Source organism: Lithobates pipiens, unplaced genomic scaffold, assembly GCF_037356315.1.
Source record: "Lithobates pipiens isolate NorthernLeopardFrog02 unplaced genomic scaffold, aLitPip1_a1.2 Scaffold_22, whole genome shotgun sequence".
NCBI classification, from domain to species: Eukaryota; Metazoa; Chordata; class Amphibia; order Anura; family Ranidae; genus Lithobates; species Lithobates pipiens.
This window is the reverse complement of record NW_027507784.1, coordinates 15,226,833-15,370,893: the sequence shown is the minus strand read 5'-3', so window position 1 is coordinate 15,370,893 and position 144,061 is coordinate 15,226,833. Positions and strand designations below refer to the sequence as shown.

The window sequence follows — 144,061 nt, the reverse complement described above, 5'->3', positions numbered from 1 at the left end:
CCAGGCAGATTTAACCACTTAAGGACCAGGCCTCTTTTTCAGATTTGGTGTTTACATGTTTAAAACAGTTTTTTTTGCTAGAAAATTACTTAGAACCCCCAAACATTTTATATTGTTTTTTTTCTAACACCCTAGAAATGGCGGTCATTGAAATACTTTTTTTCACACCGTATTTGCGCAGCGGTCTTACAAGCGCACTTTTTTTTGGAAAAAATTCACATTTTGAATAAAAAAATAAGACAACAGTAAAATTAGCCCAATTTTTTTTTTATATTGTGAAAGATAATGGTACGCCGAGTAAATTGATACCCAACATGTCATGCTTAAAAATTGCGCCCACTCGTGGAATGGCGTCAAACTTTTAGCCTCAAAAATCTCCATAAGCGACATTTAAAAAAATTCTACAGGTTGCATTTTTTGCGTTATAGAGGAGGTCTAGGCCTAGAATTATTGCTCTCGCTCTACCGATCGCGGCGATACCTCACATGTGTGGTTTGACCACCGTTTTCATATGCAGGTGCTACTCACGTATGCGCCTGCTTCTGTGCACAAGCTCGTCGTGACGGGGTGTTTTTTTTTTTTCTTATTTATTTTAACTGATTTTATTTATTTTTACACTGTTTAAAAAAAAAAAAAAAATATCACTTTTATTCCTATTACAAGGAATGTAAACATCCCTTGTAATAGAAAAAAGCATGACAGGTCCTCTTAACCACTTGCCGACCGCCGCACGACGATATACGTCGGCAGAATGGCACGGGCAGGCATATGGGCGTATATATAAGTCCCTGCCTTCCCGCGGGTGGGGGGCCCGATCGGGCCCCCCCGGTGCCTGCGGCGGTCGGCATTCGTTCGGGAGCGATCCGGGATGAGGGGGCGGCCATTCATTCATGGCCACCCCCTCGCGATCGCTCCCGACGAATGAAAATGCTCCGTGACATCAGATCTCTCCTCCGTGTCGGTATTTTTCGTTCCGGCACCGAGGAGAGAGGATCGGTGAGTTGCACCAACACGACACTACACAGTAGAACATGCCAGGCACACTCACACCCCCCCTTTACCCCCCGATCACCCCCCCAATTACCCCTGCCCCCCCCAGTCACAGTGACACCAATTGCATTTTTTTTTTTTGCATTGGTGTCATTTGTGACTGTAATAACTGTTAGGGCAGTTAGGGTTAGCCCCCTTTAGTTCTAATGTGCCCCCCTAACCCCCCCAATAAAGGTTTAACCCCGTGATCACCCCCCGTCGCCAGTGTCACTAAGGCTGGGTTCACATTGCAGCGGTTTATGAGAACGAATGTGATTCGCACCGCACTGCAGTGCAAATCACATCCGATCTCTGTGCGATTCGAGTTCAGCCATACAGATAGTATGGCTGAATTTGCGCCGTACCCGCCGCTCCCGCCGCACCCGCCGCAAACTCGCACGGGACCCTTTTTTTGGTCCGCAGCAGAATCGGATCGCATGGGTGTTCACACCATGCGATCCGAGTTTGCAGATCGCACTGCGATATGCAAACTGATCTGGGGGTGTCATTAACATTTCACTGACACTCCCAGCAGTTCGCATAGGGCAGTGTGAACTGCCGCCGGGAGGCATGTGATGCGGAAACCCGCCGCGGATTCGTGGCGTTCCCGCATCGCTCCAGTGTGAACCCAGCCTAATAAGCGATCGTTTTTCTGATCGCTGTATTAGTGTCACAGGTGACGCTAGTTAGGCAGGTAGGTATTTAGGTTCGCCGCAGCTTTTTAGTGTACCCCTAAATTTAGGGGTGTCTACTTTCCAAAATGGGGTCATTTGGGGGGCGTTTGTGCCATCTTGGCATTTTATGGCCTTCAAAACTGTAAGGCCGCGTACACACGCGGGGACTGTTCGCCCAACTTTGTCCGTCAAACAGTTTCAGCAAACAGTCCGCTCAAAATTAGCATGGACGGACATGGCCACACACGACGAACGAACAGTTTGCTGAAACCGTGCGCGATGACGTGAACGGCACGTACGACGGGACGAAAAATACGACGTCCTATACACTGCATTATAACTTTCGGCGTGTAAATCCTTTCTGAGCATGCGCGGAACTTAGTTTGACGAACAAGCCTACACACGAGGGGACTGTTCGCTGAAACAAAGTTTCAGCGGACAGTTTTTCGGAATTTCCGAAAAACCTTGTTCAGCGGACTGTTCGCTGAAACTGTCCGCTGAAAGCCCACACACGGGCGGACTGTCCGCCGAAACACTGTTCAGCGGACAAAGTTGGCCGAACAGTCCCCGCGTGTGTACGCGCCTTACGCCCTTAGAAAGCCTGAAGGCGGTGCTTGGTTTTCGGGGCCCCGTACGCGGCTAAGCTCCCAAAAAGTCCCACATATGTGGTATCCCTGTACTCAGGAGAAGCAGCAGAATTTATTTTGGGGTGTCATTTCACATATGCCCATAGCATGTGTGAGCAATATATCATTTAGTGACAACTTTGTGAAAAAAATAAGTTAAAAAAAAAGTTTGTAATTTTCCCGCAACTTGTGGCAAAATATAAAATATTCCATGGACTCAACATGCCTCTCAGCAAATAGCTTGGGGTGTCTACTTTCTAAAATGGGGTCATTTGTGGGGGTTTTGTGCCATCTTGGCATTTTATGGCCTTCAAAACTGTAATAGGTAGTGAGGAGTGAAGTCAAATATTTACGCCCTTAGAAAACCTGAAGGCGGTTCTTGGCTTTCGGGGCCCCGTACGCGGCTAGGCTCCCAAAAAATCCCACACATGTGGTATCCCCGTACTCAGGAGAAGCAGCAGAATTTATTTTGGGGTGTCATTTCACATATGCCCATAGCATGTGTGAGCAATATATCAATTAGTGACAACTTTGTGTAAAAAAAAAAAATGTTTTTGTCATTATTCAATCGCTTGAGGCAAAAAAATAAAATATTCAATGGGCTCAACATGCCACTTATCAATTTCCTTAGAGGGTCTACTTTCCAAAATGGGGTCACATTTGGGGGGTTTTGTACTGCCCTGCCATTTTAGCACCTCAAGAAATGAGATAGGCAGTCGTAAACTAAAAGCTGCGTAAATTCCAGAAAACGTACCTTAGTTTGTAGATGTGACAACTTTTGCGCAAACCAATAAATATACAATTATTGACTTTTTTTTTACCAAAGACATGTGGCTGAATACATTTTGGCCTAAATGTATGACTAAAATTTAGTTTATTGGATTTTTCTAATAACAAAAACTAGAAAATATCATTTTTTTTCAACATTTGCGGTCTTTTTACGTTTATATCGCAAAAAATAAAAATCGCAGAGGCAATCAAATACCATCAAAAGAAAGCTCTATTTGTGGGAAGAAAAGGACGCAAATTTTGTTTGGGTACAACATTGCATGACCGCGCAATTACCAGTTAAAACAGCGCAGTGCCAAATTGTAAAAAGACCTCTGGTCATTTACCAGCAAAATGGTCCGGTCTGAAAGTGGTTAAATATGAGATCTGGGGTCAAAAAGTCCTCACATCTCATATTTGGACAAAAATGCAACAAAAAAAATAAATAAAAAATTAAATAAAAAATGACATTTAAAAAAAATATACCTTTAAGAGGTATGGGCGGAAGTGACGTTTTGACGTCGCTTCCGCCCTCCTATGGTATAGAGACGAGTGGGGGCCATCTTAGCCTCACTCGTCTCCATACCCAGCTAGCAAAAGGACCCGATCGCCTCCGCCGCTACTGACGGCTCCAGTAAGCGGCGGAAGGTGCGGGAGGGCGGCGGGAGGGGGGATGGCACCTCTCCCACCGCCGATAGCGGTGATCTCGTGGCGAATCCGCCACAGAGACCACAGTTATCGTACAGACGACCGGCACCTGAAGAGATGGATATCTCGGTTGTGGCAGCAGCTGCTACCGTTACCGAGATATCCCTCTTCAAAAATAGGACGTCCATCGTCGTGCGCTGGTCGTTAAGTGGTTAAAATAATTCAGTTCTGTTATCATGAATAAATCATGAAATAATAATATATATATATATTGATTGACGTGGTTTCAAGAAATAGTTGGGGTGGTAATACAGAATTAGAGCTTAAAGTGGACCTCCACCCTGAAGTGGAAGTTCCGCTCATCTGATCCCTCCCCCCCCCCTCCGGTGCCACAATTGGCACCTTTCAGGGGGGAGGGGGTGCAGATACCTGGATAATCCAGGTATCTGCACCCACTTCCGGGACAAACTAGCTGCAGCTCGCCACAGATGCCCCGCCCCCCCTGTTGTGTTCTGGGAAACGACCAGTGGAGACGCGCAGCGAGACTCGCGCATGCGCAGTAGGGAGCCAGGCAGTAAATCCGCAACGCTTCACTTCCCGATTTCCTGACAGAGGATGGTGGCGGTCGGGCAGCCGAGGACACAGCGGGGACCAGTAGAGATGTGCAGCACGACTCGCGCATGCGCAGTAGGGAACCGGGCAGTGAAGCCGCAATTCTTCACTTCCCGATTCCCTGACAGCGGATGGTGGCGGGGGCAGCAGAGAGACGAGTGATTGCTCGTCATCTGTCGCCGACATCGCTGGACCCTGGGACAGGTAAGTGTCCATTTATTAAAAGTCAGCAGCTGCAATATTTGTAGCTGCTGGCTTTTAATATTTTTTTTTAAAGGTGCAGAACCGCTTTAAGAAGAAAGCAGTCCATTGGATACATCAGCTTCATACCCTTCAATAGGGATGGCCGAACTGTTCGGTCAGTTTGCGGCGAATTTTGCGTGTTCGCGATTTGCCCGATCGGTGGACTATTGCTGCTGTTCGCCCGGCGGACTTATGTGTTTACAGTGTGAAAGAACTTTGACCCATGATGACACATCCATCATGGGGTACAGGACAGCCAATTGAGACATTTCAGCACATGGACACTTGGACATTCCCCCTAACTTATAAATAGACCCGATCTGGCGGCCATTTTACATTCTTTCTTATGTCATTATAGGGAGAGGTTGCTGTGTGGAGCAGGGAGAGACTGCAGTGACATCACTAGCTATTAAGTCCACAAAAGTCCTTTTAAGGACTTGTATGGTATAGGTGTAGTACAGTATATAGAGTTCAGTGCACTGCTGTGCTTGTGATTGCAGCAGCCTGTCTTTTGTCAGTGTAGGGAGGGACAGGACGCTGTGTGCAGCAGGGACAGTCAGTTTAATCACTAGCTATTACTATTAGGTCCACAAAGGTCCTTTTAAGGACTGGTATAGGTGTACAGTATATAGGGTTGTACACGTATAAAATACTCTCTTCCAAATATAGAAAGATTATTATACTTGACTGTTGCCCTATTCTGCAGCAGTCCTTTATGAGTGTAGGGACTGAGGTACAGTCTGCAAATCCCTAGCTACTAGATCCACAAAGGTCCTTGTAAGGACTGGTATAGGTGTACAATATATAGGGTTGTGGTGCACTGCTGCAGATTACTGCCCTATTCTGCAGCAGTCCTTTATCAGTGTAGGGACTGAGGTACAGTATGCAAATCACTAGCTACTAGTTCCACAAAGGTCCTTGTAAGGACTGGTATAGGTGTACAATATATAGGGTTGTGGTGCACTGCTGCAGATTACTGCCCTATTCTGCAGCAGTCCTTTATCAGTGTAGGGACTGAGGTACAGTCTGCAAATCACTAGCTACTAGATCCACAAAGGTCCTTGTAAGGACTGGTATAGGTGTACTATTTGGTGTGCAGTATATAGTTGTGTAATACACATATAAAATACTTGCACATATAGAAAGTATAGTATAGTGCGTTTCCACTGTGCAGCATTGTGACTGCTGAGCGGTTTTGCAGCGATACTACAAAGAGTGACAAACGCAATAAAAAAAAGTATTATAACTGGTGTGATAGACCAGTGGCCCCCAAAAACAACTGATTGAAGTGGGGTGTTATATACCTTCTTCCACATACATACTGCACTTCTCTAGAGACTTGTCACAGGGTCATTTAAAAAATGACAGGCAGAGGAAGAGGCAGGCCCTTCCGCAGGGGTGGTAAGAGTAGGGCAGGAGCAACAGACTTGAGCCAAAGTGGCAAATTGCAGAAGGTACGTGCGATTTCATCAAAGGACGCACCAGACTTGGTTGAGTGGCTCACTCAGCCTTACTCTTCTGCACCCTCCTCATCCTCTCGATCTGCACCCTCTTCTTCACTCTCTGCTATGTGCACCCCAAAGACACTACCACCAACACCACCACCACCACATACCTTCCACTTGAGTCACAGGAATTACTTTCCGATCCATATCAAGACATTTCCGATGCACAGCCACTCTTGGTATTGGATCAGGAAGAGGAGGTAGCAACAACCGCCACTCAGCAGTCTGACGACAGTACCCAGATCAGCCCAAGGAGGAGGTTGGTCCCCGCTGTTGCTGCCTACTCCGAGATCTCTACTTATAGCGGTGGGGAAGGTGACGTCGATGATGACGTGTCTAGTGATGTCACGTGGGTGCCCACAAGAGAGGAAGAGGAGGGGAGTTCAGAGGGAGATATGGACCAGCAGATAGGGAGGAGAAGCAGGAATAACTTACATTGCACAGGAGGGACAAAGCAGACTGCTAATGTATCAGGAGCGAGGCATCGACCATGTACGGTCACATCTGGCGTTCCCAGGACAACGGCACATGGCTCCGCAGTGTGGGCTTTTTTTTAACGTGTCCGCTGCTGACAATAGTGTTGCCATCTGCAGCCTTTGCAGTCAATGCATAAGTCGCGGTAAGCCCGACATTCACCTAGGGACGACCGCCTTAAGAAGGCACATGAGCTGCCATCACCAACCCCAGTGGGAGCAACGGAACACACAAAGCCACACTCCAGGCTCTCACCATCCAGCCTCGTCTTCTACTTCTCCTGCTCCTCTCTCCTCACAATTGTCCTCCACTCCACCTTCCATCACGCCAAGCTCACGTTTTTCTGCAAAAAGGCAGGCTTCCGTGGGCCAAATGTTGGGCCGCCCAAGCTCCCCAGAACCTATTCGACATGCCAGGTGAGATGTTGCCATGCCGTGCTGCGTCTGTTGTGCCTGGAAGCCAAGAAGCACACTGGCCCGGCACTCCTTTCAGCTTTGCGTTCACAGGCAAATCAGTGGCTAACATCGCTCAATTTGACAGTTGGTAAAGTGGTGTGTGACAACGGTGCCAATCTGCTTAGCGCATTGAAACATGGCAAAATCACGCACATGCCATGCATGGCACACGTCTTAAACTTGGTCGTGCAGCGATTCGTTGTCAAATACCCTGGGGTCCAGTACATCTTGCGGCAGGCAAGGAAAATCTCGGCCCATTTCAGAAGATCTTACACGGCCATGGCTCGCCTTGCTGACATTCAGCAGCGACACAATCTGCCGGTCAGACGTCTTATTTGTGATTGCCCGACGCGATGGAACTCAACCTTCTATATGCTTGATAGGCTGCTCCAGCAGAAACGTGCAGTTAACGTCTACCTGTATGAACTCTGCGGCAGAACCGGTTCTGGGGAGCTGGGGTTTTTTTCACTGCGCCAGTTGCTGCTCATGCGCGAAGCATGCAGACTTCTGCGGCCATTTGAGGAGATCACCAAACTGGTCAGTCGCAGCCATGGCACCATCAGTGACATGGTACCTTATGCCTTCTTTATGGAGCGTGCATTGCATCATGTCATTGATCAAGCTGTGGAGGAGCAGGAGCGGGAAGATGAGGAAGTCGCAATGCTGGATGAATTCCCAGGAGGGGCTACTCTATCTGAGACAAGTCAACAACAGGAGTCTGAGGAGGAGTCAGAGGAGGATGGTGCCGGGGCGTATGAGGAGGAGCAAGAAGAGCATGCTTTAAACCTTTCTGGGATCGCTGTTGTTGTGCGTGGATGGGGAGAGGAGAACAAAGAGGACGACATTATCCTGGATGATGAGCAGGAGCCAGGCCACCACACCACTTCCAGTTTAGTGCAAATGGGGGCCTTCATGCTCCAGTGTTTTAACAGGGACCCCCGTATAAAAAGCATAAGGGTCAAGGACCAGTACTGGGTGGCAACGTACTTAGTCGGTGCACTCTATCACGGTGCTGGTGTCAGTGCTCTATATCACGGTGCTGGTGTCAGTGCTCTCTATCACGGTGCTGGTGTCAGTGCTCTATATCACGGTGCTGGTGTCAGTGCTCTCTATCACGGTGCTGGTGTCAGTGCTCTCTATCACGGTGCTGGTGTCAGTGCTCTATATCACGGTGCTGGTGTCAGTGCTCTATATCTGGGTGCTGGTGTCAGTGCTCTATATCACGGTGCTGGTGTCAGTGCTCTCTATCATGGTGCTGGTGTCAGTGCACACTATCACGGTGCTGGTGTCAGTGCTCTATATCACGGTGCTGGTGTCAGTGCACTCTATCTCAGTGCTGATGTCAGTGCTCCATATGGTGGAAGGAATAGTCCCCCATCATTGATGTCAGTGGGAGGAATCGTCCCCCATCATCATCATTGGTGTCAGTGGGAGGAATAGTGCCCCATCATTGGTGTCAGTGGGAGAAATCGTCCCCCATCATTGGTATCAGTGGGGGGAATAGTGCTCCATCATTGGTGTCAGTGGGAGGAATAGTGCTCTATCATTGGTGTCAGTGGGAGCAATAATGCCCCATCATTGGTGTCAGTGGGAGGAATAGTGCTCTATCATTGATGTCAGTGGGAGGAATAGTGCCCCATCATTGGTGTCAGTGGGAGGAATAGTGCTCTATCATTGGTGTCAGTGGGAGGAATAGTGCTCTATCATTGGTGTCAGTGGGAGGAATAGTGCCCCATCATTGGTGTTAGTAGGAGGAATAGTGCCCCATCATTGATGTCAGTGGGAGGAATAGTGCCCCATCATTGGTGTCAGTGGGAGGAATAGTGCCCCATCATTGGTGTCAGTGGGAGGAATAGTGCCCCATCATTGGTGTCAGTTGTCAGTGGGAGGGATAGTGCTCCATCATTGGTGTCAGTGGGAGGAATAGTGCCCCATCATTGGTGTCAGTGGGAGGAATAGTGCCCCATCATTGGTGTCAGTGGGAGGAATAGTAGCCCCATCATTGGTGTCAGTGGGAGGAATAGTGCCCCCATCATTGGTGTCAGTGGGAGGAATAGTGCCCCATCATTGGTGTCAGTTGTCAGTGGGAGGGATAGTGCCCCCATCATTGGTGTCAGTGGGAGGAATAGTGCCCCATCATTGGTGTCAGTTGTCAGTGGGAGGGATAGTATCCCCATCATTGGTGTCAGTGGGAGGGATAGTGCCCCATCATTGGTGTCAGTGGAGGGAATGGTGCTCCATCATTGGTGTCAGTGAGAGGAATAGTGCTCTATCATTGGTGTCAGTGGGAGGAATAGTGCCCCATCATTCATGTCAGTGGGAGGAATAGTGCCCCATCATTGGTGTCAGTGGGAGGAATAGTGCTCCATCATTGGTGTCAGTGGAAGGAATAGTGCCCCATCATTGGTGTCAGTGGGAGGAATAGTGCTCCATCATTGGTGTCAGTGGGAGGAATAGTGCCCCATCATTGGTGTCAGTGGGAGGAATAGTGCCCCATCATTGGTGTCAGTGGGAGGAATAGTGCCCCATCATTGGTGTCAGTGGGAGGAATAGTGCCCCATCATTGGTGTCAGTGGGAGGAATAGTGCCCCATCATTGGTGTCAGTGGGGATAATAGTGTCCCATCATTGGTGTCAGTGGAGGGAATGGTGCTCCATCATTGGTGTCAGTGGGGGGAATAGTGTCCCATCATTGGTGTCAGTGGGGGGAATAGTGTCCCATCATTGGTGTCAGTGGGAATAATAGTGTCCCATCATTGGTGTCAGTGGGGGGAATAGTGCTCTATCATTGGTGTCAGTGGGAGGAATAGTGTCCCATCATTGGTGTCAGTGGGAGGAATAGTGCCCCATCATTGGTGTCAGTGGGAGGAATAGTGTCCCATCATTGGTGTCAGTGGTGATTATTCTGTTAGTTTGACAAGTTAACTTATTCTGTTTTTGTAAACTGGCACTTAATAAATGACACAATAAATGCTGCACTGTATTTTCTGTGAAATATTTATGCATATGAGCATATCTGCTACACTGTACCCAAATGAAATTGTTATCATTTTGTTCGCACAAATAGAGCTTTATTTTGGTGTTATTTATTCACGACTCCGTTTTTAATTTTTTGAGATATAAGCGCAAAAATAGCGGAAATTTGGAAAAAAGCAATATTTTCTTTTTTCTATTTTAAAAGAAATCCAATAGAATCTAATTTTGTCATAAATTTAAGGCAAAATGTATTCTGCTACATGTTTTTGGTAAAAAAAATCCGTTAAGTGTATAATAATTGGTTTGTGTGATCACGGACATATGTACGCAAATGATCATGTACATATGTGTGCAGGTGATCACGTACATATGTGTGCAGATAATCATTGGGACATGTGATTTTAGTGGGACATATGTGGGGGACAGGTTTTTATTATTAAGGACATGTGTTTTTATTATTTGGGGACATGTATGTTTTGGGGACATGTGTGTCTTGGGGACATATGTGGGGACTGTGTTTACACTGTGTGGTGTGTTGTGTGTTGACACTAGGCTGATGATCAGTGAGTAAAAAGCTGTAAAAAGCAGCTCATACTCACTGATCATCAGCCGGCTGCAGCGTTCTGCTCTCCTCTCCTCAGCGATGACTTCCGTGTGAGGAGAGGAGAGCCGATTGCCTAGCAACCGGCTGTTTGTTTACATCACATGACGGCCGTGATTGGACACGGCCGTCATGTGATCAGGAGGGCCAATCACAGAGCCCTCCTGCCGATCTGAGATGTGCCGTGTCCGGGTGACACGAGCACATCGGGATCGCGCCGCTGCGCGGGCACGCGCGCGCGCGCGCGATCCCGTTACTTCTGAAGGACGTTCCTGAACGTCCTATCAGAAGTAGACGGCTCCCACCTGGCCGTATATATGCATTGGCCGGGTGAGAAAAAGAGAGAGAGAGAGAGAGAGAGAGAGAGAGGGAGAGGGAGAGGGAGAGGGAGAGGGAGAGGGAGAGGGAGAGGGAGAGGGAGAGGGAGAGGGAGGGAGAGAGGGAGAGGGAGAGGGAGAGGGAGGGAGAGAGGGAGGGAGAGAGAGAGAGAGAGAGAGAGAGAGAGAGAGAGAGGGAGAGGGAGAGGGAGAGGGAGAGGGAGAGGGAGAGGGAGAGGGAGAGGGAGAGGGAGAGGGAGAGGGAGAGGGAGAGGGAGAGGGAGAGGGAGAGGGAGAGGGAGAGAGAGAGAGAGAGAGAGAGAGAGGGAGAGGGAGAGGGAGAGGGAGAGGGAGAGGGAGAGGGAGAGGGAGAGAGAGAGAGAGGGAGAGGGAGAGGGAGAGGGAGAGGGAGAGGGAGAGGGAGAGGGAGAGGGAGAGGGAGAGGGAGAGAGAGAGAGAGAGAGATTAGTTGATTAGAATATTAGATATTATTATGTCTTCCTCTAGAGGAGCGTATAATTGATATGTTTATAAACTGGTGTTTTTAAATTTTTTATAAAATATGTGTTTTACAAATAAACTTGTAATAACATGTAATATGCACCATGATAAGCATATCAGTTCTATATTGAGCCCATCTGTTCTTTTTTTTTTTTTTTTTGACTTTTCAAAATATTTTATTGTAATTAACAGGGTAGTATGCATACAGAATCATGTATGTTGCAAACATTACAAAAAAGAAAAAACCAACGATACATTCTAGTGTACAGCAATATATCAGTGTCCACATTAGGAACATTTTGTGCGTAAACAACATCGTTTTGAACAAATACAAATTCAGTAAGTATAATTATTTAAGATAAAGAGATTAGGTCGGTGGGTGGGGACCAGTATGAGTGAAGGTCGTAGGCTGAGGAACACTGTCAGGGCCCATCATTTGGGGTAAATTATCACCGTATGAGGGAAATAGAAATCACATTTATCATTTATAATAAACCTTACGGGAGATTAGGGTAGGGGATAGATAGACAGGCCATTAACGACATAAGGTTTCTAGAATCCTCTATAAACATGCAGACCTAATACTATGAGGGTCTGGGTAAACTATCGGACATCTCCTTTGGAGCCCTGTCTTACATTTTCGAATCAACTTGTTGGTTATGCTCATGAATAGTGTCGTAATAGGTTATTTTATGAGGTACCCTTATGTCTAGGGTGGGTATGAGGGGGGGGGGGGGGGGGAATAGGAACAGGCGGATTGTTAAAGTGAAATAGAGAGGGGAAAGAGGGGGAGGGTAGGGAACGATCCGATGTTAATCATTCAATATGCAGGGAGGTTTGCTGCAGTCATTTGTAATGAGTTCATTCTAAACGTAGGAATATATAATTAAGTGGCAATGTATTTCCATCACATTTGGAGTAAGGGGAGCTGATAGCAGCATTCAGTTAGGGTTTGAAAGAATGATTTTGTATTCCGGGGTGGACTCAAATTCCTTCCAACAAGCCCATTTCTGAGTGAATTTTTGCGGGGTATCTTTAGAAATGTTTATCAGTTCTTCCATCTCAGCTATCGCTTGGACTCTCAGCGTCCATTCTTTAATGGACGGGCTGTCTTGGGATTTCCAGTGTCTGGGAACACAATGCTTTGCAGCATTGATCAGATGGATAAGTAGGGACTTTCGGTAAGATGTGGTGCTTATATTGGTGTGGTGCAACAGAAATTGTGCTGGGGTGAAAGGTAAGTTATATGTTGTGACCTTGTGTATTAATTTATGAACCGTCTTCCAGAAGGGTTGGATTCAGGGACAATCCCACCAGATATGTAACAGAGTGCCCTTGGCCAGTTGACAGCGCCAGCAGGTTTCAGGGGTGCTTGAGCTCCACTTGTGTAAGGCCGCGTACACACGCGCGGACTGTTCGCCCAACTTTGTCCGCTGAACAGTGTTTGGGCGGACAGTCCGCTCGTGTGTGGGCTTTCAGTGGACAGTTTCAGCGGACAGTTTGACGAACAAGGTTTTTTGGAAATTCCGTAAAACTGTCCGCTGAAACCTTGTTTGAACGAACAGTCCGCCCGTGTGTAGGCTTGTTCGTCAAACTAAGTTCCGCGCATGCTCAGAAAGGATTTACACGCCGAAAGTTATAATGCAGTGTATAGGACGTCGTATTTTTCGTCCCGTCGTACGTGCCGTTCACGTCATCGCACACGGTTTCAGCAAACTGTTCGTTCGTCGTGTGTGGGCATGTCCGTCCATGCTAATTTTGAGCGGACTGTTTGCCGAAACTGTTTGACGGACAAAGTTGGGCGAACAGTCCCCGCGTGTGTACGCGGCCTTAGAGTTCTGGTGTTCTATACCAACGCGTTAGGAGTTTATACCCGTTCTCTTAGGTACAAACGTTAAGGGAACCTTTGTGTATGTGGAGAAGTATATTTTCCCATTCCTCCTGCGTTAAAGTAATCCCCAGCTCTCTCTCCCATGTTTCACATACTTTAAGAGATTTGGGTGTTTGATTATGGAAGAGAAGAGATTGGGTTTGAGATATAAGATGTGATTGAGGCGTGGAGGACATGCACAAAGATTCAAAAGGTGTCAGCTGTCTGGAGCAGTCTTGTATTTTGGTGGTAGTTTGTAGATAGTGTGTGATTTGTTGGAAGGTCCAACGTGATATGGGGGGTTTTCTGTGTGATGTAGCTAAATGATCAACTGTTAGGCCGCGTACACACGGGCGGACTGTTCGTCCAACTTTGTCCGTTGAACAGTGTTTCAGCGGACAGTCCGCTCGTGTGTGGGCTTCAGCGGACAGTTTCAGCGGACAGTCTGACGAACAAAGTTTTTCGGAATTTCCGTAAGACTGTCCGCTGAAACTTGGTTTGAGCGGACAGTCCGCTCATGTGTAGGCTTGTTCGTCAAACTAAGTTCCGCGCATGCTCAGAAAGGATTTACACGGCGAAGGTTGCATTGCAGTGTATCGGACGCCGAATTTCTCGTCCCGTCGTACGTGCCGTTCACGTCATCGCGCAAGTTTTCAGCGGACTGTTCGTTCGTCGTGTGTGGTCAAGTCCGCTCATGCAAATTTTGAATGGACTGTTTGTCAAACTGTTTGACGAACCTAGTTGGGCGGACAGTCCGCCCGTGTGTACGCGGCCTTAGTGCTTTCCTATTAGAGTAAAAATGTTGCAACAGGATTTGATCATATGACCAATTTTTCTGGAGAAATTGTTCATGCATTCCTGGAGGGAAGTCTGGGTTCAGTTTCAAAAGCGTGAGTGGTCCCGGTACAGAAGAGATTGAGTGTTTCGTGCATGTAGTGCGGAAGCATTGTAGCGTAGGTGCAATGAGTGGGTGTGAGTCAGTGTCTTTCTTGTGGTGTAAATGATTTAGCCATGGTAGAGAGCGTAAGGGTAGTTTGGTGAAGGAGGCCTCTAAATTTACCCAATCCTTCCAATGTGCGTGGATGTTCCAATCCACAATTCTGGTCAAGTGTGTAGCTGCGTAATAATTAAATAAGTCAGGTAAACCAATCCCCCCTATTTGTTTAGGAAGGATAAGTTGGGTATATTTGACTCTGGGTCTGTGCAAACCCCACAGGAATTTGATGCAGGCGGATTTATACGCCTTGAAGAAAGCTGGGGGGAGACGTATTGGTATTGCTTGTAATACATATAGGATGCGCGGTAGGACATTCATTTTTATTATGGCAGCTCTTCCAAACCAAGAGACGGGGAGTTTATTCCATTGTTTTAAATCGTCATTAAGCTTTTTGAGGATGGTCGGGTAATTAACATTGTAGAGATTAGTTAAATTGCTTGGTATTTTGATACCTAAGTATGTAATTTCGTTTGCATTCCAATGGAAAGGAAAGTTTGTTTTGCATTGGGCTACCGAGTCTGGGCTAAGGGAGATGTTAAGAGCATACGATTTATCGAAGTTAATTTTGAAGTTAGAAAGTAGGGCAAACCGACAAAATTCTTCTAAGAGGACCGGGAGAGTGGTATGTGGATCAGAAAGAAATAATAAGATATCGTCTGCGTACGCGGCTAATTTGCTAATCTTATTTCCTGTATGTACACCTGTGATGTCGGGATTTTGCTTAAGGCTAGGTTCACACCATAGCGATGCGGGAACGCCGCGAATCCGCAGCGTTTTCCCGCATCGCATGCCTCCCGCCGGCAGTTCACACTGCCCTATGCGGACTGCTGGGAGTGTCAATGAAATGTTAATGACACCCCCAGATCCGTCCGCATATCGCAGTGCGATCTGCACACTCGCACAGGAATCGGATCGCATGGTGTGAACACCCATGCGATCCGATTCTGCTGCGGACCAAAAAAAGGGTCCCGTGCGAGTTTGCGGCGGGTGCGCTGCGAATTCAGCCATACTATCTGTATGGCTGAACTCGCATCGCACAGAGATCGGATGTGATTTGCACTGCAGTGCGGTGCGAATCACATCCGGATCTCCCACCCGCAGCAGTGTGAACCTAGCCTAATACTGTTTAGCAGGGGTTCCAGGATTAGAATAAATAAAATAGGGGACAAAGGACAGCCCTGTCTGGTTCCATTCCGGATGGAGAAGGCATTAGACAGGGTGAGATTGACCCTAATTTTCGCAGATGGGTTCCGATAAAGAGATTGAATAAAGTTGATCAGCTGCGGACCCAAACCAATGTGTTCTAGGACTGCGTGCATATAGTCCCATGCTACCCTGTCGAATGCCTTCTCCGCGTCAAGGGACAAAAAGAAACTTTTCTGTTTGGATGTTTTAATGATATGGTGAATATTGATGGCTTTAATGGTGTTGTCCCGGGCTTCCCTGCCCGGAACAAAACCTACTTGATCTAGTGAGATGATGTTGGGGAGAATAGTTAATAGCCTATTAGCTAAGATTTTAGAGAAAATTTTGATGTCCACATTAAGTAAAGAGATTGGTCTGTAGTTAGCCGTTTGTGTGGGGTCCTTGTCTCCTTTAGGTATCACTACAATGTGAGCTTCTAACATTTCAGGAGTGATGTGGTCGTGGGTAGTCAGGGAGTTAAACGCTTTCATGAAGGGATCTTTCAGAATATCTGAGAATGTCTTGTAGTATGCCGTTGGAAGCCCATCCGGTCCAGGGCATTTTCCTACTTTGGTTTGCTTAAGGGCCATATCCCACTCTTGCGGATTGATAGGACCCTCTAAACCATCTATAAGGTCTGCGTTGTTCAATTTGGGGCAATTTTGCTCTAGAAATTGATGTATCAATTGTGAGCGCGTCGCGTGGGATTTAGTCGATCCAGTGTTTCCTTGTAAGTTATATAGTTTGGAATAGAATTTTTCGAATTCCGTCCTATGTCTTTATTAGTGTAGTGATTTTAGTTCCTGTTGAGGAGTGTAAACAATGCACATTCAGTTTGGATTTATGTGATTGTAAGGCCCTAGCCAGTAGGCGACCACTCTTATTGCCTAATTCATAGAACTGTCGTTTGGTCAGAAGAAATCTTCTTTTCACCCTTTTGTTTAGTTCTGTCTGGATGGAGGTGCGAACCTCTTGCAGCTCTAGGAGAGTGTGGGAGGCTAGGGTATGTTTATGGACAGTTTCCAGCTGTTTGAGTTTGATATAGAGTTCGGAAAGGAATGCTTTCTTGTCTTTCGCAATCTTTGCTGATATGGAGATCAGTTTACCTCTTACTACACACTTATGGGCAGCCCATTGCGTCATGTGTGTTGTGTCCGGAGTGTCATTAAGTGTAAAATATTCTGTTAGGCATCGGTGTACTTCAGTAGTATATAATGAGTTCGTTAAAATTTGGGAGTCCATGGACCAAACCTGTGTGCGTTCCTGTGTGTCTGGTAGCATCAGTGTGATGGAAACTGGGTGATGGTCAGACAAGCTCATGGATTCAATTTTGGTTGCAGAGAGGAGGGGGAGGTCAGCTTGGGTAAGAAAGATGTAATCGAGCCTAGAGTAACAGCTATGGGGGGCTGAGAAAAAGGTAAAATTCTTCTCAGTGGGATTTAAGGTACGCCATGTATCATGCAGCATGAGGGACTGTAAAGATAGTCTTATCTGTCGGAGGGCTCTGTACGGCAGATGGGAAGTGCCTGTTGAGGTGTCAAGGAGTGGTTCTAATGGGACATTAAAGTCTCCGCCCAATAAGACCATTCCGGATTGAAATGTGGTAAGTAGGGCGATGGTTTCACGGAAGAAGGTAACTTGGCCTGAATTTGGACTATAAATATTGGCAAGTGTAATAGGCTTACCCTGCCATGTGCCTTTTAGGAAAATAAATCTGCCTTGGGTATCACTCAGCGAGTCTATAATTTGAATAGAGACATTTTGTTTTGGAGTCTGGTGAGGTTGCATGATAACACGTCGGGTAGTGATGATCTGAAAGTTTTGGTGTGGCCTGAGATTTGAAGTGAGTCTCCTGTAGGAAAATTACATCCGCACGCATCCCCTTTAGACTGTTTAATATACTAGATCTTTTTTCTGGGAGATTCAGTCCCTTTGCGTTCAAAGAAATTAGTTTTAAGGTGTTGGGTACAATCATGGTCTTGGAGGATGCCATTTTGAATAGTTAACTATTGTCCCAGGAGAGTTAGGGAGTTAAACGTTCGCGACAATTGTCTATTGTGGTTTGTGCGATGCAGGTGGTGAAGTGCTAGGTGGTTAGGCAGGGGGAATAGGGGGGGAGTGAAGGGGAGGAGGGTGAAACGCCCGGGGGGGGGGGTGGGGAGAGGAGAATGAAAGGGAAAGACGTGGGGTAAGTATAGTATTATCAGCGGATTATCCGTTCAATAATAGAAAGGACACCCCTGGGGGAGATGGGGTAACTATTGGGATCGGCAACTACAATTGAGTTGCACCGATTTTGGCACCCAATAAGTGTCGAGATCCCTGTGTTTGGGAGTGTTTGGCGATTGGGGGAGAGAGAGTTTCTGTTAGTAGTGAGTCTAGAGTCCTGTGAGGTCCAATGTGCTAAGGTTATGGTAGGCTATTAGCTCGTTTGATTGGGGTATGGGAAGAGGGGGGGGTTAAACTGGTAATTGCAAAGAGGACTTATCGGGAGATAACATTGTGTTTTCAGAGTAAGAGGACAAGGGGAGGTCTTGTGTAAATAAAGCATATGCAGAAAACGACCTTCAACAGTAAAAACAACTCAACATAATGAAATGGTAAAACTGTAAGATTATAAAGAAATAAATCTTCAACAAAAGAACAGAACCGTTGCAACAAGCATGTTGCCACAGCGTCAATCAGTGCTGCAGAAGTGCGAACGATTCAGCACTGCAGTACATTTCCTATATAACAATTGTTATGTATCTCTGAAACGTCCCTTGGATATAATCAAAACATTGCGACTCCTATTAGGTAAAATGGTCGGTTGTGCCCGCCTGGCCTTGTTTCAGCTGGTCGAAGAAAGCAACCATGTCAATTTAACATTAGTTAGGTTAGGAGTGCACCAATTTGTGCAAGGTAGTGAGTAATAGTAACTAGAGTAGGGGTAATAGAAGTAATAGTGAACTGTGCTAAGAGCTGTTCATTCTCGATGCATGGGGGATATTATAAGCAGGTGGGACACAAGCGACTGTAACAATAGACCAACTGAGAAACTGTAAAAAAATAAAGGTTAGTATCAGACTTTATCTAGATAACTAGCAGAAAGGCAGTTCTGGATGCCATCAATCGCGTCTTGTTCTGTGTCAGTATTCGTTGGAGACAGCACTCAGTGAGGGTCAGAGTAGTCACCATCAATGCGAGAGTAACCACTCAGAACCTCCATCGGGAACATTAGCTATCGCAGCGAAGCATAGAAATTACTAAACATGGAACGAAGTCCAGATAGGCAGTTCGTGTGTAACGGGTTAAAGAAGTACAATATAAACATAGCTAAATCGCTATGGGAGAACCTAAACAAGTGACTAATTATGATCAGCTTTAAATTAAATTTTGCTTAGAGGGTACATGCTACTGTTTGGTCAGATAGGTCAATTCAATGGTGATGCTGTGAAGTCGTTGAACATGTATAGTTTATCAAGGCTTACGGGCCAAATAAGGTCCATATATGAATATCTGAGAGAAGGTGTAGTACACAGTCTGATCAGCCGTCGGTCTTTCTCAAGAGATGGGATTGTAGAGGGAGACAGCGGATCATAGGGAACCAGGCAGGAAGTCAGATAATATCCTAAAGAAGAGATAGTTCAAGAAGCTAGGGTGTAAAGATAGCACTTATCTGGAGTACAGCGAAAGATGAGTTGGGAACGCGAACCGTTCCCTTCTATGCTCTTCTTTGCCTTCTATGGACTGGAGACGCTGTGGTGCTCGTATTTCTCGGCAGTCCCGCTGGTCTCGGCGGGGAGGATGGGTGATGTTGTCTTCGGCGGCGGCTCACGCTGAAATTACCTGCTTCGGCGACTCCATCCATTGACTCTGCTCTATGCAAAGGATATATGCGGAAGTCGCTATACCAGTCTGGTACCTCTACCAGTGGAATATGGAGAGAGCTACAGAAATGTTCCAGGTCTTCAGGAACTTTAAGATGGAAAATGTGACCGTTGACGGTGGCCGCTAAGCAAAATGGGAATTTCCATCTATATGGGATCGCTCTGGCCCTCAAGACATCTAGCAGAGGCTTCAGCTCTCTCCTCCTTTGGAGCGTGATGGTAGAAAGATCTTGAAAAATCTTGATTTCTGAGCCCTGGTGTAGAAGTCTCTCAGTGTTTCTAGCTTTACGCATTATTTCGTCTCTGGGGGGGGTCAGTCTCTCTGCCTCTAGGGCGTAAGGCTCTATGGACCCTTTCCAACTGAATTATTGTGTCAGGGGGACGGTCAAGCAGGCCATTAAAAATGGCTGTGATTTCTCTTACTAGCTGCGGAGCGTCTATGGCTTCGGGGAGACCTCTTACTCTCAGGTTCCGTCTCCTCCCTCGGTTATCGAGGTCCTCTACATGACGATATATGTCGCGCAGATGAATGGCATGCGATTCTGTCAGTTGTTTTACGTGACACAGGGCCGCGTCATGGCGGGCCTGTGTCTCTTCCACCTCCTCCATTCTAATGGCCATACTATGAAAATCCTCCCGAAGTTCCGAGATAGCCGCTGACATGGCTGATTTTATATCAGCAGCAACAGCACGGAGGTCAGCAAGGCTCAGAGTTTGCTGTGTGTCAGAGGCAGAGGGAGGATGCTGAGGGCTGCGGCTCCTGGAGCGAGGTGTCGCTCTGCTCTGTGAGGAAGCCTCGTGCACTGCGGCTTGTGCCTCTTGAGACGTACCTCGGGTCCGGGAACAGAAAATGTCCGGAATGTGCTGAGTAGGCGGGTGATCTGCATCCCGCGGAGATCCGGGACGGATCGCCGAAACATTCGGCGGTGTGCTTCCCATCTTGTAACGCGGGAGAGCTACCAAGCATAAGATAGCTGGACCTCGGGGACCGGGAGCTCTAGTTCAAGCGTCCATCTTCCCTCGGCGCCAAGCCACGCCGAGCCCATCTGTTCTGGCTTCCTCCTACATAGCCCCTGTGCTCATCCCAGGGGACCCCCCAGGGGACAATCCAGGAGACCCCCAGGGGACAATCCAGGGGACAACCCAGGGGACAATCCAGGGGTCCCCCAGGGAATAATCCAGGGGACACCCTTGGGGACACCCCAGGGGACAATCCAGGGGACCTCCTAGGGAACACCCCAGGGGACAATCCAGGGTAAACCCAGGGAACAATCCAGGGGACACCCCAGGGGACAATCCAGGGGACCTCCTAGGGGACACCCCAGGGGACAATCCAGGGGACCCCCCAGGGGACAACCCAGGGGACAATCCAGGGGACAACCCAGGGAACAATCCAGGGGACACCCTAGGGGACACCCCAGGGGACAATCCAGGGGACATCCTAGGGAACACCCCAGGGGACAACCCAGGGGAAACCCAGGGAACAATCCAGGGGACACCCCAGGGGACAATCCAGGGGACCTCCTAGGGGACACCCCAGGGGACAATCCAGGGGACCCCCCAGGGGACAACCCAGGGGACAATCCAGGGGCCCCTCAGGGGACAACCCAGGGAACAATCCAGGGGACACCCCAGGGGACAATCCAGGGGACCTCCTAGGGAACACCCCAGGGGACAATCCAGGGGGCCTCCCAGGGGAAACCCAGGGAACAATCCATGGGACACCCCAGGGGACAATCCAGGGGACCTCCTAGGGGACACCCCAGGGGACAATCCAGGGGACCCCCCAGGGGACAACCCAGAGTACCCAGTGGTGCGGCACAGAGCGGCTTATGGTAGCCTGATGTTGGAGTGCAGTGTTTATTCCCATCATATCAATATATGAAAAGCAGTTGATGGTATGTGTAATGCAACCAATAACTGTATCACTGATCCATCAAATTTAATTGTAGATTGTGTATATCTCCCTCTCTCCTGAAGAGTTCATTCTCCATGAAACGCGTAGAGAAATACACAGCCTCTTCTTCTCAACTCTGTTTAGCAGTCTCTTCGAGGGGCTTATAGTATGTTAGCTGTATGCTAAGTGTAACCCTGATATAATTATGTTGTCAAGTGCATATATCATATACCATGGGGTTGATATTCTAAGCTGACAGTGCTGTATGAGGGAATATTATATACCGCTGTAGAGACTGAATGATCTATAGGAAGGGTTTTTCAATGTTTTATGTCTTTTTCAAAAGAAATGATTTGTGCAATACAGTTTGTACAAGTTTTAAGGTTTGCTCGATCTATGGGCACCACTAAAGTCCACAATTCCAAAAAAAAACTCTTGCTATACATATTGTGACAGTACGGGACGCTGTCACTGTGAAATTGGGGTCATTTAACCACTTATGCACCTTAATGACCAGGCCATATTTTGCGACACGGCACCGCGTCGCTTTAACTGACAATGGTGCGGTAGTGCGAAGCTGTACCCAAACAAAATTGGCGTCCTTTTTTTTTTTTGCCACAACTAGAGCTTTCTGTTTGTGGCATTTGATCACCTCTTCTGTTTTAATTTTTTGCGCTATAAACAAAATATGGCGACAATTTTCAAAAAACAAAACAATATTTTATACTTTTTTCTATATTAAATGTCCCCCCCCCCCCAAAAAAAAAAAAAATTTAAAAGAGATTTCTTTATCAGTTTAGGGCAATATATATTCTTCTACATATTTTTGGTAAAAAAAAAAAAAAAAAAAAAATAGCAATAAGGGTATTTTGATTGGTTTGTGCAAAAGTTAGGGCGTCTACAAAATAGGGGATGGATTTATTGCATTTTTATGGCTGGGCTCTGCCATGAGCCCCACCCAGGTGTTTATAACAGCCAATTAATTTTCGCTGTTGTAACGCTGATCCTCAATCCAGCTAACCAGAGGCAGGTCTGAGACCCATTTTTGGATTGGCCAAAAAGAGAAGACTTCCAATTGGCCGCCGAGGAGGATGGAGGAAACGAAAGCCGCCGATTCCCGTGGAGAGCAGAAGAAGGGAAAGCTGTCGCCGCCGCCGCCGCCGAGCAAGGGAAGGTGCCAGTGAAACGCTGCATAGATGGGGTAAGTGTGCCAGACAGGGCCGTCTTTAATATTGATTGGACCCGGGGAAAAATTTCTTGGGGGCCCCCCTCCCCCCATGCAATTTTGCTCTCCACCTTCTCTGAGTCATACAATAAATAGCAGCTACACTTAAAATCAGTTTACTCTATCAGCTCAGGCAGCGATTGGGATTGGTTGCCAGAGGTTACAGCATATCATTACCACTTATTGACTGGTTGCTAGAGGTTACAGCACACATTAAAGAGGAAGTAAACCCTTCCAAACAACTTGGACCTATAGGTAAGCCTAGATTAAGGCTTACCTGTAGGTCCAAGCAATATCTCCTAAACCTATATGGTTTAGGAGATATTTGCCCGAAAATGGGCACCGCTGTCTACGGCGCATGCGCCGTAGACAGCGGCGCGCATGCGCACTAAATGCGGCAAATCCAAGAATGGATTTGCCAAATTTGTCGACTGCCGTGCGCATGTGCGGGAGTGACGTCATCGCGGCCTCGCCGTATGACAGCGGCGGAGCTGCGAGGCGCGACTCCCGTGCGCATGCGCGGGAGTGACGTCATCGCGGCTTCGCCGCTGTCATTGGTCGGAGCTGTGAGACGCCACCAGCAAGATGGACGCGGCGGACTACAGGGATCAGCGGCGACTTCGCTGGCTCCTATGTCAGGTAAGTGACACATAATGAGCTACTATGCGATGCATAGTAGTCCATTATGCTTTACCTTTGCAGGGAAAAAAAGAGGAAGTAAACCCATCAGGGTTTACTTCCTCTTTAAGGCTCACTGATTAGTTTCTAAAGGTTACAGCACATGATTTCTGCTTGTTGATTGGTTGCTAGAGATTACTGTACATTAATACTGCTCACTGGTTGCTATAGGTTACAGCACATATTCTTCTCTCTGCAGGGGGGCATGATATGCATATGAATGCCACCTTTATTTACATATCAATGCCATCGGGCTCAGACATTTACATATGAATGTCATTGCTATTTACATACAAATTACGGTTATTTACATGTAAGCACAGGGTCTGCAGGTGAGTCATATTTGCACAACAATAGGGCAGAGCTGGGCAGCATTAGTAGCAGCACTTCACACTGAGATATCGGGACACAGCACAGGACTAAAACTTCAAGGGACAAGGGAATTTAAACTGGAATGGTTGGCAAGTATGAGGCAACTTCTTTGGGCCCCACAACAATGACAGGGCCCAGGGCAGAATATATGGATAATAGATTCTAATACAGAAGTAGGTAAGGACAGGGGCGGACTGACAACTCATGGGGCCCCCGGGCAATAGGAGATTATGGGGCTCCCCGGGCAATAGGAGAAGATTATGGGGCCCCCAGGCAATAGGAGATTATGGGGCCCCCGAGCAATAGGAGATTATGGGGCATCCAGGCAATAGGAAATTATGGAGCCCCCGAGCAATAGGAGATTATGGGACATCCAGGCAATAGGAAATTATGGGGCCCCCAGGCAATAGGAGATTATGGGGCCCTCAGGCAATAGGAGATTATGGGGCCCCCAGGCAATAGGAGATTATGGGGCCTCCAGGCAATAGGAGATTATGGGGCCTCCAGGCAATAGGAAATTATGGAGCCCCCAGGCAATAGGAGATTGTGGGGCCCCCAGGCAATAGGAGATTGTGGGGCCCCCAGGCAATAGATTATGGGGCCCCCGGGTAATAGGAGATTATGAGGCCCCCAGGCAATAGATTATGGGGCCACACAATATACACACACATACAGTATACACACACCAAATACACATACACACACACACTGAAAAGGTACTGGAGAGGCGGGGCTGCTTTAATCTTGGGATTTTTTTTTTTTTAAAACACAGGTTTTTACATACTGTCCCTGGTTTTATTGAGGCTGGCAACCCTGATGGGGCCCCTTATTGGCATGGGGCCCTCGGGCAGTGCCTGAGTGCCCAAATGGTCAGTCCGCCCCTGGGTAAGGACAACCAGAGGTAAAATGGTATACGTTATATATTTTATTAATGTTTTGTAAAAAATGTTATTGTACTTCTGTGTGTTCTGTTAGAAAAGTGATGGAGACCGACTAGTCTACTACAGTACATAGCTGTATGGTAACAGTCACCTTGGTTGTGACGAGTAGAACCACAGTTTCCTGTCTTGTTACTTTAGAAGTTACTCTCATTTTGTTAAATGCTGTTGGCAGCCATTTTTTTTTTTTTTTTGGCATCCTTTACCAAAGGCCAAATGACACCTGGGTCCTGGAGAAAGGGTGCCCAGAAGTCTGAGAAACAACCTCTAAAGCTTGAACACTTCTTCTAGAATAAAATATTCTATGACTTGAGACTGGGACATGTGTATATCGGGTGCTGGACTGGCGAAAAAGCTGGTGTGGTCAATGTCGGCCACTGTGGACTTGTTGGTGTCAACCCTTTTGTTTTGTTTTTGTTTTTTTTAGACGTTCCTCAAAACTTTAGAATAAAACAGGATAAAAAACAGTTCTGTTCAGGAAAGCTACATAGGTTGCTAGAATTCCGTGCATGTAAAGAAAAGCCATTCAAGTACACTTGCTAAAACCAAGTGCTAAGAAAATGGGTCTTTCTAATATGACCTTATGATCAGTGCCAGTGTGGCTCCTGAGCATTATCAGGAGTTGATAGTTGAGTTTGAGGTCAAGTATTACAAAGGGCTTAAGAATACCTCTGACCTTATACTATCCACTTGAAGGCTCAGACACCATCCAGTAGCTTGGCCTGCACAACACAGATGTAGTAAAACAGGATTATAAGATATAATAATGTCCAGATTTTAGCATAAGCATGTGTAGCCAGGTACAGTCTACTTTCTGCACTGCAGGTGGCGCTATTCCGCAGCGGCAAGGCAGTTGGAGCGGAAGTAGGAGGAACATGGTTCCTCTTTGGTTTTCCTGGGTCACTGGGAAAGCAAACCGATTGGATGCTGCAGCCCCATGTGACTCGGGTGCCCATCTTGGGTCAGGCAGAGCCTTTTTAAGGTCCTGGATCTCAGGTTTGGCATGCATTTTGTGAGTTGGTATAGTAGGGACAGGTACCCCGCTTGTTAGGGACAGCACTAGCATTAGGGAACGGTTCCTGATGAGGAGGAAAAGCGTAGGGTCGCAACTCTTCTGGACACCTTCTCGGGCCATGAGGCAGCCAGGCTGCATTCAGCCCCCTCTCAACAGACACAGCTGGGATCTGCTCCTTTCACTTTTCTGGAAACCATGAGTGCCTCCAGCTGGGTACCTTTTCCACCAGGTTTGTTGTGAATTGTTGCTACATTACTTCAATACATGTTTTATATTGCACCCAACTGTGCGAATTATTGCCGTCACTCACACTAAACCCCACCTACACTAGCTGGCTCTCTTAACAGAGCACATAATTCTCAATGTAGCAACTTTATACTTTTTTTTAACTGGAGTTTTTACTGCAAGCAGCTACAAAACAAGATACATGTCTCAGAAGTTTCAGGAGCCATTGGGGCGAGCAGGTATTATTCATCTTCAGTCCATGTACCAAATCTGATCCAGGGACTACACTTAAGCCTTGTACACACGGTTGGAGAATCCGTCGGAATGTGTCCTATCGGACCGTGTTGTCGGATAATCCGACTGTGTGTGGTATGCATTGAACTGATTCCGTCAGAATATCCGTCGGACCCAATTTTCCAACTTGTTGGAAATATTTCCCGACCAACTGGTTCGATCGGACATACTCCGATCATGTGTAGAGAATTCCGATCGGACAAAGTGCCACACATGCTCAGATCAAATTCCACCAAAGCTATTGGCTACTAGCCTGAACGTAGTCCCGTCGTAACGAAATAACGTCACCACGTTCTGAAAGATCGGATTTTCCAACAACTTGGTCCGACCGTGTGTATGCAACAGTTTCGGACACAATCCGTCGGACAAAGTCCGTCAGACAAAATCCAACGGATTTGGTTGGCAGAATGTCCGATCGTGTGTACAAGGGCTAACACTGATACTAAGTCGATTAGGTTTCACCTAGACCTGGAATCTGGACAATGGCAAGTTTCATATGAGAGTATTTAGGTGGGATCTTTGTTTTGTGATGGGTTCCTTTTAATTCACATTCCCTTTTTCTTGTCTTAATAAATTTTGCTCTCAGTCAGCAGAGATGGAGGATTTGGGGAACCTGAAAGAGAAGATCCTCAGCTACAGCCTTGAAAGTTCTGAGATGGCAACGTCGGGTTACAAGCGGATCTTGGTCCAGGTCTGTGGTCAGACTGGTCATGGAAAATCATCCTTCATCAATTCCTTGATCTATGCCTTGCATGGTGGCACGTTTAAGGTCAAGGCATCTGAGGCTACAGCCACCGGAAGCCAAGGTGGGCATACCCGGCAAAGAAAATCGTACCACCTGACTGACGCCATCACCCTGGTGGACAATCGAGGGTTTGGAAAAGCAGACAACTGTGAGAAGGAAGAAGCTTATGCTCAGCTTGGTCAGTGTTCTTTTTTTATTACATACGTCTAATAATTGTCCAAATTCTAGTGCCAACATTCAGCAAAGACCATCAAACCATTAGACCTTCCACTTTAAACTTCCCACTGTTGCTCCAATATTTTGGAATGTTTTTTTATTTTTTTTTTGCATATTAAAAAGTGCCAGCATTATCCATAGAACTTTACAAAGGGCATAGAACCGTTTGCATCAGGCCCTGTTACCCAAATAAGCTCAACATCAAATGTGTCTACAGCTAGGGGAGTTTAAGAGAAAGCCACTTACCACAGCCGTGTATTTTTGTAATTTTAGTAGAAAAAAAAAAATCGACACAAACATGGGAAGAACATACAAACTCAATATGGCGTGTCTCAAGAAGGATCTGAACACAGGATTCGGAAATGCAAGACAAAAGTGCTAACCATTTAGTGCTAGGGTGGGATTATGGTTCAGGATTAGGGCAAAAAAATGTTAGGTTAGGATTATGGTGAGCAATGTTAGGGCTATGCAAAATGTTAGGGATAGGTTACAGGTTAGGGCAGTGACGGCAAACCTTGGCACCCCAGATGTTTTGGAACTCCATTTCCCATGATTCTCATGCACTCTGCAGTGTTGCTGAGCATCATGGCAAATGGAGTTCCAAAACATCTGGAGTGCCGAGGTTCACCATCACTGGGTTAGTGAAAAACCAAAAAAATATTTATGGCACAAGGTAAGACTAAAGGGTTACACTTGAGTTAGTCTTAGCCCCTGTACAAACGGTCGGACATTTCGACAACCAAATCCGAAACTGTTGCATACACACGGTCGGACAAAGTTGTTGAAAAATCCGATCTTTCAGAACGTGATGACGTAATTTCGTTACAATGGGACTACGTTCAGGCTAGTAGCCAATAGCTTTGATGTAGGAATTTGATCTGAGCATGCGTGGCACTTTGTCCGATCGGAATTCTCTACACATGATCGGAGTATGTCCGATCAGACCAGTTTGTCGGAAAATATTTCCAGCAAGTTTGAAAATTTGGTCCGACGGATATTCCGACGGAAACAGTCCGGTGCAAACCACACACAGTCGGATTATCCGACAACACGGTCTGATAGGACACATTCCGACGGATTCTCCGACCGTGTGTACAAGGGCTTAGAGGAGGGTAGGGAGACAGCTGAGTTGGATTAGTGTTAGGGTCAAATTTAGGGGCTGATTGAATGGCTGAGATAAAGGATTAAGGTCAAGTGTTAGGGTTTAGGGTCTGGGTAGTTTAACCTCTTGCCGCCCAAGCTATAGCCAAAAGATGGGTACAGCGTGGGCCTAAATTGCGTGGAGGGCCTCCATGTATATCCTCCCGTGCATGAGCTGCCTGCGTGTCCCCTGTGGGCCGTGCGCTCTGTGATCAGTGAGTCTCGGCCCCTTACCATGTAATCAGCTGTCAGTCAATGACAGCCGATCACGAGATGTAAACAGAAGACGGTAATCTTTTTTTTTCTCCTCTTGCTGACAGCATGAGAAAAGAGGGGAAAAAATAATACCGTCTGGAGTAAAGGACACCGGTCCCGCACACTCCAGACCCACCACTGCTATGCAGTGCCCACCAGTGCTCACCAGTGCTGCCAATTAGTGCCCATCGGTACCTCATCATCAGTGCCACCTATCAGTGCTGCCCTATCAGTGTCACCTACCAGTGCCCATCAGTGCCACCTATCAGTGCTGCCTATCAGTGCCCATCAGAGCCACCTATCAGTGCAGCCTCATCAGTGCCTACCAGTGCTGCCTCATCAGTGCCCATCAGTGCCGCTTCAGCAGTGCCACCTATTGGTGCCCATCAGTGAAGGAGAAAAATGACCTGTTTGCAAAATTTTATAACAAGCTATGAAAACATTTTTGTTTGTTTTTTTATCTCTGTCTTTTTTTTGTTTTGTTTGTTTAGCAAGAAATAAAAAAAACCCCAGTAGTGATTACATACCACCAAAAGAAAACTATTTTTGTGTAAAAAAAATAAATGTCATATGGGTACAGTGTTGTATGACTGCACAATTGTCACTCAAAGTGCGACAGTGCCCAATGCTGACAGTTGGTCTGGGGGTTTAAGTGCCCAGTAAGCAAGTGGTTAAAGATAGGGTGGGGTTGGTTTAATGCAAGGGCATATTATATGGGTTAGGTCAGTGTTTCTCAATTCCAGTCCTCAAGGCGCCCCAACAGGTCGTGTTTTCAGGATTCCCCTCAGATGTAACGGCTGTGGTAATTACTAAGGCAGTGGAACTGATCAAATCACCTGTGCAAAAATAATAGAGAGCCTGAAAACATGACCTGTTGGGGCACCTTGAGGACTGGAGTTAAGAAACACTGGGTTAGGTTATAGGTTAAGGCCAAGTGTTTGGGTTTGGGGGGGGTATGGTGATGGTATGGTTGAGTTGGGTTAGTTTGGTGTCAGAATAGGGGGTAGGGACAGGATAAAGATCAGGCCTATTATCCCCCCACACACCTTATGTTTGTTATCACTTCTAGACGCACAGTGTCAAGAATTAAAGTGGTTTTTTTTGGGAGTTTTTTTTTTGTTATTTTTAATAACAAACATGTTATACTTACCTGCTCTGGGCAATAGTTTTGCGCAAAGCAGCCTCCTCTACTGGGGTCCCCATCCGGCGTTCCAGGCTCCTCCGCCCCCTGCTCAGTGCCCCCTTAGCAAGTGGCTTGAAATGGGGGCACTGAGCCGCCCGGTCTGTGTTTCTCTATGACACACAGAGCCCGGCTCAACGCACCACCCTGCTCTCTCCTCAGAGGCTTTGATCGACAGCAGTGAGAGCCAATGTGTTTGTTGTAGAGCCACACATTAGATACCAACCTTCACTGAAATATGGGAGTCGGAGCCCAAACATTTGGAAGTGATCTGTGATTCAGGGGTAACACAGATTGATAAGTATGATACTGTATGACCCTAGTTGAGTATTTCCTTGTCAGTCTAAAAACATTTAGAATGTGTGATCATTTTCCATATATCTGCAGGAAACTTGCAGCCTCTGGATGAAGAGGTGGTTTGGCAAAATTCTTTCAAAGAGAGAATGAAAGCAATAACTGAAGCCGAACGTAACTCCAATGACCTCCTACTGCCAGTATTCATCTACAGGTGACCTTCTATCACTATTTGTGGTTAGCTTATGTTTCTTTGGGCTCCTACTCATCAGAATGTCACCAATGTCCAGAGAAGATTCCACTTGACACTTTGGGAAATAACCTGTTTCTATGTTCATGGGAGAAATTTGAGGGAAGAGAAATAAATCTAAATAAATCTAAATAAATCTTTGTCCGACTTCCTCCCTCAACTTCCATGAACCCTTCTCTGCGTGTACAGGCAGTGCCGGGACAAGGTCACCCAGCGCCCAGGGCAAAGATGCCAAACTGCGCACCCCCCTTTCCCTTAGGGTTAGGGTCAGGGTGCCCCCTACTGCTGCAATAAACCATTGGGCCAGGGGCAGCCGCCCTTCCTGCCCACCCCTTGCCCCGGCCCTGTGTACAGGAATAGGGTCCATGCACGTGGCTGGGAAATATTGGCACTTAAGTAAATGTCAACACCACTATATATTTGATGCTGACACGTATGTGACCCACATTTATCACAACTAGTAATGGGCCGAACACCCCCCGGGTTCAGTTCTTACCAGAAGTCCCGAACATCGAAAAAGTTTGGACCCGAGCCGCAAACTCTGTTAAAGTCTATGGCGACTGAACGTAAAAAAAAAAAAAAAAAGTCCCCATTTTGAAGGCGTATATTCAAGTTATTGGCCATAAAAAAAGAGTATGGAGGTCCAGGTACTGCCCTGGGGAAAACATGTATCAATGCTAAAAACTTTTTTATTATTATTATTATTATACACTATTTATATAGCGCCAACAGTTTACGCAGCGCTTTAGAATGTATAGGGGGGGACAACACACAGTACAGTTAAATACAAAAGGTACATGAGGGCCCTGATCGTAGAGCTTACATTCTAAACTTTTAAAAAAGATCATTTTTTACAGGAGCAGTGATTTGAATGATGCTTAAAGTGAAACAGTAAAAATTCCGTAAAATATATTGTGCCTGGGGGTCCCCTTAGTCTGCCTGTAAAGTGGTACATCTGTACCATGTATGGAACCTGCTGCAGCAAAACTGACATTTATAAAGGAAAAAAAATGGCATTTGATTATCGCAGCTGTAATTGTCGGCAATAAAATAAATGAATAAACTACGTGGGCCTCCCCACATGCATACCAGGCCCTTTGGGTCTTGTATGGATTTTAAGGGGAACCCCATGCCAAAATGTAATAAAAAATGGTGTGCCCCCCCCCCCCCAAATCCATACCAGACTCTATATCTGAACATGCAGCTTGGCAGGCTAGGAAAAGGGGGAAAGAGTGAGCGCCCCCCTCTCCTAAACAATACCAGGCCACGTGCCTTCAACATGGAGGGGTGCTTCATGAGAGAATGGAAGCAATGGAATGGGGTCCATGCACTTGTCTTGGAAATATTGTCACTCAAGTAAATGTCAATACCACGGAAAGTCCGACAACTAATGTTTGTTGGAGTATACACACGGTCTGACTTGCAGCCAACAAGCTCACACCCAACATTTGTTGTCGGAAAATCCGATCGTGTGTAAGGGCATAAGGCCCCCCCCCCACCCCCATATAGTTATGGGCATTAGCAGGTAGGACATAGGTCTTATAATAGCCCACATCATTCTAAGCCCTTGTACACACGGTTGGAGATTCCGACAACCAAATCCGTCTGATTTTGTCCGACGGATTTTGTCCAAAACTGTTGCATACACACGGTCGGACTAAGTTGTCGGAAAATCCGACCATTCAGAACATGACGACGTTATTTCGTTACGACGGGACTAGGTTCAGGCTAGTAGCCAATAGCTTTGATGTAGGAATTTGATCTGAGCATGCGTGGCACTTTGTCCAATCGGAATTCTCTACACATGATCGGAGTATGTCCGATCGGAGCATTTTGTCGGAAAATATTTCCGGCAAGTTGGAAAATTTGGTCCGACGGATATTCCAACGGAAACAGTCCGATGCCACACACAGTTGGAATATCCAACAAAACGCTCCGATCGGACACATTCCGTTGGAATCTCCGACCGTGTGTACAAGGGCTAAGTCATTCTGAATCTGATCAATGGAAATGTTTTTATATTAATCCTCATATACCCTTGTCCCTTCTCCGTTCATAATGATACAAAGAAACCTGCCCCTATAGGTGAATATACTACAGATAAAGCAGCTCATTGTTTATTGCAATTCTTTTTCTCTTTTATACATTTAGTGTACAATGTGGAATGGGGAGCAAGTCGAAAAAGGAAATGAAAGAATTTCTTAAAAATGCTCAAAAGCTTACAGGTATGCTATTCTACTTATTTTAGCTTGACAGCTTTGTCAGTAACCTTGTCTGAGACTGAGATGATGTCATCAGTCTGCTGCAGGCAGGAGGAAGCAATACCTTAGTCTCTCCTCTTCCCCCAATGACCAGACGGCAACATTGTAACTTTGTAGCAAGTCACAAGGTGAGAGAGGTTCAATGACAAATACACATAAGGCAGTGTCGGCTGGTGCTCAATATTTTGGAGGGGGGGGGGGGGGGGGCGGCAAGCAAATCTGCCCCCTTCTCCCCTCCCAGCGGGAGATGGACAGTGGTGATCAGTGCAACCCCTGCCCCTCCGTGGGATATGGCGGCGAACAGTGCATCCCCCCCGCAAAAGATGAATGGTGGCGATCAGTGCACCCCCCCATGGGAGACAGACTGCAGCAAACAGTGGCCTTACCTTAGGAGTTTGATGCTGCTCCTCGCTACAGCTTGCCAGGGGAAGAGTCAAGGCCATTGCTTCTCCTCCCAGCCGAACAGGAAGTGTGTCCCGGGAACCACCGGGAAGCATCGGAAAGAGAGGGGGCACTTCTACCACCACCTTTAACCACTTCCGGACCGCCGCATGCCGTTATATGTCACTACTTTGAAGAGGGATATCGTTGTTATAGCAGCAGCTAGCTGCCATAACCCCGGTATCCTCTTGTTCAGCCAGCGGTCCCCTTCAAGATAATAGTGGTCTCTGCGGCAGATCAAGATCACTTTTATCTGCAACGGGAGAGGGCCTCAGGATCCGCTTCCTGATTGGCCAGGAGGAGAAGCAGGAAGACAATTGCGAATATTAATTTGTTAATGTCCCACAACTAGGTGGGCTCAGGGCACAGTGCTCTGAGCCCCAAGCCCACCCTTTTTAAAGCCAATTAGAGACTTAGGCTCTAATCATGTGCTTCAAGAAAAAAAAAAAAAACACCATTGAAATCAATGCGTCCAGTGCCCTGCATATAAATTAGAGGCCTGGATTAGGGTGGCGGCGCCCCTAATAAACGGGCCCACCACTGACATGGGGGTTGATTTACTAAAGCTGGAGAGTTCAGAATCTGGCGCAGCTCTGCTGCTTGTTAAATTAAAGCTTTGACAGTAAAACCTAAAAGCTGATTGGTTTCTGTGCAGAGCTGCACCAGATTTTGCTCTCGCCAGTTTTAGTAAATCCCCCCCAATGACTCCTGTATTTTTTTTTTTTTACTGGTACCCCCATGTATCTGCTAATGTGTGCATTTTTGCAAACACACACACACCAATGTGTTCTGAAAAGTCCTGCATGCTGCATCTTTAGTGTGGTTTTGGAAACTATGCCAAAAAAATGCAGCTTCCCATTGCAATGAATAGAAATTGTGGTAAAATTGTGGTAAAAATGCACTCACAATTTACATTTTTTTTTGGTGCGTTTGTGAGTCACATGTCCATTTTTCACAGATGCAGGCCCCCCAAAAACACACCAGAAACACAGGGGCAATGTGTCTGAAACAGAGCAAAATGGTGGTAAATATACATATATGCATTTTTACCATGATTTTGCAACAGAGCAGCGTGAAAGAACCCCAACTAAAACCAGTGCATTTTTGCAAAAACATTGATGTTGATTTACTAAAACTGTAGCACACAGAATCTGGCGCACCTCTGCATAGTAACCAATCAGCTTCCAGGTTTTCATGTCAAATTGTGAGTGCATTTTTACCACAATTTTACCACAATTTCTATTCAATGCAATAGGAAGCTGCATTTTTTTTGGCACAGTTTCCAAAACCGCACCAAAGATGCAGCATGCAGGACTTTTCAGAACACAGTGGTGTGAAAAGTCCCCATAAGATTTAAAGGGAAACACTTTTCCTACATTTTTCTTGCAAGGTAAAAATGCAGGAAAAATGCTTCAGTGTGAAAGGGCCCTAGGGCAAAGTTCACACCTGTACGGGTGGTGCCGCTGTGGGACCCACACAAACTCCCGCAGCTGCAACCACACGCTCAGCGAAAAACGTGGGACTCGCGGGCAGGTGCCATTAATCCTAATGACACGCCGCCTGCACTTTAAAGCGCACCCACACTGGGAACCATGCTGTACTCGTGGTTCCCATGAGGGCTGCGATTTCCGAAGTAGCGCAGGGACTTTTTTCTTGTGTGTCACAGGGCACGGCAGCCCATTTGAATGATTGATAACGTCAAGCCCGGGAACCACCGGGAAGCGTCTGAAAGAGAGGGGGCACTTCTCCCACCACCTTTAACCACTTCCGGACCGCCGCACGCCAATATACGTCATTACTTTGAAGAGGAATATCGTTGTTATAGCTGCAGCTAGCTGCCATAACCCCCGGTATCCTCTTGTCCGTTCCAAGATAATAATGGTCTCTGCGGTGGATTCGCTGTGAGATCCATTTTATCTGCAACGGGAGAGGGCCTCCCTCTCCTGCCTTGTTCCGGTGCCCTCCGCCGCTTAACCGAGCCGTCGGCAGCAGCAGAGGCAATCGGATGTTCCTCCTTCCTTGGCATGGAGACGAGTGAGGGGAAGACGGCCCCCATTCATCTCCATGACACTGCAGGGCGGAAGCAACGTCAAAACGTCACTTCTGCACATACCTCTTAAAGGGCCCTTTTTTTAAATTATTTTTTTAAATGACAATCTTATTTTTTATTGCATTTTAGTGTAAATATGAGATGTGAGGTCTTTTTGACCCCCAGATATCATATTTAAGAGGACCTGTCATGCTTTTTTTTCTATTACAAGGGATGTTTACATTCCTTGTAATAGGAATAAAAATGACACAATTTTATTTCTTTTTTTAATTAATCAGTGTAAAAATAAAAAAATAAATAAGAAAAAATAAAAAAAATTTTTAAACACGCCCCGTCCCGCCGAGCTCGTGTGCAGAAGCAAACGCATACTTGAGTAGCACCCGCACATGAAAAAGGTGTTCAAACCACACATGTCAGGTATCGCCGCGATCGGTAGAGCGAGAGCAATAATTCTAGCCCTAGACCGCCTCTGTAACTCAAAACATCCAACCTGTAGAATTTTTTAAATATCGCCTATGGGGTCTTTAAAGGGTAAAATTTTGTCGCCATTCCACGAGCGGGCGCAATTTTGAAGAGTGACGTGTTGAGTATCAATTTACTCGGAGTAAAAATTATCTTTCAGAACAGTAAAAAAAAAATGTTGTCTTAATTTTATTTTCTTTTTTAAAAAAAAGTGAGTTTTTTTTTTTGCAAGGCTGCTGCGCAAATACGGTGTGGTAGAAAGTTTCGCAACGACCGCTATTTTATTCTCTAAAAAAAATTTATAATGGTTGGGGGTTCTAAGTAATTTTCTAGCAAAAAAAAAAAACTTTTTAACTTATAAACAACGCGTCTAACAAAAGAGGCTCGGTCCTTAACCACTTGCCGACCAGCGCACGACGATGTACGTCGACAGAATGGCACGGGCAGGCAAATGGGCACACATGTACGTCCCTTTAAATTTGCCGCCCTGCCATCAGGAGCGCGCCGCCGGCGGCGCGCTTCCACGCTGGTCGGGACCCCCGTGAGTCCAGTCGCGGGACCCACGGACTCGATCGCCGCAGGCATCCCTGCGATCGTCTCACGGAGCGGCCGAATGGAGAAGTGCCGTTGTAAACAACATTTCTCCATTCTGCCTAGCAACTAGTGACACTGATCTCTGCTCCTTGTGATTAGAGCAGAGATTAGTGTTCACTAAATGAAAGCCCAGCCCCCCCCACAGTTAGTAACACATCCCTAGGAACACTTAACCCCTACACTGCCACCCACTGGTTAACCCTTTCACTGCCAGTGTCATTTACACAGGAATCACTGCATTTATATAGCAGTGATTACTGTATAAATGACAATGGTCCCAAAAATGTGTCAAAAATGTCCGATGGGTCCCCCACAATGTCGCAGTCACAATAAAAATCGCTAATCGCCGCCATTACTAGTAAAAAAAAAAATAATAAAAAATTATTAATAAAAATGCTATAAAACTATCCCCTATTTTGTAAACGCTATAACTTTTGCGCAAACCAATCAATAATCGCTTATTGCGATTTTTTTTACCAAAAATATGTAGAAGAATACGTATCGGCCTAAACTGAGGGAAAAATGTTTTTTTATATATTTTTTGGGGATATATATTATAACAAAAAGTAAAAAAATAATGCGTTTTTTTCAAAATTGTTGCTCTATTTTTGTTTATAGCGCAAAAAATAAAAACCGCAGGGGTGATCAAATACCACCAAAAGAAAGCTCTATTTGTGGGAAAAAAAGGACGTCAATTTTGTTTGGGAGCCACGTCGCACGACCGCGCAATTGTCAGTTAAAGCGACGCAGTGCCGAATCGCAAAAAGTGGTCTGGTCTTTGACCAGCAAAATGGTCCGGTCTGAAAGTGGTTAAGTGGTTAAAAGTGATCCCGAGGCGGATCCGCTGCAGAGACCACTTTTATCTGAAAGCCGGCCACCTATGAGAAAAACTGATCCCGGGGTTATGGCATCTAGCTGCAGCCATAACCCCGGTATTTAATGTCAAAGTAATGATGTAAATTCCCAGTTAGGTGGTCGGCAGTTGGTTGACTTGTATTTTATTCTATGCAGAGCAGCCTCATCGTGATGCTGTATAAAATGTTGGGTAAAAATGCAACAAGTCCTATATTTCTTTTTCTTCTGCAGAACGTTTGGTATGAACTGAAGCAATAATAATGACCTTGTCTATGTGTTGGGACTGTATAGGGCAGTGATGGTGAACCTCGGCACCCCAGATGTTTTGAAACTACATTTCCCATGATGCTCTACTACACTGCAGAGTGCATGAGCATCATGGGAAATGTAGTTCCAAAACATCTGGGGTGCCAAGGTTCGCCATCACTGGTATAGGGCAACATTGCCCAAGGCAGCCAGATGGGACCGGTGTGAATGATCTCTGAAAGATAAGGCAATCACTTAGTCGGGTCACCCAAATGACTACAGTCCAATTGGCCATTTGTGGTCATTTCTTCTTTCATTAAGGGTGAAAACGTTGTGTTTCTCCTCTCCAGGATTTCTGCCAATCATCATCCTCACCAAGAGATATCTTGGAGATGTTGGTACTTTGGAACGACAGTTTAAGGAAATCGGGATGGAGCGGATATTCCCGGTGGAGAACTACACTTCTGAGGACCACATCAAAACCCCGGAGAAGGACAAGACCTTCCTGTCCATCCTGCACGAGGCACTGGATCTGGTGAAGTTCCGGGGCGACGCGGCATCTTCCTTTGGCACCCCGGAGGAGGAGCACCGGAAAAGGGTGCAGATGGTGCTCAACATCGCACATATGAATGAGATGGAGAGAGACAAGGAAAAAAATAAAAATGAATGGGATAAGGAACAAGAGGAAAAAAAGAAAGAGAAAGATTGTAGATCAATGTAACCATCTAAGGGTGAGGGACTGTGATTGTCTTATGAATTACTGAACTCGAATGTCCCCTCCCCCACAGTCACTCGTTATTATTATACATTTAGATAACTTTGACATATACCACAGCGTTGTACAGAGAGCAGAAAACCTAGGGTTGCCACCTGTCCAGGATTCACCCGGACAGTTTGGGTTTGGAATCCTGTGTCCAGGTTTCAGTCTGCCTGAAACCCAGACACATTGTTTAGACTGGGCTGTGGCTCCCCAAGTAGCTTAGATAGTAACACAAAAATCTGTTGCCATTTGGGATCGGCTCTCTGAGGGTAGGTTTGGCATCACGGGGGGGGGGGGGGGCATGATGTTAGTAAGAGCAGTTTGGCCACACCCACTGTTTGCCGCAGTGCACTGCATTACCACTTTCCTTGGGGGGCACCCAAAGGTGTCCCAGGTCTTTTATAATCCTATAGTGTATACTACGTAAAAAAAATGTGCCCTGTGCCACTAAAGTGTTCGGGTTTGGCTTGAAGAAAAGGTGGCAACCCTAACAGAGCCAGTCACATCAGTCTCTGTGCCAGAGGAGCTTACACTCTAATGTCACCTCCCCCCCACAGTCACACTCTATTATTATACATTTATATAGCTCTGACATATACCACAGCGCTGTACAGAGAACACTGAGCCAATCACATCAGTCTCTGTACCAGAGGAGCTTACACTCTAATGTACCCCCCCCCCCCCACAGTCACTCTATTATTATACATTTATATAGCTCTGACATATACCACAGCGCTGTACAGAGAACACTGAGCCAATCACATCAGTCTCTGTACCAGAAGAGCTTACACTCTAATGTCACCTCCCCCCCACAGTCACACTCTATTATTATACATGTATATAGCTCTGACATATACCACAGTGCTGTACAGAGAGCACAGAGCCAGTCACGTCAGTCTCTGTACCAGAAGAGCTTACACTGTAATGTCCCCTCCGCCACAGTCACACTTTATTTTTATACATGTATATAGCTCTGACATATACCGCAGTGCTGTACAGAGAACACTCAGCCAATCACACCGGTCTCTGTACTAGAAGAGCTTACGCTCTAATGTCCCCCCCCGATAGTCACACACAGGGGTGGACTGACAACTCATGGGGCCCTCGGGCAATAGGAGATTATGGGGGGCCCCCGGGCAATAGGAGATTATGGGGCCACACAGTACACACACACTGAAAAAGGTACTGGAGAGGTGGGGCAGCTATAATCTTGGGATTTTTAAAAATACACAGATTTGTACATACTTTCCCTGGTTTTATTGAGGCTGGCAACCCTGATGGGGCCCCTTAGTGGCATGGGGCCCCCGAGTACCCGAATGGTCAGTCCGCCCCTGGTCACACACTATTATTATTATTATACATTTATATAGCGCTGTCATATACCGCAATGCTGTACAGAGAGCACAGAGCCAGTCATGTCAGTCTCTGTACCAGAGGAGCTTACGCTCTAATGTCCCCTCCCCCCCCCCCACAGTTACATATTTAAATATTATTATTAATATTATTTGTTTTTCCTTCAGCTATTGACGATAAAGAGGGAAAATCTACAAAGTTACAAATCTGTCAATAAAAAAATAAATATTCTACACAATACAGACCTGAAGGGATAGACACAACGGTCTGTACATAAGACAACACCTCTGACGTTGTTGTGTTATTCCGTATATCTGACATTCGATGTATTCTTTCTATACCTCTACGAGTGTAAAATAAAAGTCTGTTAAGCGATGTTTGTTTTCCGGTCTGATCGTCTTATAAAACCAAAGTATCGTCCCAGAAGAACAAAACCTGCTCTGCCAAAACACACTCCTTAGTCTTTGTATAAAAAAATGGATGTACAGTAAAGTACTACCTCATATTGCGAGTAACGCGGTTAACGAGCATTTTTACAATAATAGCTATTATTTTTTTTAAATCCTGACTCGGTTTGTGAGCGTTGTCTCATGAAACGAGCAGGATTTAAGCCTCTGCGGTGTGCAGTACCGCATTTTGCCAGAGGTGCGGGGGGGGCGCCGATGCACTGGGAGCCACTCGGAAGCATTTGGAAACACTTGGAAACACTCTATTCCCAATCGTTTCCGAGCCTTTCCAAGTATTTCCGAGTGCATCAGAGGGGTTCCGAGTGTTTCTGAGTGTCTCCGACGCCCCCCCCACCTCTGGCCACATGTGGTACTGCATACAATAGAAGTCACCGTGGAACTAATTATCTGAGTTTCCATTGACTTCTATGAGGAAACTTGCTTTGATATACGAGTGCTTTGGATTGCAAGCATTCTTCTGGAACAGATTATACTCGTAATCCAAGGTACCGCTGTACTTATTTGTTCAGCTCAACCAAACCAATTTGTTCTGTGTGATTTAACCTCTTCAGCTCCGGAAGATTTGCCCCCCTCATGACCAGGCCATTTTTTGCGATACGGCACTGCGTCGCTTTAATTGACAATTGTGCGGACGTGCGACGTTGTACCCAAATAAAATCGATGTCCTTTTTTTCCCACAAATCGAGTTTTCTTTTGGTGGTTTTTGATCACCTCTGTGTTTATTTTTTTATTTTTTTACTCTATAAAACACATCCAATAACATAAAAAAAAAATGTCTGCTACATATTTTTGGTAAAAAACAAAACAAAAAAAGTTATAGTGTCTACAAACTAGGGGATATTTTTATGGCATTTTTATTTTTACTAGGTAATGATGGCGATCAGCGATTTTTTTTAGTGGGACTGCAACATTGCGGCGGACAAATCTAACACTAAGGGGTTGATTTACTAAAGGCAAATCCACTTTGCACAACTAGCGCACTTGGAAGTGCAGTCGCTGCAGATCTGAGGGGAAGCTCTGCTGATTTTATCATCCAATCATGTGCAAGGAAAAAAAAATGCTGTTTTTTATTTTCCTTGCATGTCCCCGTCAGATCGACAGCGACTGCACTTCCAAGTGCACTTCTAGAGCAAAGTGGATTCGCCTTTAGTAAATCAACCCCATGGTGACACTTTTTGGGGACCGGTGACACCAGTACAGTGATCAGTGCTATAAATGCACTGTCACTGTATAAAATGCACTGTCACTGTATAAATGACACTGGAAGGGAAGGGGTTAACATCAGCGGAGATCAAAGGGTTAAAGTGCTTGTAAAGTATCGTTTAAAATAAAAAATATAACAAACATGTTACACTTCCCGCCTCTGAGCAGTGGATTTGTACAGAGCAGCCCAGATCCTCCTCTTCTCGGGTCCCTCTTCGGCTCTCCTGGCCCCTCCCTCCTTGATATGGGGGCATCCGTGCTGAGCTTCAGCTCTGTGTGTCCAGTCAGATACGGAGCTGCCGTTCGGCCCCCTCTGTCTCCCGATTGGCTAAATGACTTTGATTGACAGCCGTGGGAGCCAATGGCGCCACTGCTATGGCTAAATGACTTTGATTGACAGCCGTGGGAGCCAATGGCGCCACTGCTATGTCTCAGCCAATTAGGAGGGAGAGGTACGGCCGAGGGACTCGTGGACATCGCCCCTCAGCCCCCTACTACTTACCTGAGCCCCATCTCTCTCCAGCAATGTCCGCTGTGCTGCACACAGAAGGTCTTTTATCTTAATGTATAGAATGCATCTTCTGCCTTTACAACTCCTTTAACCACTTGCCGACCAGCGCACTCCGATATACGTCGGCACAATGGTTGCGGTGGGCAAATGGGCGTACCTGTATGTCCCCTTTAATTTGTGGGGCTAGTCCGCCATGTACAGCGTGCCTGTGGGACCCCCGGACTCGATGTTCGCCGGTCTCCCGGCGATCGTGTCACGGAGCGGCAGAGCGTTGAGATGTCTATGTAAACAAGGCATTTCCCCGTTCTGCCTAGCAACATGACAGAGATCCACCACTGCTCCCTGTCATTGGAAGCAGTGATCGCTGTCATATCAGTGGTCAGTGGTAGCTCACCCCCCCCCCCACACACAATTAGAATCACTCCCTAGGACACACTTAACCCCTTGATCGCCCCCTAGTGGTTAACCCCTTCCCGGCCAGTGTCATTTACACAGTAATCAGTGCATTTTTCTAGCACGGATCGCTGTGTAATAGACAATGGTCCCAAAATAGTGTCAAAAGCGTCCGATGTGTCCACCATAATGTCGCAGTCACAATAAAAATCGCAGATCGCCGCCATTACTAATAAAAAAAAAATGAATAATAAAAATGCCAGATACTGATCTGTCGCTGAAAAGTCATAGAGTCTGGTTTAGCATGCCCTCCCTCCGTCTATACCCTTCTTCTTACCCAATTGATCCTTACCGGTCCTACTTAGGCGATCTCCACAACCCCTCAACTTGATACCAACATACCTCCTCCACTATTCCGGCAGGAGCCCACACCCGAAAGGTTTCTTACTATTATAGAGCTTCCTCTCAATCATATGAGTACCGAGCGAGGATCTGAATTCCCGGGAGGCCGTCATAGGACGACCTCCCCTGTGCACGCTCCCTGTGCACGCCACCCTGCAGGGCGTGCGTGGAGAACGCTGTGATCACCGAGACACTGAGACACGGGTGATCACCGATCCGAGTAAGGAGCCGGTCCTGGCCCCTTACCATGTGATCAGCTGTCAGACAATGACAGCTGATCACATGATCAGAACAAAATCAGAACAAAATCAGAACAAAATCCTCCTTTAGTTTCCTTGCCTCGGGCTAGCCAGCCGCGAGGCAAGATCGGGTGGATCCACACCCCAGGCCATAGCCTTCCTGGGGGCTGGTCAGGAGGACCGGGGCCATGAAGTCAGTACATCATTCTGGACCGGAACCCCCGAACCACGTGACGTCCGCATCTCAAATACCCTCTCCCAGAAAGCACAGCAAGAGCGCCACTCCCCCTGGGCGGGCTCAAAGAGAGAGAAACTTAAGCACCCAACCAGACCATAGTTCCATGTCTGCCAGAAAAGACAGTGCCCCCTGTGGTCAGGCTGAACATCTCATAGTCCAGTCAGACTGATGCTGAAGTCCATATTTAGACAATTGTACCCAAACCAACCTGCAGTTCAGATGTAACCTTAAATTTGAAAAACACATAGTGCGTGCTCTTCAGGAGCCGGCGCTACATAAGTATGACTTGTTTGTTATTTTATTTTTTTTTAATTACCCTTACAATCACTTCAAGTGAGCTCCTACGGAGTGATTTCTGAAGCCCCATACACACTATTCGTTTTTCTGCTGAGTTTTTCATTCATACTTACCAAAACCATATAATATGAGGTCAAACCTTAGGAGTTTCAATGTGTATGCAATCAGGCAGGCCCTTCTACTACATGGTTTTGGTAAATCTGATGGAAAAACTCAGCAGAAAAACTGATAGTGTGGATGGGGCTTAACTGTAGGGGGTGATTTAACTGGAGGAAGAGAGAGATGCGTGTTCCCGATTAGCAGGAACACAAGATCTCTCTCTTCCTCTGTGACATAACGGCGGCCTGCCTTGTTTACATAGGCGGTCCGCCATTCTGCCTCTAGAGTGAGCGATCGGCGGGTCCCTTGTGGCTGCTGGATCCACTAATTGGCTTCCACTGTGTCCAGCCACAGCGGCAGCGGATCGCCGGCGGCGCACCCCAGACCCCGCGTTGTTTCACACAGCCGGCCCATCCTGCCACAGTAAATGTGCAGTGGGCAGTCCAGAAGCGGTTAACCAGACTTTGTTCACAAAAGGGGGCGTACCATGAAAACTTGTCTTGAAAAATTATATATTAGTGAAAATAAAAAAAGAATAGCGGAAAGAACTCAATTATTTATTTCTAATACGGCTCCAATCACCTCCAACACAGTGTGTGGTGACATCATCAGAGGAAGACATTCCCATCCAACCGCTACACCTGGGCAAGACCCAACGGAATGCCGGAGGTCAGATTTATCTCTTCAATAAGCATTCAAAATATTTCACACTCTGTAAATCCAATGAGAAGCCGATCTCTAAAGACTATCAGTCATAGCAAATCTCGGAGGAAACGGTGGGAAGTACCGGGGGAAGGGAAGGTTCGGAATTTCTTTACATAAACAAGAAAGAATTCCTCCGCCAATCAGGAAGGAAATGACAACTTTTCTACCACAGTCCACTCTACATAGGAGGAGGACCGAGACAATTCATACTCACATCATGACCAAGAACTCTACAAGTCACAACGTATAATAACAGGACCATTGTTCAGAGAAGCTCCATCTCTTATCATTAAAAAGCCGTCTGTGATCTCCACTCACTGACTTTGTCTAAGCTGAGCTGAAATCATCAGTCTACTGCAGGCAGAATGAAACATTTCCTCGGTCTCCTCCCCAGTGACCATTGCAATCCTAATAGCATCATTGGCCCCTGGTCTCCCCATCACAGGGCCCCCTTATATCATGTCTCCCCATCACACTGCCCCCTTCCATCATCTCTCCCCATCACAGTGCCCCCTTCCATCATGTCTCCCCATCACAGTGCCCCCTTCCATCATCTCTCCCCATCACAGTGCCCCCTTCTATCATCTCTCCCCATCACAGTTCCCCCTTCTATCATGTCTCCCCATCACAGTGCCCCCTTCTATCATATCTCCCCATCACAGTGCCCCCTTCCATCATGTCTCCCCATCACAGTGCCCCCTTCTATCATGTCTCCCCATCACAGTGCCCCCTTCTATCATGTCTCCCCATCACAGTGCCCCCTTCCATCATGTCTACCCATCACAGTGCCCCCTTCCATCATGTCTCCCCATCACAGTGCCCCCTTCCATCATGTCTCCCCATCACAGTGCCCCCTTCCATCATGTCTCCCCATCACAGTGCCCCCTTCTATCATGTCTCCCCATCACAGTGCCCCCTTCCATCATGTCTCCCCATCACAGTGCCCCCTTCCATCATGTCTCCCCATCACAGTGCCCCCTTCTATCATGTCTCCCCATCACAGTGCCCCCTTCCATCATGTCTCCCCATCACAGTGCCCCCTTCCATCATGTCTCCCCATCACAGTGCCCCCTTCCATCATGTCTCCCCATCACAGGGCCCCCTTCCATCATGTCTCCCCATCACAGTGCCCCCTTCCATCATATCTCCCCATCACAGTGCCCCCTTCCATCATGTCTCCCCATGACAGTGCCCCCTTCTATCATGTCTCCCCATGACAGTGCCCCCTTCTATCATGTCTCCCCATCATAGTGCCCCCTTCCATCATGTCTCCCCATCACACTGCCCCCTTCCATCATCTCTCCCCATCACAATGCCCCCTTCCATCATGTCTCCCCATCACAGTGCCCCCTTCCATCATCTCTCCCCATCACAGTGCCCCCTTCTATCATCTCTCCCCATCACAGTTCCCCCTTCTATCATGTCTCCCCATCACAGTGCCCCCTTCCATCATGTCTACCCATCACAGTGCCCCCTTCCATCATGTCTCCCCATCACAGTGCCCCCTTCTATCATGTCTCCCCATCATAGTGCCCCCTTCCATCATGTCTCCCCATCACAGTGCCCCCTTATATCATGTCTCCCCATCATAGTGCCCCCTTCTATCATGTCTCCCCATCACAGTGCCCCCTTCCATCATGTCTCCCCATCACAGTGCCCCCTTCCATCATGTCTCCCCATCACAGTGCCCCCTTCTATCATGTCTCCCCATCACAGTGCCCCCTTCCATCATGTCTCCCCATCACATTGCCCCCTTCCATCATGTCTCCCCATCACACTGCCCCCTTCCATCATGTCTCCCCATCACACTGCCCCCTTCCATCATGTCTCCCCATCACAGTGCCCCCTTCCATCATGTCTCCCCATCACAGTGCCCCCTTCCATCATGTCTCCCCATCACAGTGCCCCCTTCCATCATGTCTCCCCATCACAGTGCCCCCTTCCATCATGTCTCCCCATCACAGTGCCCCCTTCCATCATGTCTCCCCATCACATTGCCCCCTTCCATCATGTCTCCCCATCACACTGCCCCCTTCCATCATGTCTCCCCATCACACTGCCCCCTTCCATCATGTCTCCCCATCACAGTGCCCCCTTCCATCATGTCTCCCCATCACAGTGCCCCCTTCCATCATGTCTCCCCATCACACTGCCCCCTTCCATCATGTCTCCCCATCACAGTGCCCCCTTCCATCATGTCTCCCCATCACAGTGCCCCCCTCCATCATGTCTCCCCATCACAGGGCCCCCTTCCATCATGGCTCCCCATCACAGTGCCCCCTTCCATCATGTCTCCCCATCACAGTGCCCCCTTCCATCATGTCTCCCCATCCCAGTGCCCCCTTCCATCATGTCTCCCCATCACAGTGCCCCCTTATATCAGGTCTCCCCATCACAGTGCCCCCCTCCATCATGTCTCCCCATCACAGTGCCCCCTTCTATCATGTCTCCCCATCACAGTGCCCCCCTTCATCATGTCTCCCCATCACAGTGCCTATATACACTATATTACCAAAAGTATTGGGACGCCTGCCTTTACACACACATGAAATTTAATGGCGTCCCAGTCTTAGTCCGTCGGGTTCAATATTGAGTTGGCCCACCCTTTGCAGCTCTTACAGCTTCAACTCTTCTGGGAAGGCCGTCCACAAGGTTTAGGAGATGTGTCTATGGGAATGTTTGACCATTCTTCCAGAAGCACATTTGTGACGTTGGGCATTGATGTTGGATGAGAAGGCCTGGCTCACAGTCTCTACTCTAATTCATCCCAAAGGTGTTCTATCAGGTTGAGGTCAGGACTCTTTGCAGGCCAGCCAAGTTCCTCCACCCCAAACTCGCTCATCCATGTCTTTATGAACCTTGATTTGAGTACTGGTCCAAATCATTTAGTGGAGGGGGGATTATGCTGTGGTGTTGATTTTCAGAGGTTGGGTTTGGCCCCTTAGTTCCAGTGAAGGGAACTCTTAAGGCATCAGCATACCAAGACATTTTAGACTATTTCATGCTCCCAACTATGTGGGAACAGTTTGGGGATGGCCCCTTCCTGTTCCAACATGACTGCACAGCAGTGCACAAAGCAGGGTCCATAAAGACATGGATGAGCGAGTTTGGGGTGGAGGAAATTGACTGGCCTGCACAGAGTCCTGACCTCAACCCGATAGAACACCTTTGGGATGAATTAGAGCGAAGACTGTGAGCCAGGCCTTCTCGTCCAACATCAGTGCCTGACCTCACACATGAGCAGCTCGCTCATCTATGTCTTTATGGACCTTGCTTTGTGCACTGGTGCGCAGTCATGTTGGAACAGGAAGGCACCGTCCCCAAACTATTCCCACAAAGTTGGGAGCATGAAATAGTTCCAGTGAAGGAAATACCAAGACATTTTGGACAAAGAGGCCAAGCCCCAACCCCTGAAAAACAACCCCGCACCATAATCCCCCCTCCACACCATAATCCCCCCTCCACCAAATGATTTGCACCAGTGCTCAAAGCAAGGTCCATAAAGATATGGATGAGCGAGTTTGGGGTGGAGGAACTTGGCATCACTTCAGTTTTTGCCAGTTTTTCAGGTAGACCTGATCAGGCAGTCCATTTATCTCTATGGACAGGCAGTTCAAAAACTCGTTTGACTGAACCTCTCATGTGGATCACAGGAGTGGAGTTCGTTCTGCACTCCAGCGGTCCACTTTCAGCAGACAGCAGGCTAAAGCCCACTGTCGGCTGACGTCACAGAGCCGGTCCAGGCTCTGGAAAGATTACAACCATATGGTCGGGATCCGGCCCTGGACAGGCTCCAGGCTCAGCCTCTCAGTGAGCTGCTGAGAGCCCAAACCAGCTGCTCCCACGACAGCAAGAGTAGTTTAGCCACACCCACTGTTCAGTGCATTACTACTCTCCTTGGGTCACCTATAGGTGTCGCAGGTCTTTTATAATCTTGACGACAGTGGCTGGTCGGCAAGTGGTTAAAGTATAGACATAATAGACATGTCATACTTACCTCCACTGTGCAGCTTGTTTTGCACAGAGTGGCCCCCAATCATCCTCTCCTGGGGCCCCCGGGCGGCTCTCGTGGGTCCTCCCTACATCAGATAACCCCCTAGGAGAAGCACTCTCCCGGGGGGGGGTACCTTGCAGGGCGCACTCCTGAGTCCAGTATCTCTCACTGCCTGCCCTCTCTCTGGTGGCCCTGATGTAAGGAGCGACTTTCTGGGGACTCTGATGTAAGGAGCGGCTCTCTGGGGACCCTGGCGTAAGTGGGGAGCTCTATGGGGACCCTGATGAAAGGGGGAGGGTCTCTGGGGACCCTGGCATAAGTGGGGGGCTCTATGGAGACCCTGATGCAAGGGGGAGGCTCTCTGGGGACCCAGATGTAATGGAGGGCTCTCTGGGGACACTGATGTAAGTGGGGGCTCTCTGGGGACCTTGATGCAAGGGGGAGGCTCACTGGGGACCCTGATGCAAGGCAAGGCTTTTTGGGGACTCTGATTTAAGGGGGGCTCTCTGGTGACCATGATATAAGGAGGGGCCCTCTGGGACCCTGATGCAAGGGGGGCTCTCTGGGGACCCTGAGTTAAGGGGGGCTCTCTGGGGACCCTGATGTAAGGGGGGCTCTCTGGTGATCCTGATGTAAGGAGGGGCCCTCGGGGACCCTGAGTTAAGGGGTGCTCTCTGGGGACTCTGATGTAAGGGGGGCTCTCTGGTGACCCTGATGTAAGGAGGGGCCCTTGGGGATCCTGATGTAAGAGGGGCTCATTGGGGACCCTGATGTAAGGGGGGCTCTCTGGGGACTCTGATGTAAGGGGGGCTCTCTGGTGATCCTGATGTAAGGAGGGGCCCTCGGGGACCCTGAGTTAAGGGGTGCTCTCTGGGGACTCTGATGTAAGGGGGGCTCTCTGGTGACCCTGATGTAAGGAGGGGCCCTTGGGGATCCTGATGTAAGGGGGGCTCTCTGGTGACCCTGATATAAGGAGGGGCCTTTGGGGACCCTGATGTAAGGGGGGCTCTCTGGGGACCCTGATGTAAGTGGGGGGGGGGTTTCTGGGGACCCTGAAAAAAAAGCCATTTATATTTACAGTGAAATGTTTTTACTTATTTTTTTTGCACAATTACTAGTTTATATACTGTTTTTGTGCGTGTTTGCAAAATTAAAGTGGGCCAATCTGGATGATGTCCAGGGCCAAATTCTTGTCCCAGTCCAGCCCCGCTGGGGGAGGGGGGGAGTGATCACTGACAGGCGTTTGTTCCCCTGAATGCATAGGATGAATCTTTACAACCCCTTTAAGCTCTGACAATAAAACCTGGAAGCCGATCGGTTCCTGTGCGGAGCTGCTCCAGATTTTACACTCTCCAGTTTTAGTAAATCTCCCCCGATGTGTTTGTGTGTTTATCTGTGACCCCATTGGGGAGATCTCCAGAAATCGCCTTTCTTAGTATTCGGTGTTCTCATAGGTGGAATGTGAGGCCCCCCTCCCCCTCCCCCCTGTCTCTGCACTAATAACGGTTCTGATACAAAGTTTCACTTTCACTTCCTGCAGTTTCTTGCAACGCAGAGAAGAGTTGGGTGTGTTGGGCGAATCGCAGGCTTCCAGAATCGGTGAGTTGGGCTGATCATTGGGGTGTCGTGGTATGTCTGTGGATTGGGGGGAGGGGTGCAGTTGAAGCTGTCATTTTTTTTTTTTTAAGAAGATGATTAACCCTTTACTGGCAACAACCTCAACTCATATGAGCCCCTTCCAAGTTTTCAAGTGACGTTTATGTCAGAGAGTTTAAGAGTTTCATCTGATAAAATTAGTACTGCCTGAACCGAGAAGAAGGGTGTGGACATGGACCGCACTGTGTACAGAAAGAGTTACATGGGCGTGCGCAGCCTATTGCATTGGGGCGTGCACCCCAAGGCTCAAACACATGTATGTGTATATATATATATATATATATATATATATATATATATATATATATATATACACACATACATACACATACACACATATACACTGTATTACCAAAAGTATTGAGACACCTGCCTTTACACACACATGAACTTTAATAGCCTCCCAGCCTTCGCCCGTAGGGTTCAATATTGAGTCGGCCCGCCCTTTGCTAGACATGTGCACAACAGAAACAATTGTTTCCTTTCTGTTTGTTTCCATCAATTTGCAACGATTCGTAATTTCGTAAGATGCGGGTTTTCGTATTTGGACTCTTTCATATTTTCGTGAGAGTTATTTTTTCATTGATTCGTTTTTCCGTTGATTCGAAAGTCGCATTTTCGTTATATTTCATATTGGGACGGGTTTGTATTTCCGTAAGAGCTATATTTTCATTGATTTGAAATGATTCGTATTTCCGTGAGTCTAATTTTTCGTTGATTAGAAGATTAGAAAATTTGCATTTTCGTAGATTTAACCCCTTGCCGCCGAGTGTATGCTGATATGCGGCCTCGGCTTTCGGGGGTCATACCGGGATGATTCCCACAGCTGCCGGTACAGTTTTTTGGAGCCGGCGATCAGCTTTCCAGCTATAACAGCCGATGCGGCTAAAAGCCGGGAGCGGGAGGGGACGTCTGCCCCCCCCCTCCTGCCGCCTCCCGCCTCTCTTACCAGGGTTCCCGTTCAATTGGGAGCCCCGATCAACAATCCGCCTCTTCTGGCGGCTAGGGACAGACTGGAAGGAAGCCTTACCGGTTTCCTTCCAGTGTCCTGATCATAAACACAGAAGCTGAAACTGATAGAAAAGGGGCGGAGCCACATACACGGAGAGGACCGCCCAGCCCTCGACATCAGCATGTTTGATAGGCCAGTTGTTTGGTCCCACCCACCCCCGACATCAGCCCGAGTTTTGACAGCTCCTATCTGCAAGCAGTGAAATTTCATTACAGTTTAAAGCACTAAGCGGCTCTTACATGCCTCTCTCTGAGTGCCCACAGGCAGCTCCCTATACAGTCTCTTGCAGCATCTTACAGCAGATCTCCTCACTCACATTAGGGTGTGCCCAGGCTCACCCGGCACACCCCATGTGCACGCCTATGGGTGGATTTACTAAAGGCAAATAGTCTGAGAAATCTGCAAGTGCAGTTACTCCAGAGCTTAGTAAATGAGGCGGAGCTCTATTGATTCCCATCATCCAATCATGTTCAAGCAAATATGCCATTATATATTTTCCTTGCATGTTCTTATTAAAGTGAATCTTCATATGATTAACTAAGATCTGAAGCAAATGCTCTTGTAGAGTGCTCAGTCTATTTTCCTTTAGTAAATCAACCCCAATGTCACCTAGAAATATGTAAGGTGACCTGCACTCACCGGCCACTTTATTAGGTCCTCCTTGCTAGTCACGGGTTGGACCCCCTTTTGCCTTCATTCTTGGTGCCATAGATACTACAAGGTGTTGGAAACGTTCCTCAGAGATTTTGGTTAATAGTGAAATGCAGTGCCGGCTGGTGTTTTTTTTGGGGGGGAAGGGGGGGCGGCAAACAACCACACCACCTCCCCCATGCTTTCTGCCGATCGGTCAGTCCGGCACTTACCCCATCTAGGTGGCGGGGGGTGGGCTTTGGGGGGCAGTGGCTCCAGTGTCCTCCAGCACGGTGGACCCCATCTAGGTGGCGGGGGGTGGGCTGTGGGGGGGACTGCAGCTACAGTGTCCTCCAGCACGGCGGACCCCATAAAGGTGGCGGGCTGCGGGGGGGGCAGCGGCTCCATTGTTCTCCAGCATTGAAGACCCCATCTAGGTGGTGGGTGGTGGGCTGATGGTGGGCTGCGGGCAGCAGCTCCAGTGTCCTCCAACATGGCAGACCCCATCTAGGTGGTGGGCTGCAGGGGGGGCAGTGGCTCCAGTGTCCTCCAGCACGGCAGACCCCATCTAGGTGGTGGGCTGCAGGGGGGGCAGTGGCTCCAGTGTCCTCCAGTACTGCAGACCCCATATAGGTGGCGGGTGGTGGTCTGCGGGGGGCAGCGGCTCCAGTGTCCTTCAGCACGGTGGACCCCATCTAGGTGGTGGGCTTCGGGGGGGGGCTGCAGCTCCAGTGTCCTCCAGCACGACGGACCCCATATAGGTGGTGGGTGGTGGGCTGCGGGGAGGCAGCGGCTCCAGTGTCCTCCAGCACGGCAGACCCCATCTAGATGGTGGTGGTGGTCTGCAGGGGGCAGCAGCTCCAGTGTTCTCCAGCACACTGGACCCCATCTAGGTGGCGGGTGGTGGGCTGAGAGCATCGGCTCCAGTGTCCTCCAGCATGGCAGACCCCATATAGGTGGTGGGTGGTGGTCTGCAGGGGGCAACAGCTCCAGTGTCCTCCAGCATGGCGGACCCCATCTAGGTGGCAGGTGGTTGGCTGCGGGCAGCGGTTCCAGTGTCTTCCATATAGGTGGCCACTGTACGTCTCCTCTCTCCTTCTCCTAGGCGCTAGGCATCCAATAGAAACACCTGATGTTTTGTCCAATCAGCAAACAGGTCTCACAACCCGCTTCCTTATTGGCGGGGAGGAGATTTAGTGTGAAAATATTGAATATTCATTTGCTATCGTCACACAACTGGGTGAGACCCACCCTTTTTTTTTGGAGCCTATTAGAGCCTCTGGAATCCATAGTCCGGCACCCCTGTATGTAGATCAGGGGGCCGGACGCATGGATGGATGATAGCATCACACAGTTGCTGCAGATCTGTTGGCTGCACATCCATGATGCCAGTCTCCCATTCCACCACATCCCAAAGGTGCTCTATTGGATGAGTTAAGTGTATGTGGAGGCCATTGGAGAACAGAGACCTCATTGTCATGTTCAAGAAAGCTGGCTTTTTGCTCACTCGGACATATGCGGGCACCAGAGATCTCCTTGATGCACTCCCTTTGGATGGTCTATGTGATTGGATAAGTAGCCATGGCTGGCTCTAACTGATTGAAACTTCATACCATATAACGTTTCCCTTCATTGATGCTTTAATCTGAGTAATTTTCTAGTGTGATCCCCTCATGTATGAGCTCATTTCATTAGAGCCAGACCACATATAGGCTATTGAGTGTTCCCTTTCACTTCAATTTTGAAAATATACATTTTGCATCACCCGGGAAATGCTATTAAAACTTATCATTGCTGTGATGTCTTGTTGCGGTGCCCATCCGGGGATCATGTGCGCTGTGGTGCTAGATTTCTGAGAGAAATACTGTACTGTACTCATGCATCCTGATAAAGCCTAAACTTGGTGAAATGCGTTGACACATAAGGACCTCCTTACTATCATTGGAATTATCAAGCAAAACTACTGCAATTGCTTTATGTACAGTTGATCCGATAAGCACCATGATATTTGATTTTATGAAAAGTCCTTTTTTTTAAACATTATGTATAATAAAATGTATAATTTTATATTAGACTCCTTGTTTGGCCGGTTATATTTTTTTTCTAGTTTTTGGTTTATCTATGCAATACGGATGTTGGTCTAATGCAGTGGTCTTCAAACTGCGGCCCAGGTGCCCGAATGTGGCCCTTTTCTTGCTTTTATCCAGCCCTTGGGGCACTGTTCCTTTCACTGATACCAACAATGGGGTATAATCCCCTCCCCCCACACTGAGACCAGTTAAGGTATACAATTCCTATTGACACCAACACTGGGGCACAACTCTTCCCACTGACATCAATGATGGGGTACAATTCTTCTCAATGACACCAATAATGGAGCTCATTTCCTTCCAATAACACCAACAACTGGGTCCAATGACGCCACTGATAGGGCACTATTCCTCCCACTGTCACCAACAATTGGGTCCAATGACACCAATAATGGAGCTCATTTCCTCCCAATAACACCAACAATTGGGTCCAATGACGCCACTGATGGGGCACTATTCCTCCCACTGTCACCAACAATTGGGTCCAATGACACCAATAATGGGGCACTATTCCTCCCACTAACACCAACAATTGGGTCCAATGAAGCCACTGATGGGGCACTATTCCTCCCAATAACACAAACAATTGGGTCCAATGACACCAATAATGGAGCTCAATTACTCCCACTGTCACCAACAATTGGGTCCAATGACGCCAATGATGGGACACTATTCCTCCCAATAACACAAACAATTGGGTCCAATGACACCAATAATGGAGCTCAATTACTCCCACTGTCACCAACAATTGGGTCCAATGACACCAATGATGGGGCACTATTCCTCCCACTGTCTCCAAGGATTGGGCACAACTTCTCCCACTGAAACCAACAATGGGGCACTATTCCTCCCAATGACACCAACTATTGGGCCCAATGTGATCAATGATGGGGCATAATTCCCCTGAATGACACAAATGATGGGGCACAATTCCCCCATTATTATAATTTGTCCCACTTAAAATGACTCTTATGCTCCATACACACGGTCGGATTTTCCGATGGAAAATGTTTGATGGGAGCTTGTTGTTGGAAATTCCGACCGTGTGTAGGCTCCACTGGACATTTTCCATTGGAATTTTCGTCACACAAAATCTGAAATCTGGATCTCAAATTTTATAACAACAAAATCTGGTGTCGGAAATTCCGATCGCGTGTACACAATTCCGACGCACAAAGTCCCACGCATGCTCGGAATCAAGCAGAAGGAGCCACGCTGGCTATTGAACTTCATTTTTTTCGGCTCCTCGTACGCGTTGTATGTCACCGCGTTCTTGACGTTCGCAATTTCCAACCAACTTTGTGTGACCGTGTGTATGCAAGACAAGTTTGAGCCTACATACGTCGGGAAAAAAAAACATGGATTTTGTTGTCGGAATGTGCGATCGTGTGTACAAGGCATTACATTATGATTGCAGTAATAAGCAAAGTCATTTACAAATGAAACAATTAAAAAAAAAAAATACCTTTTAAATTGAAATCATGAACAAAACAAATAAAAATGAAAGCAGTTTAAATATTTTTATACAACAGTTATAATTCTTAGAAAACTAGAAATAAAAAAATCTGCAAGAAAAAAAAAAAAGAATTGATTGCTAGGATAGTGGAAGAGATTAATTGGGGAAGATTAAAGTAAATTACGAGTTCATAAAGCATTGAATGAGAACAAATGTTATTTAAAAGGAAAAAAAAAGGAACACTATTTTTTAAACCTGTCAGGTTGCTTTTACTGTAGATTGAAGCTCATCCCTTCAATCTGCAGACAAATAAAATAGAATAGATACAAAACAAACAATGTTACTTTGTATCTCTCTATCTCCTGTCTGATCAATGTTTATAAACAATGTTACTTTGTATCTCTATATATCTCCTGTGTAATTGGTGTTTATAAACAATGTTACATCGTAGATATCGCCTGTCTAATCAATGTTTTATAAAAAAAAAAATACTGTGTATCCATTTTTTTCACTATTAGTTTTATATATCCAGTATTTGGGTATTCAATTGCCGCAGTCTTTGGTGTTTTTAGTTTGTTGGTGCAGAGTGCAGGTGATTGAGTAAATACACGTAATCTGAGATATGTTGATTTAAAGCGGGAGTCCTCCGTTTTTTTTTTTTTAAAAGCCAGCAGCTACAAATACTGCAGCTGCTGACTTTTAAAATAATGACACTTACCCGCCCAGCGCGCCCACGATGTCGGCACCCGAAGCCGATCTCTAGATCGTCTCTCGGGTGCTGCTGCCACCATCTTGGGTATGGGAATCAGGAAGTGGAGCCTTGCGGCTTCATTTCTCGGTTCCCTACTGCGTATGCGTGAGTCGCGCTGCGCAATAAGGACGGTCCCCACTGTCTCTGGCATCCGTGTGTTTCCCAGCAGGCAGCGGGGGGGACCTTTGGAAAGGGGCGTAGATTCTGCGGAAAGGGGCGTAGCTTCTGCAAAATCTATGCCGGAAGTGGGTGCAGATACCTCTACTGTACAGGTACCTGCACCCCCCCTCCCCCCTGAAAGGTGCCAATTGTGGCGCCAGAGGGGGGGGAGGGTTTCAATGAGCGGAAGCTCCACTTCAGGGGGGACCTCCGCTCCATGCCCCTATTTATTTCTTTTTTAACTTGTCAGGTTGCTTTTACTATAGACTGAAGCTCATCCTTTCAATCTGCAGACAAATAAAATAGAATACATATGAATATATATATATATATATATTTATTTATTTATTTCAGGTACTTATATAGCGCCGTCAATTTACGCAGCGCTTTACATATACATTGTACATTCACATCAGTCCCTACCCTCAAGGAGCTTACAATCTAAGGTCCCTAACTCACATTCATACATACTAGGGACAATTTAGACAGGATCCAATTAACCTACCAGCATGTCTTTGGAGTGTGGGAGGAAACCGGAGTACCCGTAGGAAACCCACGCAGGCACAGGGAGAACATGCAAACTCCAGGCAGGTAGTGTTGTGGTTGGGATTCGAACCAGCGACCCTTCTTACTGCTAGGTGAACGTGCTATCCACTACACCACTGTTTATATATATATATATATAATTTTTTTTCTTTGTATCTCTTTATCTTCCATCTGATCAAAGTTTATAAACAATGTTACTTTGTATCTCTATATCTCCTGTCTAATCAGTGTTTATAAACAATGTTACTTTTTATCTCTATATCTCCTGTCTAATCAGTGTTTATAAACAATGTTACATCGTAGCTATCGCCTGTCTAATCAATGTTTTATAAACAATGTTACTTTGTATATTTCTATCTCCCGTCTGATCAATGTTTATAAACAATGTTGCTTTGTATGTAAGGAAAGTTGATGTTGCGCTATTCTTACCCTATTCTGGGTAAGGGGCTGTTACACCTTCCACTCTATCTAGTAACAAATAAATGACTCTCAGAACATCTATATTTGAATATATGATATCTTCTCGATGGTTCTATATGTTTAGAAATTCATTATGGTGTAGGTATTTGATAGAAAGAACTATAGAATTAGGTGCCAAGAAAAGGACTAAATTTTAAAAGTTGCACTCTTAAAAAAAACATAAACACACTTGCAGAGGTGCTGACACCCAGTGATGTTGGGTGTATATAAAACTCTCGGAAGTGTGTTAGTGTTGGATGTTACCGCATTGGAAAAAAAATAAAACAAAATTCAAAAATAAATAAACGCCCTAAAGAGGCAATTATTGTATACATATAACTTATCAACTCTAAATCTATATGTGTTTAAATGACAATGTTGCTTTGTATCTCTCTATCTCCTTTCTGATCAATGTTTATAAACAATGTTACTTTGTATCTCTCTATTCTCTTCTATTTGGGTGCTGAATTGCTGCAGTCATTGATGTTTTTAGTTTGTTGGCGCAGAGTGCAGGTGATTGAATAAATACAGCGGAACCTTGGATTACAAGCATAATCCGTTCCAGGAGAATGCTTGTAATCCAAAGCACTCATATATCAAAGCGAGTTTCCCCATGAAAGTCAATGGAAACGAAGATAATTCGTTCCGCATTGACTTCTATTGCATGCAATACCGCATGTGGCCAGAGGTGGGGGGGAAATACTCTGGGACAGCTGGGCTGAACTCGGAAACCCGCGCACCTCTGGCCAAATGCGGTACTGCACACCACATTAGCTTGAATTCTACTCATTTTGCGAGACAACACTCGCAAACGGAGTCATGATTTTATTTTATTTTTTTAAGTTGCTTGTCTTTCAAAACGCTTGTTAACCGCGTCACCCGTTAACCCAGGTTCCACTGTACACTTAAGCGGAGATAAATGTATTTAACTTCACTGCAAGACCCATAAGTGCCCCTATTCTTGATTTCGATTTGTATGGATTTCTTTGTGGGTGAGAATCTGGCGCAGCTCTGCATAGAAACCAATCAGCTTCCAGGTTTTGTGAGCACATTTTTTTTTCTTTTTTGTTGTTGTTGAACAAACTGAAGTTAGAAGCTGATTGGCTACCATGCACAGCAGCAATGGATTGTGAGTGCACCAGGGTATGGTGTCTACCCTTTGGGACTGTTTGAGGGCCATTCATTGTAAGGTACAGATGTAAGGGGGAACTCTGGCAGTACAGATTTAAGGGGGAATTCTGGCATTACAGATGTTAGGGAGCACTCTGGAGGCACAGATTCGGTTCGCGAACTATCGGCCGCGTTCGCGGTCCGCGTTTGCGAAACATCCCGTCGGAAGTTCGTCCATCACTAATCTTGACGACAGTGGCTGGTCGGCAAGTGGTTAAAGTATAGACATAATAGACATATCATACTTACCTCCACTGTGCAGCTTGTTTTGCACAGAGTGGCCCCCAATCCTCCTCTCCTGGGGCCCCCGGGCGGCTCTTGTGGGTCCTCCCTACATCAGATAACCCCCTAGGAGAAACACTCTCCCGGGGGGGGGGGGGTACCTTGCAGGGTACGCTCCTGAGTCCAGTATCTCTCACTGCCTGCCCTCTCTCTGGTGACCCTGATGTAAGGAGCGGCTCTCTGGGGACTCTGAGGTAAGGAGCAGCTCTCTGGGGACTCTGAGGTAAGGAGGGGCTCTCTGGGGACCCTGGCGTAAGTGGGGGGGCTCCATGGGGACCCTGATGAAAGACAGAGGCTCTCTGGGGACCCTGGCATAAGTGGGGGGCTCTATGGGGACCCTGATGTAAGGAGCGGCTCTCTGGGGACTCTGAGGTAAAGAGCGGCTCTCTGGGGACTCTGAGGTAAGTGGGGGGCTCTATGGGGACGCTGATGAAAGGGGGAGGCTTTCTGGGGACCCTGGCATAAGTGGGGTTTCTATGGGGACCCTGATGAAAGGGGGAGGCTCTCTGGGGACCCAGATGTAATGGAGGGCTCTCTAGGGACACTGATGTAAGTGGGGGCTCTCTGGGGACCCTGATGTAAGTGGGGGCTCTCTGGGGACCCTGTTGCAAGGCAAGGCTTTTTGAGGACTCTGATATAGGGGGGGCTCTCTGGGGACCCTGATTTAAGGGGGGCTCTCTGGGGACTCTGATGTAAGGGGGGCTCTCTAGGGACTCTGATGTAAGGGGGGCTCTCTGGTGACCCTGATGTAAGGGGGGGCCTTTGGGGACCCTGATGTAAGGGGGGCTCTCTGGGGACCCTAATGTAATGGGGCTCTCTGGGGAGCCTGATGTAAGTGGGGGGGGGGTTTCTGGGGACCCTGAAAAAAAAGCCATTTATACTTACAGTGAAATGTTTTTACTTATTTTTTTGCACAATTGCTAGTTTATATACTGTTTTTGTGCGTGTTTGCAAAATTAAAGTGGGCCAATCTGGATGATGTCCAGGGCCAAATTCTTGTCCCAGTCCAGCCCCGCTGGGGGAGGGGGGAGTGATCACTGACAGGCGTTTGTTCCCCTGAATGCATAGGATGGATCTTTACAACCCCTTTATACTCTGACAATAAAACCTGGAAGCCGATCGGTTTCTGTGCGGAGCTGCTCCAGATTTTACACTCTCCAGTTTTAGTAAATCTCCCCCGATGCGTTTGTGTGTTTATCTGTGACCCCATTGCGGAGATCTCCAGATATCGGCTTCCTTAGTATTCAGTGTTCTCATAGGTGGAATGTGAGGCCCCCCTCCCCCTCCCCCCTGTCTCTGCACTAATAACGGTTCTGATACAAAGTTTCACTTTCACTCCCTGCAGTTTCTTGTATCGCAGAGAAGAGTTGGGTGTGTTGGGCGAATCGCAGGCTTCCAGAATCGGTGAGTTGGGCTAATCATTGGGGTGTCGTGGTATGTCCGTGGATTGGGGGGAGGGGGTGCAGTTGAAACTGTCATTTTTATTTTTTTTTAAGAAGAGGATTAACCCTTTACTGGCAAAGACCTCAACTCACATGAGCCCCTTCCAAGTTTTCAAGTGACGTTCATGTCAGAGAGTTTAAGGCCGCGTACACACGCGGGGACTGTTCGCCCAACTTTGTCCGTCCAACAGTTTCGGCAAACAGTCCGCTCAAAATTAGCATGGACGGACATGGCCACACACGACGGATGAACAGTTTGCTGAAACCGTGCGCGATGACGTGAACGGCACGTACGACGGGACGAAAAATACGACGTCCTATACACTGCATTATAACTTTCGGCGTGAAAATCCTTTCTGAGCATGCGCGGAACTTAGTTTGACGAACAAGCCTACACACGAGCGGGCTGTTCGCTGAAACAAGGTTTCAGCGGACAGTTTTTCGGAATTTCCGAAAAACCTTGTTCGTCCAACTGTCCGCTGAAACTGTCCACTGAAAGCCCACACACGAGCGGACTGTCCGCCCAAACACTGTTCAGCGGACAAGGTTGGGCGAACAGTCCGCCCGTGTGTACGCGGCCTAAGAGTTTCATCTGATAAAATCAGTACTGCCTGAACCGAGAAGAAGGGTGTGGACATGGACCGCACTGTGTACAGAAAGAGTTACATGGGCGTGCGCTCCAAGGCTCAAACACACACATATATATATATATATATATTGTGGCAGCACGCAGGTAAAATCACCTGGTTGTATTCAGGATGGTAAATATGTGTGTCCTAGATTCAGGCTTTATGCAGACCTTTACAATTAGAGGGGAAGAGTTAATGAGCCCAGCTGAAGTATGTGGGCTCATTAAGACCTCTACAAAAAACCCCAGCATGCATAGGGAGATGCTCCATCCTGGAACCAGTTTTTGTGTCGTATAGACTGGGGAGTGTGACACCTGTTCTGTGCGGTGAGTTAACGCCTGTGTGGCAAACCTCTATGACAGGGACTGAGGCAGCACAAGGCTGCTCTCAGTTGTTAGACAGGGGATCTAAGTGTGTAGTTAGAGGTCAAGCTGACCAGGATTTATTTTCATGTTTTATTTTGTTTTGCTGTTGTATGTATCACTGCATGTAGCAGAAATAAACCGCATCTTTTGTTTTTTTGCACCTACAACGCTGTCTGCTGTGCCTGATTTTGTGTTGTGAACCCATCCAGGGGGTCACACACACCCGCTGCCGAGCAAACCCCTCACAATATATATATATATATATATATATATATATATATATATATATATATATATATATATATATATATATATACACAAACAAACACACACTGTATTACCAAAAGTATTGAGACACCTGCCTTTACACGCACATGAACTTTAATGGCCTCCCAGCCTTCACCCGTAGGGTTGAATATTGAGTCGCTCCGCCCTTTGCTAGACATGTGCACAACAGAAACATTTGTTTCCATCGATTTGCAACGATTCGTAATTTCGTAAGACGCGGGTTTTCGTATTCGGACTCTTTCGTATTTTCGTGAGAGTTATTTTTTCATTGATTCGTATTTCCGTCGATTCGGAATTCGCATTTTTGTTATATTTCATATTCGGACGCCTTTGTATTTCCGTAAGAGCTAAATTTTCGTCGATTTGAAATGATTCGTATTCCCGTGAGTCTAATTTTTAGTCGATTCGAAAATTCACATTTTCATAGATTTAACCCCTTGCCGCCGAGCGTATGCTGATATGCGGCCTCGGCTTTTGGGGGTCATACCGGGATGATTCCAACAGCTGCCGGTACCGTTTTTTTGGAGCCGGCGATCAGCTTTCCAACTATAACAACCGATGTGGCTAAAAGCCGGGAGCGGGAGGAGACGCCTGACTCCCCAGGGCTGGACTGGGACAGAAATTTGGCCCTGGACTTCATCCAGACCGGCCCACTTACCGTTTGAGTGTCCCATCAGCACTCCCTTACATCAGAGTCCCATCACCAGCCCCCTTACATCAGAGTCCCACCACCAGCTCTTTACATCAGAGTCCCACCACCAGCCCCTTACTTCAGAGTCCCACCACCAGCCCCTTACTTCAGAGTCCCACCACCAGCCCCTTACTTCAGAGTCCCACCACCAGCCCCTTACTTCAGAGTCCCACCACCAGCCCCTTACTTCAGAGTCCCACCACCAGCCCCTTACTTCAGAGTCCCACCGCCAGCCCCTTACTTCAGAGTCCCACCGCCAGCCCCTTACTTCAGAGTCCCACCGCCAGCCCCTTACATCGGAGTCCCATCGCCAGCTCTTTACATCGGAGTCCCATCGCCAGCTCTTTACATCGGAGTCCCATCGCCAGCTCTTTACATCGGAGTCCCATCGCCAGCTCTTTACATCAGAGTCCCATCGCCAGCTCTTTACATCAGAGTCCCATCGCCAGCCCCCTTACATCAGAGTGTCCCCCTCCCACATGTACTCACAGTTCTGAAGGCAGCCTCTCTTCTTCCTCTCTCCAGTCATGTGATAACAAGTGATAGGGGAGAGAGGAAGGAAAGTCTGCTGACCGTGTCTATCTCCCCCTGCAGGCTGGAGGAGCAGGAGGCCTAATGCGCTCTCCAGCAAGTGACGGCAGCTGCTCCCCCTAACAGGAGTGAAATTGAGATCACTCACTGTCAGAGAGGAGCCGCTCCAGGACTGCACCAGACCGGCCCACTGAGCCATCGGCCCACCGGGAATCTCCCGGTAGTCCCGATGGCCAGTACATGCCTGCCCCCCCCGCCGCTCTTACCGGGTCTCCCGTTCCATCGGGAGCCCCGATCAACAATCCGCCGCTTCTGGAGGCTAGGGACAGACTGGAAGGAAGCCGTAAGATCAGTGTCCTGATCCTAAACACGGAAGCGAGGTCATGACGTCACTTCCTGTTTACTCGGCTGCCAATGGCGCCAGTTTTAAAAAAAATATATACAGTATTCAGAATCGCCGAAAACGATGATCAGAATACTTTGGGGTGCAAAGGAGGGATTTGGGGTATTTTAGACCCCCGATCCCTCCATAAAGAGTACCTGTCACCACCTATTACTGTCACAAGGGATGTTTACATTCCTTGTGACAGCAATAAAAGTGATCAAATTTTTTTATTTATTTTTTTAAAAACAATTTATTAATTTTAAAATTAAAAAAGAAAAAAAAAAAGTTAAGCGCCTGCCGTCACTGCAAGCTCGCGCAGCAAAGAAAACGCATACAGAAGTCACGCCTGCATATGTAAACGGTTTGCAAATCACACATGTGAGGTATCACCGTGATCGTCAGAGCGAGAGCAATAATTCTAGCACTAGACCTCCTCTCTAACTCTAACCTGGTAACTGTAAAAAAAAAAAAATTAAAGCGTCGCCTATGGAGATTTTTAGGTACCATTGTTTGTCGTCATTCCACGAGTGCGTGCAATTATAAAGTGTGACATCATCTTTCACATTATACAAAAAAATTGGGCTAACTTTACCGTTTCCTTTTTTTTTAATTCATGAAAGTGTCCCTTTTCCCAAAAAGTTGCGTTTGAAACAACGCTGCACAAATACAGCGTGACATAAAATATTGCAACAATCGCCGTTTTATTCTCTAGATTCTCTGCTAAAAAATAAAAAATATCTATAATGTTTGGGGGGTTCTAAGTATTTTTTTTTTAGCAAAAAATACGGATTTTAACTTGTAAACACCAAATGTCAAAAGTAGGCTTAGTCATGAAAGGGTTAATTACATTCCTACTTTCGTGAGATTTGACTGCCTCATTTATTCGTACTTTCGTTACATTGTTTTTCGTAGATTTGTAATGGTAGCGTAATTCGTAATTTTTACGTAATGTGTGTGCTATTTATATGTTTAAAGTGGTGTTTCTGCCAAAAAAAAAAAAGAGTAAAATTCCCCCAAAAAAAAAAAAATTTTAACTCACCTCTAAATGCCTGTTGCTAGGGGGTGCGTCGTAGTCTGCCTCCTTCAGTGCCCGGGCACCTGACGTCACTTCCCCTCGGCGCAGTCAGCGTATCACGGTGCGCGCCGCCACCGCGCATGCGCAGTTGGTGTCCGGCTGTGGCTTCACAGTAGGAATGCCGGCGCCACTGAGCGGAGGGGGGGGACAAGCGGAGCTTCGCTCCCCCGCATCGCTGGACCCTGGGACAGGTAAGTGTCCGATTATTAAGTCAGCAGCTGCAGTATTTGTAGCTGCTGACCTTTAATTATTTTTTTTAAGGGGCACCCCGCTTTAAGAAACAAAGAATTTCTCTCTCACAAGTCAGAACTTAAGTCACCAATCCACCAAAACAGTGCCAGCGACCCAGCCACGCCCCTATCTGGACTCTGGATGGAACATTTCAGAACCAGAACTAACAAATTCATTCTTTCGAATTCTCGATCAGCAGAGTTATTCGTTATTTCGTATCTTCGTTGTTTTGATTTACATTTTACAAATATTCGTAATTTTCGTTTTTTCGTTCATTTAGATTTTTTCGTTATTTTGAATCTTTGTTCGGTATTTTCGTTTTTTCCAATTTTCATTCTTTGGTATTTTCATTGTTTCTAATTTAATTATTTCGTATTTTCCTTGTTTTCATAATGCGTTCTTTTCGGTAGTTTGTTTTTCGTTCGAAATTTTAGTGAACCGTTCGTTCATTTGTATGCTTGCGAATTAACGAATATAACGAATTCTAACGAAAAACGAATTGGTAACTAAAAAAATTGCACATGTCTACCCTTTGCAGCTATAAGCCCCCGTACACACGGTCGGAAATTCCGACCACAAAATCTGTCGGATTTTTTCCAACAGATTTTGTCCGAAACTGGTGTTGCGTACACACGGTCGGACAAAGTTGTCGGAAAATCCGATCGTACATAACGTGACGACATTTGTTTGTTACGACGGGACTACGTTCAGGCTATTAGGCAATAGCTTTGGTTTTGTAATTTGATCTGAGCATGCGTGGCACTTTGTCCAATCGGAATTCTCTACAAACGATCGTACAGAGTCCGATCGGATCATGTTGTCGGAAAATTTTATATCCAGCTCTCTAACTTTGTTGGTCGGACATTCCGACGGAAAAAGTCAGATGGAGCCCACACACGGTCGGATTATCCAACAACACGGTCCGATCGGACATTTTCATGTCGCAATGTCCGACTGTATGTACAAGGGCTTACAGCTTCAACTCTTCTGGGAAGGCCGTCCACAAGGTTTAGGAGATGTGTCGATGGGAATGTTTGACCATTCTTCCAGAAGAGCATTTGTGAGGTCAGGCACTGATGTTGGATAAGAAGGCCTGGCTCACAGTGTCCACTTTAATGTGAAGGCCAGTCAAGTTCCTCCACCCCAAACTCGCTCATCCGTGTCTATATGGACCTTGCTTTGTGCACTGGTGTGGGGGTTGTTTTTTAGGGGTTGTGCTTGGCCCTTTAGTTGAGCACTGATGGGCGACACTGATGGGCGCTGATATGCAGCACTGATAGGTGGCACTGATGGGCATTGATATTTATTAACTGATAGAAAGGGGGCGGGGCCACATACACGGAGAGGACTGCCTAGCCCTCGACATCAGCATGTTTGATAGGCTAGTTGTTTGGTCCCACCCACCCCCGACATCAGCCCGAGTTTTCACAGCTCCTATCTGCAAGCAGTGACATTTCATTACAGGTTAAAGCACTAAGCGGCTCTTACATGCCTCTCCCTGACTGCTCACAGGCAGCTCCCTATACAGTCTCTTGCAGCATCTTACAGCAGATCTCCGGACACATTAGGGTGTGCCCAGGCTCACCCGGCACACCCCATGTGCACGCCTATGGGTGGATTTACTAAAGGCAAATAGACTGAGAAATTGGCAAGTGCAGTTGCTCCAGAGCTTAGTAAACAAGGCGGAGCTCTACTGATACCCATCATCCAATCATGTTCAAGCAAATATGCCATTTTGTATTTCCCTTGCATGTGATTGGGTGTTCTTTATAAAGTGAATCTTCATATGATTAACTAAGATCTGAAGCAAATGCTCTTGTATGCTTTGCTCTTGCTCAGTCTATTTGCCTTTAGTATATCAACCCCAATGTCACCTAGAAATAAGTAAGGTGACCTGCACTCACTGGCCACTTTATTAGGTCCTCCTTGCTAGTAGTGGGCTGGATCCCCTGTTTGCCTTCATTCTTGGTGCCATAGATACTTAAAGGTGTTGGAAACGTTCCTCAGAGATTTTGGTTAATAGTGAAATGCAGTGCCGGCTTGTGTTTTTTTTTGGGGGGGGGGGGGCGGCAAACAACCATACCCCCTCCCCCGTGTTTTCTGCCGGTCGGTCAGTCCGGCACTTACCACATCTAGGTAGCGGGTTGTGGGGGGGGGGGGGGAGGTTGCAGCTCCAGTGTCCTCCAGCACGGCGGACCCCATCTAGGTGGTGGGTGGTGGGCTGCGGGGGGGGGGGGCTGTAGCTCCAGTGTCCTCCAGCACGGCGGACCCCATCTAGGTGGTGGGTGGTGGGCTGCGGGGGGGGGGGGGCTGTAGCTCCAGTGTCCTCCAGCACGGCGGACCCCATTTAGGTGGCGGGTGGTGGGCTGCGGGGGGGCTGCAGCTCCAGTATCCTCCAGCATGGTGGACCCCATCTAGGTGGTGGGCTGCAGGGGGCAGTGGCTCCAGTGTCCTCCATTACGGCAGACCCCATATAGGTGGTGGGCTGTGGGGGGGCAGCGGCTCCAATGTCCTCCAACATGGCAGACCCCATTTAGGTGGTGGGCTGTGTGGGGGCAGTGGCTCCATACGGATGTTGGCCTTAAGCAGTGGTCTTCAAACTGTGGCCCAGGGGCCCGAATGTGGCCCTTTGCTTGCTTTTATCCAGCCCTTGGGGCACTGTTCCTTTCACTGATACCAACAATGGGGCATAATCTCCTCCTATTGACACCAACACTGGGGCACAATTCTTCCCACTGACATCAGTGACGGGGTAAAATTCCTCTCAATGACACCAATAATGGAGCTCAGTTCCTCCCAATAACACTAACAATTGGGTCCAATGACGCCACTGATGGGGCACTATTCCTCCCAATAACACCAACAATTGAGTCCAATGACACCAAAAATGGAGCTCAATTCCTCCCAATAACACCAACAATTGGGTCCAATGACACCAATAATGGAGCTCAGTTCCTCCCAATAACACCAACAATTGGGTCCAATGACACCAATAATGGAGCTCAGTTCCTCCCAATAACACAAACAATTGGGTCCAGTGACACCAATGATGGGGCACTATTCCTCCCACTGTCACCAAGGATTGGGCACAACTTCTCCCACTGAAACCAACGATGGGGCACTATTCCTCCCACTGTCACCAACTATTGGGCCCAATGAGACCAATGATGGGGCACAATTCCCCTGAATGACACAAATGATGGGAAACAATCCCCCCATTTTTATATTTTGTTCCACTTAAAATGACTCTTTTATGCCCCGTATACACGGTTGGATTTTCCGACGGAGAATGTTCGATGGGAGCTTGTTGTCAGAAATTCCGACCGTGTGTAGGCTCCATCGGACATTTTCCATTGGAATTTCCATCACACAAAATTTGAGATCTGGATTTAAGTGGATAGGCGGGACCTATGCGCGTTACACGGAAACGCATGTAAATTGCGCAAGAATAAAATGTTGCGAGCTGGAAGATATGTTCCCACTACCTGAAATGTGAATGGGGGTCTAAAACTTCTATACTAATCCTATGAGAAAAATAGAATATTTTATATTTAGTTCTAAAACAGGTATACAGACAATTACGGGTCTTGAAGCAGAGATACGTTGTAAATCGATGTATCTCCACTGCAAGACCCCTAAGTGCCTCTACACCTCTTTTGTATGGATTTGTATGGATTTCATTGTGGATGAGCACCCAGGCATTTACCTCATACATAGTTTATGGCGGGTACCCTTGGCACTGTTGGTATAATGTGCGCCAATCATGTTTTACTGTTTTCTACAGCTCAAGGACATCTGAAAGATGAGGTGCTTTGACCGCGCCGTAGTCGGAATATATTCCCGAGAGGACAGAAGGCTCTATGAATGGTTGATACGTATCATTACCTTCATCATGTGTGTGAAGGGGGTGCGGCCCATCCTGATCACCAATACTTGGTCCGATTTTACAGAGCAAGTCCCCAAGTGTTCCTTCGCCATCCTTTTCCACAGCAAGACAAGAGGGCGCCTGAACATCACTGATGTTGTTGACAGCCTGTACGATGAGGAGCTGAAATACCTATGTCAGGTTTATGGTAAGTTTATTTAAGGTAGAGTATATGAGATGCCCCATCCGACCCCAGCTTTAGGTCAAAAGGGAACTAATCTGTAGCCATAGCATTTGTTAGTTAAGTCCCGTATAGCGATCCTTTCCTGGTTCCAATTCTTATCTCAGGGTTACACTTCCAATATGGACAGATAAGCATCACTCTGAATAATGCTGTGGATGTTGACCCCGAAGTCACAGGCCACACTACCTATTTCCATGACTTGTGTTGTCAACCTTCCCTCAGTCCTGGAAAAGTGCTCGATACTGTGGTCCTTGGACACACAGCGTTTAGTTACGGCTTAGTCCTACTGTGTTGCACTCCTTTTGCTCTCTCTCCCACTCAACAGTCCATGTTCTACTTACAGAAAGTCAATTCCCAGTTTTCTCCTTCCTCTTAGTTCCTACTTCCTCCTCAGCGCTGTCCGGTACATCCCCGCATGGGGCGCCCGGTCTTCCTCCAGCACTACATGCTGACTTCTCCTCCAGGGGCCAGACTTCGGCCTCCTTGGACTCGCATCCGGCTATCCGGCTCTGAGATCTCTGAACTCCTGGGCCTTCAGCCTCCTCCCAGAGGCTCCGCGATCTCTGAACTCCACCGGTCCTGAACCTCTGGACCTCAAACTCCTCCCTCCCAGAGCATGTGACCCCCCCCCCTTTTTATGAGAGACCTCCCATTGACCGTAGTAATTAAGCATTGGTCAATTCTCTCACATGGTTTTCCTGCCACTCAGGTTTCAGTCCTTCCTCTCTTTCCAGCAAAATCTACTGTCAAGCAGAGGAGGTATCTCTGAGCCCAAGTGTTGGCGGCCACACACCCTTCTACTCTGACACTCCCATCCCTAAATAAACAACCAGGCATAGTAAAAAGAAGGACCCTGGCTAAATTTACCTGTCTCTATCTCCTATACCATGGGTGCTCAACCTGTGGCCGTCCAGCTGATGCAGAACTACAAGTCCCATCATGCCTCTGCCTTTGGGAGTCATGATTGTAACTGTCAGCCTTGCAATGCCTCATGAGACTTGTAGTTCCACAACATCTGGAGGGCCACAGATTGAGCACCCATGTCCTATACTGTCAAAAAAAACACTACTAAGCACCTACCCAAAAGTAAAGGGCTCTACAGATAGATACTTTTCATGAATAGAAATGGCCATACGTGGATCAAAATTTGACCAGGCCCTGCTGAGCCAGCTGAATTTGTATAGCCAGCTTTATAGAGACTGTTAATTGGTAATTCCACTCACAATGGTACTTTGTGTTTGGCACATGAAGCCCGAATATGTCCTCTAACTCAGTGGTCATCAACCAGGCATGTACTGGCCATCGGGACTACCGGGAGTTTCCCGGTGGGCCGATGGCTCAGTGGGCCACTCTGATGTAAGGGGGCTGCTGATGGGACACTCTGATGTAAGGGGGTGCTGATGGGACACTCTGATGTAAGGGGGTGCTGATGGGACACTCTGATGTAAGGGGGCTGCTGATGGGACACTCTGATGTAAGGGGGCTGCTGATGGGACACTCTGATGTAAGGGGGCTGCTGATGGGACACTCTGATGTAAGGGGGTGCTGATGGGACACTCTGATCTAAGGGGGTGCTGATGGGACACTCTGATGTAAGGGGGCTGGTGATGGGACACTCTGATGAAAGGGGTGCTGATGGGACACTCTGTTGTAAGGGAGTGCTGATGGGACACTCTGATGTAAGGGGGCTGGTGATGGGACACTCTGTTGTAAGGGGGCTGGTGATGGGACACTCTGTTGTAAGGGGGCTGGTGATGGGACACTCTGATGTAAGGGAGTGCTGATGGGACACTCAAAATGTAAGTGGGCCGGTCTGGATGAAGTCCAGAGCCAAATTTCTGTCCCAGTCCAGCCCTGTCATCAACCCTGTCCTCAGGGCCCACTAACAGGCCAGGGTTTATGTATTACCTTGGGGGGAGATGCAGACTAGAATACGGCAATCACTGAGCAGCAAATAATATCACCTGTCATGTATTTCAGTTATCTTGAAAACCTGACCTGTTAGTGGGCCCTGAGGACAGGGTTGATGACCACTGGTCTAACTTGTTGATAACCATCACTATTTAAATCTATTCTGTTAACCTAAATATAACATAGTAATGTAGACAAAAACTCATCCAAGCTATACCGCATGATTGTAGAACGATGAGCTGAATAACGATGCTCAGGCTTGTTGTGTCCAATAAACGTAAAAAAATAAATTAAAAAAAATGCCAGCAACTTGATTGCCTCTTCTTAAATCTTTATTGAACACTAACAGCAGTGCAACATCTAAAACCCTAACATGTTTCGGCCGGAGCCGCCCTCATAGCATCAAGGCTCCGGCCGAAACTTGTTAGCAATTTAGATGTCACGCTGCTGTTTGCTTCTTCTTAAATCTTTATTGAGCACTAACAGCAGTGCGACATCTAAAACGCTAACAAGTTTCGGCCGGAGCCTATGAGGACGGCTTCAGCCGAAACATGTTAGGGTTTTAGATGTCGCACTGCTGTTAGTGCTCAATAAAGATTTAAGAGAAAGCAATCAAGTTGCCGGCATTTTTTGCTAAAAATAACATCACCTCTTAAAACAATCTTGTCCGCTGTCTAAAAAGTGCAGCTAAAGGTGCTATATTTAGCGGCGCTTTACCATCGTTTTAGCGGTGCTTTACCATCGTTTTAGCGGCGCTTTTCGGCCGCTAGCGGGGCAGTTTTAACCCCCCGCTAGTGGCCAAAAAAGGGTTAAAACCGGCCGCAGTGGCGATTTGCAGGTGGGTTTGGAGCGCTGCCCTATTGTTTTCAATGGGAAGGGGTGTTTTAGGAGCGGTAAATATACCGCTCCTACAGCGCTCCAAAAGGTGCGGCTTGCAGGACACCTGGATAAAATATAAATGGTGTCTGTCTTCATCTCAGGCTGCACAATGATCACAAGAACCACTGTTTGGTGATCAGTTTAATTATTGTACAGTGTATAGTGTATAGTGAGTGTTCTGTTATCTCCCCTTCTATGTGATACATGCAGGACGGGACAATGTGATCGTAGTGGTGGGTGACATGGAGGACAGCAGTAATGAGAAGAAGGCTTCAATCCTCAGGGAACAGCCCAAGCTTGTCCAATACGCAAGCGATGTCTTCCTCTTCAATGAGGTCAAAGATGATAAAGCTCCTTTTGAAGGACAAAAAATTAAGAATTTGAAGAATAAGATAAGAAAAAGAGGTAAGAAGCTAATTGTGTTGAATGTATAGACTAATATTTATATAGGACTCTCTATAAAGGATCTGAAGAGGACATCTCAAGGAAGCTCATCTCCAGCCAAAATCCAGGATTTCCATTTGGAGTCTGTGTACTTTCCCCTTCCCTTCCCCATCGGGACAGAAAATGAAGAAAAATCACTCATTAGGGCTAAAAACAAATACATTTAATATATATCTAATTCTAGTCTCTGTTTTAGAATGATGGAAATCCCACCAGGAGTCTTATTTATAAAACGTGTGTTGCATAATGCCGGGTTCACGCTAGGGGTCCGGTGTGTCCCTGTTCACCGTTTCGGGGGCGAATCAGGTCCGCTTTTTTGATGGACCCTTTTACAATACGTACCACGGACACAACCCCCCCCGCGCCCCAGCACAACCCCCCCCCCCCCCCCCCCGGAGGTGTCATGCGAATTAGATGCAGGGAAACCCTCATTCAATTCGCATAACTGTGAACCCAGCCTAAAGGTCAGAAGCATGCATACAAGTTAAAGTGGAGGACCACCCAAAAGAAACAAACGCATTATCCACTTAACCCCCGGACCAATTTGCAGCCAAAGGACCAGGCCCCTCCTCTTCGGCGAGTGGCCCCGTTGCCTTCTTGGACATGGGTGTGTCCCAGAAAACAACGGGGCCATTCACAAAGCGCCGCGCGACTCGCGCAGTAGGAAACGGGCAGTGAAGCCACAAGGCTCCGCTGCCTGTTTGCCTTCGTTAAGATGGAGGCATCAGCAGCCGATCCGATGGACGGATCGGCCTCGGGGCGGCCAACATCGCGGGCGCCCTGGACAGGTAAATGTCCTTATTAAAATTCAGCAGCTACAGTGTTTGTAGCTGCTGACTTTAAAAAAAAAACAAAAAAAACTGCCAGAACACCCCTTTAAATGCAATACCACTGTATTTTTTTTTTTTTTTTTTATAAGAGATTGTCAGCTCCATCTAGTGGCCAAAATGTGGTATCGTTTTCTCAGTGAGGGATTTCAAGAAACAATACCGCATTTTTGGGCACTAGATGGAGCTAATGATGCAGACATCAATGTATTGCAAAAAAAATACAGTGACATTTCCGTCAACCTGCACAATGCTTCTAGTTAGGTCACTTTCACACTGGCAGCGCCCGGGTGTCGGTGGTAAAGCACTATTATTTTAGTAGCCAAAAAAGGGTTAAAAGCTCCTGCAAAGGGCACTGTAGGAGTGCTGTATACACCGTTATTACAGTGCCTCAACTTTTTGGAGCGTCCTTCCAGCGCACCGTTTAACCACTTAAGGACCGAGCCTCTTTCTGAGATTTGGTGTTTACAAGTTAAAAGTTTTTTATTTTTTTGCTAGAAAATGACTTCTAACCCCCAACCCCCTAACACCCTAGAGAATAAAATGGCGGCCGTTGCAATACTTTCTGTTACAACGTATTTGCACAGAGCACTTTTTTTGGGGAACACTTTTTTGCATTAAAAAATAAGACAACAGTAAAGTTAGCCCATTTTTTTTATTTTTTATATTGTGAATGATAATGATAATGTTACGCTGAGTAAATTGATACCCAACATGTCGTGCTTCAAAATTGCGCCCCGCTAGCGACAAACTTTTACCCTTAAAAACCTCCATAGGCAACGTATAAAAAAATTCTACAGGTTGCATGTTTTGAGTTGCAGAGGATGTCTAGGGCTAGAATTATTGCTCTCGCTCTGCCGATCATGGCGATACCTCACATGAAACAACGTTTTCATATGTGGCCGTTGCTCACTTATGCGTTTCCATCTGCATGCGAGCTCAGAGGGACCGGGCGTGATTCAAAATATTTTTTTTTTTTTCCTATTTGTTTTACCTTTTATTTTTTATTTTTGCACTGTTCTTTTAAAAAAAAAAAAAAAATGGTGTCACTTTTATTCCTATTACAAGGATTGTAAACATCCCTCGTAATAGAAAAAAAGCATGACAGGTCCTCTTATATATGAGATCTGGGGTTAAAAAGATCTCACATCTCATATTTACACTAAAATGCAATAATAAAAAATATATATATATATTTAAAAATATTTAAAAATAAATAGAGTGCAGAGTTCAGGGGTGTGCTATGTACAGAGTGCAGAGTTCAGGGGTGTGCTATATACAGAGTGCAGAGTTCAGGGGTGTGCTATATACAGAGTGCAGAGTTCAGGGGTGTGCTATATACAGAGTGCAGAGTTCAGGGGTGTGCTATATACAGAGTGCAGAGTTCAGGGGTGTGCTATATACAGAGTGTAGAGTTGAGGGGCGTGCTATATACAGAGTGTAGAGTTCAGCGGTGTGCTATATACAGAGTGTAGAGTTCAGGGGTTTACTACGTACAGAGTTCAGGGGTGCTATGTACAGAGTGCAGAGTTCGGGGGTGTGCTATGTACAGAGTGTAGAGTTCAGGGGTGTGCTATGTACAGAGTGCAGTGTTCAGGGGTGTGCTATATACAGAGTGCAGTGTTCAGGGGTGTGCTATATACAGAGTGTAGAGTTGAGGGGTGTGCTATATACAGAGTGTAGAGTTCAGGGGTTTACTACGTACAGAGTTCAGGGGTGCTATGTACAGAGTGCATTGTTCAGGGAGTGTGCTATGTACAGAGTGCAGAGTTCAGGGGTGTGCTATATACAGAGTGTAGAGTTTGGGGTGAACTACGCACAGAGTGCAGAGTTCAGGGGTGTGCTATGTACAGAGTGTAGAGTTGAGGGGCGTGCTATATACAGAGTGTAGAGTTCAGGGGTTTACTACGTACAGAGTTCAGGGGTGCTATGTACAGAGTGTAGAGTTCAGGGGTGTGCTATGTACAGAGTGTAGAGTTCAGGGGTGTGCTATGTACAGAGTGCAGTGTTCAGGGGTGTGCTATATACAGAGTGCAGTGTTCAGGGGTGTGCTATATACAGAGTGTAGAGTTGAGGGGTGTGCTATATACAGAGTGTAGAGTTGAGGGGTGTGCTATATACAGAGTGTAGAGTTCAGCAGTGTGTTATATACAGAGTGTAGAGTTCAGGGGTTTACTACGTACAGAGTTCAGGGGTGCTATGTACAGAGTGCATTGTTCAGGGAGTGTGCTATGTACAGAGTGCAGAGTTCAGGGGTGCGCTATATACAGAGTGTAGAGTTTGGGGTGAACTACGCACAGAGTGCAGCGTTCAGGGGTGTGCTATGTACAGAGTTTAACCAGTTGCCAACAGCCCGGTAGCAGTTATAAGGAGTGGCTGAGATTAATGGGCTTACTGTTACCTTCTTCACCTCATGTATGTCTAGGGGTTTCCTGAGGTAGATGGCCCAATGAACTGCAGAGACTGACGCCAGATCCGCTTTAGGGATTTTTATTTGCAAAAAACATGTTGAACAAAGCCCAGTCTCTCAGTAGGGAATAGAGGGGATGGGTAGAAAAGCTCAGGTACTCTTGGATCTGATGACACTTGAATGTCTCTCTCTATGCAATCCAGGCAATAGCCACTCGAAACGGGATATTACAACTATCGCAATAAATCCCCTTTTTTGTGCATTTAGCAACCGAGAGGTGATTCGGACAAAGCAAAGTCTCTGCCACAGACTTGGTTGTAATGGAAGGATAAAATTAGGGAACTTTCATACGGTACCAGTATCTTGCAGCCGGTCCGGCGATACCGTCTGAGTGTGGATTCACCTGGTGTCCTTTCCAGCTTAGCTTCCAGGCTCTTGCTAAGCAGCCAGCCTCATGCGTGGTCCTCTTCTGAAGAGTCCTCCCCTGGTTGCGTTTTCGGTTGCTGGGCCTCTCCAAAACCAAGATGGCACTAGACCACCTTAGAACCCTCCTTTCAGTTACTGTGCCTCAGGCTAGCCAGCCCAAGACTTGGAAACGGATTGATCCGCACACCAGGCCATGAGGGCCTCTGGGGGGGCTGGTCAGGAGGACCAGGACCACGGAGTCAGAACATACTTCTGGACCGGAACTTCTTACGTACCCTCTCCCAGAAGACACAGCAAGACTGACACTCCCACTGGGCTGTCTCCGAGAGAAAGTAACCTTAAAGCACCCATCCAGACTGTGTTTCCTTGCCTACCAGAGGAGACAGCGACCCCTATGGCCAGGGCCAACTCCCTATAGTCAAAATGGTCAAAATTTGGAATAATAATAACCAAACCAAACTGCAGTTTAGGTGTAACTTTAACCAGTTCCCGACCGGTGCGTGCCAATGTACGTCGGCAGAATGGCACAGGCAGGCAAATGGGCGTACCTGTACGTCCCTTTAAATTTGCTACCCTGCCATCACGAGCGTGCCGGCGGTGGCGTGCTCGCGTGCCGGTCGGGACCCCCCTGAGTCCGGTCGTGGGTCATGTGGACTCGATCGCCTCAGGCATACCCGCGATCGTCTCACGGGGAGGCTGAATGGAGAGATGCCGTTGCAAACAGCATTTCCCCGTTCTGCCTAGCAACTAGTGACGCTGATCTCTGCTCCATGTGATTGGAGCAGAGATTAGTGTTCACTAAATGAAAGCCCAGCCCCCCACAGTTAGTAACACGCCCTTGGAACACTTAACCCCTACACTGCCACTCACTGGTTAACCCCTTCACTGCCAATGCCATTTACACAAGAATCACTGCATTTATATAGCACTGATTGCTGTATAAATGACAATGGTCCCAAAAATGTGTCAAAAATGTCCGATGTGTCCGCCATAATGTCGCAGTCACAATAAAAATCGCAGATCGCCGCCATTACTAAAAAAAAAAAAAAATGCCATAAAACTATCCCTATTTTGTAAACGCTATAACTTTTGGGCAAACCAATCAATAATCGCTTATTGCGATTTTTTTTTTTACCAAAAATATCTAGAAGAATACGTATCGGCCTAAACTGAGGGAAAAAAATGTTTTTTTTATATATTTTTGGGGGATATTTATTATAACGGATGTGCACACAAGTACAGCTCACAGTTCATCAGCCCACAGGCTTAGAGGTAACAGTTCATGGCTCCAAACAGAGCTAAAGTCTTTTTTGTGGTTTAAGCTCACCCAGCAGGTACACCATCCAGCAATGGACGTTTACGCACAGCGTGCTGCTGTGTCTTTCTCTCCTACTCAACAGCTCCACACTGACACTTTCAGCACACCTGACCATAAGCAGGCCTGAAGGGGAAGTACCTGCCTTCTTCAATTAACCCCCTCTTAACCCTGCCCAAGGCAGACCCTCTACATATCTCCCCCCTCTGTTCCAGGCCAGGGGTCTGGACACCACGACTCCAGTGGCAGTAGACCCGGGAAAGGGCATCCACATTCTGATGTACCTTTCCCGGTATATGTACCACTACAAACCTGAAGTCCTGTAGAGCAAGGAACCAGCGGGTGATTCTGGAGTTTTTATCTTTATTTTGGGCCATTCACTTAAGGGGCGCATGATCTGATACTAACTTGAAGGGTCGGCCCAACAAGTAGTAGCGGAGTGTCTCCAAAGCCCATTTTATTGGGAGACACTCCCTTTCTACAATGGAACAGTTCCTCTCAGCTGGTGTGAGCTTCTGTCTCAAGTACACAACAGGGTGCTCATCCCCCCAATCATCTGGGACAGTACTGCACCCAGACCCAATTTTGAGGCATCTGTTTGTACCAGGAACTCTTTTTGGAAGTCGGGAGCTACCAACACTGGTTCCTGGCACAAAGCTTGCTTCAATCGGCAGAACGCTGCTTCTGCTTCTGCACTCCACTGAACAACAGTTGCGTTCTTTCCCTTGGTGAGATCAGTCAGAGGTGCTGCTAGACTGGCAAAGTTGGGGACAAACCTCCTATAATAGCCCACAATGCCAAGGAAAGAACCCACTTGTTTCTTTGTGAGTGGACGGGGCCATTTCTGAATAGCCTCCACCTTGCTTAGTTGGGGCTTAATCACACCCCTGCCTACAACATACCCCAGGTAGCGGGCCTCCTCCAACTCCTTACTCTTTTCCAGGTTCACTGTGAACCCCGCCCTTCGGAGGGCATCCAAGACCAACTGGACCTTCGGTAAATGACTCTCCCAGTCCTTACTAAAGATGACAATGTCATCAAGATAGGCTCCTGAGAAATCCTTATGAGGTCTCAGGACGAAGTCCATGGCCCTCTGGAAAGTGGCTGGGGCCCCATGTAGCCCGAATGGCATTTGGGCATACTGCCACAAGCCCTTGGGTGTGGCAAATGCAGTTTTTTCTTTAGCCTCTGCGAAAGTGGGATCTGCCAGTATCCCTTGGTCAAGTCAAGAGTGGTGATGTACCGGGCCAGTCCCAATCTCTTGATTAACCCGTTCCCGCCGAGCATACGCAGATGTGCATACTCGGCTTCCGGGGGGTATACCGGGATGATGCCCGCACCTGCAGGGCATCCTATACCGTTTTTTTTTTTCAGCAGGCGATTGGCTATCCAGCCATAACAACCGATGCGGCTAAAAGCCACTCCGCTGTTATGCCGGAGGAGCGGGAGGGGACATCCCCCCTCCCGCCGCTGTTGCAGGTGCTCCTGCTCGATCGGGAGCACCGATTCCATGTCCGCTGCCTCCGGCTGCTGGGGAGGAACTGGAACGAAGCCGTAATCGGCTTTGTTCCAGTCTCCTCATAGTAAACACGGAAGCGACGTCATGACGTCACTTCCCGTTTACTTGGCTGCCAAAAATATATACGGTATTCAGAATCACCGTTTTCGGCGATCTGAATACATTGAAGTGTAAAGGAGGGGTGGGGGGTCTTTTAGACCCCCGATCCCTCCATAAAGAGTACCTGTCACCACTTATTACTGTCACAAGGGATGTTTAATTTTTTATTTATTTTTTTAAAACAATTTAGTCATTATAAAATAAATAAAAAAATGTAAAAAAATTTTTTAAAGCGCCCGCCGTCCCCGCGAGCTCGCGATGCAAAGAAAACGCACACGGAAGTCGTGCCCGCATATGTAAATGGTGTTCAAATCACACATGTGAGGTATCGCCGCGATCGTCAGAGCGAGAGCAATAATTCTAGCACTAGACCTCCTGGTAACCGTAAAAAAATGTTAAAGCGTCGCCTATTGAGATTTTTAGGTAGCATACTTTGTCGTCAATCCACGAGTGCGTGCAATTATAAAGTGTGACATATTTGGTATCTGTTTACTCGGCGTAACATCATCTTTCACATTATGCAAAAAAATTGGGCTAATTTACTGTTTTTTTTTTTTTTTTATTCATGAAAGTGTCAAAAAGTTGCTCTTAAAACACCGCTGCGCAAATACAGTGCGACATAAAATATTGCAACAATCTCCGTTTTATTCTCTAGAGTCTCTGCTAAAATATATATATATATATATATATATATATATATATATATATATATATATATATATATATATATATATATATATATATATATATATATATATATATATATATATATATATATATATAAAAATGTTTGGGGGTTCCAAGTAATTTTCTAGCAAAAAATATGGATTTTAACTTGTAAACACCAAATGCCAAAAATAGGCTTAGTCATGAAAGGGTTAATTCATCAACCCGGGGCATGGGATACGCGTCTGGCTTGGAGACTTCATTTAACTTACTAAAGTCATTGCAGAACTGCTAGGTTCCATTCGGCTTGGGTACAAGGACTATAGGGCTAGACCAGCTACTTGAAGACTCCTCAATGACCCCAAGGTCCAACATGCTCTTAAGCTCGGCTGAGACAATATTCCGACGAGCTTCGGGTATGCGGTAGGGTTTGAGGTTTACTCAAACGCCAGGGTCTGTAATGACATTATGTTCAATTACCGAGGTTAGGCCTGGTAGGTTTGAAAAAAATGTCTCGATTCCTCTGCAAAAATTCCCAGGACTCCTGTTTTTGAGAAGGGGAGAGAGCCTCTGCAATCCCTACCTTCTTAATCTGAGCATCAGGGTCTTCCGGGACTTTCAGACTGACTGTCAAAACCTGTCTATCTTTCCATGGTTTGATCAAGTTGACGTGGTAAATCTGGTAGGGTTTACGTTTGGTGGGCTGATGGACTTTATAGTTGACCCTGCCCACCCTCTCAACTATCTCAAAGGGTCCTTGCCACTTGGCTAGAAACGTACTCTCGACGGTAGGCACTAAGACCAGCACCCAATCCCCCAGGTTTAAACTCTCTAATCTTGGCAGATCCGTTGTATACCAGACTCTGGGTGTTTTGTGCAGCCTGCAAATGTTCCCGTACTATGGGCATAACTTTTGTTATCCGGTCCTGCATTTGAGACACGTGTTCAACCACACTCCGATACGGGGAAGCTTCTTGTTCCCACGTCTCTTTCATTATATCCAGTAGTCCACGGGGGTGTCTCCCATAAACCAGCTCAAAGGGGGAGAACCCCCTGGAGGCCTGGGGTACCTCTCTTATGGCAAACAACAAGGGAGGCAACAAGCATTCCCAATCCCGACCATCCTCCTCAACTGCTTTCTTTAGCATTCCCTTTAAGGTTTTGTTGAACCGCTCCACTAACCCATCAGTTTGTGGGTGATACACTGAAGTCCGCAAGTGTTTAATCTTAAACAGGTTACAGAGTTCCTTCATTACTTTTGACATGAATGGGGTACCTTGGTCTGTCAAGATCTCAGATGGGAGCCCTGTTCTCATGAACATCTGAAACAACTCCCGTGCGATGACCTTGGATGAGCAATTTCTTAAAGGGACCGCTTCCGGATACCTAGTGGCATAGTCAAGGACAACTAAAATGTATTGGTGTCCCCTAGCTGACTTAGGTAAGGCGCCCACCAAGTCCATGGCTATGCGATCAAAGGGAACCTCGATAATTGGAAGCGGTACCAGTGGGCTGCGAAAATGGGGTATTGGAGCGATTCTTTGACAGGTAGGGCAGGACTCACAGTAGTCCTTAATTTCTCGATATACACCGGGCCAAAAAAAATGCTGTAAAACCCGTTCCTGAGTTTTAGCCGCTCCAAGGTGACCCCCCAAGTACATGACTATGAGCCAAATGCAACACCTTAGACCTCAAAGGTTTGGGTATCACCAGTTGTTCCAACACTTCTTGATTGACCTTAGTTACTCGGTACAACAAGTCATGATTCACAGCAAAATGGGGGAACTTCACGTCCGTCCCAGGGTTCTGTGGTTCACCGTTTAAGACCGTGGCCTGTTCCCTGGTGGGGATTAAAGTGGGGTCCCTCATCTGAGCACTAAGGAAATCTTCCCAGGAGCCCCCGAGATCTGACATGTCTGGCTCAGAGGAGGTGCTTTCCACTTCCAATCCCGCAAACACCTCCAGGGGACCGGGCTCACTTTCTGCAGGTTCAGCAACCTGGTATTGATCCTTAGTAACAACCTCCTGCAACACAGTATTATTCACCACCTCTGTGGGTTCTTGCTTTTTGGGGGAAACCCCCGAACCTTTGAGCTTTTGCTTATACAAGTCCCAAAACATGGGGCAGTCTCGCCCGATTAGTAAATCATGAGGTAGTCCCAGGACCACCCCCACTTTTAGTTTAGCCGTTCCTGCTGGTGTACACAAGGTAACACGGGCCACCAGATAGTTTTTAACATCACCATGCACACAGATGACCCCAACCTGTTCCTTTGGCAACCCATCCAATCGGAGCAGGGTAATGACACTCCCAGAGTAAAGGAGTGCTACCACCTCCTGTCCCTTGACCCGCACCACACACTCATGCGGATTTAGGTTGGTTGCAGCACATAATGCATGGATATACATGGAGCGACAGCGACCCATGTCGCACTCCATTGGTTCTTCCCGACTTGGGCACTGGCCCGCCAGATGACCCAGTTGATGGCAGGACCAACAGCGAACTTCACGTGATTCCCCCTGTCGGTTCCCTGGAAACTTAGGTCCTGTGGTGCTCTTGGTAGTTGTATTATCCCTCCGAGCAGCCACTATGTGATCACCGGGAGGCACACTGATGCTGGAACGCACTTCTTTGAAATGGGCCAGCTCTCTTGTGACAGAGGGACTCTCCTGGAACTTTTCCACACAACTGTAGCGCTCAACAGCTGTAGCCATCTCATCCAGTGACTGAGGCTCGGACTGAGCCACCCATCGGTGGAGCTCCCTGGGTAGTCCATGCAGGAAACAATCGAGCGCGACTCTTTCCACAATCTGAGTGGGTGTCTTTTCCTCAGGTCTCAGCCAATCTTGGAACAAGTGCATCAGGTGGTAGAGCTGCAAATGGGCAGGCTTAGCCTTGTCAAAGCGCCAGCCATGGACACGGTTCACCCTTAAAGCGACAGTCACTCCCTGCTTTGCTAGGATTTCTGTTTTCAGGAGTTTATAATCACGTGCTGATTCCGGGGCCAAGTCACAGTACGCTTGTTGGGGGTCTGTGGTCAGGAAAGGAGCCAGTACATCTGCCCAGTCTTTATCAGGCAGACCCTTCCTTGCTGCAACCCCCTCAAACATAGCTAGGTATGCTTCCACATTGTCTAAGGCCGTCATCTTTTGCAGGGTCCGCTGCACTGCCTTCCGGGGGTCACTCTTTACAGCGGGGTCACCTTTCTTCATTTCAGCCTGCTGGGTCACCATCTTTTGTAATCCCGCTATCTGTTCACTCAGTAAGCGATTTATTTCCTGTTGTACAGCGACTGTCTGCACCAGGATCTGCTCCTGCCGGCCCTGTGCTTCCTGATGGCAGGCCTGTGTTTGTACCATGGCCTCCTGATAGCGGGCCTGTGCTTGTACCATGGCCTCCTGATGGCGGGTCTGTGCTTGTACCAGGGCCTCCTGATGGCGGGCCTGTGCTTGTACCATGGCCTCCTGGTGGCGGGCCTGTGCTTGTACCATGGCCTCCTGATGGCGGGTCTGTGCTTGTACCATGGCCTCCTGATGGCAGGCCTGTGCTTGTACCATGGCCTCCTGATGGCGGGTCTGTGCTTGTACCAGGGCCTCCTGATGGCGGGTCTGTGCTTGTACCAGGGCCTCCTGATGGAGGGCCTGCGCTTGTACCATGGCCTCCTGATGGCGGGCCTGTGCTTGTACCATGGCCTCCTAATGGCGGATCTGTGCTTGTACCATCCCCTCACTCGTCTCCATACCAAGCCAGGGAGAGGACCCGATCACCTCTGTCGCTAAGTGCCAGAGGGCACCGGAGTGCGTCGGGATGGGGTGGGGGGGCTCTCTCCTGCCACCGATAAAAGTGATCTCGCTGTGAATCTGCCGCAGAGACCACTTTTATCTGAAAGCAGATCACCCGCTGAAGAAGAGGATACTGGGGTTATGGCAGCTAAATTATGCCATAACAACAATATTCCTCTTCCAATTACTGATGTATAACAACGGTGGGCAGTCCGTAAGTGGTTAAAGATAATGCATGAAGCCAGTGCGCCCGCTCTTTGTTTTTCTATATATAGTGTTTTTGGACTACCCCAGTCTGAGGGCAACAAGGTGTGGTGAACACTTGAGGGTGGAAGTGGATGTATCCAGGAGATTCTCTGAATAAGGACAGTTCACCTAAAACTCAAACACCACCCCCCAGTGCTGGGACAAGGCATTCTAGAGCCCGGGGCGAACATGTCAAGTGGCACCCCCTCAAGATGTATGAGCACTATGTGTCTGCAACCCCCTCCCCCCCCCAAAAAATAATAATAACACAATTGAGCACAAATCTGCATGTTTATCCTCTAAGTAGAAAATCCCCTTTCTCCTAGTACAAACCCACCTCTCCTGTTGAAATCCCCCCAGCACAAATGCCCCTCTAGAAGTCACCACTAATTCAAATCCTCTACACTTCAAATCATTCAAATTTCCACTTCGAGTACACATTCCCCCCCCCCCCCCCCCACTCCTAATCCCTCCACCTGGCACAAAGCCCCCATTCCCATCTCCCTCCTGGATGGAATCCTCCTGTCAAAGAAATGTTCCCCTCCTAGCACAAATCCTGTTCCCCCACCCCCCCAACACAAATCCCCCCCCCCATCTCCTCGTGGTGCCTCCCCCACCTCTCATGATACCACAGTGCCCAGAGAAGCCACCCCTCCTGCCCACCCTTTTGTTCTGGCCCTGACCTCACGTGTGCACAGACGTTGAATTTTGTGGTTTACATCGCTCTAAAAGAGAGACTAGAATCGAGTATATATTTTAATGAATATCTTTTTAGCCCTGATGAAGACATTGCAACATCTTGTTTAACATAATGTATATGAAGCCTATCCTGGACTCTTACCATCTCAGCTTGTGCAATGGATGCTATAAATGGACCCTAAGTTAATGTTTATAATGTATGTATGAAATTGGCTGTGGCATAGTCTGTATTTAAAAATATATATGGGAATAAAAGTAAAAGGTCTCTTGCGACTCTAATGCCGCATACACGCGATCGGAATTCCTGCCAGAAAAAGACCGATGAGAGCTTTTGATCGGAAAGTGCAACCGTGTGTACGCTCCATCAGAATTTAGCTGTCCGAATTTCCGCCAGCCAAAAATTGATAGCATGTTCTCAATTTTCCAGACGGAAAAACTTTCTATCAGAAATTCAGTTTGTGTGTATGTAATTCCGACACGCCAAAAATCACGCATGCTCAGATTCAACTACAAGACGGAAGCTATTGGCTACTGGCTATTGAACTTCCTTTTTCTAGTCCCGTCACCGCGTTATAAAAACACCAAATCGGAATTTGGTGTGACCGTGTGTAGGTAAGACAGCTTGAGCGGAATTACATCGGGAAAACCATCAGAGCTTTTTCCGACAAGAATTCCGATCGTGTGCACGAGGCATAATAGTGCAACATGTCAAACACAAAAATAACGATGAAAAAGTGTAAAGAAAATGAATAGACGAAAACCAAAGCTGGTAGTAGTTTCTCCAATCCAGTTGGACTTGTAATATTGAAAGACGTTTTCCAAAGTCACTTCTACAGCTCCGATTGTTGTCATCTGTCTTCCACATATAATGCAGTTTTAACGTCTCTATCCCACAGATATGACTCCAAGGATTAGAACTCGTGCACTCACCAAGGATGAGACATCCCATCCTTGTTGTCATTTTGAAGATATTTAGCATCTTCTCCAAGCTGGTAGCACTTTTTCAAATTCAGTTGGACCTGTTGTGTAATATTGAAGATGTTTTGTTCTCCAAGCCACTTCTTCATCTTTGAGGGTCAGGAAAGTACCCCAACATTTCAGTGGTAATCCTTTAATTTACATGGCTGAAGGAGCAAATTGTTGTCAAGTGTCTTTCACATTTACGGCAATTTTAACATCTCCAAAGATGTGACAAGGATTAACACCCATGCGCACCAAGGATGGGCCATCCCATCCTTGTCATGTTGGAGATATTTAGAATCTTCTCCAAGTCTCTCCTTCAGCTCTGAGCTTTAGGAAAATACCCCTGCATTTTGGTGGCAATTAGGGATGAGCTCGGTGTTCGATTCGAACATCGGCCGTTCGCAGGGCAGGACTTAGGGTGGTGGGGCCCCTGGGCTTGAGTCACTTTCGGGCCCTACCTTCTATACATTACCATATTTATCGGTGTATAACATGCGCCGGCATATAACACGAACCCCAAGTTTAGGAGGGAATTTTAAGGAAAAAAACTTACATTCAGGCTGGGTTCACACTGCTGCGGGGGGAGATCCCGGATGTGATTCGCACCGCACTGCAGTGCTAATCACATCCGATCTCCGTAGCGATGCGAGTTCAGCCATACAGATAGTATGGCTGAATTCGCATTGCTCCCGCAGCAAACTTGCACGGGACCCTTTTTTAGGTCCGCAACAGAATCGGATCGCATGGGGGTTCACACCATGCGATTCGATTCCTGTGCGAGTCGGCAGATCGCACTGCGATATGCGGACGGATCTGGGGGTGTCATTAACATATCATTGACACTTCCAGCCGTCTGCATAGGGCAGTGTGAACTGCCGGCGGGAGTAATGCGATGCGGGAAAACGCCGCGGATTCGCGGCGTTCCCGCATCACAGCGGTGTGAACCCGGCCTTAAACATCCAAAAATGCAGCCTTATCAGTGTCCATCTGTAGCCTTGTCTAGTGTCATTTTCAGCCTTATCATTGCAGTCTTGAAGTTTAAAAATGAGCCCAGTCAAGCCCAATGGTAAGTCCTGCCCTGGCTGTTCGTCTGTTCAGCGAATTCAGAACCTTGTGGACCGTTCGCACCAAATTTGTGTGGCACAAATGGCCCACAATGCACTATGCCGTCGCAGTGCATTGCTGGCTCATGATTGGCCAAGCATGCACTGTGACCCCGCATGCTCACAGCGCCGGCAGCGAGGAGAGCCATAATTGGCCACAGGCAGGATGCATGTGGCCAATTATAGCTCAGGGGGTTAAGTACATGCCCCACACTATATAAGGCCGCCAGCATTGCAGCCTTGTGTAGTGTGTTGGCGTGAAGGGAAAGAGCTAGATAGGCAGGGACAGTGTGTTCTTTTCTCAGCCATCTGCAGGAGTTAGTGGGTGTTGTGTGCCTCCAGCATAGTATACACCTGAAGATACTCCTTATTGCTGGTGTTGTCTGTTGCATAGCTTGCATATTAGCCTTTAAAATGAGCACTTTTGATTTCGAACACTTAAGTCCCATAGACTTTAATAGGGTTCTAAAGTTTGTATTAATTTTCAGTCTGTTCGAATGTTCTGCTGCGAACCGAGCCGGGGGGGGGGGGGGGGGGGGTGTTCGGCTCATCCCTAGTGGCAATCCTTCCATTTACAAGGCTGAAAGTGCAATTCTAATACTGCTTTAACACCTATATCCCAGTGGTGGCCAGTGGTCCATTTTTTTTGGGGGGGGGGGGGCAAACCAACCGCCCGCAACCCAAACCCCCCTCCACATTCATTTGGTCGGTTGATCTGTCAAACGCCCCCCACCAGCCCTCCACCCCCATCATTTGCTCATCTGTCTGCCCTCCAACCCTATCTAGCGCGTGGGCAGCATCAGGTCCTTCCTGCATCCCCTCCTGCTCGGCGGCTTCACGGTGGCTTCCCCTGCATCTCCTCTTCCTCCGCAGCTTCCCCCTCTATAGCCAATATGGTTGCTTCTCCTCCCAGCCAATCGGGTCTTAAGCGGCCCCCCCACCCCAAAGCACCTTGTCCCCATGTTGATGAGGACAAGGGCCTCTTCCCAACAACCGTTGGTTTTGGGGTCTGCGGGCAGAGGGCTTATCGGAATCTGGGAGCCCCCTTTAATAAGGGGGCCCCCAGATCCCGGCCCCCCACCCTATGTGAATGAGTATTGGGGTACCAGGTACCCCTACCCATTCACCTGTGAAAAAAAAGTGTAAAAATTAAACACAACACATGTTTTTAAAATGATTTATTGCACAGCTCCAGGGGTCTTCTTCCATCTTGGGGGGTCTTCTCGCCGGACTCCTCCGCTATCTTCTCCTAGCTCTTTTACTAGCGGAGGAGCCCGGCTTTCTTCTTCGTCGCCGCCCAGGGGTCTTCTTCCGACTTCGGGGGGCTTGTCCCCCTCTTCGGTTCTTCTTGCTGGAGGATGCTAGAGGATGCTGGGACTGTGACATCATAATGGGCGGGGACATCACCCGGTGACCCTGCCCATTGTCCCTATATAAGTCTCCGCGCAACACGTCCCTGTCATTATGGCGAGAGACAGCGTCGATTCAACATCTCAAGGAAGAAGAAGAGAAGAACAGAAGAAGAGAAGGTGGCGGCGACAGAAGACCGGGCCGCCGTCAGTAAAAGAGCTGGAAGAAGGAGCGGAGGCCCGGCAAGAAGAATCGAAGAGGGGGACAAGACCCCCAAAGTCAGAAGAAGAGGCGGAGACCGAGCCACCTCTAATAAAAGAGCTAAAGGAAGAAAGCGGTGGCCCAGCAAGAAGAACCGAAGAGGGGGACAAAACCCCCGAAGTCAGCAGAAGACCCCTGGGCGGCAACGAAGAAGAAAGCCAGGCTCCTCCGCTAGTAAAAGAGCTAGGAGAAGATAGTGGAGGAGTCCAGCGAGAAGACCCCCCCAAGACGGAAGAAGACCCCCGGAGCTGTGCAATAAATCATTTTAAAAACATGTGTTGTGTTTTATTTTTACACTTTTTGTCACAAGTGAATGGGTAGGGGTATATGGTACCCCAATACTCATTCACATAGGGTGGGGGGGCCGGGATCTGGGGGCCCCCTTATTAAAGGGTGCTCCCGGATTAGAAAAAGCCCCCCACCCGCAGACCCCGACAACCAATGGCCAGGGTTGTCGGGAAGAGGCCCTTGTCCTCATCAACATGGGGACAAGGTGCTTTGGCATGGGGGGGCTGCACGGCCCCCCTTTCCCCTAAGCACCCCCCCATGTTGAGGACACGCAGACTGGTACTGCTCAAGAAGGGGGCCCGCTCGTCCCCACCCCATTTCCTGACCGGCTGGGCTGCGTGCTCAGATAAGGGTCTGATATGGACCTGGGGGGGGGACCCCCACGCCATTTTTTTCGCGTAGGGCTTCCCCTTTAAGTCCATACCAGGTCACGGGGACAGCGACGTGTCAATCTCGCCGTTGAAGGCGGGGACATTGACTTCCTTCGCTAGTCCCGGCTACCTGGAGCAGCGCTCAAAATGAACGGACTTTCCTCCGTGTGCGGGAAAGTCCGTTCATTTCAAAAGTCTGGCGGACTAGCACACACACGGCCGGATTGTCCGCCGGACTCGCAGTCCAGCGGACAATTTTTGAGTCAAAACTACTTTCTAAGTCCGCCGAACTTTTGGGGAAAAAAAGTCCGCTGGAGCCCACACATGGGCCCGCCGGATAGTTTGATTGCGTGTAATCAGAATCAGGTAGAGTAGGTTGTATCCTTTGCAGGATTTTAGATGTAGTTGGGATGAAACATTTGATGCCAATTATTGAATATTAATAATCTTATGTTTTTTTTTTTCTTTTCTTTAACAGCCTTCCGAGAGTTATGTAAGGTGAGTACATGTTAAACTTAAGAATGGAAGACATCAGATACATAAAGATGGCATGTTGTCGGTGAAACAAGCTAGGGGAGTCAATTTTTCTGGGCCATACATCAGCAGAGATAACGGGCAAGAAAAATGAACAACTGTTAATCATTCAGATACCATTTCAGTGTAGACAGATCGAAGGCGCCAGCTCAAGAGTTTGACTTGAATGTAGTTTACTTCAACTAAAGCGAAAACCGCATGACTTCTCATTTTTACTTACTGGCCATTACTGCCTATTAATTCTGAGAATGCTATCTCAAGGGGACCCTCTGACTTCAATAATTCAGATCATTTAGCCAGATTAAATCATAAGCAAAGAATGTTGGACCTAACTCTCTCTTTTCTGATCTCCATACCCGACCCAGGTCAGGGACTTAGAAGGTACTAAAGCCAGAGGGTAAGTCAGGGCACTTCCATTTTTTGCAGGAGGTCATCAATGGTGGACTCCATTCTTCTCATAGGGAAGGTTCGTTTTTGACCCTGTCATGAATGTCCAATAAAAAAAATTGAAAATGGGATACTAGTAGATCCATAACAATCTGGAACATGAAGGTTGTATATTTAAATAATCTGGGCCAATAATTTTTTTCATATAAGCTTGTGGTGCACTCCACCTGAAGGACCCAATAGGAGACTATACCTCACCAGAGGAAGCCAAGGGAGAGTTCATCCATTCAGAAGGAGGCAAATAAGAGTGTGCACAATCACAGGGAGGCAAAGGAGAGTGCACCCAATAAAAATGAGGCAAGAGTGAGTGCACCCACCCAGAAGGAGGTGAGGGTGAGTGCACACAATCCGAAGGAGGCAAAGGAGAGTGCACCCAATCAGAAGGAGGCATGGGTGAGTGCACCAACCATAAGGAGGCAAGGGTGAGTGCACTCAACCAAATAGAGGCAAGGGTGAGTGCACCAATTCATAAGGAGTCAAGGACGAATGCACCCAATCAGAGGGCGGCAAGGGTGAGTGCACCCAATTAGAAAGTGGCAAAGGTAAGTGCACCCATTCAGAAGAAACCAAGGGACAATGCATCCAATCAGAAGGAGGCAAAATAAAGTGTACTCCATCAGAAGGAGCCAAGGGAGAGTACATCCAATCAAAAGGAGCTAAGGAAAAGTGTACCATATTAGAATTTGCTTTCCTAAATTCAGACTAGCAAATGCACTCTAATTGGTTGCTTTGTGTATGTACCTGTTGCAAATTTTTCCTAACTTCCTGTGTAGTAAAATGTTGCCATCATGGCAGGAAGTAAGGGGAAATATATCTAACAGAGCCTGGGATAATAGTAAAAACCTGACAAGGGTTTTTAAACTACCATGGTCCATCAACAACTTAAAGTGAAACTTTACCCATAACAATTTTATAAAAATGTATGTTTTTTTTTAGCAAGGAACATATATTCCACATATATTTATGCTATCGAAATGAGTGTTGTTTCCATTTTGTTGATGCCCAGAGCAGTCACTTATTTATTGAGAACTCTACTCCTCTCCTTAATCTAAAAAAGGATGCCACTTTCTGCAAATAAAAAGTGTGCAGTTCCAGCCTTGATTGTATGTCTTGGCTCAGCTAGAGAGGAAGGCTGCAGTAGCCAACAGTACTCAGGTTTTTAGCTGTCTATGCAGAAGGAGAAAGTGAGCAAAAGGAGAAGGAATCAGTGAGATAAGATAAGTCACTATCCTTATAAGTTTAACTCTTGTGTCTCCCTGGCACCAGAGTTTATCCTGTCATCTCGCCTGCTTTACTTTTCTCCCCTTTCTCCCAGCAGTATATATTTAGGCTGTCAGCTGATTGGCATCTAACAACTTGCTAATTATTTATTGACATACTGAGAATAAGAGCAACTGAGGCTGTGCAGAGCAGGTTGAGACAGTTGAGATAGCTATACCTGCAACAGGAACTAGCCTGAAGTTGTCTATCAGGACTTAATTTTCTGACTAAAGTTCCACTTACAAAAATAAATGGCTTGACATACAAAGCCAGTAAATATAGATAGGCAGAAAAGCCAAAGTTAACCCATTAGTTTTGGTTAGCAATGTTGACTAGGTGCTCGCGAACATGTGGAACATACCCTGTTACATTGCATTGGGGCTGATTTACTAAAACTAGAGAGTGCAAAATCTGGTGCAGCTCTGCATAGAAACCAATCAGCTTCCAGATTTTATTGTCAAAGCTAAATTGAATGAGATGAAATCAGAAGCTAATTGGCTACTAGGGATGAGCCCGATGCTTGAGTCGAACGTAAATTAAACTTGAACATCGGGCGTTCGCCTGTTTGCCAAACAGTGAACAATTTTGGGTGGGGGATGTCTATAGTATGCCTGTGAAGTGGCGCGTGTTTCCTGTGTTTAGAACAATCCCTGCACAAAATTACATTTCTAAAGGAAAAAAAGTAATTTTAAACTACTCGCGGCTATAATGAACTGTGCCGGCAATACAGATAAAAGTCATTGAAAAAAATGGCATGGGATCCCCCCAGTCCATTACCAGTCCCTTTGGGTCTGGTATGAATATTAAGGAGAACCCCGAACCAAATTTAAAAAAAAAACATTGCCTGGGGGTCCCCCCACATTCCATACCAGGCCCTTCAGGTTTGGTATGATATTAAGGGGAACCCTGCTCCAATTTAAAAAAATGGCATAGGGGTCCCCCTCAGAATCCATACCAGACCCTTCAGGTTTGGTATGGATTTTAAGGGGAACCCTGTGCCAAAATGTAAAAAAACATGGCATGGGGTCCCCCCAAAAATCCATACCAGACCCTTATCCGAGCACGCAACCTGGCAGGCTGCAGGAAAAGAGGGGGGGGTGGACAAGAGAGCGCCCCCCCCTTCTGAACTGTACCAGGCCACATACCTTCAACATGGGGAGGGTGCTTTGGGGTAGCCCCTTATCCGAGTTGTGTGCTGGGATAAGGGTCTGGTATTGATTTTTGGGGGGGCACCACGCAATTTTTTTTAATTTTGGTCTGGTATGGATTTTGAGGGAGACCCCTACGCCATTTAAAAAAAATCGTCCCAGGGTTCGCCTTAATATCCATACCAGACCTGAAGGGCCTGGTATGGAATTTGGGGGGACGCCCACACATTTTTCTTTTTAAATTTTGGTTCAGGGTTCCCCTTAATGTTCATACCAGACCTAAAGGGCCTAGTAATGGACTGGGGGGATCACATGCCATTTTCTTCAATGACTTTTATCTGTATTGCCGGGACCCGACAATTCATTTTAGTAGTTTTAATACTTGTGCAGGGACTGTTCTAAACACGGGAAAAATGCACCACTTCACAGGCATACTATAGACACCCCCCAGGTATGAAATTTAAAGGAATATCTCACTTCTATTGTTTCACTTTAAGCATTATTAAAATCACTTCTGCTGAAAAAATGGTCGTTTTTAAAACTTTTTTTTGCATTGATACATGTCCCCGGGTACTACATGTACCCGGCAGTACCCGGGTCCCCAAACACTTTTTATGACAATAACTTGCATATTAACCCTTAAAATTAGCACTTTTTATTTTTATAGACTTTAACGGTGTTCGCGTGTTCAAACACATTTTTTTCCTGTTCGCATGTTCTGCTGCAAACCAAACCGGGGGGGTTTAGTTTGGCTCATCTCTATTGGCTACCATGCACAGCTGCATCAGATTCTGAGTGCACCAGTTTTAGTAAATCTACCCCATTATTTGCTTGTTTGACATTTAGTTAGTTGTTAAGAGTGCCTTCAACATAAGTCAAAAATATTTTTATAACTTTCGTCTGTTTTTTTTTTTTTTGTCTTTTAGAGATATTTCATTTGGTTGGTGTTCCTGGCCGTGATATTGCTTATTGTAATTATTGTTGTAAGTGTCCGTAAGTGACCAATCACCGGAGATCCCAAGCACCTTATCTCCCCCAGTCAATGTGACAAACGTCGCCTTCCACTTTGTCTCCATTCTGATGACAACTCCACCACCGTCCACTAATGCTACCAGTAACACCACCTCATCATCGACCTTCCAGAGAGTGAATGTTACAATCCTGTCTGCCAATATCAATAGTACAGCAAAGGCCAAACCATAGTACAGTAAAGTTACCACAGAACCCAAATAAGGGATGATGGAACAGCTTGCTGCAAGACAGACCCAGGGATGGAAGATCCAAAAATAACTGAAGGTTCTAGACTAGGGGTTTCCAAAGTTTTCAATATGAGGGCCACACAAATATTAGTGGGCCAGAAAAAAATCCCCATTAGAGTCCCCTTCTCCTTTCATCAGGGTCCCCATCAGAGTCCCCCCCCCCCTTACATTTGGGACCCCATAAGAGCCCTCCCTTACATCCTTCAAGACAATGAATGCTACAGCCCAACTGATTGGCAATATCAATAGTACAGTAAAGGCCAAACCATAGTACAGTAAAGTTACCATAGAACCCAAATAAGGGATGATGGAACAGCTTGCTGCTAGAAGGACCCAGGGATGGAAGATCCAAAAATTCCTGAAGGTTCTAGACTAGGGGTTTCCAAACTTATGAGGGCCACACAAATATTAGTGGGCCAGAAAAAAATCCCTTTTAGAGTCCCCTTCTCCTTTCATCAGGGTCCCCATCCAAGTCCCATCCACCCCCCCCTTACATTTGGGACCCCATAAGAGCCCTCCCTTACATCAGAAGGAGAGACCATATGCATTCTTTGTTGACCTTAGTCTTCAATTAGTGGTCATTGGGAATACACTATTGACCCTAGCCGTGGGCTGGGATAAATTATTGTAGAGGGCCGGATGTGACCTGTAGGCCATAGTTTGGCCACCTTTGTTCTAAGCAATGGCTTGTTCATTCAGAATTCAGTCATTATAGCCCTCAAGAGATACTGAATTGGAAAATCACATCGGGTGTTCTAGAAAGGTACAACAACTTTTCTCATTTCAGTCACCTGTCCGCTAACGTATCATAGAATGCCCTAAACACACTCACCCCATCACCCCCATGATATTTGCAGTTCCCGTTATGGGGCAGCATACACTGCTGGTCCAGTGCAGGTCCAGGTTTTCCAGGGATGCACAGGTGCTGCTTGTATCCCTGTGCCAGCGTCCCATTAACTTCTATTGGGACATGCGGTTGCATGGACACAGCCGCTGTATCCTAATATAACGTACGGGTGAGTGCGGTTGCGGGGTGTAGGGTAAGTTTAGAGACCCATGCCCGCACTAACCCACATGTCATGTTAGGACACAGCGGTTGTGTCCAATGCAGCCGCGTGTCCCGAAAGAAATGAACGGGACACCAGAACAGGGATGCACACAACATCTGTCCATCCCCGTGCCGGGAAAACATGGACCTGCAGAGAAGCTCCCCATGTAAATGAGTCCTTATACAATACAGTAAAGGATGAAAGTGCCACGCACTTATAGTAAGTTCAATGTATGTTTCTCTTGACAACACGAGGATAAAGCCAATGCATTTCGGGGGCCACTTGTGGTGCCCTCATCCTCTACGTACTGCTCTTTTCTCCAGGGGGCCTCAGGGAAATCCTGGTTGACAGAGGACTTCTTTTGGCTTATCCTTCTGGGTCTGGTGCTCCTCCATATTAGCTCTAATGAAAGGAAACCCCTCAGAAAACCTTTTTCAAATAAAACCGTTCAGATAATCAAAAATAATCCACGAATCAGAAACCACCTTGGGATTCCACTACAGTTTTTCTTCTATAGTATTATTATTGAACACAACTTTTCTGTCTTTATTGGATGTGTCAGAACCTGATTTTTGATGAGACGTTTGCATTTATCATGCTTGCTGTTCCATATTTTAAATGTTGATATTACATGTGGTGGCTTGTAGTTTCCATTTCTAGTGGCTCTTTCTACATCAATATTTTATTTGCCTGCCTTGCCAACCATAGACAACCCAAAAGTCTATCGATACGGGACAACTAAGTTGGTGGCAGGGTCTGCCTATATAATGGTGGTATCCATGTACATATACACTACATTACCAAAAGTATTGGGACACCTGCCTTTACACGCATGTGAACTTTAATGACATCCCAGTCTTAGTCTGTAGGGTTCAATATTAGGTTGGCCCACCCTTTGCAGCTATAACAGCTTCAACTCTTCTGGGGAGGCCGTCCACGAGGTTTGGGAGTGTGTCTATGGCAGTGTTTCTCAACTCCAGTCTTCAAGGCACCCCAACAGGTCATATTTTCAGTCTTCCCATTATTTTGCACAGGTGATTTGATCAGTTTCATTGCCTTAGTAATTACCACAGCCGTTCCATCTGAGGGGAATCCTCAAAACATGACCTGTTGGGGCGCCTTAAGGGCTGGAGTTGAGAAACACTGGTCTATGGGACTGTTTGACCATTCTTCCAGAAGCACATTTGTGAGGTCGGGCACTGATGTAGGATGAGAAGTCCTGGCTCGCGGTCTTCACTCTAATTCATCTCAAAGTTGTTCTATCGGGTTGAGGTGCAGGCCAGTCGATTTCCTCCACCCCAAACTCGCTCATCCATGTCTTTATGGACCTCTTGCTTTGTGCACTGGTGAGCAGTCATATTGGAACAGGAAGGGGCCGTCCTCAAACTGTTCCCACAAAGTTGGGAGCATGAAATTGTCCAAAATGTCTTGGTATGCTGACGCCTTAAGAGTTCCCTTCACTGAAAGTAAGGGGCCAAGCCCAACCCCTGAAAGACAACCCCACATCATAATCACCCCTTCACCAAATGATTTGGACCAGTGCACAAAGCAAGGTCCATAAAGACATGGATGAGCGAGTTTGGGGTGGAGGAAATTGGCTGGCCCGCAAAGAGTCCTGACCTCAACCCGATAGAACACCTTTGGGATGAATTAGAGTGGAGACTGAGAGCCTTCTCGTCCAGATCAGTGCCTGACCTCATACATCTGGAAGAATGGTCAAACATTCCCATAGACACACTCCTAAACCTTGCGGACGGCCTTCCCAGAAGAGTTGAAGCTTTTATAGGGTTTTTTAAGGGTGGGCCAACTCAATATTGAACCCTACGGACTAAAAGGCAGGTGCCCCAATACTTTTGGCAATATAGTGTAAAATTATGAACTATACACAGTAAAGCATTTCTACATTTTAGATTTTTCCACCCACTGGAAGCTGGCAACAGATTCAGAAGAATAACTGATGATGGAATTAGGGCTGAATTCACGTGTATGTGCTGCACTCTCCTGGTCTAGGGTTTGTAGAATTCGAGGACCTCCCATATTGGTCAATAAGGATGAGCCAAACACCCCCCCCCCCCCTCGGTTCGGTTCGCACCAGGACATCCAAACAGACAAAAAATTGGGACGAACGCCGTTAAAGTCTATGGGACACGAATATGAAAAATCAAAAGTGCTAATTTTAAAGGCTTATATGCAAGTTATTGTCATAAAAAGTGTTGGGGGACCCTGGCCCTGCCCCAGGGGAAATGTATCAATGCAAAACAAGGTTTTTTCAGGAGCAGTGATTTTAATAATGCTTAAAGTGAAACAATAAACAATAACAATGATTCCTTTAAATATCATGCCGGGGGGGGGGGGGGGGTGTCTATAGTATTGCCAGTAAAGTGGCGCATATTTCCAGTGTTTAGAACAGTCCCTGCACATAATGACATTTCTAAAGGAAAAAAAGTAATTTAAAACTGATCAATGAATTGTCGGGTCCCGGCACTATAGTTAAAACTCACTGAAAAAAACGGCATGGGACCCCCCCCCCCCCCCGTCCATTACCAGGTCCTTTGGGTCTGGTATGAATATTAAGGGGAACCCCGAACCAAAAATTAAAAAAAAATTGCGTGGGGGTCTCCATAAAATCCATACCAGGCCTGTCAGGTATGGTATGGAAATTAAGGGGAACCCTGCACCATTTTTTTTATGGCGTAGAGGTCCCACCCCCAAAATCCATAGCAGACCCTTCAAAAAAAAAATCAGTGCTCCCGAAAATCGGCCATTTTTAAAACAGTTTTTTGCATGGATACATGCCCCCTGGTGCAGGACCTGGGTCCCCAAACACTTTTCATGTTAGTGTCCCATAGGCTTTAACAGTGTTCCGCGGCTTTCGAATTTGCCCCGAACACCGCATACTGTTCGAACAACCAAAGTTCATCCCGTCCCGAACTTATGCTTGGGCCAAACTGTACGCCCATCCCTATTGGTCAAGAGTCAGCTTTGTATTCACAACAAACTTGTTTTTCGAATGCTGTTATAAATTAGCAATTACACTGCACGCATTTCAGAAATGTTTTTATATTTTGCAATTGTGGGGAAAAAAAATATTATAATTTTCATGCATATACAGAATATAAATGTAACAACAGCTTTGTGTATCCGTTTATCATATACAGTCATTAAATAAATTGTGATTGAAAGCTGCCAAATACTGCAAGTGTCTCGTGTGCTTCAAAAAGAATGGTTTGCCTTTCATATACGTAACATTCGAACCAATGATCTTTTTTAACTAACTATAGGAGGGGATCTCTTCCCATCGACCACCATTGTAGGAATCATCAGAAAAAATGACCACTGGCCTGGCTCTAAGGCTGAGAATCGAGTGATCAAAGACTGCTGATCTCAGGCCGCGTACACACGGGCGGACTGTTCGCCCAACTAAGTTCGTCAAACAATCCGACAAACAGTCCGCTCAAAATTTGCATGAACGGACTTGACCACACACGATGAACGAACAGTCCGCTGAAAGCGTGCGCGATGACGTGAACGGCACGTACGACGGGACCAGAAATTCGGCGTCCGATACACTGCAATGCAACCTTCGCCGTGTAAATCCTTTCTGAGCATGCGCGGAACTTAGTCTGTCGAACAAGCCTACACACGAGCGGACTGTCCGCTGAAACCAAGTTTGGACGGACTGTCTTACGGAAATTCCGAAAAACTTTGTTCGTCAGACTGTCCGCTGAAACAGTCCGCTGAAGCCCACACACGAGCGGACTGTCTGCTGAAACACTGTTCAGCGGACTAAGTTGGGCGAACAGTCCGCCCGTGTGTACGCGGCCTTAGAGCTCTCTGAGCAGAGAACTGGTGACTGTCAGTCACCGCTGTCTGCTCTGCCCATCTCCCCCAGCTCACTGGAGCGCTGGGCTGTGGAGTGGGCGGGAGTAGCCAGCTCGGGCTCTCAGCGGCTCACTGAGAGGCTGAGCCGGGTGCCGGTCCTGGCATGTGGGTGGATCCCCACCATATTGTCACGATCTTGCCTGTGCCTGGACCGGCTCTGTGACATCAGCCAACAGCCCGTTGTCTGCTGAAAATGGGTCACAGGAGTGCAGAATGAACAGCACTCCTGTGATCCCCGGGAGAAGTACAGCCAAGTGAGCTTTCCCTATACTTCATTTTTAACAGTTATTCTTTTGTGCCGACTCATGATTAAATGTGTTGTGTGTACAGAGGTACAGAGTAAGGCTCCATGCACACTTGTATGACTTGTCGTGTGACTTTGAACACATAAAGTCACAGATCATTTTCAATGGCACCCCTTCGGATCTATGCGACTTAAAGTTGCAACGACTTTGAAAAGGCCCCTGTACTAGTTTGATGCAACTTTGAGGCGACTTAGCGCCAGAGCGTAAATTCGCACTGAATGCAAAATGCCCCGTACACACGATCGGACATTCCAGCAACAAACTCCATGGGATTATTTTTTTTCCGACGGATGTTGGCTTAAACTTGTCTTGCGTACACACGGTCACACAAATGTTGTTGGAAATTCCGAACGTCAAGAACGCGGTGACTAGGGTCGCCACCTTTTCTTCAAGTCAAACCCGAACACTTTAGCAGAGCACAGCATTTTTTTTTTATAGTATAAACTATACATATATTTTTATATTTTGCTATTAAATAACATTTCTAATCATATGAAGTTAATAACAAGAGTCCCCCTTTTACATCAGAACTCGCAGAGTTCCCTTTCACTGTAAGGGGGGGGCTCTACAGATTCTGATGTAAGGGAGAACTCTGGGGCCTCTAACATAAGGGATGCTCTGGGTACCCTGATTTACGGGAGAACACTGAGAACTCTGATGTAAGGGGGAACACTGTGGCTTCTGGTGTAAAAGGGAACTCTGATTTAAGGGGTGCTCTGAGAACCCTGCTTACTGTGTACTTACTCAGATGCGGGAGAGAGAAGGGGAGAGACTTCAGTCACAGAAAGGGATGGATGGTGAGCTCACTCACCCCTTGGCACCGCTCATCCAGATGTATCTGAGGCTGCTGGAGTTCAAACTTCTGGCCCCCACTTTCCTTTCATGAGGCACATGCCTGGGGATTGGAGTGTGGGCAGACACAGAGGGGTAGGGGTGGGGGGAAGAGGTGCAGATCGAGCCCTCTCTCCTCTCCCTTCTGTGTGTGTTGGGGGGGGGGGGGGTTGTTAGTACTGGCTTTGGGCAGTGCGAAAGAGAGTGTAATAGACACTTCCGGCTTAGACAACTGCAGCCAGCAATCCTGCCGGGAAGCCATAGTCTAGTCTAAATAAAGTGTCCGGGTTTCAGTTAGTCTGGAACCTGGACACATGATTCCAAACCCGAACTGTCCGGGTGAATCCTGGACAGGTGGCAACCCTAGCGGTGAGGTACAAGACGTACGACGAGCTGAGAAAAGGGTTAACGCCAAGTCCATTAACCCATTAACCGACTCTATGTCATACAAGATCTATTGAGCATCATCCCCCCCGGAAATCGTCTCTGCACGTGTATGGCAAGGAAGCTGCTGTTTACTGTAAAGCTAGAAAATCGCATGAAAAAGTGTTCGATGCACTCAATCGCTTGACATTCCAAATGTTATTGGGCTCATTTCAGTTATCGAAATGCAAAGTTTTCTGGTAAAAAAAAAAAAAAAACACGAACCGCCATGTCGGGCTTTTTGAGCCTAAACGATCGATTTTCTAAATATCAGTAGTGGAAGCGATCGAAAACAGTTTAACCACTTACGGACCACCCGCCGTCATCATACTCTTTTGAAGAGGAATATCATTGTTATGGCAGCAGCTAGATACCATAACCCCGGAATCCTCTTCTTCAGCGAGGCAGTTTGCTTTAAGATAATAGTGGTCTCAGCAGCGGATTCGCTGCACGATAACTTTTATCAGTGGCAGCAGAGGCTCCCTCCCCCCTCCACTCTCCCAGTGCCCTCCGCCGCTTACCGGCAGAGATGCGATTGGATCCTGTCCCCCGCTTGGCTGGCTGCCGAGTGAGGGGGAAGACGGCCCCCACCCGGTTCTATAGCATTGCAGGGCGGAAGCGACGTCAAAACATAAACATCTTAAAAGGGACTTTTTTTTTTTTTTTTTTAAAACATTTTTTTTCTTTAATTGCATTTTAGTGTAAATATGAGATCTGAAGTCTTTTTGACAGCTGTGTGAAGTTGGCACCCCATGTTTGTAAAAACTGAATAAAAATATACCATTCGTTTGTGCCGCGTTTGTGCTGATTTGTGCCGCAAAAATTAGCGTTTGTGCCGGTTCGGTTTCTGAGATATTAAACATTCAATTTAATGCAAGCCCCGCCCACTTTGCACCCCACGTTGCTGAATTTGAAAAACAAACGCGCCATTTGTTTGTGCCGCGTTTGTGCTGGTTTGTGCTGCAAAAATAAACGTTTGTGCCGCTTTGGTTGCAGAGATATTGTGCGTTATATGTTGTGAAACCCCGCCCACTTTGCACCCCACGTTACCGAATTTGAAAAACGAACGCGCCATTCGTTTGTGCCGCGTTTGTGCTGGTTTGTGCTGCAAAAATAAACGTTTGTGCCGCTTTGGTTGCGGAGATATTGTGCGTTATAGTTGCTGAAACCCCGCCCACTTTGCACCCCACGTTACCGAAATTGAAAAACGAACGCGCCATTCGTTTGTGCCGCGTTTGTGCTGGTTTGTGCTGCAAAAATAAACGTTTGTGCCGCTTTGGTTGCAGAGATATTGTGCGTTATATGTTGTGAAACCCCGCCCACTTTGCACCCCACGTTACCGAAATTGAAAAACGAACGCGCCATTCATTTGTGCCGCGTTTGTGCTGGTTTGTGCTGCAAAAATAAACGTTTGTGCCGCTTTGGTTGCGGAGATATTGTGCGTTATAGTTGCTGAAACCCCGCCCACTTTGCACCCCACGTTACCGAAATTGAAAAACGAACGTGCCATTCGTTTGTGCCGCGTTTGTGCTGGTTTGTGCTGCAAAAATAAACGTTTGTGCCGCTTTGGTTGCAGAGATATTGTGCGTCATATGTTGTGAAACCCCGCCCACTTTGCACCCCACATTACCGAATTTGAAGAACAAACGCGCCATTCGTTTGTGCCGCGTTTGTGCTGGTTTGTGCTGCAAAAATAAACGTTTGTGCCGCTTTGGTTGCAGAGATATTGTGTGTTATATGTTGTGAAACCCCGCCCACTTTGTACCCCATGTTACCGAAAAGGTTGGGACATAGTTGTCTTTTAAAATAAGTTTAAACCAGACGGTAACCAAGAAAAACAGCACTCCAGCAGGAGAGAGAGGTTCGGAGTGGCCATCTACAACTTTCAAGCAAAAAAAATGAAGAACTAAGCTTGCAGGTGGGAGATACAGTGCAGATATTTGATTTGTTCCTCCAAGTAAATCCTCTGTACCACCCTTCATATGTCTCAAAGTAGGGGATATTTGCAGCTGCGCATACTCATCAGAAAGAAGTGCAGATGACGGAGGGGCGGAGTTACTACATGGCGCCAAGCAGCAGTGTGATGCTGTGAGCTCCTAGGCATCCCCCCCGAGCGAATATGCTAAGTGAGCCTGATTTTCCGTGTTAAAGCTGATTTGTGCCCCCACCATGGTAGCTGCTTATCGGTCTGTTACGTGCTGCTATCGACCTGCTACCTACCCAGTTTCCGGATCTCAGCTGGTCAGTCGTCTGTCTCCCCACTGTCCCTGGTTGATCGACCCGCAGTGAGCCATCTACTGGGCGGCAGTGGAGTAGCATGGGTTGTCAGCACCCGGGTCAAGGCAAGTAATTTGCACCCCCTAACCTGCGGACTTTTAGCACTCCCCGAGTCCCTTCAAATACAATAGCAGTGACCTACCTGATTCCTATACTGACCACTACACTAACCTACTTGATTAATTCCTTTACTGACCATTACACACTACACTGACCACTATACTATACTGTCCACTACACTGAGAACTACACTGACCACTATACTATACTGACCACTGTACTATACTGACCACTACACTACACTGACCACTATACTGTCCACTGCACTACACTGTCCACTACACTGACCACTATACTATACTGTCCTACATTACACTGACCACTACACTGTCCACTATACTGACTACTATACTGTCCACTACACTGACCACTATACTGTCCGCTACACTATACTGACCACTACACTGATCACTAAACTATACTGTCCACTACACTGTTCACTAGGGATGAGCTTCGTGTTCGAGTCGAACATACATTCAACTCGAACATTGGCTGTTCGTCTGTTCGGCGAATACCGAATGTTATGGGCTGTTCGCGCCAAATTCGTGTGGCGCTCACGGCCCACAATGCACTGCGCCACCGCAGTGCATTGCTGGCTCATGATTGGCCAAGCATGCACTGTGACCCCGCATGCTTGGCCAATCACAGCGCCGACAGCAAGGAGAGCCATGATTGGCCACAGGCAGGATGCCTGTGGCCAATCATAGCTCAGGCTGTGTAGTACACGCCCCACACTATATAAGGCCGCCAGCGCGGCGGCCTTGTGTAGTGTATTGGCGTCTGTAGGAGTTAGTGGGTGTTCTGTGTACCTTCAACACAGTATACACCGTTTATTATCGGCCGATTTTTTCGTTCTTGCTCTTCTGTAGTGGTTGTTGTCTGCATGCCCTGACCACAGTATACACCATTATATCCACCTATATAGCTAGCTATATTTCTCTTTTTTTAATAGAGCTTGCAGTCAGTTGTAGGAGATTGTGCGTGCTGTCTGCGTGCCCTGACCGCAGTATACACGGTTATATCCACCTATATAGCTAGCTATCTTGCTCTTTTTAAATAAAACTTGCAGTCAGTTGTAGGAGATTGTGCGTGCTGTCTGCGTGCTCTGAACGCAGTATACACCGCTAGTGATGGACGAACGTTTCGCCCGGCGGTCGTTTCGCGGCGAATTTCCGACATTCGCGGTCCGCACGTTCGAACGCCTTTTTCCGTCGTTCGCCGCGGCGGACTTACGTGTTTAATGTATACAAGAACTTTAACCTTTGGTGACACGTTTATCATGTGATACAGGACAGCCAATTGAGACATGACAGCACATGGACACTTGGACATTCCCCCTAACCTATAAATACACCCGATCCGGTGGCCATTTTACATTCTTTCTTCTGTTACGATAGGGACAGGTTCCTGTGTGGAGTAGGGAGAGATAAACCACTAGCTATTTGGTACACAAAAGTTCTTTTCAGGACTGGTATAGGTGTTAGGTGTTGATAGGTTTGCTGTGCTGCTGATTCTTGCAGCAGCCTGAGTGTCTTTTGTTAGTTTAGAGAAAGGGAAAGGACGGTGTATGCTACAGGGACAGCCAGATTAGTCTTTCATCATCATCATCATCATCATCATCATTAGCTGTTACTATCAAGGTCCACAAAAGAGCTGTTCCAGTAACCACTAATCGTTCTCTTTTTTTGCCAATTTGTATAGGGACAGGAAGGAAGCAGTGTTGTCAGGCAGTGAGGGTAATTTTAAAGACTTGCTGTTATTATTAGTTCCACAAAGGTTCTTTTCAGGACTGGTATCAGTGGTACAGTAATAGGCTTGTACATGTATAATATTCTTTCTTCCAAATATAGAAAGGATATTATACTTGACTGCTGCCCTTCTGCTGCAGTCTGCTAAACATTCACAACTCACTTGTTCCACAAAAGTTCTTATAAGGACTGGTAACTTGGTATAGGGTGCTACGGTACATAGGCTTGAGTGCGGTACAGTCTGCTGTTCTGTAAGGACCGCTATCGGTCCACAATAGATAGGGTTGACGTGCACCACTGCTGACCGCTGCCCTATACTGCAGCAGTCCTTCAGCGGTATAGGGACTGACGTACAGTCTGCTAATCACTAACACACAACCTGCTTGTTCCACAAAAGTTCTTATAAGGACTGGTAACTTGGTATAGGGTGCTACGGTACATAGGCTTGAGTGCGGTACAGTCTGCTGTTCTGTAAGGACCGCTATCGGTCCACAATAGATAGGGTTGACGTGCACCACTGCTGACCGCTGCCCTATACTGCAGCAGTCCTTCAGCGGTATAGGGACTGACGTACAGTCTGCTAAACACTAATACACAACCTGCTTGGTCCACAAAAGTTCTTATAAGGACTGGTAACTTGGTATAGGGTGCTACGGTACATAGGCTTGAGTGCGGTACAGTCTGCTGTTCTGTAAGGACCGCTATCGGTCCACAATAGATAGGGTTGACGTGCACCACTGCTGACCGCTGCCCTATACTGCAGCAGTCCTTCAGCGGTATAGGGACTGACGTACAGTCTGCTAAACACTAATACACAACCTGCTTGGTCCACAAAAGTTCTTATAAGGACTGGTAACTTGGTATAGGGTGCTACGGTACATAGGCTTGAGTGCGGTACAGTCTGCTGTTCTGTAAGGACCGCTATCGGTCCACAATAGATAGGGTTGACGTGCACCACTGCTGACCGCTGCCCTATACTGCAGCAGTCCTTCAGCGGTATAGGGACTGACGTACAGTCTGCTAAACACTAATACACAACCTGCTTGGTCCACAAAAGTTCTTATAAGGACTGGTAACTTGGTATAGGGTGCTACGGTACATAGGCTTGAGTGCGGTACAGTCTGCTGTTCTGTAAGGACCGCTATCGGTCCACAATAGATAGGGTTGACGTGCACCACTGCTGACCGCTGCCCTATACTGCAGCAGTCCTTCAGCGGTATAGGGACTGACGTACAGTCTGCTAAACACTAATACACAACCTGCTTGGTCCACAAAAGTTCTTATAAGGACTGGTAACTTGGTATAGGGTGCTACGGTACATAGGCTTGAGTGCGGTACAGTCTGCTGTTCTGTAAGGACCGCTATAGGTCCACAATAGATAGGGTTGACGTGCACCACTGCTGACCGCTGCCCTATACTGCAGCAGTCCTTCAGCGGTATAGGGACTGACGTACAGTCTGCTCACTTCCTTGACCCAAAAAAGCACACCGTACTATATGCCCCTACCCTCCTCTTTGAAGAGGTTGAGCGGTGTCATATTTCTACTGGGGCTGCTTATGATATCCCTGTGCTGTGCTGACTTCCTCCTGGGGGTTCTTATTATGAAGGGATCACACTATCCCTGTGCTGTGCTGACTTCCTCCTGGGGGTTCTTATTATGAGGGGATCACACCATCCCTGTGCTGTGCTGACTTCCTCCTGGGGCTGCTTACGGTGCTGCTGTCAGTGCTGTATGTCACGGTGCTGCTGTCAGCGCTGTATGTCACGGTGCTGCTGTCAGCGCTGTATGTCACGGTGCTGCTGTCAGCGCTGTATGTCACGGTGCTGCTGTCAGCGCTGTATGTCACGGTGCTGCTGTCAGCGCTGTATGTCACGGTGCTGCTGTCAGCGCTGTATGTCACGGTGCTGCTGTCAGCGCTGTATGTCACGGTGCTGCTGTCAGTGCTCTGTATTACGGTGCTGCTGTCAGATGCCTCTATCACGGTGCATGTGTCATTCCGGTATGTCACGCTGCTGGTGATCATCTCCTGCACCCTCTTCTTTGCCTACCCTGGTCCCTGACCTTCCCTCTCCTCCATTGCCTTCATTAGCTCCATAGTCCTGAATTGTTAGAACAATTTCCCAAATAAAATAAAAATGCTTGTAGTTATCGATCCCAAATTCACCTCATACATGTATTATGTCATTGTCCAGATGGTGGGACTACGTTTTACCCCCTAATAATTACCACGTGGCCGCAAATTCGACATGAAGGTTTGCAAAGTTCGCCTCCCATTGAAGTCAATGGGGCCCGCGGCGAACGTTCGGTTTCGCGAACGTTTGGGTCCGTTCGCATTTCGCTTTCGCGAAACGTCCCGTCGGAAGTTCGTCCATCACTATACACCGCTATATTCACCTACATAGCTCTTCTCTAATTGAGCCATCTGCAGGAGTTAGTGGAAGTTGTGTGTGCCTCCAGCACAATATACACTACCCGAATGCTGCTTTTCCCATCTCTCTTCAGGCCATTACCATGTCTGGAAGGCCAACAAGGAGAGGCAGACAGACACGAGCCGATAAATGAGGGCAAGCAGGCTCTGTGTCTAGAGACAACAGTGCTGGTCGTGGACGCGGTGCATCGTCATCATCAGCACGTGGCCATGGGACACGCTTGTCCTTCTTTTCGGCAGCTGGACATGTTAAGCCGCAACATGCCGAAGACTTGGTAGAGTGGATGACCAAGCCCTCTTCATCCTCCTCATCCTCTCTCACCCAGGCTCAGGGTACTAGCAAAGAAGCTGCCAACCCATCGTCTTCCCGTCTCTCAATGTCATCAACAGTGACTCCTTCCCTTGACCCACCATGTCCTCCTGAGGAGTCTCCTGAACTCTTTGAGCACAGTGTTGGGTACATGCTCCAGGAGGATGCCCAGTGTTTTGTAGGCTCTGATGATGATACTCAGCTAGAGGAAGGCAGTAGCGTGAGCGCAGAGAGAGGGGATGCTCAAGAAGGACAGCAATCTGGCAGTCATGTTCCACAAGCTGCAGCATACTGCCAGGTTTGCTCCAGCGATGAAGAGGGAGGGGATGATGAGGGCACTGACTCCACGTGGGTGCCTGATAGGAGGGAGGAGGAGAAGGCACATGTCCAACGAGGCAGGATGCCCTCCGGGGGCCAGCTTAGTGGCAGCACACCGACTGAATCACACCGCAGAGCTCTGCCTGTGCAGGGCGCTGCCTCTGCGCGTCATTCTAAAAGTTCTTTGGTGTGGGCCTTTTTTGAGACGAGTGCATCAGATCGCACCGCTGCTATTTGCATCATATGTCTCAAGCGTATCTCGCGTGGCCAAAACATCAGCCGCTTGGGCACCATATGCTTGACCAGACATATGTTGACCTGCCATGCAGCTCGTTGGCAAGCGTACCTCAAAGACCCACACCAAAGAACAAAGCGGACCTCTCCTTGCTCCTCATCAGCTGGCATCTCCAACCTCACTAGACCTTCAGTCCTCTCTGAAACCTGCTCTGAGAGGAATGAAGGTGTAGAATTAGGTGTGTCACAGCCAAGTGCTTCCGGGCACTCTGCTAGCAGTACACCCACGTCCGATTATAGCAGGCAAATGTCCCTGCCCCAGCTGCTGGACCGTCGAAAGAAGTTCACTCCCAGCCATCCACATGCCCAGCGGTTGAATGATAGCTTGGCTAAATTGCTAGCACTTCAACTGCTGCCTTTTCACTTGGTAGACTCGGCCCCCCTCCGTGAGTTTGTACAATGTGCGGTCCCTCAGTGGCAGGTCCCCAAACGCCACTTTTTCTCACGGAAGGCGATTCCGGCTCTCTACCGGCATGTGGAAGGCAATGTGCTTGCCTCGCTAGACAGGGCGGTCAGCGGTAAGGTGCATATTACCGCTGACTCATGATCCAGCAGGCATGGACAGGGACGTTACCTGTCTTTCACGGCCCATTGGGTCACTCTTCTGGCAGCTGGGAAGGATGCAGGACAAGGTGCAGTAGTGTTGGAGGTTGTTCCGCCACCACGCCTCCAAAATGCTACTACTGGTTGTGACACACCTCTCTCCTCCACCCCCTCCTCTTCTTCTTCCTCCATGGCCTCTTCCAGTGCTCTGTCCTCAGAACCAGCGGTGCTCCGTAGGCGTTCCAGGGGCTACGCAAGTACGCAGGCAAAACGATGCCATGCCGTGCTTGCGCTGGTTTGTTTGGGGGACAGGAGCCACACTGGGGCAGATGTTTTGTCAGCTCTGCAGGGGCAGGCCGAGAGGTGGTTGACGCCACGCCAGCTTAAGCCAGGAATGGTGGTTTTCGACAATGGCACCAACCTCCTCTCCGCCCTCCGACAAGGACAACTGACCCATGTGCCCTGTGTGGCTCACGTCCTTAACCTGGTGGTGCAGCGGTTCTTGGGCAGGTACCCGGGCTTACAGGATGTCCTGAAGCAGGCCAGGAAAGTCTGTGTGCATTTCCGCCGATCAATTAATGCCTGTGCTCAGCTGGCTGAGCTCCAAAAGGAGTTGAACCTGCCCAAGAACCGACTTATATGTGACATGCCCACCAGGTGGAACTCAACGTTGGCCATGCTGCAGTGGCTGCACACGCAGCAGAGGGCCATCAATGAGTACCTGTGCGACTATGGCACCAGGACAGGGTCAGGGTAGCTCGGTTTTTTCTCACCACGCCAGTGGGGCATGATAAGGGATGCATGCACTGTCCTGTCACTGTTTTAGGATGCCACAAGGATGGTGAGCAGTGACAGTGCATGCATCAGTGACACTGTACCTCTTGTCCACCTCTTGGAGCATACGCTGCATGGAATAATGGACAGAGCACTTGAGGCAGAACAGAGGCAGGAAGAGGAGGACTTCCTTGCCTCTCAAGGCCCCCTTTATCAGGACAGTGTTCCTGCTGTGCCACCCATCACACAGGAAGAGGATGAGGAGGAGGAGGAGGAGGATGATTGTGTCAGCATGGAGGTGGATGCTGGCACTCAGCATCAGCAGCAGTCTTGTAGGGATGATTTACAGTCCCAAGAAACCCGTGGACTTGTATGTGGCTGGGAGGAGGTAGCTGCAGATCATGTTGTCATTAGTGACCCAGAGGACTCCGGACCGAATGCCTCAGCTACCCTATGCTGCATGGCCTCCCTGATCCTGCAAAGCCTGCGGAAGGATCCTCGTATTCTTCGGATCAAGGAGAGGGACCATTACTAGCTGGCCACTCTCCTTGATCCACGGTACAAGGGTAAGGTTGCCGACCTTATCTTGCCGTCGCAGAGGGAGCAGAGGATGAGACATCTCCGGGAGGCCTTGCAGAAAGGTCTGTGCAACGCGTTCCCAGAGACTGGGAGGTTACAAACTCCTGGTCCTGGACAACGTGTTGCTGAGGCATCGGTCAGAAGGAGCGGTGGAGAAGGTGCGTTCAGACAATTTTTTAGTCCGCAGCCCCAAGGTATGATCAGTTCCAGCAACCATCGCCAGCGTCTGATTTACATGGTGCAGGAATACCTAGGGGTGGGGTCAGACTTGGACACCTTTCCCACCGAAAATCCTCTGGCTTACTGGGTCTTGAGGATGGATCACTGGCCAGAGCTTGCACAGTATGCAATTGAGCTACTAGCCTGTCCTGCATCCAGCGTTCTTTCGGAACACACCTTCAGTGCTGCTGGTGGCTTTGTTACCGATCACAGGGTGCGCCTGTCCACCGACTCAGTTGATCGACTGACCTCCATCAAGATGAATCAGTCTTGGATCACCCACAGCTACCAAGCACCTGAAGCTGATGTAACCGAATATTTTTTTTTTTTAAATATCACATCCCTTCAAGACTACCTATGCTGATGCTGAGTGACTGTCCTGTTATGTTGATTGTCTATCCTCTTCCTCCTCCGCTGATATGTTGGAAGAACATTTTTGGTTCTGAGTGATGCCACCAGCCCAATTTTACAGCCCCTGTTTAATAGGGGCGTTTAATTACAATTTTTGATGCAATGCTTTGCAGCAGGGCTCATTCCTGCACCACAACTAGAGTACATGGGAGAGGTTGCAGTGTCGTGGCACCAGCACCAGTGCCTAAGGCCCAATTTTTCAGCCCCTGTTTAACAGGGGCATGTAATTACAATTCTTGATATAATAGTTCACAGGAGGGCCCGTTCCTGTGCCCACCCAGAGTAACTGTGAGGACTTATAGTGTTGTGGCACCAGCACCACAACCACCAAAGGTCAATTTTTCTACCACTGTTCAACAATGGCATGTAATTACAATTCTTGATATAATCGTTCACAGCAGGGCGCTCCAGCGCCCACCAAGAGTCACTTTGAGGGCTTACAATGTTGTGACAACACCAACACCTTGTTCCGCCATTTCTGCAGAGCATATAGGGCAGGCCCCTACTTTCAAACATCCAACTTACAAACATCTGCTACTTGCAAACGGAAGGAGACAACAGCAAGTGAGATGAAAAAAGATGGACGACAAAACAAATTATACAGGGGTGATGACCCTTCCCTATGTTTTCCAAAAAGCTTAAAAATAGTTTTTTTGACTGGAGCTACACTTTAAAAATGTACCAGTTGAAAATTACAAACAGATTCAACTTAACACAACAAACCTACACAGTCCCTGTCTTGTTTGCACCGCCTGTATACTGCTGTTCTGAGTATATAGGGCCTGGGGGCCACACGCATTTCCTTTTTGTAATATGGGCTGGTAATGGGCGGGGGGGAGGGCTACCCATGCCATTTTTCTGAATGATTTTCATCCATATTGCCGGAACCAGATATAACATTAAAACCGCAAGCAGTTTTAAATGGTGTTATTTCCGTTTAATGTCATTTTGTGCAGGGACTGTTCTAAATACGGGAAACACGTGGCACTTCACAGGCATACTACAGACACCCCCCAGGCACCATATTTAAAGGAATATTTAACTTTTTTTTCACTTTAATCGTCATTAAAATCAGTGCTCCCGCCAAAACGGCCATTTTTAAAAACATTTTAGGCATTGACCCATGTCCCCTGGGGCAGGAGCCAGGCCCCCAAACCCTTTTTAGGACAGTATCTTGCATATTAGCCATTAAAATTAGCACTTTTTATTTCAAATGTTTGAGTCCCATAGACTTCAATGGGGTTCTAACGTTCGTACGAATTTGCGGTCCATTCGAAAGTTCTGATGCAAACCGAACTGGGGGGTATTCGGCTCATCCCTAGTTTAAAGCATTTCTGTATGTTACTACAATGATTTCACATTCTGGCTACCCCTGAACAAAGGATGTATACAGTACATAGGGACATCAGTTATTAACACAACTAGTGTTGCCACCTGACCACTATATAAGGTTGATGTGCTAGTATTGCAAAAAAAATTGTTTGTATACACACAGCAAACACACCATCACCTATTCCAAATGTATTATTTTCACTGCAATTGAATACATTGCATAATTATTAATAATAAGTAAAATTAAAGATGTTAAAAATTAATTTACCCTGGATTCCCTGAGCTAGAATGAAACCATCAAGCAAAAAGTTGTTCGAGCTCCAATGCTGCCTTTTCCAGGGTACAGTATGAAGTGCAGTGCTCAGCACAGTGGGAGGAGCTTTACATTAAGGAAACCCAAGCTGAGTATAGGTTCTGTAAGTTCTGTATGTAAGATGTAGTAACAAGGTGTAAAGTGGGCGGGGTTTCACAACATATAACACACAATATCTCCGCAACCAAAGCGGCACAAACGTTTATTTTTGCAGCACAAACGCGGCACAAACGAATGGCGCGTTCGTTTTTTAATTTCGGTAACGTGGGGTGCAAAGTGGGCGGGGTTTCAGCAACTATAACGCACAATATCTCCGCAACCAAAGTGGCACAAACGTTTATTTTTGCAGCACAAACCAGCACAAACGCGGCACAAACGAATGGCGCGTTCGTTTTTCAAATTCGGTAACGTGGGGTGCAAAGTGGGCGGGGTTTCAGCAACTATAACGCACAATATCTCCGCAACCAAAGCGGCACAAACGTTTATTTTTGCAGCACAAACCAGCACAAACGCGGCACAAACGAATGGCGCTTTCGTTTTTCAATTTCGGTAACATGGGGTGCAAAGTGGGCGGGGTTTCACAACATATAACGCACAATATCTCTGCAACCAAAGCGGCACAAACGTTTATTTTTGCAGTACAAACCAGCACAAACGCGGCACAAATGAATGGCGCGTTCGTTTTTCAATTTCGGTAACGTGGGGTGCAAAGTGGGCGGGGTTTCAGCAACTATAACGCACAATATCTCCGCAACCGAAGCGGCACAAACGTTTATTTTTGCAGCACAAACCAGCACAAACGCGGCACAAACGAATGGCGCGTTCGTTTTTCAAATTCAGTAACGTGGGGTGCAAAGTGGGCGGGGTTTCACAACATATAACGCACAATATCTCTGCAACCAAAGCGGCACAAACGTTTATTTTTGCAGCACAAACCAGCACAAACGCGGCACAAACGAATGGCACGTTCGTTTTTCAATTTCGGTAACGTGGGGTGCAAAGTGGGCGGGGTTTCACAACATATAACGCACAATATCTCTGCAACCAAAGCGGCACAAACGTTTATTTTTGCAACACAAACCAGCACAAACGCGGCACAAACTAATGGCGCGTTTGTTTTTCAAATTCGGTAACGTGGGGTGTAAAGTGGGCGGGGTTTCACAACATATAACGCACAATATCTCTGCAACCAAAGCGGCACAAACGTTTATTTTTGCAGCACAAACCAGCACAAACGCGGCACAAACGAATGGCGCGTTCGTTTTTCAATTTCGGTAACGTGGGGTGCAAAGTGGGCGGGGTTTCACAACATATAACTCACAATATCTCTGCAACCAAAGCGGCACAAACGTTTATTTTTGCAGCACAAACGCGGCACAAACGAATGGCGCGTTCGTTTTTTAATTTCGGTAACGTGGGGTGCAAAGTGGGCGGGGTTTCAGCAACTATAACGCACAATATCTCCGCAACCAAAGTGGCACAAACGTTTATTTTTGCAGCACAAACCAGCACAAACGCGGCACAAACGAATGGCGCGTTCGTTTTTCAAATTCGGTAACGTGGGGTGCAAAGTGGGCGGGGTTTCAGCAACTATAACACACAATATCTCCGCAACCAAAGCGGCACAAACGTTTATTTTTGCAGCACAAACCAGCACAAACGCGGCACAAACAAATGGCGCGTTTGTTTTTCAAATTCAGCAACGTGGGGTGCAAAGTGGGCGGGGCTTGCATTAAATTGAATGTTTAATATCTCAGAAACCGAACCGGCACAAACGCTAATTTTTGCGGCACAAATCAGCACAAACGCGGCACAAACGAATGGTATATTTTTATTCAGTTTTTACAAACATGGGGTGCCAACTTCACACAGCTCCAGGAATGCCATGTTCATTGGCCAGGAAGTACAGGAGGCTAAAGAAAGGAAGGACAAAAGAGCTCCTGTGGTTCACAGAGTGAAGTTATCTACAGTGGATAGGCGGGATTGGTGTCTCAGATGAATGTAGTCAGTGGGATGGGCAGATGGATCAGTTCAGGCACAAGCAGACACATGGTCAGCAAACAGGCAAAGGAATGGTCCAGGTAGCAAGCAAAAACGTGGCAGTGATTGGAGACACTGGGACTGGTGTGGCAGTAATTGGGGACACTGGGACTGGTGTGGCAGTGATTGGAGACACTGGGGCTGGTGTGCAGTGATTGGAGACACTGGGACTGGTGTGGCAGTGACTGGAGACACTGGGACTTGTGTGGCCGTGATTGGAGACATTAGGACTGGTGTGGCTGTGATTGGAGACACTGGGACTGGTGTGGCCGTGATTGGGGATATTGGGACTGGTGTGGCAGTGATTGGAGACACTGGGACTGGTGTGGTTGTGATTGGGGACATTGGGACTGGTGTGGCAGTGATTGGAGACGCTGGGACTGTTGTGGCAGTGACTGGAGACACTGGGACTGGTGTGGTGTTGATCAGAGACACTGCAACTGGTGTGATGGTCACCAGGGACACTGTAACTGGTATGGTGGTGATTAGAGACAAATATGACTGGTGTAGCAGTGATTAAGGACACTGTGACTGGTGACAGTGCATACATAATTTTATTTTATTTTTTTACACAATGGAGAATTTTTCCTCTGTGGGACTTTGGGAGGCAGAGAGTCTTCAAACAGTAGAGTTATATCAAAAGGTACATTTATTTGAATAAGTTAAAACATGATGAGAGTAAAAGAAATGTGGATGCATGTATAAATCAGATGATAATGACAGAAAAAATTGCAACGATACAATAAGCACCACACAACTCTGTCCTGACAGTTAAACTAGGACAAGAAGGCCCGACGCGTTTCAAAGTTGAAAATGGTGATCTTCAGGGGCTAGTATACATTTATCTAGAAGTTTTGACAGAAAAACAGCAATAAACAGTCAGAATAAACTGTATGATATATATTGATAGTATACAGGTAGGTACATAAGCACATACTGTAGTAGCATAGTAGTCAAACATACTTAAAATGATAAAGAGCATTCTAACCGTGTAACTTCTAAACCATCACCAAGTAGCATCCAATTTCAGAAAAAATGGGGGTAAGTAGTTTGCTGCCAGAGATCACATCGATGGAGACAATCTCCACAAAGGAGGTGTGTAAATTTGGGTTCAAGTTCATCACTGTAATAAGCAATATGCAACACTGTTCAAAGATTTCTTTGTTTACAGCTGCAATCCTGAGTTTGGTTCCAGCTATCACGTGGTACAAGGCCACTGTGATTGGCTCTGGTACCATGTGAGTGCTGTGACCAGTCATAGCCCTTGTACACACGGTCGGAGATTCTGACAACCAAATCCGTCGGATTTTGTCCGTCGGATTTTGTCCGACGGATTTTGTCCGAAACTGTTGCATACACATGGTCGAACGAAGTTGTCAGAAAATCCGATCGTTCAGAACGTGATGACGTTATTTTGTTATGACGGGACTACGTTCAGGCTAGTAGCCAATAGCTTTGGTGTAGGAATTTGATCTGAGCATGCGTGGCACTTTGTCCGATCGGAATTCTCTACACATGATCGGAGTATGTCCGATCAGAGCATTTTGTCGGAAAATATTTCCGGCAAGTTGGAAAATTTGGTCCGACGGAAACAGTCTGATGCAGACCACACACAGTCGGAATATCCGTCAAAACGCTCCGATCGGACACATTCCGTCGGAATCTCCAATCGTGTGTACAAGGGCATAGAGATCACACAGTAGTAGAGAAGACATCATGAATGAAAGCCTTGCTTACTACTGTAACTAATCGCTGTGATTGTGCACAGCGATCACATGGTATCAGCGTCGCTCACAGTGGTTCGGTACAACGATTGGTTATCTGTTGTGTCCAGTGGACAAAGCGGTCACAGATCGTGCTGCTGAACATTCTAGAGAGAGAACATGAGCAGCCTATTCTTGGGGAAGTACATGTATGTCTACCGGCGTCGGCACTGCTCCTGTCTGGCCAATGCATATAAACAGCTGAATGGGATGTGGTTAATTTGCAAAAAAAATTGAGAAATTGTTTTTTCCACGTAAATAATGGTGAAATAGTGATCTCATCCTTATAAGTAAATAGTTCCCTACGGACTTGCCTGGTCTATGTGTCATCGCAACTTCATGTATGTAATGATGACATGGATTCTCTGGAAAATCAATCATCTAAGTGAATGTATCCCTCAACCACACACACCTTGGGGCGTTAGAAATAAATAACTGCTTTTAGTTTTTGCAATCTTTACCCTTTCATCTCTTAATATCTCTTATTTTACCAATAGATGTTTCTCCATTTTATAAAAGTTTGAAATGGGAAGTTGTGATGCTGAAAAGAATCAACAACAAAAATGGTGTAAAGAGTAACTGGACAGAACAAATACAGTAAAATAATAGTGAGGAAAAATGTATCAATTAAGTTCCAGAAGCAGGTATGTACTGGCCATTGGGACTACAGGGAGTTTCCCGGTGGGCCGATGGCTCAGTGGGCCGGTCAGGTGCAGTCCTGGAGCGGCTCCACTCTGACAGCGAGTGATCGCGATTTCACTCCTGTTAGGAGGAGCAGCTGCCGTCACTTGCTGGAGAGAGCATTAGGCTTTCTGCACCCTCCGGCCTGCAGGGGGAGATAGACAGCTGGCAGACATTCCATCCTCTCTCCCCTTATCACTTGTCACTTATCTCATGACTGGAGAGAGGAAGGAAAAGCTGCCTTCAAAACTGTGAGTACACGTGGGAGGGGGAGGAGAGGGAGGACACTCTGATTTAAGGGGAAGTGCTGATGGAGACACTCAAAATTAAAGTGGGCCGGCCATGATGAAGTCCAGGGCCAAACTTTTGTCCCAGTCCAGCCCTGTCCGGAAGGTTTTACCCCCTTCATGACCATGGCAATACTTTACTGGGTTATGCAACACTGTACACAAATGAAATACTTTTTTATACACAAATAGAGTTTTCTTTTGGTAGTATTTGATCACCACTGTTTTTTTTTTTCTATTAACCGCTTGCCGACCAGCCCCCGCAGTTATGCCCCGTTCACACGGTCGGACTTTCTGATGGAAAATGTGCGATCGGATCGTGTTGTCGGAAAATCCGATCGTGTGTGGGCTCCATCTGACTTTTTCCCTCGGAATTTCCAAAAAACAAAGTGTGAGAGCCGGATCTAAAATTTTCCAAGAACAAAATCTGATCGTTTAAATTACGATCGTGCGTAGACAATTCTGACGGACGAATCTTCCACGCATGCTCAGAATAAATTACGAGATGAAAGCTATTGGCTACTGGCCCGTTGTAAAGTCCTGTCGTACGTGTTCTACGTCACCGCATTCAGAACGATCGGATTTTCCGTCAACTTTGTGCGGCCGTGTGTATGCAAGACAAGTTTGGGCCAAAATCCGGCAGAAAAGATTTGACGGATTTTGACGTCGGAAAGTCCGACTGTTTGTACAGGGAATTATACTGCGGCAACATGGCTCGGCTGCGCGAATCGCCGCAATGTTACGTCGGTAACATATACGGCTGCTAGGGGGGCACGTGCGAGTGCCCGGCAGTCGCGATCACTGTCAGGCTCCCGCACACGAAATCTGGGATCTGTGTGTGTAAACACACAGTTTCCGCTTCTCTGAGAGGAGAACATACAGATCGTCTGTTCATACAGAGTATGAACAGCGATCTCTCATCTCCCCTACACGGTCCCCTCCCCCCTTCAGTTAGAACACACACTAGGGAACACATTAAACCCTTGATCTCCCCCTAGTGGTTAACCCCTTCACTGCCAGTGACATTTTTAGAATAATAAGTGCATTTTTATAGCACTTATCGCTGTAAAAATGGTCCCAAAAATGTGTCAAAATTGTCCGATGTGTCCGTCATAATGTTGCAGTCCCAATAAAAATCACATATCGCCGCCTTTAATAGTAAAAAAAAAATATTAATAAAAATGGCATAAAACTATCTCCTATTTTGTAGACACTATAATTTTTGCGCAAACCAATCAATATACGCTTATTGCAATTTTTTTTTTTAACCAAAAATATGTAGAAGAATACGTATCGGCTTAAACTGAGGAAAAAAATACTTTTTTATATATATTTTTTGGGGATATTTATTATAGCAAAAAGTAAAAAATATTGAATTTTTTTCAAAATTGTCCCTCTTTTTTTGTTTATAGCGTAAAAAAAAAAAAAAAAACGCAGAGGTGATCAAATACCACCAAAAGAAAGCTCTATTTGTGGGGGAAAAAAGGACATCAATTTTGTTTGGGTGCAATGTCGCACGACCGCGCAAGTGTCAGTTAAAGCAACGCAGTGCCGTATCGCAAAAAGTGCTCTGGTCAGGAAGGGGGTAAAATCTTCTGAGGCTGGGAAGTGGTTAACATTTTGAAAAAAAAAAAATATTTTCTACTTTCTCTTATAAAGCATACCCAATAAAAAAATCTAATTTATTCATAAGTTCAGGCCAAAATTTATTCTGCTACATGTCTTTGGTAAAAAAAAAAAAAAAAATCCTACTAGGTGTATAATAATGGGTTTGTGTGAAAGTTATAGTGTTTACAATGCAGTGCTGCGTCAGGCAGCTTGTGACACTCTCATGGTAGGGTCGGCCCTGGACTCAGGGCTTTGGGCCCCAGATTCGGGCTCTAGCCTCATTAGCCATCCCCTAGCGATGCCACTGGGTTTAACCCTTTCTCAAAAAATGGACGCAATTTATGACTGAATAGGAGCCTCTATGCAGAGACCTCTATTCATTCATATTCATTGCAGCTGAGGCTTCAGAGAAAGCGATTTAACTCTATATCTTCAGTCCCTTTCTCTCTCTCTCAAAAATCAGGGGTCTGTGTAGGCCTCTGACCTCTCCCCAAACCCCCCCCCCAAAAAAAAAAAAAAAAAAAAATTGTAAAAAAAAAAAAAAATGCTAAGGCCTTGTACACACAGGGCATACTACAACATATGCCCCTGCGGGGGCCATATTTACCCCAACTGAGATGCACGGGTGCTCTGTGCATCCCCATGCAGACAGTTCCATTGATGTCAATTTGACATCTTTGTGGGTCCGGGTGCATGTCCCTGAGCTCAACCTGGAAAAGAAGAAAAGTAACAGCGCTCTCTGCAGGGACAACTCAATCCATACACCAGGTCCACTCACAGGTGCCAAGGCTCAATGTGTCCCAATACACTCCAATGCAATAGTAGTAAGAAGAGCCGGCAACACTGTAATCTTTGAAGTGTCGTTTATTGGTACATCAGAGTGACGGTAAAACAATAAACCTGACGCGTTTCAGCAAAAGCCTTAGTTGCAGCTAAGGCCGCGTACACACGCGGGGACTGTTCGCTCAACTTTGTTCGTCAAACAGTTTCAGCGGACAGTCCACTCAAAATTAGCATGGACGGACTTGGCCACACATGACGAACGAACAGTCCGCTGAAACCGTGCGCGATGACGTGAACGGCACGTACGACGGGACTAGAAAACGACGTCCTATACACTGCAATGCAACCTTCGGCGTGTAAATCCTTTCTGAGTATGCGCGGAACTTAGTTTGACGAACAAGCCTACACACGAGCGGACTGTCCGCTCAAACAAAGTTTCAGCGGACAGTTTTACGGAATTTCCGAAAAACTTTGTTTGTCAGACTGTCCGCTGAAACTGTCCGCTGAAAGCCCACACACGAGCGGACTGTCCCCCGAAATACTGTTCAGCGGACAAAGTTGAGCGAACAGTCCCCGCGTGTGTACGCGGCCTGAGGCTTTTGCCGAAGCGCGTCAGTATATTGTTTTACTGTCACTCTGATGTACCAATAAACGACACTTCAAGGATTACAGTGTTGCCGGCTCTTCTTACTACCTGAGCTCAACCTGTCTGTGTTTGGCCGTGCATCCACACCCAAACCCACACAGGTGTTAGATTTGGAGAAACAGCTGTCTCTGTGCAGCCGCTTCATCCCAATTGACATGAATGGGACTGTTTGCACAGGGATGCATTGAACACCTGGGCGGCCCTGTGCAGGTAAACACAGCCCTCCATGGGCATACAGTTTAGTACGTCCCATATGAATGAGGCCTTAGTAGCAGTTTAGCAGGAATTGTGTAAGCTTGTTATGTTTGTTATGTTACGTTTGTGTGCACTAATAATGATTTTAGTGTTTTTTTTTTATAAAAATAGACTTTTGCGCAACTATTACGGGGCCCAAAAAAAAAAGTAGCACTTTATTCTACTGGTCATATTCTTTCAGAAATGTATGGTTGGGGGGTCTTTTACAAATGCTAACATTTTGCAAATGATAACCATAGATTTTTAAAGTCAATTTTGTTTATTTAGAGTTTTGCACACCATTAGTTTTCACCATTTCACTGAAAAGGTGTCCTTTAAAATGTACAAGTGGTTTGTTATTTATTAAATCAATACAGTTTCGTTTTTTCATATTTAGTAAGAATTTAGCAGGAATTTTGTAAGTTTTGCTGTGTTTATATCAGCAAATAAGGATTTTTTTGTATTTGTAGTGAAAATATTGTTTTGATAAACATTTGCACAAATATCAAGGGACATAAAAAAAAATCAGTAGCACTTTCTTTTTTATTCTACTAGTTCTATGCTTTCAGAAAATGTATTATTTGGGGGGGTCTTCCACAAACTCTGAAATCTGTTAGCCCTTGTACACACGGTCGGACATTCCGACGGAAAATGTCCGATCGGACCGCGTTGTCGGATAATCCGACAGTGTGTGGGCTCCATCGGACTGTTTCTATCGGAATATCCGACCGACAAAGTTTTAGAGCTGGGCTATAAAATTTTCCGACAACATTGTCCGATCGTTTGTAGAGAATTCCGATCGGACAAAGTGCCACGCATGCTCAGATCAAATTCCTAGACCAAAGCCATTGGCTACTAGCCTGAACGTAGTCCCGTCGTAACGAAATAACGTCATTACGTTACGAACGATCGGATTTTCCGACAACTTTGTCCGACCGTGTGTATGCAACCCCAGTTTCGGACAAAATCTGTCGGACAAAATCCGAAGGATTTTGTTGTCGGAATGTCCGACCCGTGTGTACAAGGGCTAAAACTTTGTCGGTCGGATATTCCGATGGAAACAGTCCGATGGAGCCCCCACACGGTCGGATTATCCAACAACACGGTCCGATCGGACATTTTCCGTCGGAATGTCCGACCGTGTGTACAAGGGCTAAGGGAAAAATAAAAAAATAATGGAAAAATTTGCAAGAGTTTAAAAGTGTAGTGCAGGGCTTAACAATGAAAGCTGTGGTGTAATTTGGATTTATGCTGCCCTTGTCAAGACTAAAATTTGGGTTCCCCCAATATAAATTTGTCCCACCCCTTTGTTTTTAAACTCCACCCCTTCCTTTTTTAGACTTCACATCTTCTAAGGTGGAGGGAGAGAGAGGGGGGGCATGAGAGATATAGGGGAGAAGAGGAAGGAGGTGAGAGAGAGGGGGGAGAGAGAAAGGGGGAGAGAAGGAGTGAGAGGGGGGAGTGAGAGAGAGAGAGAGAGAGAGAGGGGAGTGAGAGAAAGAGGGGAGAGAGGGGGTGAGAGAGAAAGGGGGAGAGAAGGAGTGAGATGGGGGAGTGAGAGAGAGAGGGGGGAGTGAGAGAAAGAGGGGAGAGAGGGGGTGAGAGAGAAAGGGGGAGAGAAGGAGTGAGAGGGGGGAGTGAGAGAGAGAGAGAGGGGAGTGAGAGAAAGAGGGGAGAGAGGTCTGGCGAGTGTCACCCAGGTGCTGTTCGGACCCCCCACATTGACGCCACTGCTTGTAGTGTCCCTTCTGCCTGGGGGCGGCGCCTCCTCCCTGAAAAATGTCACCCAAGGCAAACACCTTGTTTGCCTTGCAGTAGATACGCCTCTGAGCGAAAGGGTTAAATGAATCCCTACTCTATTTAAATGAAAAAAGTTAGAGATGCACATTAAAATGAATAGCTGTTCAAAGGATTTCTTGTATAGGTCATAGGAAGGTATTTTGTGTCTTTCTCTATCTCTATTTTTGTGGGAAAATCTTCCTAAAACAACATTGAAATGCTGTTCTAAAATCCTGGTTCCTCAGACTGTAAATGAGAGGATTGAGGAGAGGAAGAAACACAGCGTAAAAGATGGACAGCACTTTGTCACCAAAAAAATGATGACCAGCACTTTGCCAAAAATAACTGAACATTGCAGAGCCATAATACATAAACAACAATGTCAGGTGAGAGTTACAAGTAGAGAAAACTTTACTTCTATTGCCCTTAGCTTGGATTTTAAGAACAGTTGTGAATATATAGACATAGGACAGGATGATCATTATTAGAGATCCACCTCCAAGGATGCCACCCAAGAGGAAGATGAGCAGACTATTGATGAAGATGTCACTGCAGGAAATATGAAACAACTGTGGAAGGTCACAGAAGAAGCTTTCTATAATATCTGATCCGCAAAATGTTAATTTGAAAGCATAAAGTGTATGAACCAAAGAATGGGCAAAGTTGAGACAACATCCAATGGACACCAACTGTACACACACTTTCCAACTCATGATCTGTGTGTAATGTAATGGCTGACAAATAGCCGTATATCGATCATAGGACATGACAGCCAACAGCCAATCTTCACAACCAGCAAAGAACATAAAGAAGAATAGTTGGGTTATACAAGCATTTATGGAAATTTTTCTTGTCTTGGTGTGAAGGTCAAATAACATTCTTGGGACGGTTACTGAAGAATAACAGATGTCCAAACCGGCCAGATTCCCAAGGAAGAAATACATAGGACTATGGAGGTGAGAGTCGGTGACTATGAGGACAATGGTCAGCAGATTCCAGATTATTGTCATAAGGTAGATGAGAAAGAAGAAGAGAAAGAGAGGGAGCTGAAGAATCGGAAGATCAGACAATCCAGAGAGAAATAATTCATTTAGTATTGACTGATTTCTCATTGTAGTAAAACGTTATGTATATGTAATCTGATATCTTACTCGGAAATTCATAACACTATAAAAATCAAAAACTTGCATAAAGCTTTCCCTTAATTAAATTTTCTTTTACAATTTCATGTTTATAAAAACCATAGAAAAAGCATATAAATAAAATACAATTCACATTTTTCTACAACTTAACCTGTTGGTGCCGAGCGCACACAAATATGCGGCCTCTTGGTCGCCAGGCATTGGTGCCAAGGGGCCACATACTGTATTTGCGTGCAATAGTGCCAATAGAGCTGTGCCACTTTGTGTGGTCCCGGCGGCTAGCAGACACCTCCTGTGAGGGACTCCGGGCACCCTGTTGGCTATCTCCACCAAGAAACTGCTTCCCAAGTTCTGGAACCGCACGTCTGGCTTTAGTTACCCCAAGAACCAGGCAACACCAGTCATGGAGTACACCAGAATAAGAACTGTTTATTTTAACAAAGGCACACAGAGATATACACTCAGAGAACTTTACCTCCACCAGTAGCATGGCGCAGGTATATTTAGGTTTCCAATAGTAGGCCGTCTTTGGGAAGGGCTGCTGGAGAAATCCCCCCACAGCTGATCAACATAGACATATACATCCCATAATAGGTTGATCCCAAGGCAGACACAAACAATAGAACAATGGGATACAGGCACTTTACAAACACATAGCAACCCCTACCTCACCTAAAACCATCTAGAAATGGTCTCTGATGAAAGGTGGACCAGGCAACAGCTAGGATGGAGGACTGGGGACATAGTTTGCAGCAGCAGCTGCCAATGGAAGGAGCTAGAAGTAAGACTGGACCAGCCCACAGCACCGGGGGTGTTCCGGCTGGACAAAAAAAAACAGCCAGGGCTCTTGCAGCTTTCAGAATGGTGTCAAATCTGGCAGACTTCAACTGACCTGGGTGCCGCCCCATAACAATGCCACTGACATCCCCCATGTTTTGGCACCCAGGGCAGACTGCCTCCCCCCACTCCCCCTTGCTATGCCCCTGCAAGGATCCGCCTCAAATCCTGTCATCTCTCCTCCACAGAAAAGCCGAGCGCCAATATTCTGATGAGGCGGCAGTGACGGGGGGGGGGGGGGGGGGGGCGGTGCCTAGTCAGTATTCACTCCATAAAACGCGGGGACATTTCCCCCCATTGTGTCTTATGGTGTGGAAAATATGGTATATCTAAAGCCAATGGATTTTTTTTTCCCATTTAGGATAGAGTAGGAAAGGGAGAAAACACTGTCAGATTTTATTTTATCACCAAAATGTTGTTGGTCTTGGGAGACCCACAGTAGTATTAATGTTGAGGTGGTGCTGCCCTGTAATAGAGGGTGAGTGTAATTACAAGAAACCAATAAACCAAAAATGTAAAAATAACAAAAGAGCATATAAACACCCAAGAGCTTCCTCCTCAAAAATGTATTTTATGAACAGTTTAACTGGTTGCAGCAATCAGGGCAAAATACATCAAAATGCTTTTTTGGGGTCACCCGATCCATCTTTATCAGGGATGGGTGAAATGGCAGAATGATAAAGAGAAGACATTTTTCCTAAGCAGACTGATCTTCAGACAGAGGCTGTTATAAACATCATTCAGTGTTGGTGTTCACAGTAGAAGTTTCAAAGGGTTTCTAACCTGTCACGCTATAAAAAAAAAAAAAAAATGGTACTCCCTGTGATCTTGCCTTAAAGATCCTTGGTCAAGCACCAGTTATGGGATGACCACTGTGCTCCTGCCTTTTCTTCCTGTTTCTCCTTTCTCCTCTCAAAACAGGCTGTTCTGATGCACATTACACAGGCCTGATCCGTTGTCATCACCATCAGGAGAACCTGTCTTCAGCAATAATGTGCAGCTGACAGGGCCATATTTATCACAGGGCAAATGGGGCAGTTGCCCTGGGCCCTGTCATTATTGTGGGGCCCAAAGTAGCTGCTCCCTTAGCCCGCAAATTGTTTTCCCGGTGTCCCGAGCAGCCAATTCCAAGGGTGGACTGACCGTTTGAACACTGTTTGCGGACAGCAGGGGGCCCCATAAGAGGCTCTTGGTTTCTTTATTGGGTTACAATGTCATCTGATGGAACAATAGCGAGCTGTCTATGTCCTTCCCACCTCCCTCACTACCACTACCGGCCCAGACTCGCGCCCGCAGTCCCTGCCTGCGTGTATTATGGCAGTCTTGTGACCAGCGGTGGGCCGGACTCTTCGGAAGGTAGACATGGATGGGACTCGCATCGAGAAGGCTGCAGGACTCGCATTACAGGTGGCTGTCTGAGGGGTGCTGAAAGATGGTGGCCTGCAAGTGAGACGTGTGCTGTTGTTGCTGTTCAGAGAAGGAGAGCCGCACCCCAGAGGAGCTGTTGAGCGTCACCCAACCCCCATCACAGCCTGTATACACCCAGCCTGCATCTGTCACCACCCATCATATGCCTTTATTGTGTATAGTCACACCAGGGTTCTGTCCCCTTCTGTCAGCAGCAGGCTCTGCCTTATCATTGCTTGTTCTTCGCCCTCCCAGGGTTGCTCCTAGCTACATGGGCCCATGTGGCCCTCCTGTCCTATCAGTGTAGCTGAGCAATATCCCCTCCCACCGCTGTATGGGCCACTGCAGTCTCTAAACGGCTGTGCTATGACAAGGAAGAAATGCAGTTGAAGGATCTCTGTGTACTCACAATCCACTTGCCACCCCCACCTCCTCCTCTCAGCAGCCGACTCCATCAAATCGATGCTTGTTGTTCCCACTCCATCTGTCTAAGCAAAACAAACAGCCAATCAGAAGAGACTTGAGGGTCATGATGGGATATGTAGTCCCAAGGAATTAACTATTCACTGAAGTCCATAGTGCCTGAATATACCTTGCTTTAAAAGAAGGAGGGAGCAAGATTTGCCCGGGCAAAAATTCATCAGGACAGTATTGTGTTCTGGGGAGTTAGTGAGAGGAACGTGCGGTACAGATCCCCCAGAGAGAGACTGATCTGCTGAAAAACAAACAAGAAAGTACCATGTGGGGGAGACTGCAAAAGCGAGAGGACCATGTTGCTGAGCCACTGCCAGGCTATAAACCTTGCTGCACAGCCTACTGTAGTCATCACGGGCAGACTCCTGATTGAAGGGACCACTGCTGCTGTGTCGCTGGATCTGGTAAGAGTCCTTTGCAGGCTACTTGCTACCACCACTAAAGAATCAGCCATTAGTAACTACCTAACCATCTACCTTATAGCTCAGGTACCAGTAGCAGAACTCCCAGAATTGCAAAGGTCGCACTTGCGACCAGACCCTGGCATTCCACCCATGTGGGGGGCTCCAGATGGCTGGAAAGGGGCCAGCTGATGAACATGCCAGGGAGAGACCCCCCCCCCCACCCCAGCAGTGATCAGGTGGGTCCCACTGGAGTACTGATCATCCCTGAGGCAGAGCCTGCTGCAAGGCTCATAGTGATTGGACAGGATTCAGGGAGGGTTGCTGGATTGAAATTTGCTTGATTTCCCCATCAACAGAGTTAATGTTGATGGGAGAATACCTCCTGTGGAGCAAGTCTTTTCTGCCGGGGGGGGGGGGGGTGGACACAGTGAACATTGCTAGCGGCTGTAACAGTCACTAGAAACAATCACATGTAAAATCCTGCAGGCTGGTAGTACCCAAGTTGATAAATCAATTTGGGGACATTCAGCCTGCCCATACATGGTTTGAATCTTGAGCGATGCCTGCTGAATCTGCTGAGATTCGAACCGTCTATGGCTGGCTTTAATAAGGCTGCAGAGCGGACTGGACAGAGGTATGTGCCATGGCGGCTACTGAGTGGAGATAGTAGATCTCTTGGGAAGCACATGATAGCCCTTTCAATGCTAGACGATCCCTGCTGGAAATATCATGCATTTTCACTAGGGTTCTGCTAGCAAAGAAATGGTTAATTATACACTTCCAACACAGATCTCAAAGGGTTTATCATGCACTTCCAATTGGGATCTCATCTGCCAGCAATGAAAGGGTTAATTGTGTCCAGTTGAGTCATATTGCTGTAACCTCTAGCAATCAATCAGTTAGCAATAATGATGTGCAGTAACGTCTAGCAACCAATCAGTGAGCGGTAAGGATGTGCAGTGACTTTTAGCAACCACTCAGCAACAGAAATGATGTGCTGATAACCTCTAGCAACCAGTCAGTGAGCGGTAATGATATGCTGTATACTCTGGCAAATAATCTCAATAAACTGCCTGATCTTTTCTAGTAAACTGATTTTGAGTCTAGCTGCTCTCAGAGCAGGTGGAGAGCGAAATTGCATGGCGGGGGCCAGAAGGGGGAGGGGGGGCAAGAAAATGTTTGCCCAGGGTCCAATCAGTATTAAAGACAATCATGACTGGAGTGAGTGCATCTAGACAGGAAGCAGCTGAAAAAGGCTGCAGGAGAAAAGTGGTACTAGGATTGAAAAAAAAAATTATAATAATGATTTGGATGGGAATAAATCTAAATGTCACACAGTTACACATTAGATCCACTTTAAATTATGACTGTCAGAATCCTTATTCCTGTACCTGTTCAGCATTGAATTCAAATCATCAGAATAATGGTCAGGGAGCCAACATTCCTAAAGGGCAGTTCAGCAATGGCAGCTTCCATTATTCTCTCATGACAGGTCCCCTTTAATTTTAGAATCTCTGAAACATTATTTATCAATGTTTGTAATCTGATGAGTCAGGACCAAAGTGTTATTTACACTCATCAATGTAAGTAAGGAGCCGCCATCTACAAAACTGTACAAATACAAAGAAATATTCAGATCATTAAATATGAAGATAATTAATATGAACGATGAATCAGGGAGTGACAGAACATCTTTAAATGTATCAATACTTAGCACAGCTTTGAAGATAATAAATATACATATTAATAATAAATAAATTAAGTGACATGATTTCTTTAAATGTATCAATTTTTTTTAGCTCTTTATTAACCTGTGAAACATCAATCACAGGAAACAACCAGATGAGAAATAAAAAGAACCTTAAAATGTTACTAAACCCAAGAGCCTGCATTCACTGCACAGAAATACACAGAACATGGAAATGCAATTATTTTAGTAAATATAAACTGCTAAATACCTTTTATATATATATATATATATATATATATATATATATATATATATATATAGGATGCAGGACCCCTGACCCACTGTCTGGACAGTGCTGATTGGCCCTGTGCTGATCACATGCATTCTCCCAAGAAAAAAAAAAAAAAAACTCTCTAGCAATACACACCAAACTGAGCATGTGCAGCCTGACCCCAAAGGCTCTGTCTTATCCGGACATGTTCTGGAGTCAATGGAAGAAGAGAATGATCTGTGCATACAGGATCAAGCAGCTTTTTTTGTACACAATGCAGAGGATTAACCCCTTGGGTTCCACAGTGAGTATAACAAGCATGCTTTACGGCATATACAGGCTGATTTTACTGTTGTGGGTTTAGTAACACTTTAAATAAAACATTTCATTAATTATTAATTTAGGTTTTCATTAAACAAAGAAATGCATGAGCATACAATGTGTAGACAGTGACAACATCATTATGTTTATCAGCTTGTACATAAAATAAAATGTGACTCTTTACCTGAATACACAATACTTGAAAATATGAAGATAATAAATATACATATTAACTGGTTCCCGACCGGCGCACGCCGATGTACGTCGGCAGAATGGCACGGGCAGGCATATTGGCGTACAGGTACGTCCAATCTTCAATGATGCCCTGCCATCGCGAGCACGCCGCCCGCGGCGTGCTCGTGTGCTGGTCGGGACCCCCGTGAGTCCGGTCGCGGGTCCCGCAATCATCTCACGGGGCGGCTGAATGGAGGAAATGCCGTGTAAACAGCATTTCCCCATTCTGCCTAGCAACTAGTGACGCTGATCTCTGCTCCATGTGATTGGAGCAGAGATCAGTGTTCACTAAATGAAAGCCCAGCCCCCCCACAGTTAGTAACACACCCCTAGGAACACTTAACCCCTACACTGCCACCCACTGGTTAACCCCTTCACTGACAGTGTCATTTACACAGGAATCACTGCATTTATATAGCACTGATTACTGTATAAATGACAATGGTCCCAAAAATGTGTCAAAAATGTCCGATGTGTCGCAGTCACAATAAAAATCGCTGATCGCCGACATTACTAGTAAAAAATGCCATAAAACTATCCCCTATTTTGTAAACGCTATAACTTTTGCGCAAACCAATCAATAATCGCTTATTGCGATTTTTTTTTTACCAAAAATATGTAGGAGAATACGTATTGGCCTAAACTGAGGGAAAAAAATGTTTTTTTATATATTTTTGGGGGATATTTATTATAACAAAAAGTAAAAAATAATGCATTTTTTTCAAAATTGTCGCTCTCTTTTTGTTTATAGCGCAAAAAATAAAAAACGCAGGGGTGATCAAATACCACCAAAATAAAGCTCTATTTGTGGGGAAAAAAGGACGTCAATTTTGTTTGGGAGCCACGTCGCACAACCGCGCAATTGTCAGTTAAAGCGACGCAGTGCCGAATCGCAAAAAGTGGTCTGGTCTTTGACCAGCAAAATGGTCCGGTCTGTAAGTGGTTAATAGTGAATAAAAAAGTGACATGGTTTATGTAAATGTTTCAATGGTTAGCTCTTTATTAACATAATCAGTGAAATATCAAACACAGAAAACAACCAATAAAGAAATAAAAATTACCTTAAAGTGGTTGTAAAGGCAGAAGGTGCATTCTATGCATTAAGATAAAAAAAAAAACATTATGTGTGTAGCAGCCCCCCTAATACTTACCTGAGCCCCCTCTCTATCCAACGATGTCGGGGCAATGCCTCAGCCACCTGGGACTCTCTCTCCTGATTGGCTGAGACACAGCAGTGGCGCCATTGGCTCCCACTGCTGTCAATCAAACTCAGTTAGCCAATCAGGAGAGAACGGGGGGCTGGGCCAAACAGCAGCTTCATGTCTGAATGGCTACACGGAGCTGCAGCTCTCCTCAGGTGTCCCCATAACAAGTTACTTGCTGTGGGGGCATTTAACAGGAGGGAGGGGCCAAGAGATCCAGCTAGGGACCCGAGGAGAGAATCACTTTAAATAAACATTTTGTAGATTATTAATTTATGTTCCCATTAATCAAAGAAACACATGAGCATCCAATGTGTAGACAGGGACAACGGCATCATATTTATCAGCTGGTATATCAAATAAAACATGACTACCTAAATACATAATACTTGAACAAAGAAAAATCAATCAATATGATCAGTGTCATGTATTAAGTAAAATGTATACAGTAAAAGTAAAAAAATATGTATGTATTTTTTTTTTTTTTTCAAACATGTATGCAAACAAACAAAAGAAGAAAAATACCCCCAAAAAACAAAGATTCCAACAATTGGGATGAGCTGGGTTGTACTGTACCTGTAATACAAATGTAGCGCCGGCTCCTGACGAGCATGCGCTATATGTTTTGAAAATTAATATTCCTGAAACCACAGTTGGGTTTTAGGGCTAATTTTGCTAAATTATGATTTCAGTACCAGTCTGGCTGGATTGCACTGGGTTCTCCTTGGCCACAGGTGTCGCTGTCACCGCCGACAAGTATGAGAACGCAGTTTAGCTGAGTGTATTGGATGCCATTCTTTCTCTCGGAACCAGCCCAGTGGGAGTGTTTATCCTGCTGTGCATTCTGAGAGGGGTTGTTTAAGGTACTGAGATCACGTGGTTCTGGGTTTCCGGTCCAGAAGATTTTTCTGTCTGCTTGGTCCTGGTCCTCCTGACCAGCCCCCATGGCCCTCCTGGCCTGGGGTTCAGATCCATGCAATTCCGAGTCTCGGGGCTGGATAGCCCGAGGAGAAGTAACTGCAGGGACAGGTCTGAATGGGTATAAAGGCCTGAGGATTCGAAGGTGGTCCGGTGCCGTCTCGTCTAAGGAGAGGCGCAGCAACTGGAGAAGCATCCAGGGGAGGACTCTTGAGGAGAAGGCCACGCAAAAAGCTGGTTTCTCTGAAGGTGCCTGGAGGCTCTGTTGAAGGACATTTCATGGATCTACACTCATACGGTATCGCCAGACCAGCTGAGAGATACTGGTACCTTATGATAGTTCTCTAAATTTACCTATGTCCCTCAGTTACACTCAAGTCTGTGGCAGAGACTTTTCTCAAGTGTTCTACATCCAAGTCTGTGGCAGAGACTTTACTTTATTTAACACCCTACTGGCTTCTAGGCCTAGTGAGAGGAGGTCTATCCAGAGGTTGTGAGAATCCAGCTGTGAAACGGTTATTCTCTAGATTTCTTTTGTAAGAGACTTTCTATTTTTTTGCGGTCCAAAAGTACCTGAACTTCCTCCTAACCCTCTACCCTCCATTAAGAGACTGTGTTATCTTCTAAATATATAACCCAAAAAGAGGATCCGGTGTCAGTTTCTGCATTTCTTTGGGCCATCTACCACGGGAAACCCTCGACAGAGACGAGGTCAAGAAGGTAACGGTAACGGTAACTTTCTATTTTTTTTGCGGTCCAAAAGTACCTGAACTTCCTCCTAACCCTCTACCCTCCATTAAGAGACTGTGTTATCTTCTAAATATATAACCCAAAAAGAGGATCCGGTGTCAGTTTCTGCATTTCTTTGGGCCATCTACCACAGGAAACCCTAGACAGAGACGAGGTCAAGAAGGTAACGGTAAGCCCAATAAAACCAGCAGCTTCTTCAGGGGTCAGTGCTACGCAAACAATGAAGGAAATACATACCAGTAAATGGGCAGACTAGTAAAATGAAGAATTTCCCTTGTTTTAGCTCCTAGCCCAGATTTTGTCAGTGATCCCCCTCCGGCAGAGGTAAATTCTGATAGAAGAGGGGTGAGGGGAGTCCCCTCCGGAAAGGGTCAGCTCAGTGCTAGAAGTCTGATGGATCTTGCTAAGGAACATTAAATGAAGATAACAGACGAGGTATGTGACTTTTCTGGTCACAATACAATTTCTTTCTTCTCACATCCACATATTTATAATAACGAAATCTCCCCGGACACCTCCGGAGCACACAGGAGTGTAGATTGGCTCGGTGTTCATCAGAGAATAATCCAATGAAATTCTACAGAAAATAAATCATCAGCTTAATTCATATATCCTTCAGAGAGATATAATTTTGCTCTACTGATAATTTAAGAAAAAGAAAACCATTTAGGTTTGAAAATAGAAAGTTTAAAACTTCAAAGTGAGACTCTAAAGTGGGAAAAAGTGAATCAAACAAAATGCAGAAAAGCTAAAAGAATAAAGATTGGAGAGATCTGAGGAAAGTTTATTCTCCAGCTGCCCTCTGCTGACATTTTATTGGATTTATATCAGACTTTATAAAAATGATCAAGTTAACTTCAAATCAAATTTTGGGAGAATATAAGTTTACCTAAAATTTGAAAAAAAATGAGAAGTGAAATATCCCAGAGAAAAAGTTTAATCACCTGAAGTCTGGGCACTTTCACCCCGCCTTCCAGTCCAGGCCATTTTTCAGTGCTGTGTGTCACTTAGAGAGACAATTACTCAGTCGTGCAACACTGTACCCAAATGAAAATTTTATTTTTGAGACCAATTGATCTTTCTTTACGTGTTATTTTTTTTTTAAATCGAAAAACAAACTTTATTGAAAAAAGAAGGAAACAGAGAAGATGACATACATAGTAGGCATACATACGGTACGTCAAGTAACAAGGGCCAACCTGGCCAAGGCAGTATTGCATACATGAGTGCTTTGGGTTAGCTGCGCTGTATAGGGTTTAGACACCCATCATGGGTAAAGTCATTATAAAGCTAATTTGTGTCAACCGGGAAAGGGGGAGCAGACAGAGAAAGAAAGAAAAAGGGGAGGGGGAAGGGGAAGGGGACATAATAAAAGTAGGCCCATGGGGTGGAGGAAGCACAGAAAGGGAAAAGCAGAGGGGGGAGGAGGGCAAGGGATCAATATAACAACATTTCAAGTACATGTCTCCCCATCCCCCAACCATCTACCCCAGATCTGCTCATATTTAAGTGAACATACTCTATGTGTATAGATCAATTTCTTATACGGGAGGGTATCGTTATCTTCTTTCTTCCAGCATTGGACCGTGGGGGGGAGGGCCTGCATCCAGCCACGAGCAATCACTTTTCTCGCCAGGAACAGCGTTTCAGGTAAAAAGGTGCGAAGGGATTTGTCAGCGTCTAATTCTGGCAACAGACCAAGTAGGCACAGCTTTGGGTCAAGGCTAGCAGAAGAGCCCATCTGGTCATGGAGAAAGCGAATTATCTGTATCCAGTATGTTTGGATAACTGAACAGGACCATATGAGGTGATAGAAGGAGCCTGGAGTGTGGTCGCATAAGCGGCATCCTGAATTATACATGGGTTTGAACCGCGCTATCTTCTGGGGGGTCAGGTATGTCCTATGTATAATATACAGCTGTGTAAGCCGGTCCGACAGCCTGGGGGAGACTCTCTTCACATCCCCCAAGACTTCATCCCATTCCTCATCCTCAATTATTCCAACATCCACCTCCTATCTTAGCAACATAAGCCAATGCCACGGTGCCTGGGAGACAGATGGAGGAGTAGAGGGCGGAGATCAACTTGGTTGGCTCAGCACCTGTGATTATATCAACTATAGGAGGGACTGTCAGAGTGGGGTTGGAGTGGGGTTGGAACCGGCAAATTGACTCTGTAAAGCATGTCGGAGCTGTAAATATCTGAAGAAGAGATGGTTAGGGAGTGTAAATTCTTCCTTTAGCGTTTGAAAGGATTTGAGCCCAGTGTTAGTCATAATTTGGTGCATTTACAGGATCCCATGTGTCCAAGCTGCGGGGTCCAGAACTGACTTGCACCTTTTGAGAGATTGTTTCATTCATTCTTATTGTATTAACGTTTTCTTTGCTATCTCAGGGAAATCCCCACACACACCCTGAGATTCTGATCAGCTCTATAGTGTGTTTACCTATGTTACCTATAGATCATTTAGTGTATTTATTTAGCTGTGTCTTTGATTAGCTCTGTAGTGTGTTTACTAATTCAATCTATAGGCCCCTTAGTGCACTCATCAATTTTTAGCAATACATCAATTGTGTGGTCTAGTTTTATATATATAGACCCTTAAGTGCGCATATCTATTTTGCATTTATTTATGCACGTTGAGTAATGAATTTCCATTTATATTTGTGAGGTTTTATATATCCCTGAAGTTTTTACTGCATGTTCTTATTATGTGTATTGTCTGCACCTATTTATTGAGCACTTAGCACTTTTTTTTGATATTTTATACTACTGGGAATTAGTGCGCACAAGATTGTCTCTGTAGTGCGTTTACTTTTATTTCACTTTTTTTCTTTTGTAATTTGGCACCATAATAGATTATTATCTTATATTCTGATAGTAAGTAGCCTACACTATTAAGCCCTTGTACACACGGTCGGAGAATCCGTCGGAATGTGTCCGATCGGAGCGTTTTGTCGGATATTCCGACTGTGTGTGGTATGCATCGGACTGTTTCCGTCGGAATATCCGTCAGACCAAATTTTCCAACTTGCCGGAAATATTTTCCGACAAACTGCTCCCATCGGACATACTCCGATCATGTGTAGAGAATTCCGATCGGACAAAGTGCCACGCATGCTCAGATCAAATTCCTACATCAAAGCTATTGGCTACTAGCCTGAACGTAGTCCCGTCGTAATGAAATTACGTCATCACGTTCTGAACGATCGGATTTCCCGACAACTTGGTCCGACCGTGTGTATGCAACAGTTTCGGACAAAATCCGTCGGACAAAATCCGACGGATTTGGTTGTCGGAATCTCCGACCGTGTGTACAAGGGCTTTGTGTGTTCTTTTGGCTTGGACCCATCGTACCTGGCCTCCCATTCTCTGGCTTTTTCCATCTTGGTTGATCTAGGGCAGCGGATTTGTCTTCCCCCGTTCTTTTAAATGGATGCATTTTCAGCGACTTCTTAGGAAATATGATTAGATTTCATGTTGTATTATTTTAATACATCCAATATGCAATGCCTATTCATATATGTTGTATGACAAATGTTCATTATGTTTTCTTTGCTTTTTGTTAATTTGTAGACAGTCAATCACTGAACCACTAGTCCCCAAAGAAGAGGTTTAAAGCGGGGTTCCACCCTAAAGTGGAACTTCTGCTGATTGGAACCCTCCCCCCCTCCGGTGTCACAATTGGCACCTTTCAGGGGGGAGGGGGGTGCAGATATCTGTCAAAGACAGGTATTTGCACCCACTTCCGGGCTCAGACTCCGTGGGAGTCTATGCCTCTTCCTGTCCCTGCGCGCTGTCTGCTGGGACACACACGGGTCCCAGAGACAGCGCGGACAATTCCTACTCGCATGCGCAGTAGGGAACCAGGAAGTGAAGCTGCTTCGCTTCACTTCCTGATTCCCTCACCTAGAATGGTGGCAGCAGCAGCCGAGCGATCGATCGGCCTCAGCTGCCGGCATCGCTGGACCCCGGGACAGGTGAGTGTCCATTTATTAAAAGTCAGCAGCTGCAGTATTTGTTGCTGCTGGCTTTTAATATTTTTTTCCGCAGTGCAGTCCCGCTTTAATCACTACAAACCTTGAAACGCGTTGAGCATCTTCTAACCCAGTTCACTATTGGCCAGATTTGTGGTTGTTTGTATCTATATCTATATGTCTCTTGATATTGTACCCGTTTAACACACATATGTATCCTACTGTGACTTTTTAACTATTAATATATCCATTTTTAACTTTTCTAATAAAATAAAAATATATTCTCTAAATACTTTTTTTTTTTTTGTCAAGGAGTTTCTGTCTTTCAAAGTCCCATAGAGGAATTTGCTCTATTTTGTATTCAATATACTACTGCAAAGCTCTATCGACCTCTTCTTAGCCCTTGTACACACGATCGGAGATTCCGACAACCAAATCTGTCGGATTTTGTCCGAAACTGTTGCATACACATGGTCGGACGAAGTTGTTGGAAAATCCGATCGTTCAGAACGTGATGAGGTAATTTCGTTACGACGGGACTACGTTCAGGCTAGTAGCCAATAGCTTTGGTGTAGGAATTTGATCTGAGCATGCGTGGCACTTTGTCCGATCGGAATTCTCTACACACGATCGGAGTACGTCCGATCGGAGCATTTTGTCGGAAAATATTTCCGGCAAGTTGGAAAATTTGGTCCGACGGATATTCTGACGGAAACAGTCCGATGGACACCACACACAGTCGGAATATCCGACAAAACGCTCCGATCGGACACATTCCATCGGAATCTCCGATCGTGTGTACAAGGGCTTACTGGTGAGGTCTATTCAAGCAGGTAAGAGGATGCCCATAGGTGGGGTGAAGTGCACCGCGGTGTGTGTTTTAGACATTTGCATTTTGTTTTGTTCCGAATTATTTTTATTAACAATTTTTGACAAATTTGTTGATTCGGAAACATCCGAATTAACAAAAACCTGTTTAACTAATTTCTCTGAATATTCGGAAATTTGGAAAATTCAAAAACCCAAAAATCTGAAATAATAACTAACTATTCAATTATAGGTATTAGAATTTTCTTTCAAATTTGGCTGTTAGTGACCGTAACGAAAATGTATCCGAAGTTATGAATTATCCGAAATAACGAACGCCGTATCTAAACGAATGGAACATAATAAATGATAATAAATAATAATAATAAAAACGTTTTATTATTAGTATTATCTATTATTAATTTGCTCCGTTCCATTTGTTTAGATGCGGCATTTGTTATTTTGGATAATTCATAACTTTGGATAAATTTGTATTTTGCCGGCCATACACGGTTCGAATTTCGAAAGAATTTTCTTTTTCGAAAATCGTATCTAAGAATTTTCGTATGAATTTCACACCATTAGTGGGGCTGCACCAACAGCCGATTTTCGTGCAGAAATAAAATTTGAGGAATCGGACATGTTGGAAATTTTTAGAAATACAAATGATTTTCTAATCAATGATGGGAGAATCGTGCGAGAAACGTAATAAGAAAAGAAAATGTACGGAGATAAAAGAAAATTTACGGAGAGAAAAAAAGATTCCCAGCCAAGAAAATTATTTTCTGTAGCAACATGAGGTGAAATTGAAGGCTTGGTCGGCCGAATTTCGAAAATCAATGGTGGCACCATCGGATCACAAAAAAAAACTAATTTTCTGATTTTGAAAAGAAAATTTGTTTGAAATTCGACCGTGTATGGTCTGCATTTGTTATGTTCACTAACAGCCAAATTCGAAAGGAAATTCCAATACCTATAACTCGGGATTATTAGTTAGTTAGTCTCTAGAATTTTCGTATTTTCCTTTCTTATTTTCGGATTTACGAATTTATGAAATTACGAATTTTTAAAATGTATGAATTGCGATCATAAGGAATGACGCAAAACAAAAATGAACACATTTATTGGCAGTGCACATGTCTAGTGTGTTTTCTGTTACCCTGTACCCTACCATGTGCTCCTTGCTGCAAAGGGCAGTTATAGGCGGGGGCAGGGGCCATTTACTTGTTACTGATCTAAAAACTTTGGGCATGCAGTTTATAAGAAAAGCACTTTTGGCATATGTCATCATTTTACCAAAAGTGACCCCACTTTAATGCGAAGCTACTTCCCAATCTCCCTCCCTAACTTTGATGTGAAATATGTACATATGCATAAGACAGAATCATACCTGCTTCCTGACCAAGACCACCCCGATTAGACAAGCTTTATAACTAGCTGAGAGGCGGAGACAATGCCATTTGAGCTGTACAGCTCATCCATTGGGTGCAGAACCACCAAGACCTCTCACCGTGCCTTTTTCTTTGAACCGATACAGGAAATAATTTTGACAGGGTGGACATGACCTTCCTGGATGAGGTCTTAAAGACTTTAGGACTTATGCCCTCATATGCTTCATAGGACTCCAGCAGGGCTGGACTGGGACAAAAGTTTGGCCCTGGACTTCATCATGGCCGGTCCACTTTAATTTTGAGTGTCTCCATCAGCACTTCCCCTTAAATCAGAGTGTCCTCCCTCTCCTCCCCCTCCCACGTGTACTCACAGTTTTGAGCCGGAGGGTGCAGAAAGCCTAATGCCCTCTCCAGCAAGTGACGGCAGCTGCTCCTCCTAACAGGAGTGAAATCACGATCACTCGCTGTCAGAGAGGAGCCGCTCCAGGACTGCACCCCGACCGGCCCACTGAGCCATCGGCCCACCGGGAAACTCCCTGTAGTCCCAATGTCCAGTACATACCTGGACTCCGGCACTTTTTTAAGGCCCTCGGGCTCATTTCAAAGTAAACAGCACTCTTTTTAATTTCTTTACTTTTTGCAATGGTACAATGCAGGGGTGCCCCTTGCTGACTCTCCTCTTTACCTTCACATCTTTCTATCCTTATTCCTTTTTTCCTTGGCTCATAGGTTACTAGGTTTATTTTCTTCACCTGGAGATCTGGGTTACTAAAACATTTAAGTATTCACCTCACTGAAAACTATAGCTGCCTATACTCATAGAATATACTCTGCGATCTCTATGGAGTATCCTATGTGAGCCACCTCTTGGTTATGGCGTAATTGTATCACCAGATTGTAACGTATTTCAGATCTATACAATGCCAACAGTTTGTATGCTGTTACTTGAATAAACAGTTTGTAAACAGAGTTATGTGAGTGGGCAGGGGCGGACTGACCATTGGGCCACTCGGGCACTGCCCAAGGGCCCCGAGCCACTAGGGGGCCCCATCAGGGTTGCCAGCCTCAGTAAAACCAAGTACAGTATGTAAAAATCTGTCTCTGAAATGCCCCTTACCGACATCCTTTTGGTCTAAAAATCCTGAAATGATAGCTGCCCCACCTCTCCAGTACCTTCTCAGCCAATAGAAACATGTCTGTGTATACTGTGTGTACATGTATGTGTATACTGTGTGATTGTATACTGTGTGGCCCCATAATCTCGGATTGCCTGGGGGCCCCATAATTTCCTATTGCCCGGGGGCCCCATGAGTTGTCAGTCCGCCCCTGTGAGTGGGACAAATCATCCTTCTCATGGTTAGGCAGAATATATATATTTAAGATCACAATTCTACCACAAATCTTGTTACTCTCATGCCGTGTACACACGGTCGGACTTTCCGACGGCAAATATGCGATCGGAGCATGTTGTCGGAAATTCCGACCGTGTGTAGGCTCCATTGGACAGTTTCCATCGGAATTTACGTCGGCCACAATTTGAGATCTGGTTCTCAAATTTTCCGACAACAAAATCCATTCTCGTAAATTCCAATCGTGTGTAGACAATGCCACGCATGCTCAGAATCAAGCTGAAGAGCCGCGCTGGCTATTGAACTTCATTTTTCTCGGCTCCTCATACGTGTTGTACATCACCGTGTTCTTGACCTTTGGAATTTCCGACCAACTTTGCGCGACCGTGTGTATGCAAGACAAGTTTGAGCCAACATCCATCGGAAAAAAAAAAACATGGAATTTTGTTGTCGGAATGTCCGATCGTGTGTACGCAACATTACAGATGAGCTTCATTAAGGTGACCCAGATCTTTACCAGTAGCTCAAAATCCTGTTTATGCAGGTTGTTTGAAATAAAAAAGAAACCCCCACCTTGCTTTCTCCATACTCACAAGACCTGATACTGAGTGCCTTGGACCTCTGTAATGTGTTCTTTTCTTTTTCTTTTTTTAAGTTATAGATCTTCAAAAATACTTTTTTTGCTCCAAACTATGGGTTCCTATGAAGAAGTTGATTAGGGGTGGAAATTTACCACATCTTAACACATCTCAGAAACCATGTTCCCCCTGACTACACATGCCCTTGTGGTTTGGAAAGGCAATTGTGCCACGCTCATATTTTTCCTTGGTGAGTTCCTATGGTTTCCCCTGGTTGAATTCCTTAAGTAAGACATGGGAAGCTGAGGGAGATACCCGCTGCTATACATTTTTTAAGAAGGGTCCTAACTAAGCTTAAACTGTTGAATGATATGTCTGAAACTCCAGTTCCTTATTGTACAAGTTGTTGCTTACTATTAATTCCCAACACAAGCCTATATTGTTTTAAAGAGTTGGAGTGAGACTTGGACTACAGCTTATCTGCAACACTATTGTCCAAGGTGGTCACACTCCTTCTACATTTGCCCCCCATGTTCACCAAGCATTAAAATATGCATTGCCACCTCTCTTGAACACTGTTAAGCATCGTATTCCCTTTTTCTGGAGGAAGACTAGGGTGCCATCAAGATCGGATTGGATCCGAAAAGTGAATAAGGTGATGGAAGCAGAAAGATGGTTTGGCAACTTGTACAGATCAATAAGATAAATTTACAGTGTTTGGGTAACCTGGATGCATCGTCTTCCTCCTTGACCTGATGCTGGTCCCGAGTTCTTACTTTGTCCCACACTACCCTTCATCTGGGTCTGAAGGGAATTAGGTCCCACAAGGGTGTTTACCCCACATGTATGTTATTGCATATTGGATGTTCTCTCCACTGTACCCGTCTCACCCTGACTGTGGTAGTGCAGACCCTCTATGGCCAGTATGGCCATTGCTCTTTATTTCATTCAGGTGTTTCCCTGAGCTGGACTGGGACAAAAATTTGTCCCTGGACTTCATCATGGCCGGCCCACTTTAATTTTGAGTGTCTCCATCAGCACTTCCCCTTACATTAGAGTGTCCCCTCTCCTCCCCCTCCCACGTGTACTCACAGTTTTGAAGGTTCCTCTCTCCAATCATGTGATAAGTGACAAGTGATAAGGGGAGAGAGGATGGAAAGTCTGCCAGCTGTCTATCTCCCCCTGCAGGCTGGAGGGAGCAGAAAGCCTAATGCTCTCTCCAGCAAGTGATGGCAGATGCTCCTCCTGACAGGAGTGAAATCGCCATCACTCACTGTCAGAGAGGAGCGGCTCCAGGACTGCACCTGACCGGCCCACTGAGCCATCGGCCCACCGGGAATCTCCCTGTAGTCCCGATGGCCAGTACATACCTGGTGTTTCCCTACCCCAAAAGGATGTGTAAATCTTTATTGCCTGTCAATGTTTTCTTATGCAACAGAGAGGACACTACAATTGTTTTAATTCCAAATATTTTTGTGACTTTTTGTAAACACAACGACTAAAATGTTAGGCATGATGGACACATCGTAATTGTAAAGGTTTGCTTGATATTGTACTTGCTCCATTTTATCATCCTAAATAAAGATTATATAAAAAATTAGAGTATCTCCACAATATTATTTAATTATATGGATAGTTTGGATATCTTTTTAAATACACAGTTGTTCTAAAAGTTAGATACAGACTTTCTGTGTGGGCATATCAACTGACAATACAAAGAGCAAGGAAATATAAGTGACCCAAATTATCTTGAGTCTGAATCTGAGTAGCAGGCTGACAACTGGAGTTCGTTTTTCATCGAAATCATCACTTTTAAGTTTCCTCTGTGTGCTTGGTACATCTGTCACAAAAGAAAAAAATGTCAGGATAAAAGGTTTACATGCAAATAAGAAACAAAATATTTGCATTTTTCCGCTGCCCGTGCCACCAAACACCACTCCAGTGAAAATAAGCCTCTGAAGAAACTGAAACCTCTGGAGGGGGTGAGATGCCTATTTCCCCCTCCTCTACTGTGTTCTGTAGTGACATTGGGGAGGGTGACAGAAATCTCTGAGTATAGTACATTGGGGGTTATTTACTAAAGGAAGATCCACTTTGCACTGAAAGTGCACTTGGAAGTGCAGTCGCTGTAGATCCGAGGGGGACATGCAAGGAAAATAAAAAACAGCATTTTAGCTTGCACATGATTGGATGATAAAATCAGCAGAGCTTCCACTCATTTAAGATCTACCCCTTAGATTTAGAGCGACTTCCAAGTGCACTTTCAAGTGCATTTGCAGTGCAAAGTGGAGTTGCCTTTTGTAAATAAGCCCCATTGTCAAAGACATTAAGGCAAAAAAATTACAGAACAGTCTATTCTTCCACCCCAAAAAAAAAAAGTTTGGTACAGAGTTGAGATTTTCAAGGTTCTTTATCATGTGTATTGTGAGTGGAAAGTGGGACACCAAGTATGCTGTTCAGAAGGTCAAGCTTCTTTGGTCCTGCAAACAAACTCTTGGAAAAAGCAGTAAAAACAATGATCTGGTGATAACTACCGTATTTATCGGCGTATATAACACGCGCCGGCGTATAACACTCGCCCCAAGTTTAGGAGGGAATTTAAAAGAAAAAAACTTTTAGGAGGGAAGTTTAAGGGAAAAAACTTACATTTAAATGCCCATCAATGCAGCCTTATCAGTGTCATTGCAGCCTTGTCAGTCCATTGCAGCCTTGTCAGTATGTTTGGCATTTAAAAATGGCACCGCCGAGATACAGAGCGGATGTCCTGTGTATCTCAGCGGTGCTCGGTAGTTCTCGGCAGCTTTCGGGTATTTTCAGCTGCACTCGGCCGTTCTCGGCTATTTTCGGCCGTTGTCGGCTATTTTTGGCCACACTCGCCCATTCTCGGCTGCTTTCGGCTTTCCGAAAGCCACCGAGAACGGCCGAGTGTGGCCGAAAATAGCCGAAGAACGGCCGAAGGTGGCCAAGAATGGCCGAAGATAGCCAAGAACGGCCGAGTGTGGCCGAAAATACTCGGAAGCCACAGAGAGCGTCAGAAACGGGTAGCAACAGCGGGGGATCAGCGTATAACACGCAAACGTGCGTGTTATACGCCGATAAATACGGTATTTGCATTTTCATTTTGACAAAAAAAAAGAAAACGAAGCAGGAAACAACGTCATGTTCTACTTATTCTCCTGACAAAGACAAGCCATAAAGACATAGGCTGTCCAAAAATACCCATCTATAGCTCAATGCAAATCTAAAAGAGTAAAACAGCGGTGGTGGTGGGGGGGGGGGGGGGTTTGCACACATTACAGGCTTATGCCAGCCATACACGGTTCAAATTTCGAAAGAATTTTCTTTCAAAAATCGTATCTAAGAATTTTCGTATGAATTTCGCACCATTAGTGGGGCTGCAGCAACAGCCGATTTTCGTGCGGAAATAAAATTTGAGGAATCGGACATGTTGGAAATTTTTGGAAAAACAAATGATTTTCTAATCATTGATGGGAGAATCGTGCGAGAAATGTAATAAGAAAAGAAAATTTACGGAGATAAAAGAAAATTTACAGAGAGAAAAGAAGATTCCCGGCCAAGAAAATTCTTTTCTGTAGCAACATGAGGTGAAATTGAAGGCTTGGTTGGCCGAATTTCGAAAATCAATGGTGGCGCCATCGGATCACAAAAAAAAATGAATTTTCTGATTTTGAAAAGAAAATTTGTTCTAAATTCGACCATGTATGGCCTGCATTAGTCATAATAGAGAACTACTGAGCATGTAATGGTGAAGCATGTAAATGAGGGGATGTCTCTGGGTGTGAGGGTTCAGCATGTACTGCATGATTCAAGCCCGGTGTTAGAAGTGACCTCAGTGGTGTTGTACCCGATGCTGGACTCCATTCATAGTTGTAGTGGTATAAAATATAACACCATTCACCAAAACTTTGGGTAAGAGTTCCAGTATCCTAATATTCCCTAGACAGAGTCAAATAAATCTATTGGTAGTCCACCATCCAAACCGGTCATAAGTAGGAATTGAAGCTACTGAATAGTTCACGTAGCTCCAGGACCCAGTTGTGCAAAAAATTATAACAGCGAGTCTCTGACATGACATAATATGATGGGCAAATATATAAAGGCATCGGCCACCACCTTTATGACACTCATTTATTATTAGATCTTCTGGACGGGGTAACCATGTTTTGTTTAGGATTGTATTGCTGTCTCTGTCCCTACTTAGTAGATTCACCCTCGCTATTTATCCTGAGAAACATTTTCAATGTGACAGGAGGTGAATGAAATTGTCCCATTGAGATACCTATTCCATTATCTAAGCTCTTGTACACATGGTCGGATATTCCAACGGAAAATGTCAGATCGGACCGTGTTGTGGAATAATCGGGCTCCATCGGACTGTTTCCGTTGGAATATCCGACCGACAACGTTTTAGAGCTGGGCTATAAAACTTTCTGACAGCATGATCCGATAGGACTTTGTCCCATCGTTTGTAGAGAATTCCGATCGGACAAAGTGCCACGCATGCTCAGATCAAATTCCGAAGCCAAAGCTATTGGCTACTAGCCTGAACGTAGTCCCGTCGTAACGAAATAACGTCATCACGTTACGAACGATCGGGTATTCCGACAACTTTGTCCGACCGTGTGTATGCAACACCAGTTTCGGACAAAATCCGACGGATTTTGTTGTCGGAATGTCCGACCCGTGTGTACAAGGGCTCAGAGATGATTTCTGCTCTCCTAGTAGAGATTTTCACTCACATACTGTTGTAAATTCCTACAAGCAAGACATTTATACAGTATATAATACTTGGCATGGGTTTAACCCTTTTCACTTTTACGGACCTACAGCACTGCTTCCAACTGGCCAGGTCTGGCCAGGTCTGTACGCTGTACGGATCTGATGTTCTTCCTTCTGCTAAAAGGTCATGGTCACTTCCCTTGGTGGCTGGTGGTCCAAAAAAATATTTTGGGGAAACCCCCTCACATGCGGCTCATGAACGATCGATTGATTTATCAAAGCGGCAATCCACTGGAACACAGAAGATGCCAGTAAGTATTGGGGAGTTTAGCTCAGCTTTAATGCTGTCCACTTGTATGAATGCACGTTTTGCTTAATCATTCCATGTGTACAGCGCATGTCTTACGCAGGACCTTGCGCACCAGATGCCATGTTTTGATAGGGTCATGTTCCTTAAAGCCAGGTGGTGACCATAATGATGGCATAGAAAAATCTCCATTTAAACTTTTCCAGCACCACCTCCACCCCTGTCCCTGGACCCAGCAACCCCCATCCATACATCCTCTCCATTCATCCACCTGCCCCTCCATAGACTCCCTCCCCCCGATCTGGCTTTCACCCATGGAACTTATGCTGCATCTGCTGGAGGCTGGCAGTCCTGTGCATGTCCTGGATGGAGCTCCAAGACATGGGGAAGTGTGACTTCCGCTGACAGACGCCTTGTCCACACTGAACAGCTGCCTGTGTACCAGAACCAGACTCCTACTCCTCGTCTGCTCCTGGGGGAGATCCCCAGGGGCCCGGGTGCAGCATGTAGGTGATCCCGGGAGATCCTCTCCAGATTGGCCAGCACTGAGGAAGAGAAGTAGAGCAGAGCGTACACTACAACCCGGTCAGGCCTCGGCATCACAACAACCGTGCGTCTCCTCCTTCCTCCTACTACTAAGCCAATGGGACCGCTTCTCCATTGAGCCAATCGTGAAATGGGTCTCAGGACCTGCCTCCTGATTGGCTGGGATGAAAATCAGGGTGACAATAGCAAATATTCATTGCCCCATGCCCATCCTTTTTTAAACCTTTTAGAGCCTCTGGCTCCAATCACATGCTTCAAAAAAAAAAAAACATTGGAATCCATATGTCCCGTGCCCGGCATGTAAATTAGGGGGCCGGATGCATGGATAGGGTGGGGCGGCACCCTGTGCCCTGTATGGATGGACCTCCACTGGTCACTTCAGTGTTCAGTGAACTGTTCAGCAAACCGATAGCTCTGATCAGCGGTTTGCTGAGAAGATATCCCTTTTTAGAAACATCTTGACAATGTCTTGACAATACGCTGATGAAAACTGTTCACCTAAAATGTGACTATATCCCCTAGACATGTGCAGAGTGAAATATTTTGTTTCGGAATTTTGTTTTCGTCTGAAAAATAATTTTATTTAGTTACTCGTTTTTATTTATTTTGTTTTTCGTTCAAAAATTGCATTCGTCCGAAAATCCACATGAATTACGGTCGAATCTGTCTTTGAAGGCTTACGGTGTCTGTCAAATGTATAAAGAAGATTCGACGGAGCTGCTAAACTCTATATAGCCTATAGGTGGAGCATTTGACTCCAGAAATGTAGGATTGCAGCGTCGTACAGTTTCGATGCTCCGCCGAATATTATTATAAACGTGTGTGTTTTTCATTGCTTTGTCGAATCTCTGTCGTTCATGTTGAATGAATGGTCTAAGGCCACGTACACACGGGCGGATTGTCTGGCCAACTAAGTTCGTCAGACAATCCGACAGACAGTCCGTCCAACTTTTGAATGAACGGACTTGACCACACACGATGAACAGACAG

At 46.4% G+C, this 144,061-nt stretch overlaps 3 protein-coding genes across 4 annotated transcripts; 2 read left to right on the top strand and 1 right to left on the bottom strand.

Moving 5' to 3' along the window:
* Window positions 1-26,484: 26,484 nt before the first annotated feature.
* Window positions 26,485-37,703, top strand: LOC143925604 (uncharacterized). The gene is made up of 4 exons (XM_077450078.1): window positions 26,485-26,916; window positions 29,917-30,037; window positions 32,225-32,298; window positions 37,333-37,703. The coding sequence occupies exons 1-4, from the start codon at window positions 26,589-26,591 to the stop codon at window positions 37,701-37,703; spliced, it is 894 nt and encodes a 297-aa protein (XP_077306204.1). The 5' UTR covers window positions 26,485-26,588.
* Window positions 37,704-49,120: 11,417 nt separating this feature from the next.
* LOC143923334 (uncharacterized) lies at window positions 49,121-92,719 on the top strand. Of its 2 annotated transcripts, XM_077446947.1 has the most exons (6): window positions 49,121-49,242; window positions 59,200-59,258; window positions 67,276-67,564; window positions 70,601-70,795; window positions 87,639-87,658; window positions 91,476-92,719. In XM_077446947.1, exons 3-6 carry the CDS (start codon window positions 67,294-67,296, stop codon window positions 91,548-91,550), a joined length of 561 nt encoding a protein of 186 aa, XP_077303073.1. In that variant the 5' UTR covers window positions 49,121-49,242; window positions 59,200-59,258; window positions 67,276-67,293; the 3' UTR covers window positions 91,551-92,719. The 2 variants fall into 2 exon arrangements, with proteins under 2 accessions (XP_077303073.1, XP_077303074.1); XM_077446948.1 differs by lacking the exon at window positions 59,200-59,258 and having other exon boundaries at window positions 49,135-49,242.
* Window positions 92,720-119,694: 26,975 nt separating this feature from the next.
* Window positions 119,695-120,889, bottom strand: LOC143925346 (olfactory receptor 5AR1-like). The gene has a single exon (XM_077449920.1). The coding sequence runs from the start codon at window positions 120,836-120,838 to the stop codon at window positions 119,906-119,908; it is 933 nt and encodes a 310-aa protein (XP_077306046.1). The 5' UTR covers window positions 120,839-120,889; the 3' UTR covers window positions 119,695-119,905.
* Between the last annotated feature and the right edge of the window lie 23,172 nt (window positions 120,890-144,061).

Coding starts and splice junctions, on each gene's coding strand:
- LOC143925604 (XM_077450078.1), top strand. CDS start 26,589: ATGGAGGATTTGGGGAACCTGAAAGAGAAGATCCTCAGCTACAGCCTT. Junction 26,917..29,916: donor AGAAGCTTATGCTCAGCTTG/GTCAGTGTTCTT, acceptor ATATATCTGCAG/GAAACTTGCAGCCTCTGGAT. Junction 30,038..32,224: donor CTGCCAGTATTCATCTACAG/GTGACCTTCTAT, acceptor TTATACATTTAG/TGTACAATGTGGAATGGGGA.
- LOC143923334 (XM_077446947.1), top strand. CDS start 67,294: ATGAGGTGCTTTGACCGCGCCGTAGTCGGAATATATTCCCGAGAGGAC. Junction 67,565..70,600: donor ATACCTATGTCAGGTTTATG/GTAAGTTTATTT, acceptor TGATACATGCAG/GACGGGACAATGTGATCGTA. Junction 87,659..91,475: donor CCTTCCGAGAGTTATGTAAG/GTGAGTACATGT, acceptor TTTGTCTTTTAG/AGATATTTCATTTGGTTGGT.
- LOC143925346 (XM_077449920.1), bottom strand. CDS start 120,838: ATGAGAAATCAGTCAATACTAAATGAATTATTTCTCTCTGGATTGTCT.